Genomic DNA, 142,019 nt, shown 5'->3' with positions numbered 1-142,019 from the left:
AAAGATAGAGGGAGGTTCAAGACAGACAGAAGAGGAGCAGACACAGAAAGAAGAGACGGAGATGTGAAGATGCGGGCAGAGCATGGAGTCATCAGGGCACAAGGAATGCCGGCAGCCATCAGAAGAAAGGCTTCTCCCCTAGAGCCTCCTGAGGGAGTATAGCCAACACCTCAACTTCGGACTTCTGACCTCCAGGATCGTGCCGGAACACATTTTGATTGCTGGAAGCCACGAGTTTATGGCAATTTGTTACGTCAGGAAACAAAAGCACAGCGTCCCGTGTTGAGCCGGACTGGCCGGGCTCTATTACCCCGTGTGCCCAGTCTTTGGCTGGGAGCACTGGGGAGAGCCCAGCCTGGCACGCACATCATGCTGGACCCGCAGACGCAGCAGTGGAAGGCTGTGGGTCCACGAAGCTCCCTCAGAGGGAGGTGTGAGCGGCGAGCCTCTGCAGCCACCACCCCCGCACAGTGTCTAGCACACAACAGGTACTCAGGGACTGTTGTTGGGTGTTGACTGTAGACTAAAGGAACACGCATTCTGTCCAGATGCACAGGGCAGCCCAGTGGGTGAGAAAAAGAGGGAAGCCGATTTTGGCCTGGTGGCATCAAGCAGCCCACACCAGGTAGGAACGACCTGCCACGCACTGCTTTTGCATGTACTTACATGCCATGCATGTAAACACACGTGTGTGTACCCAAGAATACGTATGTGTGTATATACCTGTACACACACACACACACACACAGTTAAATCAGGGTAAACTTCATTTAAACTTCACAGCAGGGGCACCTCGGTGGCTCAGTTGGTTAAGCGGCTGACTCTTGATTTCAAGGCTGTGAGATCAAGCCTCGCGTTGGCTCCGCCCTCAGTGGGAAGTCTGCTTGAGAATCCTCTCTCCCTCTCCCTCTGCCCCTCCCCCTGCATGCGTGTGCTCGCTTGCTCTCTAAAATAAATGAATAGGGGCGCCTGGGTGGCACAGCGGTTAAGCGTCTGCCTTCGGCTCAGGGCGTGATCCTGGTGTTATGGGATCAAGCCCCACATCAGGCTCCTCTGCTATGAGCCTGCTTCTTCCTCTCCCACTCCCCCTGCTTGTGTTCCCTCTCTCCCTGGCTGTCTCTATCTCTGTCAAATAAATAAATAAAATCTTTAAAAAATAAAAAAATAAAAAAAATAAAATAAATGAATAAATCTTTAAAAATAATAAATAAGTAAACTTTGCAGCAGCCCTTAGGGAGAGGAATTACTAGTCACCTTGAGTAAACGGAGGCAAGTTTCTTGCCCAAGGTCACTTGCCCAAGTTTCACATGCAGCTTACAAGTGGTGGAAGAAGAATTCACCACCACCCTTTACTGCTCTTGAAAGCATGATGGGAAGAACATAAGGACCCAGTTAGTCAAGCGACAAGCTCTGTTACAATTCAGCAATTCAAAGAGCTTCTGTTGGGAGACAGAACTAAATAGCCATCCTGTTGAAATTGTTCAGCAAGTATCTGTTGGGGGGGGGCAGGGATGAGCAAGAGGGGAGTGGGGAGAGGGCAGAAGTGGCCTCAGCCCCCCATGGCTACTGTGTATCGAGCATTTACGAAGTGCTGGGCACCTTTCTAAGGCTGTTATCAGCACTCACTCGTTTAGATTACCTGACAAGTCTACAGGAAAGATGGGCATTATTATTATTATTCTATACATAAAGAAACAAAGTCTTATTTTATAAATAAATAATCTCAAGTCACCCAGCTACATCAACCCAGCTCTGCCTCCAAAGCCCTGCTCCTAACCATGACCTTGCCCTGCCTCCTGTGCACATATGACCATTCTGTTCCAGGATCCCATGGGCCATATGGACACAGAGACACCAAATGCACCTTTTTTTTTTTCCATTTCTTTTGCTGCCTTCTGTGTCTGAGATGGAAAAGCATACCAGTTCCCACTTGGGGCAATCGAAGGGGCTTCGGGGGAATGCCCCCCGCCCCGACTCCATTCCAGCTCTCTGGCCTGGACATGGAGCTGTCAGTGACACCATCTTCTGAAGCTGGCATGTTCTGACAATTTGCTGGTAATCGGACACCACTGGCAAATCATTAGCCCCCTCCATTCCTGCCGCACGCAGTCAAGCTTGGCTTGTTGCTGCCGAGTACCTGACACATTTCAGCTCTGGCTGGAAATTGGATCCAATCTGGAAAATTACTCGACCACAGCAGGGGTCTGAAGGGAACAGCTGAAACCCCCATACTGACTCCTCCTTTTGTCCTTCCCTGGGGCTTTGAAGGGATTCCAAGCACACTGAGATGGGCTTCAGTCTGCACAAGGGAGGGCTGAGCGGTGGCAAAGCTGGGACTGAGGGAAGGCAGGCTGAGCCCTAGTCCTGCCTTAGCGCCCCGCTGCTTGCTGTGTGACCTTGGATGAGGCATTCACCTTCTCTGGGCAATGTGCTCAGACTTTGGGGTCAAATAAGACCAGTGGGGATCCCAGCTCTGGTACCACCAAATGGATGACCTTACGCAGCCTCTTTAACCTTTACTAGGCTCAGTTTTTCATCTATGAAATGGTAGTAAATAATCACACTCATTCGTAGGGTGACTTCGAGCATCCCATGAGAACGCGTGTAACATTTGGCGCAGTGTCTAGCACATAAGCAGGGCTCAATCGATAGCAGTGATTCTTACCTCCATCTTCACTGCTTGATGGACAAGCATATTTCTAGTCCACGTGACATTCCCCGAGTCCCCAGTGAGTCATTCACATGGAGCATGAGGTTAGGAGTCAAGATCTTTCAGTGCTTATTGAATGAACGCAATCAATGGTCACATACCCAGAATATGTATTATCACCACTTATTGAAGACTTAATAGGTACCAGACAGGTAAAGATTGTTATCACCCAGCATCTGCCCTTAAGGAGTCCTCTGAGTCTCAGTTTTCCCATCTGTGAAATGGGCACGGAGATCCTGCATTGCCTCGAAGGCTTGTTGAACAGATCTGACAAGATAACCAGTATATACACGTATTGCCTCACTTAATCCTTGTGGCAACCCTGTGAGGTAGGTATAATTCTCCTCCCCATTTGGCAGGCAAAGAAACGGAGGCTCAGAGAGGTCAAGTGGCTTTCCTAAGGTTGCAGGGCTGGTTAAGGGAGGAGCAGGGAGTCAAACCCCAGCATTCTGCCTCCAGAGCCATGCTTAGAGTACTAAGTTCGAATCAAATGTAAGCAGAGGCCAGTGCCCTCTTTTCCTGACTTTCCCCGGCCTCCTTCCAGCCTCACCTGCCTATTTTGGCAAAGCGCAGCAGCCAGGGAGACTCCGCTGGGTCCTGACTCCCAGAGCTCTCTGAACACAGCTCTAAGTGTCCTGGCCCAAAGAGCAACATTCTCAGAAGGGCAGGCCTGGGTTTATTTTGCCCACTGAACTGGCTGCATTTAACCATCACCTGGGGCTGCGGAAGGCTTGCTTGTAAGGGCCTCTGCCCCTTGCTTCCACCGCAACAGCGGGAACTCAACGTCCCAACGTCCCTTTGCATTTGGTGGCTCTCACTTCTTCCTGACAGAATCATTATTCCTACTCATTCACGCATCCCAATCCTTGCTCCCTTCCCAGCTCCACAATTCCAGAGGCTGCCATAGGGAGAGTTCTGTGAAAAGGACCTGGCACACAGGTGTCCCTACCCTAGTCAGACGTGAATACCTCAGCCCCTAGCTGGGATGGCACATCCCTGTGGCCTGTCAAGGTCACTGCTAAACCCTCAGAACTGAGTACGGGGTGAGTCTCCCAGGAGGCACTAAACGAATCACTGCATAAAGAACCATCAGACTAGGGGCGCCTGGGTGGCTCAGTCGGTTAAATGTCTGACTCTTAATTTCGGCTCAGGTCATGATCTCAGGGCTGTGAGACTGAGCCCCGCATCAGTCTCTGTGCTCAGTGCAGGGTCGGCTTGCGATTCTCTCCCTCTCCATCTGCCCCTTTCCCCGCTCACATGTGCACGCTCTCTCTAAATAAATAAAATCTTAAGAAAACCAGAGACATCAGACTAGTAAAGGTAGTGGTAATACTAATTATAATCGCTCCTGTTTACCAAGTACTTACAATGTGCCGGATGCTTCCCATACACTGTCCCGTGTGCTTATTTTCCCTCTTTACAGACAAGGAAGTTGACGGGCAGGGTCTATCACCCCTTCCCCACACAGAGAATCGGGGGCAAGGAGAGGAACCAGTCCCTGGGAGAATGTCTTTATGCTTTAACTCTTACAAACTAGCAGCAGCATTTCGTGGGCATCTTCTACATGCCAGCCTCTCTACCAATCACTTGACATGCATCGTCTCCAATCTGCACCGTACCCTGTGGAACAGACGTGATCACACCCATTCTACAAGCGAGGAAACTGAGAATCTTGGAGTTTAAGCAACGCGCTTCTACGAGGCAGAGCAGGATTCAAACCCAGGTCATCCCAAGTGCAAAGTCTGTGCTCAACCACAATGTCATACTGCCTCTGCCCTCCCTTCCCGAGGCTTCCCTCTGCCCTCCCTTGAACACGGAGTTCAAAGGAGCAGTGCTCTGGTCAGCTTGTGCCAAGCACTTACCTCGGTCACTTGAAGGCCAAGGATTCCCTAAATGGTACCCAGTGTCACCAGGTTTAGGTCCCTCCCCCCCAAAGCCCCGTGCATCCTCCCTCTCCGTGGTCCCCGACTCCCCTGGCCAAGGCTTTGGTGTTGGCTGTCCCTCCTCAGGGGCCTCAGAAATGGTTAGGAGGGGGTATTGTGAGGAGGGAGAAAGCAGAGGATTCTCTCTGGAAACTTGAGTCTTCTCTGAGCGAGAAAAGTAGTCTCTAACAAAGAAGTGGAAAAGGAAGACAGAGACACAATTGTCCTTGACGCCTGGGTCGGAGGATGGGCTGTTGCCAGGGCAACAGGGTATCAGACAGCAGAAATCACTGGCTGTACCACCTACGTTGAGAATCACTGCTCTATAGCGTAATGGGGAAAATCCTGCATTTTGTATACTTATCAAAAGAGAAAGATGGTCACAATATTTTAAGTGAATATCATAGGTTGAAAAAAAAACATTATGGATAGTTTATTAGTTAGGACTCGTGGAGTAGTTTACTTGTGACCTTCCTAGTACCATTCCATCCATCCCCTTCTTCCTTACTCCTTTCTTCCTTACTCTGATTTTGCACTATTGAACAAATACGTTCAGCTCCAGAGGACAAAATAAGATTTGCCTAAACCAATCACAGCATGCCCATTCCCCCTCTTCCAGTGATTGGTCTGGAAGTGGGCAGGTCCCCCAGATCTGACCCATTAGACATAAAGACAATCTGCTGAGAGGCTTTCCGGAAGTAATCTTCCTTCTGCCTCCCAATATGAGAGGTACCTGGAGAGAAAAACTCCTTTCCTGCTCTCGTTGTCCTCTCGTCCTGGTTTAGGACACTATCGTCTGAAGATGTGATTCTTGGAGCTGCAGCAGCCATCTTGTGACCATGAAGGGAGTTACTGCCCATACTACAGGAAAGGCAGGGGAAAATATGGTAAACACCTGTGCCTTTAATGACAATGAACCATCCCAGAATTACTTTCCCCCAGCCCTCTTGGTAAATAAACAAACGTCTTTATGTTTTAAGCTGCTGTTGGATGTTTGGGTTTTGTTTTTTTTTTTTTTTTTCTGCCCCTTGCTGCGGGATTCTTGGCTGCAAGTAACGGAAACCCTTTCAAGCTCTGAAAAAGGGAGGTTTGTCATCAGGATAGTCAGGGAACTCAAGAGCTCGATATGGCTGGATTACGGGAGTCATCTCCTCTACTCTCTCACAGCAGACCACTCTCCTCAGCTTCCAAGCCTGCATCACAGTGCAGTGTTGCCCATTCCAGATCCGCACCCACTCTGCCTCGGGGACTGGCAAGTTTGAGGCTGGAAATGCTGGACCTCCATTCCACGTTCCCAGTCAAGGCACTGACTCGGTGTGGGTCAGGTGTCCACGCCTAACTTAATCCATCACAGCCGGGACTGGGGTCACAGTGCCCAGGCAGAGCTTCCAGGAGCCTGCCACGGTGCCACACGGATAGAACGATGGCCAGTTGCTAAGACAGGAACGGTATACTGAAAGGTGGGAGGTGCCTTATATGCTTGTGTTTATGTGCTGAGTATATCTGTTGCTCTCCTCTCCTTACTGCTGCTAGCCCCCAAGGAGCAGGCACCAGTCTGCAGAGTGGTTTCCTCATACTGCTTGTATTGGCTTGAGTAGTGTCCCCCCGAATTTCGTGCCCACCCAGCACATGTGAATGTGTGACCTTATTTGGACATGGGGTCTTTGCAGACGCTGCCGAGTTAAGATGAAGTCACGCTAGATTACAGTGGGCCCCGAATCCAAAACTGATGTCTTTGTAAGGAAAGGGAGATGCACGGACACGGACAGGACAGACGGCTGTGGGAAGACGGAGGCCGAGACTGGAGGGATGTGGTCACAAACCAAGGAACGCCAGCGCCACCAGAAGCTGGAAGAGGCAAGGAAGAACCCTCCCTTTGAGCCTTCAGAGGGGGCCGTGGCCCTGTCAACACCTCGATTTTAGACTTCTGGTCTCCAGAATTGTAAGGAAATAAATTTCTGTTGTTACAAGCCACCTAGTTTGGGGTAATTTGTTAGGACATCCCTAGGAAACTAATAGAGTGCTGACATAGTACCTTGGCCATGGTCGATTCTCGATAAATGTTTGTTGAGTGACTGTGTGAGAGAATGAGTGAAATGAATGGGAAACGGAGTCTGACAGGGCTTGGCTAAACACCTCTGCCAGCCTCTTTGGCAACCACAGCTAATGTTCGACGGTCTCTCCCAATCCCGATCCTTTCATTTGTTTACCATTTAGCGTTCGTATTTCTTGAGTTCCTGATTTGGGCCAGATACTAGGCACTGAATAGCAACCCCATTTCAACTAGAGCAAGCATTTGGTAACTGGTCTCTTTTTCCAGCCCCTACATCCCCATGTACCTGTGTTTTGATCGATGACTCCCCAGAAGCCACCCAACTGTGCTCGCACAATAAAAGGAGAGAAGAAAATTTAATAAGATTCCAAATTGCCTTCCCTTGAATTCAAATTGCTTCATATATTATGTTCATGATAACTACTGTAGTCCCTATTTTTTCTCAACACCCCCCCACTTCCTTTCTAATACAAGACAAGTTCTTGTGTTAATGAATTCTAGATTTTCATTTAATAAATGTTGTGTGGGAAGCTTCATTATTTGCAACTTCATCAATCTAAAGCAGACACATAAATGCCCTCTTTCTAAGTACCTGGGATCAATAGAGCATGATTCTCACGTACTCAGGCCCTATGCACTGCCACCAAGGAGAATTCAGTAATTGAAAAGACCTTATAAATCAATACAGCCAAATTGAAAACTCCAAGAGAACTCCACATCATTCACTGAGGTGCTTGTTAAGACTTCTCTTTACTTTCAGGAGGGGAAAAAAAAACAACACTGGAAAAAGGTTGAAGAGGGGGCAAAAGAAACCAGATATTTCTATTCAATCCTAATCGCTTGCAGAGCTGCTGGGGCCCCTCCGTAGCATGTGGATTTAATTTAGCTTTGATTACTTGCCCTGATTAGTTTTTTCTTTTTCTTTTTTTCTTTTCTTTTTTCTTTTTTTTTTTTTTTTTTGCCTCTATTCAAACATAAGGTCTCTCCACTCCAGACCACGTAGGGATGGTTTCTGAGTCTTCTCCAGGGAGGCACTGAGAGAAAGGCGGAATTCCAATGCTCACCAGTAAACCTGCCATATAACAGGTACTCAGTAAGTGTTGTGGGGGCACCTGGGAGGCTCAGTCAGTTAAGCGTCTGCCTTCGGCTCAGGTCGTGATCTCAGGGTCCCGGTATCGAGCCCTGCACAGGGCTCCCTGCTCAGTGGGGAGTCTGCTTCTCCCTTTCCCACTGCTCATGTGCGTGCTCTCTCTCTCCCTCTCAAATAAATAAAATTAAAAAAAAATAAATGTGGATTTCAGCTGAATTGCCCTGAACCAGTGACTGCTATCCTACAGTTGTTAAAGAACCAGAGTAAAGTAGAACCCCTTTCCCTCTGTCCCCCTGCACACTGCCCTTGCCTGATAATTCTCTACCATGGCTACAAGAGTTGAACAAAATTTATGTCGAGTGCCCACAATGCAGCTGGGGTTGTTTTTTCCCCACCATATGCTTCCTGATTATGGTGAGAAAATCAACTTTAGTCATTGTAAATTACCCACTCTGCAGGTAAAGAAATAATCTATCAGTTGCTGGTGGCGTCTAGATGTGCAGATGTTTCAGAGATGCCTTGAACACAATCTGAGCAAACCTACACTAACCATCTGCACCCCCTCTCTGAACCGCCCCCTACACTTCACTCAGGAAATGGAGCCTCCATTTAGCCATGTTGTTGAACCGTTCCACTGTCTCCCCCTGCATCCAATCCACAGCCAAGTCCCCATGTCTAGTCTCCTTCCTAAATGTCTCCACCCACCGCTCCCCATCTCCATTACCACCACTCCTCCCCAGCCAGCTCCTTCTTATGTCACTACAATTGCCTCCTCCTGGATCCCCCCTCTCCATTCCTGCCCAGGGGGTCATCCTAAAATTCCTGTCTGAATACGTAGCCTGCCTGTGTTAAAACCCTTTGATGATTTCCCATTGATTTTTGGATTAAGGACACATTCTTTATACTTTATAAAGAATGATCTGGTCCCTGCCCATCTTTCCTGCCTCATGTGGTTCCATCCCTACCCCCACCCCCAATCTTGGTCCTTGCCCTGCAGCCACACTGGCTACCTTTCTGTTTCTCAGACAGTCCCCTTCCTCCCTCAGAGCCTTTACCCTTCCTCCCACACTTCTTCTTAGTAAGCTCTGCTCCTCCCTCGGGTGCTCCTCAGAGAACCCTCCCCTGACCCCACAGAGCTAGGTTTGACTTTATTATATATTGTTGAAGACTCCCCCCTTTTCTTGCTTGTATAACACTTATCGAAAGTATAAGTACAGTAGTCCCCCCACCCTTTTTCACAGCTTCAGCCACCCGCGGTCCACTGTAGTCCAGAAATAGATGACCCCCTTCTGATGTATGCTCAGAAGGTCCACAGTAGCCTATGCTATGTCCCCATGCCTACACCACTCACTTAACTTTATCCCATCACAGAGGCAGGTTATCATCTCACATCATCACAAAAAGGGTGAATTCAGTACAATATTTTGAGAGAGACCACATTCATATAACTTATTACAGTGTATTGTTATATTGTTCTATTTTTTTTATTAGTCATGGTTATTAATCTCTTACTGTCCCTAATTCAGAAATTAAACTTTGTCATAGGTATGTATAGAAAACCACGGGCCCAAAGTGGAGTCACTTAGACCAAGTCACCAAACAGGGACTTGATATCTAACCTAAATGCGTGCTTCCAACCTGCCCCAGAAAAGTAGTTCTAACTGGTCAGTCATGAATTTTCGGATCCATGCTAAGGAGACCATCTGTCACATGGGCCCTCTCCGTTCCTTAAAGGAAGATGAGGCAAGCCGCCTGATAAGACCCACTGCCCTTCTCCCTAAGGGAAGGTGACCTTGCCTGGACCAATCCTTTCTTATCTTTTGCTAATAACTTCCTTACCCACCTCCTTTCTATAAGAATCTTCCAGTTGGTACAACTCTGGGAGCTCCCCTCCATTTGCTAGACAGGATGCTGCCTGAGTCATGAATCACTTAATAAAGGCAATGAGATCTTCAAATTTACTCAGCTGAATTTTGGTTTTTAGTAATGCATATGAACAAACATAGTATATATAAGGGTTCAGTGTTATCTGTAGTTTCAGGCATGGTGGTGGTGGTGGGGGTTGTCTTAGAAGGTATCCCTCACAGTTAACAGGGCACTACTGTGAGGGATTTTTGTGTATTTGTTTAAATAGTTTTTGTCTAGCTAGACTGTAAGCATCACAGGGCAGGGCGTCTTTCTCTTGTGCTCAGCACCTGAAGACTTTAGGACTCAACAATACGTACGGCTTCAACACGGTAAATGCACTTTTTCCTGACAAAGTGAAAAGAATGCTAATTATCAGAATACACTCATTATATGTTGCCAGGGCGCCTGGCTGGCTCAGTCGTAGAACACATGATTCTTGATCTCAGGGTGGTGAGTTCAATCCCCACACTGTGCATGGAACCTACTTAAAATTTAAAAAAATAAAAATAAATAAATACACACACACACATATATATAATATGTTGTTAAAATTAAAAAGCAGTAGTGGGTACATATAGAAAAAGACTAAAATAATATATAGCAAAAGGCCAAAAAATTATCTTCACTCTGGATAGTTGGGTTCTGGATCATTTTAGTATATTTTTTGATTCTTCCTCTTTTCTGACTTTCCAGTGATGGACATGTATTATTTCTTTAATAATAAAAATAATAGTTATTTTATTTCTTTAAAAATCTTTTTTCCTTAATTTACCTACCAGTGTGTGACGGCACTGGCTAGTGAGCGGTAGGTGTCTATCTACAAGGCTAGGCCAAACGTTCAACAAGAAAAATACTGACCTTACAGGGGCTTTGGTTTATTCAGATATGAGGGGGTCAAAATAACAGAGCTGGGAATTAAAAGTCTGGGTTCGAGTCCCAATTCCAACACTTAACCTTTCTTTCTTTCTTTCTTTTTTTTTTTTTAAAGATTTTATTTATTTATGTGACAGAGAGACAGCCAGCGAGAGAGGGAACAGAGCAGGCGAGTGGGAGAGGAAGAAGCAGGCTCCCAGCAGAGGAGCCCGATGTGGGACTCGATCCCGGAACGCCGCCGGGATCACGCCCTGAGCCGAAGGCAGACGCTTTAACGACTGCGCCACCCAGGCGCCCCCCAACACTTAACCTTTCTTGAGCCTCAGTTTCCTCCGGCATAAGATGAGGAAAATGAACGTTTGGTGAACTTCTGTGTGAAATGAAGTAATACAGGTCCAAGTTCATGGTTAGGCTACATAGTGCGAGTCAGATGCGAACGTTGGGGTAGAAGGCACCGTTTGTAATGCTTAAGAAGGAGCAAGATGACAGCAGGTGGAGGCCCAGCCCAGCCACCTGCCAGCTGTGGGGTCGTCATCAAAGCAGTTCATTCCTTAAGACTTGGTTTTCACATTTATAAATGGGGTGACGCTAGTACCAACTTCGCAGGGTTATGGTGGAGATTAAGTGAGGTCGCGCATCTCAGGTCCTCAGTGCTGTGCCTGACTCACGTGCATTTCATATTCTAATGATTATTTTTTATTTATTCCACCGTGTTTCCACCCCCATGTCACTCCCACCCATTCCAAGACAGCGGAACTCACACCCCCATAATCCTGACCTATAAACCTTTCTTCTGCTTCTGACTGCAAAACCACCGTCAACTCAGAATGTCCCTGGGCCCTCAAAGCTCTTAACCATTTGCTCTGCCAAACCCACGAGCAGCCAAGCCCCTGGGGAAATCTTGAAGGTGAAAGACCAAAGAATACCACCCACCCTCCTGAGAGCCATCGTCCCCCTTGCCTCAACCCAGTGAGCAGCTCAAAGCCACAGCTTAGGTCATGCTAACTACACCCTCTGCCCGAGGACTTGGAGAAGGAGAGGAATTGGCAGTCAACCAGGCTCTCCCAGGAAAAAGGAAGCGTGGTATGGGACAGTGGGAGGGAGTGGGGTGGTGGGTGGAGTCCAGAAAAAAGGAAGTTGTTCGGGAGTTGAAAAAAATAAAGGAAATTCAAATTAAAACAGCAAAAGCACATCCTTGCTGCTACTCAGATCGGCAAAAACAAAGTGCTACGAACTGCCCTCTATTGACATAAACAAGCACCACCTGTCCCGGGGCAACAGGCTGAGGAGGGAGCAAAAGGCTGGCTGAAGACAAAGCATAAGCCCACACCCTGCAACCCCCCCCCACCCCTGGGTGGGACCTGCGTGACATTCTTCCAGGAATGTTGGGAGCAACTATCTTAATGCTAATGCCTAGCTGGAGGGGAAAACCTTAATTTAACAATGGCAAAGGCCTCCGGTATCTCCTAGGTCCTCTTTAGCGTTTGAAAGTTCTTTTGAAACCTCCTTTTTTCCTTACCTTCCCCAACCCCCAGTATATAATTAGCCGCCCCTCACAACCCCGGGGCAGCCGCTCTTTTGCCCATGGGTCCTGCTCCCGTGCTTTAATAAACCACCATTTTGCACCAAAGATGTCTCAAGAATTCTTTCTTGGCTGTTGGCTCCAGACCTCACCCCACCGAACTTCACCGATATCCCAAAACCCCATCAAGCCCACTCCCAAACTTGCATAACCTTTACCCCCCTCCCAGCTCTTCAGATGAATGTTTTCTACAAAACACAGGCACAGATACGTATGGACAAGAGTGTGGATGAAACACACACAAAAAGCTAGAAATGACTAAATGGCCATCAACAGCGCCATGGATCATTTTCCATTGGAATATTCCACTGGAGTATTAAGTACCTGTTTCAAAAATGAAGTAGGTCTTGGGGGCGCCTGGGTGGCTCAGTCGGCTGAGTGTCCGCTCTTGGTTTTACAGCTCAGGCCATGATCTCGGGGTCATGGGATCAAGCCCCTCATAGGGCTCTGTGCTCGGTGCAGGTGCAGAGACTGCTTGGGATTCTCTGCCTCTCCCTCGCTGTCTGCCCCTCCCCCACTCGCGCCCAAAAAAAAAAAAAAAAAAAATGACGTAGACCTTGTGCTCACAAGACCTATTCCTAAGTGACAAAAAGGTTCCAGACTTGTAAGTATTACATGAGAAGTATCATTAGAATCAAAAGAAACGCAAAACTACATTTTGGCACATGTACAGAAACAGGCTGTAAACAGAACAAGTTTGGGGTCCCTGGAAAAAGAAAGACAAGAGATAGCTTTCTTGACATAAGAAAGGTCATTTTAGGCCCCCACCATCTTGTGATCTACTTGCCCAAAGAGCATTTCTTGCAGAATTTCCTGGAGTATGTTGAAATTGCAGACAGACCCCACAGATAGTGCTTTTAAGGGGGGGGTGGGGGGGTGGGTAAGAACGTAAGAACAAACAGCCACTGTCCAGCCAGGAGATAGCCCAATCATATCAAGACAATAAATTAGAGGTAAAACTACCAATGCTCGTTCAAACGTGAAGACTGACCTGAGGCACATTCTTGAGTTATCTCCGCAGGATCGAAACCCCTCTGAGCACTCAGACGCCAGGCCAACTAAAGCCAGAGAATTGCTGATGTGGACCTCTACCTGGACTCTGTCACCTTAAGATGACTTCTGCCCCAATTCCCTGCTTAAAATTTCCCCAGTTTTGTTGTTCAAGGAGACACTGCTTTGGGAAATAATCCTGCCGTTCTCCTCTGCTCGCTGCAAGTAAAACACTTCATTTTCCTATTCTTTGGCTAGGTTGTGTCCTTTGGCTTGACAACTCACCAAAAGGGTAGCCGAATTTCGGGAAACAAGGTATGCAAATGCACGGGAGAAATCCTGCAAGAGTGCCCTCCACACTGTTAAAAAGTGGATATCAAGGGATGGGTAGGTAGAACACAGAGGATTTGGGGGATAAGGACCTATTCTATATGATACTAGAATGGTGGATACACGTCATTACAAATTTGTCCAAACCCACAGAATGTACACCACCAACAGCAAGCCTGAATATAAAACTGCGGACTCTGGGGGATAACAATGTGTCCGTGTAGGTCCATCAATTGTAACAAATGTCCCACTCTGGTGCAGGATGTTGGTACTGGGGGAGCCTGTGCATGGAGTGGGGGGAGGGGGCATGGCATATATGGAAATCTGTCCTTCCTCTCAATTTTACCATGAACCTAAAACGGCTCTAAAGTTTATTTAAAAAATAAAATAAATACAAAAACATTTTTAAAAAGCGGATACCTCTGGAGAGAGGAGAGAGAGGACTTGTGTTTTCCATTCTATACAAAAAAGAAATAAGATCTAAAAAAAAAAAATACAGAAATAAGGGAGGTGATGGTTTATCAGTTGAAAAACCTCCGTCTTCCAACACCATCTCCCATCCCTGCCACTCTAAATAAGAAGATAGATTTAGGTACTGATTTTAAATATTCAGAAGGCTTTCAGACATATGCCTTGCTTTGTCTTCTCTGCCCGCTTCCCTTGCCTGAATCTGCTTGGCATCCAATCCATGAAGGCCTCCCTGTGGGGCTATGCTCCCCGTACAAGGGGCCCTAAGCACAGAGAAGGTCTAGGCAAAATTTACGCATGACGCAGTTACAGTCTTGCATGATTTCCCACTTGTGTCTTTTTGTAAACCTTGATTTAAATTTCATTCCCTTAGCACATTCCCTTAGCACATTCTCTCCCCTTCCGGATATTTTTGCAATGGATATTGTGCTCTTTAAGACCTTCTGGGTTGCAAGTAAGAGAAACTAAATTAGCAAAAGGTGGAATTTATTATAAGCATCCAGTAAATGTTTTTGTTGCTGCTGCCCCTGCTATTATTAAAGACAGGACTTGGCTGGGTTTCAGGAACAGCTGGATACAGGAACTGGTATGCCCTCAGAAATTTCACCTCCCTTCCTTGCTCATCTCTGGTCCATTTCAGATGGGTCTCTTTGACTCATAAGTGAAATCCAAGTCAAACCAGCTTTAGAAAAAAAAAAAAAAAGTTGGGGGGAGGCACTTACTGGCTCATACCACTGTGGCTTCAGAAACTCCTTCACACAGGTGCTAAAACTGTGTCAATTACATGCTCATCCTGGGGGAGAGTGTGGAGTCAGTCCTACCCAACCCACATGAACTAACAGTGAGGAAAGGGTGGTTCGTGCCATGGCAAATCAGGGTATTGTCACCAAAAAAGGTAGAAGAGATGCTAGGCAGGCCAAAACAACACCCATCCACCACAGCTCATCTCTCTGCACATTTCTCTCTCTGTCTCTGTCTCTGTCTCTGTCTCTGAAAACTGGCTTCTCCAGACATTGATCTTTACGGTAGGAGACATGGCTGCTGGCAGATCCTAACCCCACTTGGCCTGACTCTCTCAATCGCAAGCCCAAAAGATCTCAGTGAAGGTCTTGTATCAGTTATCTGCTGCTGCATAATGAATGATCCCAAAACTGAGTGGCTGAAAAGAGCAGCCACATTTATTATCTCACATAGTTTCTGTGGGTCAGGGATCCAGGGGCAGCTTAACGGTGTGGTCATGGCTCAGAGTCTCTCATATGCCAGAAACCATGTGAAGGCTAGACTGGGGCTACAGAATCCATTTCCAAAATAGTTCATGCACATGGCTGGGGAGTTAGTTCTGGTTGTTAAAGCTCTTTGCCACATGGGTCTCTCTATAGGCTGTTGGAGTGTCCTCAATCAATGGGAGTTGGCTTCGCCCCAAGGTGAGTGATCCAGGACAGAGAACATCTGTCCTTTTTATGCACAGCCTCAGAAGTCACATACCATCATTCTATTCATTAAGAGCAAGGCACTAAGTCCAGCCCATATTCAAGGGGAGAGAAATTAGCCTTCACCGTTTGGAAAAAAGAGTATCTGAGAACTGGTGGATATATATATCGAAACCACTACAGAGCTGATTAGCCTTTCTTGGGTCAAGCTTTCCCCCTTGAACCAATCAACTGTGTCCAGAGGCAGGGTCATGTTATAACATGGCTGTTCCCTCTACAACTGTGTGGCTATGGAAGGAAAAGAAATTTCTAGAAAAAGGCGCTGCACAACCAGAGAAGAAAGAGCACTTTTCGTCCAGCTCCAGAGAGAAAAATCCCAGAGAAGGGTTCTGACTGCCTCGGCTTGCATCACATGCCCCTCTCAAGAGTCATCCATCACAGTGGTCAGGGGGCAGAGTCTGGTGCCACAATAAGGGAATGGAGGAGGGGTCCAAAATGGTCATGCATGATAGTGTCTAGACTGTGTGACTTTAGGTGAGCCCCTTGGTCTTTTTATGTCTTAGCTTCAACATCTCTTAAATAGGGATGAGAAGGTCTTCTGTATGGAGTTGCGAAACTATTAAATTGGCTGATATCTGTAAAGCACAATATTTAGCCACATGAAAGTCTATTAAGATCCTTACTGTTACAAGTCTATAAAACTTATCTCAAACCGGCATTTGGAAAAAGTAATATATAACTGGAAAGTCTCAGGGCCCACTCTTCATTTCTAAGTCTCTTGGTTCTTACTTCTTCACTGTGGTTGACTTCCTCCACAAGCAGGCTTTCCTCACCAAAGCAAAGTAGCTGCAGCAGCTCCAGGCCTTATGTTTGAAACCCACACAATCCACACACACACAAAGAATGTCTTCCTCCCAACAAGCAAGAGTCCTGACGTTCACTCTGAATGGACTAACTTAGGTCACATGCCCACCTCTGAACCAATCAGTGTCCAGGAAAATGGATTGTGCGATTGGCTTAGGCCAATCAAAATCCACCCTGATGGCTGGGGGGGGGGGGGGAGTCAGTCTTCCAGGAGCACAAGGCACAGGTGGTGAGAGGTGGAATAAAAATCAGGTACTATTAGAAAAGAGGGTAAGAGAGAATGGATGCTGTAGGCCAGGGTTGGCTGGCTGGCCAAATCAAGCCCACTCCCTGTGTGTGACATAGTCACACACACTGTTCTACATTGCCTATGGCTGCTTTTGTGTCACAACAGCAGGACTGAACAATTGCCACAGAGACCATGTAGCCCACAAAGCCTAAAATATTTACTCTCAGGCCCTTTACAGAAAAAGTTTGCAGACCCCTGCTTGTAGGCAAGCATACAATTCCCACTGCAATAGTACTCAAAAAAAAATTTTTTTTATTTCACTCCCCTCTCCCTTTTCTTTTGAGAGACATCATGGCAAACCAGCAGAGCAGGCATGTGTAGGCAGAAGAATCTTCCTAGGCTCCATCAACTCCCACCCCACGGGCAATGACTACACTCGAAGCCACAGGATTCACATCAGGCAGAGGACTGGGTGGGGAAGAGCTTTCATGGCTGCTGGAGCGTAGAGGCTCTGACTCCATTACCCATTGCAGAACTTCACCACTCAAAGATCAATGACGCAGCCTAGATAATGCTGGCAGCCCACAGGCTGCAGATCCCAATTTTTCCTCTGTGATAAATGAGGAGCAATCTCCAGGAGCTCAAGCCTGAAAGACAGCCCTAGTGAAATTACTTCACCGCCCAGCTGGGAGATGGCCAGCTTGGAGAAGAGGCACTCAGGCGGCATGCTAACCAGAATCAACATCAGCACCTGGGCCCTTTCTTGGAGCACCACACCCCTCCCTCCTCGTCTCCACAAAGCACAGAACTCCACCCTGCAACTGGCCTCTGGAAGCCACTTCCCTGCCCCTCCACTGTGAGAAAAAACTGGGTGTCTGGGAAGAAAATGCTCACCCTCCATGCACACGTCCTGCGAGATCACTGCTTGCATGCTTGTTGAGTGGCAGAGAACTTACACATCACGGCGTCCTTGCAGACACTTGAAATGCTGGTATATTGAGCTTAAAAGAAAGCTCTAGAGCAGTGGCTAAGTACACAGGCATTGGAGAGATTCAGAATAGGCTTTGAATCCCAGCTCTTCAATTCACAATTTACCATGGGCAAGTGTCTCAATTTGGGATCACTTAGAAACTTCCTCTGGGACAAGGGTTCAAGTGCAAGTAGTTGATTTAGAAGGTGACCTCTTGAAGCACCAGCAGGGGACTGGGGAAGAGATGGAGCCATGCAGGGTGTGTGTATATTAAGGAAGCTAACCAAGGTGGGCACCTGGAATTGAATTCTGCTGGGGACCCCTGGGAGCCAGTGCTGAACACTGCCTCAGGGGTAATTCACCCAAGGAGCAAGGGAGCTGGGGTATTTATACACCAACTCCTATAAATCATTATTCGAGGGCTGCCCCTGGGGGCATTAACTCCTGCCACTTCTGGCCTGCTATGCACGGGGACTCTGGGGATCAGTGAGATCCCTCAAGCAAAGAGCTGCCGATGCTGGGTGTTGGTTGGAAGTCCAGCCCAAGAACCCTGAAATGGTAAGACCCCAGGGAGTAAGTGCAGAAGGGCACCAATAGCATACACTACAACAAGCAATCTAAATGCCCTGTTTCCTTATCTATAGAATGTAATAATACCTAATATCATGGGCTTGCTTTGAGAGGTAAAGGCATTACCACAAGTTACAAGAGTCAGCACAGTGCCTGGTGCAAGTACCCATTCAATACGGTGCAGCTCTGTTTACAAGCCCCAGGTTGCAAAATCAAATATGCAATGAATGCCATGCTCATTTTCTTAATCAACTCTGACAACCTCCCCCCCCACACCCACACATCCTACGGGATTGTTGAGACATTCAATCTCCATATTTTAGGGTGGTCCTTCCACCTTTCTAAGGTCGCACTGGAATCTGAGAGGCTTAACGTGGGGCTCAGGAAACAAAGGACAGGCCTCTGGTCTTCAGTTCCCTATGGGTGGCTGATGGGCCATCATCCAGCTCTATAAAATGGTTTAAGTTTGGCCACATAAATCTTTGTGCAGACGGAAAGCCCCAGTAGGCATGGCCCATCTTCCTTCAGGGTACCCCAGTCATTCCACACCAGCCCTTCCCAACCACCAGTGGGCTTCCAGCCATCCCCTCAGGATCTGGCAGAGCAATCCTGGCATCTGGAGAGCACCAACCAACCCCTTTCTGGTGTTGAGGCATCTCCCTCACTCCACTCCCACTGCTTCTGCCGTTCCCCAGCTCCTCAAAGGCACTTGTCTCCCTGTCTTTCCCTTTGAGACATCAGCATCATCTGGGCTGCACATCATCGTTGAGCTATGAATGGAGACGTTCTGTGACAAGCAGTGGAATCAGAGCCCTTCAATCTCCTACAGCAACCCTGAAAGCTCTCATTAACTCAGTCTCGCCTGATGTGAATTCACAGGCTTTGTATGTAGGTCATTGGCTACAGAGTAGCTTTCGACTCCCCCTGGGATGGTGGTGCCTGCGGATGACTACTTGTCCAGTTTGTCACGATGTGTAACAAGACAGAAGAGGAAAGAGAGAAGGAAACATACATTTATTGAGTACCAATAGTAGCAGACATCGCACATCTGTCTACCATCCTCTTTTCCCCTTTCCTAGCTGTATCCAGTACAGAGAATTGACAAATAACTCCCCCCAGCATTCTGATTCTTTTCCTGCAGCAAAACAAAACACAAATTAATATCTCAATGAATTATCCTACCTTATAGAACTTTGTGCTCAATCAACTATCATCTCATACCAAATTCTAAAAAAGCCAGTAGCAAGGGCCGATGATCTAGTGGGGAAAGAAAAAGCCAAAACTATAAATTCTATTCATTTGGGGTTTGGTTGTGGGTTTTTTTGTTTTGTTTTGTTTTATCTGTGAATCTGAAACAAGTTAATTTCGGTAAAGGAGAATGCCTAGTATACAGTAAGTACTCAATACATGTTCAGTCCAGCATAGCAGACGTGCTATTCTGGAGACATGTTCACACTCTGAGAAACAGAATTGTGTTATTTCTCTGGGAGTGGCCAAATAATCTGCTTCTCAAAGCAAACAAAATAATGACTTTTCCCAAGGGGATGGGAGAGTGATCCAGGAAAATATCACCTTGCCTCCTCACCATCAAAGGTATCAAATGCATGAAAATTTAATACAGATAATTTGCATCTATTTGGGGCTTTTAGCATTTCAAAATGGTCTCACCTCAGTTGCTATATTATGCAAGACTTCCCAAGTGTCAGAAATCCAACTCACAGTAATTAAGCCTAAAGGGGAATTTACTGCCTGGTATAACCTGGAAGTTCAAGTGTGGCTTGATCCAGGTACTCATAAAACAGCATCAATATTTGGTTCTTTTCTATTTTCTATCTCTGTGTTGGCTTCACTCTCAAGTTGGTGCTTCTTCCCCCTCCCTCTCCCCATAACAAAATGGCTGACGGCAGCTCCTTGCTTGTATCCCACTAGCTAGAGATCCCAGAGGAAAAAGAAGACCTCTCTGTATCAGTATCTCCCACCTTAGTCCTGGAATGCATTCTGATTGGACCAGCCCTGCAGGCATGTGCCTTACCTGAGCCAATCGTTGTGCTGGGGGATGCGATATGTGCTCTCTGATTGGCTAGGCCTCATGCAGCCTATACAGGGAGCCTAAAATGGGACTAATCCAAACCCCACTGATTCAAAGAAGAGATGGCTCCTCACTATAAATCAGAGTGATGTTACCAGAAGAGGGGAAAGGTATGCCAGGCAGGCAGGCATAACTGATTACCCTGCAGGGTCCACAGCTACCACGTAATTCTTTTTTTTTTTTTTTTTAAGATTTTATTTATTTATTTGACAGAGAGAGAGACAGCCAGCGAGAGAGGGAACACAAGCAGGGGGAGTGGGAGAGGAAGAAGCAGGCTCATAGAGGAAGAGCCTGACGTGGGGCTCGATCCCAGAACTCCAGGATCACGCCCTGAGCCGAAGGCAGACGCTTAACCGCTGTGCCACCCAGGCGCCCCTACCACGTAATTCTCAAGGGGGCCTGTGATCCCCAAAATGATCATTTGGGGTTTTTGCTCTTTTTTTAATCTCAAAGTCCTTACACCACCAAGCAGATCTGCCCACTGTCTTTTCTTCCAAGGTCCGTTTACAGGCCCAGGGGTCATTTTCAGGATTGTCCAAGCTCTTCCACTGTATGCATAAACCCAAGCAACCAAAGAGCGTTCCTCATCCCTCGCTCTCACAACCCAGGAAAAGCAAACTTCAGGAGCCCATCTGCAGCCATGGAAGGGGAACTGACCACCGAGCCAGTAATTCTGTGTTAGGTTAATGCTGCAGTCACCTGGGCTCTTGTTAAAAACAGTGGATCCCTAAGCTCTACTCCACACACACGTGTGAAATCAGGCTTTCTCAGACTGTGGCATCCAGCCTCCAGGATGGTCTCCAGTGACTCCTGCCTCCCAGGGAATCCCTGGTATTTGCAGCTTATGTAGAGTCCCTTCATCCTTGTCTAGGCCTGACCTGTTGTCTTAGTTAGCTCGGGCTGCTGTAACAAAAATGCCGTATGATGGGGTTGATGTAAACAATACACTATTTCACAAGTTCTAGAAGCTGGGACGTCCAATACCAAGGTGGCAGAGTTCACTTACTGGTTCAAAGTTCACCATCTTTTTACTGCGTCCTCACCTGGCAGAAAGGGGCAAGGGAAATCTCTGTGGTCCCTTTTATAAAGGCACCCATCCCATTCATGAGGCCTTCATGACCTGCTCACCTCCCAAAGGCCCCACTTCCTAACCGATCCCCTTGGGGATTAGGGTTTCAACATATGGACAAACGCTCAGTCCATAGCACCTGTGCAACCAGTAAGATCTTGCGGAAGCTGACTTCTGCAGCTAGGTCATAAACAACATCGCATCATCTACCTGGCACTCTCTTGACTCACTCGTTCTGGGGGAAGTCAGCTGCCAGGGCATGATCATGCTCAATCAGCCTTCTGGAGGCTTCCGTTCGCTGAGGACCTGAGTTCTGCCGACAGCCATGTAAGCCAGCCACCTTGGAAATGGGTCCCCCAGCCCCAGCCACGCTCTGGCCCATACCCTGACTGCAACCTCATGAGAGACCACATGCCAAAACCAACCAGCTAAGACAATACCTGATTCCTGACCCTCGAAAGCTATGTGAGGCAAGAATTCACTGTTGTCTTAAGCCATTAGGTTTCAGGGTAATTTGTTAGGTAGCAGTAGATAGTTATTATACAGAGTGAGCCCAGAAATCTGCATTTTTCATAAGCTTCCTGGGTAAGTTAGACACACATTCGTCAAAGCGACCGCAGCCCCAGGATGTTCCTGCAGCATCATATAGACAGTGACCTCGGGGCTCTCTGGGGAATTAGGAAGCAAATCATAGTCCACCCCCAAATTATAGACAGGGATGCAGAGTACACAGCTTCCTTATCTCTTTTCAAAGGAGGCCCCATATTATTTCATGACACATTGAATGAAAAAGCAGTTAGCGTATACTATGCCCTCCTATTTTTGTCTTACAGGTAGTATTATTATGTAATCCCTCATGCCCCAGGACTCACCAACCTGTAAATATGTCATCGAGTCTTTTATTCCTTAAAAAGTTCCCTTTACTCCTAAATTATCAAGGCACAAGCCCACAGCAGCCTCATTGCTCAGAATTAGTCCCAGCTGTTTCTAAGGGTTCCCCAAGAATCTCTTCCCCTGAGTTCAGGAATGAGCCCACACGTCCTTTTGACCTTGGCCTCCTGCTGTCCCATCTCTGTATTCTGCTGGGATGACTCCCACCCCTAACCCAGGAGGCAAGATGCTGTTCTCCCATCCAAATTCCTCCACACAGCCCTCAAAAATATCCAAGTGAAACCAGGCTGTAGGGTTGGTTTATTTTTACACGTGTGTAATACATGAAAATCCCACTGTAAAATTAGTTTTAAGGGGGGATTGGGGCAGTTACAGAGAGGATAGCAACAAGTGGTCCAAATCCTGACTCCATCTCTTCAATCTTTGCTGTCCCCCTGCCCTGCACAATTCCAGGGCCACAGCTCCTATTGCTTTCTATGTATATAGCACCCCCTGGAGGTGTGCCCTTGTTTCCACATGCAAAATAAGGATCTTAATCACAATTTGTAGGGTCGTTATTAGGATGGAACAGGTTAACTCATTCAAATAAAGCCCTTCAACAGTGTGTGGCCCAGAGTGAGCACTCAGCACGTGTCGCCCGATACTTTAATTGCCATTATCAGTGTCCACACAGACTCCACACACAGAATTCCACTGCCCTCCTTGGAGGTCACCCTGCTTGTTGTGTAAGCGGGCACACTCGCAGAGCTTTCTGGGCACTTACGTACATACAGAAACATGCTTTTGCACTGGTTTTCTGTTTCCTGAATGAATGGGATCGCGCTCTGTGGATCGCTCCCCAGCACTGTGTGTCAGAGAAACATCCACGTCCACATGTATGATCTGCCCCACTCTAGTGCGGACGTACCATGGTTTGTCTAATAGTCCCCACGAGATGGACCCCTAGCTTATTCCCAGTTTTCTGCTATTACAAACAACCCCTTTGGTTCGGTGCTGCAAAGAACATCAATCCATGCCTCTTTGTCCATCACACTAGTAGTTAGACAAGATTCCTAGAAGTGGCATCTGTGGGCTGAAGGGGATTTGCAATTCAGATGTTGACAGATCCTCAGGCTGTGAAACTACTACAGATGGCAAGATAAGAGGAGACACAGTAATATGGAGATTAATTCTGAACCATTGTTAAGAAAGTTTCCTCTCTTGGGGCGCCTGGGTGGCTCAGTCGGTTGGGCGTCTGCCTTTGACTCAGGTCATGATCTTAGGGTCCTGGATCCAGCCTCGCATCAGGTTCCCCGCTCAGCGGGGAGTCTGCTTCTCCCTCTGCTCCTCCCCCCCCCCGTCATGCTTTTTCTCTCTCTCAAATAAATAGAATCTTAAAAAAAGAAAGAAAGAGCGAGAGAGAGGGATGGAGGGAGGGAGGGAGGGAGGGAAGAAGGAAGGAAGGAAAAACGGAAGGAAGGAAGGGCAGGAGGAAAGGAAAGGAAAGAAGGACAGAGGAAGGGAGGGATGGAGGGAAAGAAAGAATTACCTTCCTCTCTCTCAATCCTGAAGAAAACACAACATCCAAGCTCCATGGCTAGGAGCTTGCTCACTTAGCACTAAAGATGTTCGGCGGGGGGAGGGGGTGCTCTCCACGCCTCCAAGTTCCCAACCAGCTCCTTCTGGGCAAGAAAGATACGGAAGAAGAATTCTTGCCAGTAGACCAACAACACCTCCCCATGAACCAAAGGAACATCTGCCCCACGGAGAAGTCCTACCGTGGCGTGTGGTCGGCCTCATGGCCCAAAGAAGACAACTGCATTGCTCGGCAGGACATTTCCAAGCCTGTCTGTTGAGTGCTATACATCACCACTGGGAGGGAGACCAACACTGGAGACCTGGGTCCTCTTCACCAAGCCCTCCCTTTTGCCTCCAGCCTCAGGTGAGGGGAAGAACAAACCTGCATGTCCCTTCTGCCACCATCTGGCCCTCGATCCCCAAAACCGGTGAGCAAATGCTTAGACGAGAATACACACCCGATCTCCCAAGAGCAAACAGGCACATTCAGCCCTGGGGCAGCCCACCTCCAAGTTTGGAAACAGATTTTTCTCCAACACTGCAGGGGCACATCTGCTAACACACACACACAGTTTGTATTAGGTTCTCGAGAATACTTAACAGCCCCGTCTCTGGCTTCAGCATTTGGCTTTCAGGGTCTCTCCAAGAACTGTAGATAGATATTTTTCTTATTTTCTGCTCACCAAGTGCTCACACACAGAATCAAAGGATGTTCCTTCTCAGAGGTAAACTCTGGCCTCCTGCCCACAATGCAGGAAATGCATGTAATGTTTTAAGTTAGGGTTTTCCAAGCGTTCCCCCAAAATGTGCAAGGTGACTCTAGTCCAGGAACCTTGTTCAATATGCGTTTATACTTTTCTTTCCTTCCACCATATTTCCTGAGTATTACATGCCAAACATCAGTCTAGGTGCTGAGGACGCGGGAGTGGGAAAAACAAGCCAGCACTCTACAGGGATTGCATTCCAGGGCATGTACACATAGGGGGAAAAGCCTACAAAGTATTTTTAAATGATAATGGTTACCCTGAGGTTTGTGAAGACAGCAGACCCTTTTTTTTTTCTTTTTCTGTTTTGTGTTGTTTGAAACTTTTCTGTTTGGAAAAAAAATCATGTTTTGGAAGGATATCGTTGTGGGTGTGTGCTCACAATATAGGGCCACAGGAAAATCACCGATTACAGAAGAATTTGCAAAGTGCTATTTTTGGTAGTATGTTGTGTGTGTGTGTGTGTGTGTGTGTGTGTGTGTGTGTGTTGCTAGTGGTAATTTGTGACTGGAGGAGTTATAAAGGAATCTGTTATTTCATTTTCTTTGTGCCCGCGTTTTTCAGGAGTCATGCATTGAACACACACAGCTCTTATGAATAGGGGGGAAATGTTACTGAACACCCGGAATGGCTGCCTAGCCCTAAGCTATTCTATCCATCAGTCTACCAGAATGCCATTATGTTCTCCACTAGAGTCACTCATATGATTAAACACTGTGTTCACGGAGGCTCCTATTAAAATATGGAAGAGGAACAGCATGCTGGTCTCTGTGAGAGCTCACACTGTGAGGTGAAAATGTGAACAAGGGGGTGGAGAAATGAAGTGTTGCTTCGGAGAGCAGGGAGTTCCCCCGGGGCTCGGTGAGCCGCAGACCCAGAAGAAAACCGATGGACAAGTGGAGACCAACGTGGCCGAGTGGGAAGGAGGCAGCTAGCCCGTGGAGGCACGGGGGAGGAGGAAGGATTCCTGTCCATGCCCCTCCACCCACCCCTACCACCCCAACACCCAAGAGTTATTCTGGAAGCGAGGTCAGCACGAATTAGCAGACTACTGAACAACCTGTTTGCTGCAAGGAAAAGGACACCTGTTTGTGAGAGGTTTTCTCAGGTACGAATGGCTTGGCCCCAGTTTCAGAAGCTCCAACTGGGGTGACGTCACTGTCCCCTGTCACGGCTGCCAGAGCTGAATGTCACAGCAGCACCCAAAGGACTCACTCCTCCATCTCTCTCTCTCTCTCAGTGTGTGTTTTCATCCACGTCCTGTTTGGTACCATCTGACAGAGGAGAAGGGGGGTCCTCAGAACCACAGCGGGAGAGCAGAGGGGAGGGAGGGCCGGCTAGCAAAGAGACGGGTCCTTCCCGATGGAATCCTGCACACACACGTCTGCTCTACGGCTTGCCCTGTTCGTGGTGCCTGCACCCATGTGCCCCTCAAAGCCTTCCTCTGCTGGGACACTGTGACCACGCGCACCTAGGGGTGGGGGGTGAGGGTGCGATTTAGCCAACATCACTGAACAAGCTGGTGGTGGACAGGGCGACAGGCCAGATCTCTGTCATCACTTCACTCAGCCTCCCTTACAGTCTGTTCCTCCTGCCCCACTCCCTGGAACCTGAGAAGCAGGAGTAGTAATCATCAAGGAAGCTTGATATGACAATAGCACAGCACCCAAATTCAGACAGATGAGTTCAAATCTATCACCCTTACCATAGTCCTATCAACCTGTCATGTCAGCAAAACCTCCATCTCTCACCCTGGTCTACGAGGCAGGACATGATCTGTCTGCTCGTCCGACCTCGTCTCCTACAGCATTGCCCTGCGAACACTGTTCTTCCTATTCCTAGAAAACCCCCGGCTCTCCCTCCACCCCCCGCCCTGGCCTTTGCACTTGCTGGTCCCTATCCCTGGAATTCTTAGCCCCTAGGTGTCTATACACACAGCTGGCTCTTTCTTCCCCTTTAGGTCTCAGCTCAGATGTCTCCTCCTCCAGGAGGCCCTCCCTGAGTCCATGTAAAATCCCCCTTCCCTAGTCATTCCCATCTCATCAGCTGGGTCATTCTGTCAAAGAAGTTCTCACCATCCAAAATTATCTTGTTCACCTGTCTATTATGTTGATTGTCTGTCTTCCCAGACCACACAAACACTACCGGGGCAGGGCCCAGGTCTGCTCTGTTCAAGTACCCAGTACACAGCACCCAGTAGGTGCTCAATAAATACCTGAGAAGAAAGGAAGGCAGGATGGGGGGAGGGCAGGAGGGAGGATGAGAGAGCACAGGAGACCTGTCTGGGCTCCTCGCACCACATCCATGCGGAAGCTCCAAACACTCAAGAGTCAGCTAACCAGGGCAGCAGGCCCAGAGCCGTGCCCCTCCATCAACACCTCCACAGTGGCTACTGTGTGCAGCGCACTTGGCATGAGCCCCCATGAGTCTGGTCATGGCTATTCCGAAAAGGCGGGGCCCCTACTATCGAAGTGAGCAGGGACTCAGCAGCCATTTTCTCCAAAGCTTGTAAGATCACTGAGAATGCTTCTCTCTGAGTCAGGTTTATGGCTCTTACCTTTAGTATTAACATTATAGGGTGTAATAATAGGTCTGCAAAAAATAGCCAACACCTATAGAATTCTGCCTCCCAGCATCCGGCCCTGACCTTGGGTCCTGCAGTACACAGGTGCCCATATCACAGGCTCGGGGGTCCGCACTGAGCCAGGGAGAGGATCTGTCCTGCCCTGTGTTGGAAATCCCTTCCCCTTGCTCTGCAAGGAGTAGGGGCCCAGGTCAAACCAACCATGGATGATTCCTCCCAATCCTACTTTCTCCCTCCGGCAAGAAGAAAGCAATATTGATTCTGTAGGCTCTGGGGATGGTAAATTTGCCCCTGTCAGGCAAGCTCTGCCAGCCTGAGGAGAAAACAAACCACTCCAGCACCTAAATCTAGTAAACCGGGGAGAGGTGGCAGCCAAGATTGCTGCGGGGAGGGGAGGTAGGGGCCAGGAGAGATTTATGGGGTACCAGCAGGAGAGAAATGCGGGTGGTTGAGCCCATTCTTCTGCCAACCCCAGATTTATACACTCCAGGCCTAGTTCACTGTCCCCATGGGACCTCAGGGACCTTTTGGCCTCTCCTCCTAGCCTTGGGGAGATTAATCACAAAGAGAGGAGGCGAGTACCGGTGTATCACTGTGGAGTGAGTGTGCCTGCGTGTGCTTGGATATGAGTGTGAATTGTGTGTTTGTGTGTTGCCCTCAGTGCATTTGTGTATTTTGTGCATGTATGCGTTTGCCTTTCTCTTTGGCTCCACCTTTAAAATATATGTTATCAGTATCCCTTCCAAATACCCTTTCGGGAATTTGCTATGAGGTCCATGTTCCCCCTCCTCTACTGGACATCATGAAGCATCATTTTCCCTTCCCGAATGTCGAAACACCTTCTCCCATGCTGACCATAGAGCAAATCTTGGAAGCGAAAAAAAAAAAAAGAAAAAAAAAATCTTGGAAGCGGTCTTGGGTTATATTCAGGGATAAATGAGAATCTGTGTTTGTGATACGCCAAGAAAACGAGATGGGTGGTCTCAAGGTCCTAGCTGGTGAATACCCTCCTCCTTCCTTCCTGTAAGTCAGTTCTGATTTAGAGCAAAGATTTTAAAATCCTGTGTCTGTAGTCTGTTGTTTTCTTTTCTTTCTTTCAATGTGCAGCCCTTTAATTCTCTCTTCCTCTGCCTCATGACCTGGACACTACATAATGAAATGGCCTCAGAAAACTCAAAGCAGCCTGAGTCGTTAAATCACTGCATGAAGGACCACCACCTAGAGGGCCCACTGACCTTCACCAGGATTCACATAGGAGAAATAAAGCTTTGTTGTGCAAAGCCACCGAGATTTGTAGGTTTGCTTGTTACTGCAGCATTACTGGGCTTATCCTGACTAATATATCCCTGGTGAGAAACACAAAAATACTTCGCAATGTGCTGGACCTATTTTCAAGATCCTACTCACCTCAGAGACATAAAGATCCTAACCTCTTGGGGCACCTAGGTGGCTCAGTCGGTGAAGCATCTGCCTTCGGCTCAGGTCATGATCCCGGGGTCCTGGGATGGAGCCCCGCATTGGGCTCCCTGCTCAGCAGGGAGCCTGCTTCTCCTTCTCCCTCTGCCCCTCCCCCTGCTTGTGCTCCCTCTCTCTCTGTCAAATAAATAAATTAAATCTTAAAAAAAAAAAAAGATCCTAACCTCTTACGATTGCGTGGCCCCGATTCTCTCCCCAGTCATACCACTGGAACCTCTACAAAGATGAAATCTCATCCTGACATTGCCACCCAACCCTCCAGAAGGTTAGGAGATAAATCCAAAGATACTGTCAGGCCCTCCCAGAATGGCAAAGCATGCAACTGAGGGTTTTTGGTTTTTTTGTGTGTTTGTTTGTTTGTTTCTGTGACCATGAGACTTCTATATTTACTACCCACCTCAGAACTCAGCCAACTGCATGACACCCTGCGCTGGGCAACCGTTCCCAACCCAACCCAAACCCCTTCACTCTAGATGCCTTTCTATGATCAAGACCCTCCCAATTAAGGAGATCACTTTGAAATTAACCACAGAAGAATCAAGCAAGCCAGGTGCCTTGAGGGGTTTATCCTGGCTCTTGTCCAGGTAAACTGGTCACTCATATCTAACTGGAGTGTCAGTGACCTAGGTTCAAATTCCCACTCCAGCATGTCCTAGCAGTGTGAACTCTGACAAGTTTCTTAGCCTCTCTGGGCCTCAAGTCCCTCATCTGTAAAATGTGGAGCATAAGAGTACCTACCATAGGGTTGCCCTGAGGAACATGAAACTAGTTCTCCAAGCTTAAATGAACCAGAGTAGCCCTTCGTGTAAGCAGAATGGGAAAATACACTGTGTTCAAAAATCCTTTTCCTCCCTGATCTAGCAAAGTGTCAGTACTTTTGCCATTAGAGTCACCAGTTTGCGTTAGGATATTGCCTCTAGAAATAAACTTGACCTGAGAAAGCAGCCCTTTGACTCACTATTGCTCTCTAGCTAAGCCTGGCTTCGCAGGTGTGTCACTGCTATCGAGAATGGGAGATAATGAGACAGGGAACGAGTGGATTTTGATGATGAGAAGGACAGCCCGTGCTTGGGCATTTCTGGAGAAGTCCTGGGCAAGTGATAAGAAGCCCCAATCACTAAAGAGACAGCATGAAGGCAGGGTATGAATCACATTTACACTTGAGGCCCCTGTTTCTTCCTGCATAAAAGCCTCAGGGTGCACTGAGAGTCTAAAGGGCTGGCACACATTTTAAAGTGTGGTGGACTTGTTGTCACTACTATTGCCATAATCATTACAATCCGCCCTACCCACAAACGCCCTTCTAAAATCACCCCTCCCTCAGCGCTTCTCACCCCTTCTCCCTCCTGGAGCCCCATACTATGTGGCTGGATGAATCAAAACCAACACTCTCCAATTTCCAGGACTCTCCTGGAATCATTGTTTGTTCTCCAAGAGGGTGGGCTTTAATTCCTTTGTAGGTGAAAGCCTGGCTTCCATTCCCTCTCTGCTGTCATGGAAACTGCGGCACTGGCAACCTGGCACAGAAACAAGAACGCAGCTTTCTTCTTTCACCACGCAGAGGAAAGGCTGAGACAACTTCGGTGCAAGAGGAGGAGACCTTACAGTTGATTTGATCTCTCTTTGTGAAGGAACAGACTCCCAGAAGTGCCAATAGAAAGACGGTGCCACCCAGAGCTGCTCACCCACTGAGCCCTGGAACTGACTTCAGAACCATGGAAAGCTCCCTAAGACTTAGAGGGTGAGCCAAGAGGCTACAGCATATCCTGATTTCTACAGAAAGCAGAGTTTTCCAAGATGCGGACTGGGCTATGTTTAAGAGTACTGGAACCGCAGAAAGGAAAATGTGAAGTATCATTTAGTTCACAGTTCCTCAAAGTGGGCTCCGAGGGCCCAGGCATCCGAATCACCTGGAACACTGTTCCTTCTGACATCTGAATCATTCCCTGCAGGGTGGAGACCTGGATTGTGCATTTTAACACATTGCCTCAAATAATTCTGATGCACCTCAAGGCTTGAGGCCAAGTGACCTAGTGCCACACATATTTTTCAGGTGGGAAAATGGGCTAGTTAAAGTGAAGTACCTTGCCCCATTTCAAACAGCAAGTTGAAACCAGAATCCATGTGCCCCAGTTACCAAGATTTCTCTAAACCATCCAGCACTGCTCTGGGTCCCACCTCAAAACCCTACCCTAAGTACCTATGCTGATGATTCTGCCGAGCACATGAGATTATCATGCCTGTGGTCATCTCTCTGAGAGTTCCCTTCTATGACACAAATTCTCCCTGGGAAACGCAAATTGTCTTTCCACCATACTCATGCCCCTGGAACTGAATGCGCACACAGATGCTCAGTACATGTTGGCCACACTAACTAATCGATTCGTGTACTAATGGATGAATGAATGGCTCAACAATGGGGTGGGAGGTCTCTTTAGTGCAGCTATAATAAAAATTCACAATTATTGAGCAAGCATTATCTGCCCGTTTCAGGGCTAAGAAGTCAACATTCACAGGCCCATTAACTTTGCACAACAATCTAATGAGGTAGGCACTATTATCGTTCTCAATCCAAAGATGAAGAAATACAGCTTAGAGAAGGTTAGTAATTTACCCAAGGGGCACACAGCTGTGGCACAGCTGGGATTCAAACCCAGGTATACTGAATCCAAAGGCAGAGTTCCAAGCCACATTTTCTGGACACACCAGGAAAAGATACTTGTCCTTATGAATGGCCTCTGTGCGCTGGGAAGAAGGTGAAACAAAAGGCCATCCAGGCCCCTGTGATGTGTTTGGTCACTAGCTAGAGCTTCTGCTTGGGGCTTAACAAAGAGAGGTTAAATCCATCCATCCATCCAACCATCCATCCATCCATCCATCCATCCATCCATCCATACATCCATCTGTTTCTTCATTCTGGAAATGTTTGTTGGCCACCTTCTATGGGCCAGGCCCTGTTCTAGAGACTGCGGTACAGTAGAGAACAAGATAGATAAGGTCCCCATTTAGTTGAGGCAGACAGCACACAAAGAACTAACAGGCCCTGTGATATCAGGCAGCAACGAGGACTAAGAAGAATAGAGTGGGGCAAAGGGGATGGAGAGTGCCCGGGCGATGTAGAGAAACAGCGAAGAGAGCCGCTGACACCCAGCAGTGATGTCTGTGAGAACCCCAAAGAATGAGCTGAAAAATAATAGGTCAGGCAGCCCACTGTTCAGATCAGAACCACCCATCCTTCTCAGGGGTTTCTCCCCACTGAACCAATTTCACGTCGTCTTATTTTTTTCTCTTCTAACAGAAGCGTCGTTGCATCGATAGAATTCGAACCTGAGAGCTGGAGGCTATGGCTGACGCTCCATTCCCGGGCCTGGCCTGGGCATTTCTTCTGGTGAAGGCAGCACTGCTGTGAACAGTGAGGGCTGGCAGGAATGCCCGCTCAGGGCTCAGGAACAAGAGCAGAGGCCTGTCCGTGGACAGCTGTGTCAGTTGGGACTCTCTGGAGACAGGTAAGAGAAGCTTTCAATCTAGCATTAGGAAGAAAAGGGGACACGTAAGTGTGCAGAGTGTTTCAAAGAACCCAGGGTGGGACCTCCCAGGACTGAGGAGCAACCTGAATGAGCAGCAGGAGGGGGCTCTTGGGATGCCCACTTCCTCTCCACCTCTGTCCCTCAGCCTCATTCTCTCCCCGCACGTGAGCTGCTCAGTTTGTGTGACGAGCGACAGGATAGCTCCCGACTTTCATCCTTTTCCTCAAAAGCATCCTTTTGACACTAAACCTTCTTAGTCCCAATCTCAAAGGGAAGAGTTTGGACTTGGCCCATCTGGGGCTAAGGGCTTCCACGTTGGCCGGGCAACTCTGGACAGGGAGAGGGGGACTTCACTGAATTTTTATGGGGAACCTGTTAGCAGAGGAGCGATGGAGGAGTCGTTTTCAGGAATAAGAAATCAGGTTGAGCGCTACAGAATCTCATAAACTCGCCGCGACAATGATACAACCCAGACCCTAAAACACAGAGAAAATGCACACTCCAAGGGCTGAGCAATGTGACCAGGGACGAACTTGGGGTCCATCCTTCATGGAAGCCAGTGGTGCGGATGAGAGGGTTAAGCCAAACCCACAAACTCTGAAAAGCACCCAACTCCACTCAGTAGTCATTGAAATGGCCTCCATAAAGCTCCGAGGCAAAATTATAGATCATCATTTTAATTGAGTGCAATTGGCTATACATTAATATTCATGATTATTAGAGCAGCTAATTTTCCTCTTTATAGAAAGTGAGGGGGGATCATTTCAGCTGCTACTTACTTTTCCTCCCTTAGATTTCTGTGGGGGAGGTGAACGAATAAAAGGCATGGTTCTTGAAATCAGCCATCAATTTCTGAATGTTAGGTAATTATTAAGGATTTTTAATTGCTTTGACCTCTTAGAGAGGGCTGGGGAGAAGCATCTTATGAATATAAAAAACACACACATCCATGAGCCTCCAGAAGTGGCTCCTTTGGCTAGATGAAAGCCGATTGTCTCAATGAGAATCCTAACCATTGCTCAGCCCCACTAACCTGCCAGGGCTAAGAGTAACAGCAGCAACAATCACAACAGTAACAGTAACAATCGCCATCAGAGCCCAAGCAGGATGAGGAGGGTCTCGGCATGAGGGTACGGCCAAGATGGGCTAGGAGAAAACAGGCAGGGTGACAAGGGCGTCCATGCATGGCAGGGGTGGCAGCCTTCACAGGACGACTGTTTCATCGGTCGGACAATTAAATATATTGAGGATAATGGCAGCCAGATTTCTCATCATCACAAGGGAGTTACATCAGAAGGGAGTTACAGAGGGGAGAAAAAATCAGAATGAACTCTGGTGATAGATCAGAATCAGAGGTATAAACGTGACTTTATGGTTTTCAATAGATTGGAAACAATCTAGAAACAAATACAGATGTGAACATGTCTACGTGTGTGTTTACACCTGTGCACACACGTGCGTGCACACACACACACACACACACACACACACACACACACACACACCTCCTAGCTTGGTCCCCAGCGGGGCTCCCAGCACCGTGACGTCCAAACAGCAATACACACACCAACACCAAAATCTTTACTTCTAGATATCCTGCACTAAATTGAACCAGGGCCCCCTTGAGAAATGGTTGATTCCAGGGCTGGCTCGGGGAGAGGGCAGGAAGAGGCGAGGGCATCTTGCCGTGCCAGGAAGCAAAGCAGTGCTCAGAGTGAAATGGAGGTCATGTCAAGGGACACAGAAGGCAGCTTGAAGGGACTCTCACTGGCCAAAAACGAGGCAATGGGAGCACTAAAATAAATGAAGATAGTAATGGATTAAATCCACTAAGTAAAATCGCAAACAATGAGTTCTTACTGATACAAATGAACGAATGAATGAAGTATTTGGTGGCGACATGTACATAGTTTCAAAGAACCTTTCCACAAAAATACGAAGAGGGAAAGAGTAACCTCACAGTAAAGAAACCGGCAGAGGGGCGCCTGGGTGGCTCAGTCGTTAAGCGTCTGCCTTCAGCTCAGGGCGTGATCCCAGGGTCCTGGGATTGAGCCCCACATCGGGCTCCTCCGCTGGGAGCCTGCTTCTTCCTCTCCCACTCCCCCTGCCTGTGTTCCCTCTCTTGCTGGCTGTCTCTCTCTCTGTCAAATAAATAAATAAATAAAATCTTTAAAAAAAAAAAAAAAGAAAGAAAGAAAAAGAAACTGGCAGAAATCACCTTAGTCACTGACCGAAGTGAGCATACCAGTAAGGGGACAAATGGAAATTGCAAGCCACCTGGCAGGATTCAATGAGGACACAGCATCGCTCCTGTGCTAGTCCTGCCAAAGATGCACAACCCGAAGCTAATCTTTTCTCTTTTTTTTTTTCCTTAAGATTTATTTATTTGAGAGAGAGAGAGAGCGTGAGAGAGTGTGTTCGCGCACACACACAAGCGTGCATACAGGAGGGGGGAGGGGAGGGGCAGAGGGAGAGGATCTTAAGCACACTCCCCACTAAGCGTGGAGCCTGATGTGGGGCTCGATCTCACGACCCATGGGATCACGACCTGAGCCGAAACCAAGAGCCAGACAGACCCTCAACAGACGGAGCCACCCAGACGCCCCACGGCCTGAAGCTAATCTTGAGGGAACGTCACACAAACCCAAACCGAGGAACATTCTACAAAATGACGGACCTGTCCCCCTCAAAAGATTGAAGAATGCTCAGACTGAAGGAAAATTAAGAGATGGGACACCTACAGGCACCCTTCTGCTACAAAGGACATTATTGGGACAAACGGCAAAACTGGGATGGGGGTCTGAGGATTAGAGGTTAGTGATGTACCAGGGTTAACATCCCGATCCTAAGAGTTTTATTGTGATTATCCGGGAGCCTTCCTGTTTTAGGGAAATAAATTCTACTACATTCAGGGATGATGGCCCATCGGGTTGGCAACTTTCTTTCAAATGGCTCTGGGGGAAAAAGTTACCTGTACTGACCTTGCAGTTTTTCTATAATAATAATAACCACCAACTTGAGTGCCTACTGTATGCTGTGCACTTTTTTCTTTTTTTAAAGATTTTATTTATTTACTTATTAGAGAGAGAGAGCATACACATGAGCAGGGGGAGGAGTGGTGGGAGAGGGACAAGCAGACTCTGCACTGAGTGCAGAGCCAGACGTGGGGCTCTAGCCCAGGACCCTGAGATCACGACCAGAGCCAATATCAAGAGTTGGACGCCCAACCGACTGAGTCACCCAGGCGCCCCTGCTGTGCACTTTTCATCACTCCGTACCTACCTTACAAATACTCTTATAAGACATTTCTAGTTTCCTTCCCATTTTATATGGAAGCTCACAGAGGTTAAGCTATCGTGCACAAGCCTGTTTCTTCTTTCGTTCTACAAGTATTCACTATATCTCTGGGGGCTGTGCCAGGCACCCGTACGTACAGTGAGGAATAAAATAAGCATGCCCTACCTTCGTGAAGCCTCCGGTCTAGGAAGGGTCTAGGCAATAACCAGGAAAGCAAACAAGGAAAGAGTTCCGGGGGTGACCGACGAGGGCCATGAAGACACCAATAAGAGGTGTGAGGGAAGATAATTTTGGGGAGTAAAGGATGATAAGCCAGGTCCTGTGGGCCTCTATAGGATTTGGATCGGATTCTAATCAATGGGAAATCACAGACATGATTTATGCAGGGGAGTGACAGGATCTGATTCATATTTTAAGGGAGCTCCCTGATTGTGGAGAGAGCAAGAAGAGAAAATGTAGGTCCCAGAGAGCTGGTAAGTGGCAGAGCCGATGCCCCCCGGCGCCCACCAAGATCTGTCTGACCTCCCTCTCTTGCCACTTAGAGCAGGCACTCTGGGTGCCCTTCCAATATTCTTCCACACTTACCACAACTGGGCATCCTGGCCCAACTTCCAACTGCCATATCAGGTCCAGCTCTTTGCCTTGGGCCTTCTCAGGCCTTCTCTGGCTGCCCAGGGCAGGTCAGCAGTGCCTGGCATCAATACTGTCTATGCCGCTGGGAGAGCATCCCTTGACTGATGACTTGTCAGTTACTGGATAAATACCACAGCTCCCTAGCTCAAGAAAAATCTAGCAAAATAAGCCACTTCATAGCAACCTGGGGCAGTCCATGTTACATAGAGATTAAAGAGTAAAGATGGAGGGGAGGGCCTGGAATTAAATGAGATCTGGGTTCTAACCCCAGTTCTGCCACTTAGTGGGAGACGGAAGTGGGAGGTGTGTAGGCTCCTTAAGCTAGAGCCAGTGAAGATCCCCCTCGTTTTGTTGCTTGAATATCTTCGGTTTTAGATCTTCCTGACAGGGGGCACCAAACCAGTGACCACCAACAGCATTTTCTGTGATAGGGGGAGTGTTCTTTACCTGTACTATCCAATATGGTGGCCACTAGTCACGTGTGGCTACTAAGTACTTAAAATCTGATTAATGCAGCTGAGGGATGGAAGTTTTTGTTTTGTTTTGTTCTGTTTGGAGGGACTGAAGTTTTCGTTTTACTTCATTTTAATTCATTTGAATGCAAATAGCCACACGTGGCTAGTAGCTTCCATACTGGGCAGCACAGCTCTACACGCTGGGACAAACACTAGGGCACATCCTGCTAGAATGGTTCCAAGCTCTCAGAGAAAGGCAGCCGGTGGGAACAGCAAACCACACATCCAAAGCCACGTGACTTGGGTCCCCAGGATCACCTGCAGCACTTCTCTCTCCTTTGTCCTGTCTAAACAGTGCTGTTCCTTTACAGAGATGCACACGAATTTTCATGGGAACATACAGTGCTAAACTCCATCTCTCTCTCTCTTTCTATCCCTTTCTTGCCTCCTGACACAATTCTCCCTCTAATAAGATTTTCCCCTGCTAGCCCATTTTCACAGCAGCTGTGCTAAAAAGCCATCTTCTGATTGAGCCTCGACTTACGCAAGGGAAGGGAGGGGGGAGCGTGAGGCAGAAAGCCAGAGGGATTTAGGTCTATTTTCTCGCCTCTTTGGGGACAGCCAGGTGATATGATCAAGCCAAAGATGATTTCCCTAACGCCTGCTGCGAGGCCAACTGACCGGCACCTGCCGCGGCCGCTTGTAATTGACAATGTTGCCAAGGGACCTCGCCTCGGCTATGGGACAGACAGAGCCTCGGCCGTGGGACAGGCAGGCCTAGGGCCCTCGCTTCTCTGGAGTGAACTTTCTGTTGCCCTTTAGGAGGACTGAAAACAGAGACCCATTTCTTGAGAGAAGTTGGGTGGAATTTATTATCTAATAGGAGGCTGTGAGAGGCACACTGGTGGTCTGAAAGCTTTTTAGGCGAGCTGAGCAGAAGTGATGCTTTTCCTTCTCCCTTCATTGTGCAGCCCTGGTCTCTTTAGCCCCCACAGGTCACGGACTCCAGCCCTTTCCCCCCACCTCCACAGGATTCCAGCCCAACCCGCAGCATCACCTCTCAGCTGAAGGAATGACATCACCTTCTGCCCCTGCAACTCCCTCTCGCACCGCACCCAGAGTACCTATGGGCAGGCAGGACAGACCCTGTCAAGGGGCAGTCACAACCAATCCCCAGAAGTTAGTTACTCAGAACAATCAGGGTCCATTCGGCTGGGAAATCGGCTCCACGTCCCCACGTGTAGGATGCCACCACCGTGACAAACACAGATGGTGGCTCCTGACAGAAAATGCGACAGCCGCCCCTCCCTCCCCAGGCTCCCTACACACGGCCACCTGCTGTCATGTCCTCCCCTTTGGCCTCATCTCTTTGGCCAGGCTGGGGCAGAGGTCAAGAGGTGGCAGAAGCTCTAAGGCGACAGATCACCACTTCTGTTGATTGCACTTAAACGGTTTATGTCAGGAAGAAAAACGCACGTGCGCACACACAGGAACACTCCCTTCCAGATTTAGCATGTGGTCTAGTCCTTCTTCCCTTGTGCCAGGAACAGCAGAACAGGGAGTCCCGAGCCCTGATTGAGATTTTACTTTATAGTTGTTAGGATTATGGAAAGGAGGCGTTTGTGGGTAGGCCGCCCTGATCTTTATTGTTGAAATAAAGATTTCACACCAGTAGCGGAATCATCTGATAAACAGGGAGGAGGAATCTTTTCCTGGCCTGGCCAGTGCCTCTTTCATACCCTCATGGGCAATTTTCCTGGCCAGGAAGAAAGAGATTAAAAAGGTGGCTCTTTGGGGCGCCTGGGTGGCACAGCGGTTGAGCGTCTGCCTTCGGCTCAGGGCGTGATCCTGGCATTGTGGGATCGAGCCCCACATCGGGCTCCTCCGCTGGGAGCCTGCTTCTTCCTCTCCCACTCCCCCTGCTTGTGTTCCCTCTCTTGCTGGCTGTCTCTATCTCTGTCGAGTAAATAAATAAAATCTTAAAAAAAAAAAAAAAAAAAAAAAGTGGCTCTTTTTTTTTTTTTTTTTTTCTTAAAGCAGCCTGAGCCAAAGCCAGGGCCTGAGTTCCTGAGCTCCTCCCTGGGAGCAATGGGAGCAAGCCAGGGAGCCAGGGAGTGGGCAGTAATCCCAGTTCCACCAATTAACATCTGTGTGTGATTTAGCCTCAGTCTCCCTCTCTGTATAGTGGGGATACAAATAAGGTTGTCCGAGGATTAAATGGCAGAGTGAAAGCAAAGTGCATTGCGTATAGAAGGCACTAGATATTATGAAGAGTTTTTACATTTTGGCGTTGCTTTGGCTCCTGATGTGTCTTCCCTTGTCTCTACAAGCTGACCACTGAGCTTCCTTCAGGGCCACCTCTGCTGGGAAGCCCTCTTTGATTGGATTTCCTTGGCCAGTGAAGGTCTTGGTCATCTCAGAATCTGCATGCTATTTAGGTCTCAACTGTGAGTTCTGGATAATACTTGTCTCCCCACCTAGGCCATAAGCTAGAAACAGAGCCCTGATTTCTTCGTGTCTCTTGCTGAATCCAGCAGGGGTTGGATGCACAGCTCAGTACCATTCCTGGTGCTCCCACTCTCCCTTGATCAGTCTTCAGACCACCTTTTGAGGGAGCTTTTCAGTACAAATTAGGCCTTGCCCCTGCCCTGGTTAAAACTTTTCAGGGACACCTCCGCCCCCCCCCATTCCAAGAGATAATGAATAAGTCATTAGAACTTGTGGCCATGCCCCCCACCTTTGCCACCCCACTCTTGCCCTCCCCACCCTCTCACCCACGCCTCCAGCCAGGTTGAGGACTCTGCCCTTGTGAAGTTTCCAGACTCCATCCCACAAGCTGCTCTCTGCTTTCAGAATACCCATCCTCCTCTCCATCCGTTGGCCCAAGGCTGCCCAATTCTCCTAGTCTCGGTCCTTACCTCCTTGAGGGCAGGGGCCTTGCCTGCCTCCCTCCTTGCCGGTGCCCCAGGGCCCTAGGACAGTGCCTGGCACAACAGGCATTCAATTACCATCAAGGGAATGAGTGAATGAGTAAGTGGGCTTCTCCTGCCTCCGTGGTCCCTAGGGAATGGGGATTACAAATCAGGCGTGGCAGGAAGAGGTGTGGCAAACCAGGAGACACCCTTATGGACACTCACCCCAGAAATGGAGGTGAAGGAGCAGAAATCAGGCAGGGACCCCTGCTACCAGGCGGATGGGCCTCTGAAACGCTCTAAGTGAAAGAAGCCAGACACGAAAGGCCACAGAATGTACAATTTCATATGAATGAGCTGCCAAGAATGGGCAAATCCACAAGACGGAGAACAGATTAGTGGTTTCCAGGGGCTGGGGAATGGCCTGGGGAGGGGAGGGGCTTGCTAATGGGAAGTGGGCTTCCTTTTGGGCTGGTTAACATGTTCTGGAATTAAACAGTGGCGATGGTTGTACAAGTGAGTATACTAAAACCACTTAATTTTACACTTTAAAAAGGGCGAATTTTATGACATGTGGATTATGGCTTAATAAAAAAGAGGATAGATACATGGAGAGATTTTTTTCTAAGTCACACCAGCTCTTTGCCTGCAGTTGGTGGTGATTGGTACGTTGAGATCTCTATGCTTTGGTGAACATGCCCCTTCCCCTGCAATAATATCAGAGGATTTGCTGTATAAATAAACCTGAAGCGTACTGCTTTTAAATAAAAAAAATAATAAAATGAAAAGGAAAGGACCAGAGTGGTTAAGGCGATCTTCTCTTCCTGCTTCCCCACCAGCTCCAGACCGTTCTCACTTTCACCCCCTTGTGAACTACACCATCCTCTGCCTTAACCCCCAATGTTATCACTCACAGAGCAGCCAGTCACAGCCACAGAGCAAGGGACCGAATGAAACTCTGGCACCTTTCCCCAGATACTCTCCCAGTCTGCTCCAAGGCCCCATCCAGAAGCAGGACTGGCTGAGAAAATCCCAGCCCAAGAGCCCCCAGCTGTAGACAGAGAGCGCAAGAGGAAGGTGGCAGATTGGCCCCCATCCTCCCCCTCCCCCTGCGCCCACACCCTCTGCCACGTTCCTCCCACTAGAGGCAGTGTGTCTGCTCCACGGAGGCTGAGCTTGGCCGTGGGATATGGACTTGCACCAATGCCGCACTAGGGGACACAGCAAGTGCAAAGTCGTAAATACGCTTTTGCAGTCGGCTGGGCATCTTGCGCTCCAGCCAGTGGCCCAGGGAAGAGAATGGCCTGGGGAGCCTGCCGGTCCCGGGAGGCCAAAGGTGAGGGCGTGGAGGAGTCCAGAGCCTACTCTGCCGCTTGGAGCCCAGCCCGGCTGGGCCCATCTCCAACTGAACCACAGATGAGCTGCGTGAGTGAGATGGACGTTCTGGTGGTAAGCCAGTGCACGTTAGGGCGGTTGCTCATGTACTGTTGTGGGTATTGCTGACTCGTGCTTCTAGGCCCCTGTGGTGGCACACCCTAGCTTCCTGGAAGACAGCAGTCTTCGGTCTGGACATCCAAACTGGCCTCAGCTCCCAGGAGATGGAGCAGGGGCCTCTGTCTCTGGGCTCCAATCCTGCAGCCCCTCGGACCCTGGGCCCGCCCACTCTGGTGGGAGGAAGTTTCTCAGGCAGCAGTGACCCACTGTGCAGCTCAGCAAACTGCAGTGGGGGCTCCTCCCCTCCACCTGCAGGGAAGGCGTGGGTGGAGGCTGAGAGGGGCTCTCAGGTACCCTTCTCCTGAGGGCTCTGGGTCAGGCAGGAACTAGAATGAAGGACCGATGCTTTCCTCCTAGGGGCCCAGGACCCAGGACTGTGGGCTTTTGGGCGATACTGCTCTCAGGAGGGATCAAAGCTCTATCAGGGTCCAGAAGGCAGGAGGCAGCCACCAAGTATTTACTGAATGTGTGGCCAACTGCTTGGGTTCAAATCCCAGCTCCGTCCCTTGCTACCATGTGACCTAACCTCTCTATGCCTCCGTTTTCCCACCTGTAAATGGGGATTTAACAGCAACAAGAAGATAGCCTTTGTCCCACGTTGTGAGGATTAAATAAGACGGATACATGTTCGAGCAATCAGCACAGTGCCTAGGACATACTGAGGGTTCAGTCTTGGTTACTGTCAATATTATTCTCAATGTTATGAAGGGAAAAAAAGGGTGAAGGGGTAAAGAAGGAGAGAGGGAATATATTTAGTTAGGGTGGTCATAAAAAGCTGTGCCAAAACTCTCATTTCAGCTGAGACTTGAAAGATGAGAAGGAGCCAGGTGTGTGGAAGAGCTGGAGGAAGGGGCATCTCAGACTGAGGGAACAGTGCAAAGGTCCTGAGGTAGGACAGAGCTTGATGCTTCTGAAAAACGGAAGGGGGCTGTGGATGGAGCAAGGTCAGTTCCTCCCACCTCAGGGCCTTTGCATAGGCTCTTTCTTCAGGAAACACTCCTTCCCTCCCTGTCCCCACCCTCACCTCCAGCCCAGCCCCTTTTGCCAGCATGCGCTGCTACTTATCCTACATCTGCCAGCTCAAAGTCACTTCCTCACAGATCCTTGTGATTTCCCAGTTGAGGTCAAAATCTCTTATTACCCCTATACTCATTTCCTGGGGCTGCTGTATCAAACTTCCACAAATGAGGTGGCTTCAAACAACAGAAATCCACCTTCTCACAGTTCTAGAGGCCAGAAGTCCCAAATCAGGGTGTCAGCAGAACGCTGATCCCTCCGGATGCTCTGGGAAAGAATCCGTCCTTGCGTCTTCCAGCTTCTGGTGCCTCCAAGTGTCCTTTGGCTTGTGACTGCATCACTGCACTCTCTGTCTATCCTCAGACGGCCTTCTCCTCTTCTCTCTTATCCGGACACCTGTCATTGGATTTAGGGCCCAGCTGGATAATGCAGGATCATCTCATCGTTAGATCCATCATTTAATTGCATCTGCGAAGAAGTTTCTTTTTCTTTTTCTTTTTCTTTTTCTTTTTCCAAATGAGGTCACGTTCCCAGGTTCCAGAGGTCAGAGCACAAACATATCTTTATGGAGACCACCATTCAATCCACTCGACCTCTTCCTGTCGTCTTAAACCTCACGACCTTAACCAGTTGGAAATTCTGTCATTACTTGTGACATCATTTGGCAATGCCTATCTTCTTAGGAAGCTGCAGGCAACAGGAAGGCAGATCCCACGTCTGTACTGCTCACCCCCAGCACCCGGCAGACAGTGGGCGCCTGGTGTGTGTGCGTTGACCAAATGGACCGCTGAGCCCCGAGCTCCTGGAGGATGCTTCTTGTCAAGGACACAGGCCGGAAGCCATAAGCAAGGCCTCCAGCCTGCAATGTACTTAAGCCTTTACAGCCTCATAAATCCCCTGGCTGGTGGCATGATTAGAGACTGAGTCAAAATGCAAGAAATTTAATTTCCCAGTGCTCAGCCTTGTAAACTCACCCCCCTCAACCAAAAGCCATAAATGTTTGATAAAACACCATGCGGCTTCTGCTTCCCAGAAATGGTCCCCAGGTCCAGGGAAGAAGCCCCATTCGGCCTGTGCTAGATGCGGTTGGGCATTGTAATTAATGTTTGGTAGAGCTCTTCTTAATGGCCTGGGCTCTTTGTGGCCACATCAATAACAATGACAGTTCCCCAGCCAGTCTGCTGATGAGTCCAGTCCAGAGAGGAAAAGAGAAAGGAGAATCTCAGAAGCAACTTCACACACGTTACAGGGTAAAGGAACGGGGCCGTGGATTTATAGAGGGCTTTGGGCTTTTCATCACACAGCCCTCCTTGATCTCACTTGATCCTTGCATTGGGTCTATGAGAAGAGCAAAGCAGGAATTGCTAACTCTCTTGAATGGAAGAGAAAAGTGAAGCCCAGAAAGGAAACTTTTGGGTCATGCAGCTCATAAAAGCCCCAGGAACATTCATCTGGGTCTCAGGGTCCCTGGCCCCCTTACAAACACCACCAGGGTGATGGTAGGAAGGACAGTGTTCACCTAAACAGCAGCTAGAAGGAGGGAGGGCAGGTTGGAGGAGGACCTTCCTGACCAAGAGCATTTTGCAGCACATAACCCTCTGCAAAGGCCTTCTGAAGGACACCTGGATCCAGCCGAGCCTGAAGCCAGAGTTCTAGATTTTTCAATCTGTTGAGCCAGCATATTACCTTACTTCAGCCAATGTGAACTGAGTTCCTAAGGGGTTCAATCAAAAGAATACTGATTCAGAAACTCCGGATTCTATCCCTAAGAAGAAGGCAGGGAATTGGAGGAAAACCCCCTCTCACACTCAGACATGTTGGCAAGGGATGTTACTGGCATCAGTAAATTCCAGAACGTCAGAGCTGGAAGAGTCACTTCACTGTACAGAGGAAGAAATGGGAGGCCAACAGAATGAACTTGACTTTCCCAAAGCCACACAATACAAGGACCAAAGCAGGACTCATATCTGGTTCAGAGTTTCTTCCTTTATAAAGCAGACAATGAAGGTATCACTCGAGGACCACGAAAGAGCATCTCCCAAACACAAATGGTCAAATCAATCAAATCACCAGATCAAAATGACTTCCTGCTCCCAGTGCCACCATTAGGGACCCATTCCCTCCTTGCTTTCTGCCTCCAAGATGCATCTAACAAATGCAGAAACCCGGGGAAGGGATTCCAGCGAGGCTGACTGGTGGAGTGTGCTACAGTGCGAGACGTTGTGGATTATCACTGGGTTACTGCAGATGGGGAAACTGAGGCTAGGGCCAGGACCAGGACTGGCCTTTCTATTTTCACAGAAAGATCTGCCTACGGTAGGCTGAAAGCACAGCAGACACATCTTTGGGAATAACACCCAAGGGGAAGAAGTGGGAAGAGCCCAGGGTCAGATGGTGCCGACCTCCCTAATTCACCTGAACTGACGCGGGCCAGCTGGAAACAGGAGGACCGCCATCGGAGCGGGACACAGACTCCAAACCAAGCCCCCCTTCCTTTAAGAGTCTAAAGAACTCGGCAAACTCTAGTCATTCTTTCTCTGTGGTGAGAAGAGAGAACCTCATATTTTGCCCTTAAGAAACGGGTGTTGACATCTCTTTACATTATTAGAGAAAATGCCCAGCCAAGAAATAAACCACAACTTTATTTACAGTGTATTTCCCAGAAGTCAGAGAAATGCTGTGCTTTTCTGCATAGACTTCGGACCAAAGCATAATTTATCACACTGCATCAAACCTTACAGAACATAAAACTCTCCCTACCTTATAAAACCATACAAGGATTTGCTCACTCTTTATAGAAATTACTTCAGAACATCCCAGCTGTACACATCATTTTGAAAGGATCTCCATTACTGGAAAGAGCGGATTCTACCAGTGGCGATCTTTGCCGTGGCCGAGGGAACAATTAAAACGGAAGCAATGGGGCGCCTGGGTGGCGCAGCGGTTAAGCGCCTGCCTTCGGCTCAGGGCGTGATCCCGGCGTTACGGGATCGAGCCCCACATCAGGCTCCTCCGCTGGGAGCCTGCTTCTTCCTCTCCCACTCCCCCTGCTTGTGTTCCCTCTCTCGCTGGCTGTCTCTATCTCTGTCGAATAAATAAATAAAATCTTAAAAAAAATAAATAAATAAAACGGGAGCAATGGAAGCTGTAACAAAGCATTCGGCGGGGAAGAAACCCATCCCAGATCAGAGCAGCATGTGTTGTCCTAACCATGAAAAAAGTCACCTCCGTACTGAAGTTCAGGATTGCAAGGTGGGTGACAGAAACAGGAGCAAGACTATAAACATCCCAAGGACAAGGACCCTATCTAGTTTGGTCCCTAATATACCTTAGCACAAAGCAGATGTTCAATGAATTCAAGTTGAAGAGAGAGGGAGGGAGGGGGATGAGGAGGGAAGGAGCAACCAGCCTACCCCCCAGTGATACCGAATTCCCAACCACCCTCGCCCCAAACTGCACCCCGCATTCTGTGATCTTGAGCCCACGGAAGAAAGAATAGAAAGCACGATTCGACTGACCCCATTCTCCATATGGGAAAAGTAAGGCCCCAAAGTCAGGCTCTTCAATTAGTCGTATTTATTTAAACCAGCCATTGCAAATCTTAATACCTACAGGGACAGGCAGGATAATTACTGAGCCAGACCAGGGGAGGAATGGAAAGAACTGGAAACCACTCCCCCCTGCTTCCCCAAGGGTGCCCAGGTATGGGGCTCAAGCCAACAAAGGCCTCATAAGAATGCCTGCTCATGGCTGCCAGCTGCCAGCTGATTATTTCAAGAGAAGCTGGAAATAGCCATTTTTAAGCAAAATCATATTTTCAAAGTTAACTACTATTTTTTTTTTAATTTTAAACACATTCTGGGTGCCCCCCCCCCCCCGCCCCAGCCATGAGGCATGCCCGATTGTTAGGCTTGGGTATGCCGGCTCTGATCTCAAACACTGTGTTCTAAGGATCCTAGGCCCAAAGCTGAACTTATTGATTTTGCTTCACCATGGGTGAGAGGTCAGTTATTTTCAGAGGAGATGAAGGCAGAAACTGTGTCTGTCTTGGTTACCACTCTGTTCCCCAGCCCAGGACACTACCTGGAATGCAGCACTGGTTAGAAGAAAGGACAAGGGGGAGAGGGGGGAAGGGAGGAGAGAGACATGCACATTTACAGCACCTACCTACGCATCATGGGAGATTTCTACACGCATAGTCTGGACTGAATGTGTCATCCCACACCCCCTGCAAATTCATATATTGAAGCCTTAACCCCCAGAGTGACTGCATTTGGAAATGGGGCCTTTAAGGAAGTAATGAAGGTTAAATAAGGTCATGGCATGGGGGCCCTGATCCAATGGAGCTGGTGTCCTTACATGAGGAGGAAGAAACACCAGAGATCTCTTGCTCTTTCTCTCCCTCCCGCTTCCCTTCCCTTCCCTTCCCCTCCCTCCCTCTCCCTCCTCCCCTCCCTCTCTCTCCCTCCTTCTCTCCCTCTTTCCCTCTTCCTCTCCTCATCTCTTCCTTTCTCCCTCTCTCCCTCTTTTCTTCTCTCTCCCTCCCTCCGTCTCTCCCTCTCTCTCCCTCTTCCCCTCTTCTTCTCGACCCCCTTCTCCACCCCGTCCCCCCACACAAGCACAGAGGAAAAAGCCATCTGCAAACCAAGGAGAGAGGCTTCACCAGAAACCAGCCCTGTTGACACCTTGATCTTGGACTTTCAGACTCTGGAACTGTGACAGATAACATTTCTGGTGTTTAAGCCACTCAGTCTCTGGTATTTTGTTACGGCAGACCAGCTGACTAATACAATACACAATCTCATTCCATTTAAAATACAGAACAAAGATATGACACAAATTAATCCCTAACCAAGAGAAAGGTAAACACCTTACCTTTGTGTGGTATTTTATTGACAAAGCCCTAGGGCAGGGCGGGGGGGGGTGGTGCAGATGATTGCCTCCATTTTTCAGATGAGAAGACTGGGACTCAGAGACGCTAACGGACTTGCCCAAGGTCAATAGCGAGAGGAGAAATGGAGAACACCAAGTCAATCACTCTTCCTGATACATCCCGGCATCTGGTCTGGCCCAGACAATTTTGGTGCTCAGCCCAAGTCCACTCAGACCCCTTCGCTCCTTTCTGTGTGCCCCACCATCCACACCAGCCTCTGGGTGCATTCACCTCCAACAGCCAGTCCCGAGGACTCTTCTTGGAGCACCCCCTTGGCTGCTGGGGGCCCTCTGCTGACGCCAGCAGGGGACCAGAAGCCCCTGAGCTTTCTCGAAGACAGCCCTTACAAGATGCCCATCAGGTGTCTATGTCCGAAAGCCCCGTGCCCCCCCAGGCGTGGGCTAATTCTGGGATGTGACTCACTCTCCAGGGCACCCCCCACTCCCGAGGGATCAGGCTGAGAATACCCTCCACAGGACTTTGCCAAAATCAGACTTGTTTGGTTTCCTTCTTTTCCCTGTCCTGCCTCCCCTTCCCCTTATTCATCTCCCCTGGGACATAGAAGTCCTTCTCTCAGAAGGTCTTCTTCCAGGAAACCCAACCCAAGACCAGGTTCCCTTGGAGACACGTGCCCTACAACAAGGCTGGTTTCCTGCCCCGGGTCCTAATGCAGGGGGAGCCAGGCAGCGCCCAGAGCCTGAATGGAGACTCACACCTCCAGGGACACCCCGAAGGGAGCAGCCAGGCAGCTCTGGGGACAACTGTGGGTGGGGGTGGGAATGACAGCAGGAGAGAGAAGAGAATGAGGCCCTCTGGCTTTCTTTGACCTTTACTCTTTTATTGTTACACAACTTCTACATACATATTTTTTTCAGTGTATCAAAAACCGTTTTGAGGCAGATTTTTTTTAAAGATCACCCAAAGATAAAATAAGCAGTCAACATATTGGGGTATCTCCAGCCAGACCGTGTGCATGTGTTTAAACAAAAATAGGGCCATCCCATATATAGACTAAGTACAGTGTGGAGGAGACATCAGAGCGTGGGCTGGGGAGCCAGACGACCAGCATGTGGGTCTTGACTCCACACTCACTAGCTGCGGGCCCCGAGGCAAAGAAGTTGCCACTCTGTGCCTCTGCTTCCCCATCTGCAAAGTAGGGAGGCTAATGTCACCCTTCGAGGGTGGTCTTCAATGAGTTAATGCACGCAAAGCCCTTAGAACAGTCCCTCGCAGACACCAAGTCCTGTGAGAACACTGGCTAACCTCACCATCAGTAGTGTCATGTTTGGAGGTCGCAAACCAGCAGCTTCTGGCAAGATCCAGCCTGCAGATGTGCTCTGTTTAATCCGAATAATGGTTTGGGGAATCTGTTCGGTTTTGCCATCTTAGAGTAGAGCGGGTCAGAGGGCGTATCCCCCCTCCTCACCTCCTAGTCATGCCTGAGAAAGCGGATCCTGGCAGTCTGAGGACAAAGCCCCAACACGGAGACACAGGTGCTGGTTGTGGGGGAGACAGAGCATGTGAACACGGTAAAGGGCTCTGGGCCTACGGGCAGGGCACTGACTGTGTTCGCTACAGAGGGGTTAGGACGTGTGTGGAGGGATCTATTGGCGGGCAGTGATTGGCAGGGGCGGAATGTAGGCATCTGATACCAAAGGACCAGGGAGGCTAAACAATGTACCATGCCTTGCCTGGTCCCACATAATGAAAACTCGTCCCACTCCAAACATCGAAAGCATCCCCAGAGATGAACACTTCGCTAGTCCCTCACTGGACAGATGGGGGAAATTGAGGCCCAAAGAGGGAAAGCGACTTGCCCAAGGTGAAACAGCAAAAAAAGCCACAAAGCTGGGGGCTTAAACACTGGTATCTCCTCAGAGGCCCTTGAATCTGAATTCATCCCTAATCCTAAAAGAGAACATTCTAAGCCCCAAGTGCAAAATCCCTCCCGGAGGTCTACACAGGGGAGCCAATCCCCCAGTCTTCTCTGGGTGGAGTGCGGAGAAAACAGACTTCAAGACAGTCCTAGTGCCAAAAGCAGATGTGCAGACAAAGATAAGAAAGGCAGGGTTTTCACCAGACAAATTCGTGCCCCGCTCGGTTTAGACATTAAAATGAACTAACTTAATTTCATGCCATATGCAAATCCTTACCAGCTGTCAGCTCTGTAATCACAGGAGACTTAATGTAATAACTAAACAAGAACAAAAACGCAGCAAATACAGGCTCTGGGCAAGTCCATTGACAGCGGGTTTTATGTTCCTGGGAACTCAGCAAGTGCAGAGCATTTACGGCGGACATCTGGAAGCAGCTACGTGCCCAAACGCCTGCCATCTCCTTAACAAAATGCTGGCGGCGAAAATAAAGATTGGCGAAGGCCTGATCCGGGCGCTGCACACCCTGGGCCCCCATGACCGTGAACGTCTCTCTCTAGACCCTACAGCCTCTCTGCACTTGTCGAGGTTCAGCTCGGCCTGCCTGCAATCTGGACTGAGAGCTCAGGAGAAGCCAAAAGACATCCCAGGCTCCCTGGGTTTAGGTCCCCCCCCCCCAGCGTGGAACCAAAGAGGTGGGAAGATGCCTCCCGCCAGTGGGTGAGGAGGGGTGGCCTTCCAACCCCAGGGCTCCGCGTTACCCTGACTGCCGGCGCTAACTATCGTAATAGCAAACGTGTATTCAGATGCTTGCTGCGGGCCAGGTGCCAAACGCACCGCCTTCCGTGCATGATCTCAGTGTCTCCCGAAGCGTGGAGGATGATTTAAGTTCATCCAGTCATTCATTCCACAAGCGTTTATTAAGCACCTTTTATATGCCGGGCACTGGAAACAGATCAGCAAACAAAACACATACAAATCCCTGGCTGTGTGAAGCTTGGTTTCTGGTGGGACACAGCTTTAAAACACAGCTGGGATGTGGGTTAGGAAAAAGACACTTGGCACCCTGTGATGTCACCAATGTTATTGCCTTAGGATGAAGTTCTAGGTTTAAAAGGTGATTTGAAGAAAAGCATTAAATGGGGGCGCCTGGGTGGTGAGTTGGTTTAGCCTCTGCCTTCAGCTCAGGTCATGATCCCAGGGTCCTGGATCGAGCCCCGTGTCAGGTTCCCTACTCAGTAGGGAATCTGCTTCTCCCTCTCCCTCTGCCCCTCCTCCTGCTCATGTGTGTGCTCTCTCCCTCAAATAAATAAAATCTTTAAACAACAAAAAAGATTTTCAAAGAAGAGCATTAAATAATAATAAAACAGGTGTTTCACAGGTGGGCTAACAGCATGATGGGGTTTCTTCTCCTACACCACCCTGCTATAGGTGTTATCGTTAGTCTCGTTTTATAGCTAGGGAAACTGAGGCTCAGGGAGGTGGAGTCATTTGGGACTGAGGTCACAAGGGACACAGCAGAGCCCACATTTGAACCCAGGTCCATCTTCAGAGCCTGTACTGTAACCACTAGTCGAAGCCAAGGAGATACACCAGCTGGCCCATTTCATCCCACCACTTGGCTCCCTGCCACCAGCTCCCCAAATCACTTTGCACATGGCTTATATCTCCTCTACAGAAATCCCACCGAGGGGTCATGCCATTTCCCCTTGCTCAGGTTTAGGGTTAAGGAGGATTCAGGGCAGCCTATTTCATATCCTTCTTTAATTTGGGAGCCAGGACCACACACACCCCCATTCACACAACAGCCTAGCTCAGGGGCCTGTGGAAACAACCAGGGACCCTCTACGGGGATGGAACACCCTCTGATAACCCGCAGCTACTTCCCCAGCCCCAACAGGGCTGATCTCAAGTGTGATCGTGTCTGTGACCAACACGCAAACCTGCCAGCACCCCCACCAGGAAAGCAACTAGGAACATCCCCATCTCCAACCGCAAGCCAGAGGAGCAAGACCGTCTCCCAGGTGTCGCATGCCAAGAGCTCACTCACTTCTCCAACAACTGGTGTGATAACCACCGTGATCATTCCCAGTTCACAGATGAGAAGACAGAGCCACGGAGAACTAAATAACTTGCCCAAGGTCACACATCTGCTCAGTGGCAGGGCTGCGTTTTTAGGCCCCAGGCTGGCTCCAGAACCCGTGCTCTAAACCACAGGTCAGAAAACTTGTGTTATGAAGGGCCCAGGAGTTAAGTATTTTAGACTTTGTGGGCCATACAGCCTCGGCTGCAACTACCCCACTCTGCCACTGTAGACTCAAACAGCCATAGATGACACATAAATGAGTGGGCACAGCTGTGTTCCAATAAAACTTTATTTACAAAAACAGGCAGTGGGCCAGATTGGGCCCACAAGCCATAGTCTGCCAACCCCTACTTTAAACCACTGCACAGCACTGCCTTTTGTCATTTCTAAGGCACATCCCCTGAGCCACCCACTGGGGATTTGTATCGTAGAAAAAGCGAACGAACGGTAAGTTGGTCTCGAAATCAGGAAGGGAATCCTGTGGGACCCTGAGGAGACTGTGTCACCTCCTGGTTCTGTTTCCCCTACCGTAAAATGAAAACAATACCCACACGGCACACAGACAGAAAACACATGCACACGCGTGCGCGCGCTCCCTCTCTCCCTCTCTCTCTCTCTCTCACAGGCTTACTAGGACAATCCAGGGAGGAAGCGCGTGCCAACGGTTTGGAAGATCGCCCCTGCCCAAATGCAATTATTGTTATTCTATAATTAGGGCCTTCGGCTACTCCTCCAGGAGGCACAGAAATTAGTGGGTATCATGGTCAAGAGGCTCTCTCTACTACTTCTGAGGGCCCCTCTATGCCTTCCCGTCACCCTGGAAGCTCATTTGTCCTCCATTTCCATTGTGACTGAGCCTCTTAACTCCCTCCCTGTTGAAAGCCACAGGGGCCAACGTGTGAGATTTAACACTCCATTCCCCGAGTAATTAGATCAGCCATATAAAGTGAAATGTTGAACAATGAGATTCTATGGGGCGCCTGGAGGTGATGTGGCAACAGCACCAGCGACCCTGTCCATAAACCACTCTTTCGTTCTCTCCGGGAGCCCTGAAACCACTCATCTGTCTTCTGTTGCCTCTCCATTTTCAGTGGGTAGAACCCCAGGATGGGGTGAGTGGAGGTCAACACCCCGAGACAGACACTTAGCCCGGTGAGGGGGAGCCACAAGGAAGATGTTTATAAATGGAAGCAGCAAGGTTCAGTAAAATCTAATCAGCCCTGAAACAAGGTGAGCTCTTGATGGTTCCAAGAACGCTCCATTCGTGCCGCAACTCTTTGGGGGTTCATGCTGTGTGTTGTCACCACAGCAGACAAGGGCTGCCCTCATGAGTCCACGGGGCTACCAGGGACACGGGAGACAAAAAATTCGGTACAAGAAGGACTGACACCCAGGGAGAGGGCAGGAAGTCCTGACCACATACGGGATGCCCTGAGCTCGGGTTTGAGTAAGCTCCCCAAGAAAGGAGCTGAGATGCTCTGAGGTGAGCAGGACTTTACTACGGGAAGCAGGGGTGTGGGAGAGAACATTCCAGGTGAAAAGACGGTGTAGCAGTCCTCTGGCTGGACGGGCCCTCGGTGTGTACGTGTAGTCCCTGAACTCCGTCATGAATTTTATTGCTACTTGACATCATTCTGCATATCACAGGAGAGCAAAAGATCTTTCCTGAAGTGAAAAGGATGGTCCAGGCACGCTCCTTTTGCTCCCCCTTAATGGGCTGTTCAGGGAGAGACTCTGAGCTGGGGAGCAGGAGCGTGCAGCACGTAGTTCTCCTACAGAATCATAAGACAACCATCAGAATCAAGCAACAGGGGCACCTGAGTGGCTCAGTGGGTTAAGTGTCCGTCTTCGGCTCAGGTCATGATCCTGGGGTCCTGGGATGGAGTCCTGCATTAGGCCCCCTGCTCAGCAGGGAGTCTGCTTCTCCCTCTGCCTTTCACCCCGCTCATGCTCTCTCTCTCTCTCTCTCAAATACATAAATATTTTTTAAAAAATCAAACAACGAACATCAATGTATCATCATCAATTAATCCTTGGACCCCAAACAAGTTTCACCAATTATTCCAATAAAGTCGTTATAATAAAAGGACACAATTCAGAATCAGGACATATTTAGACGCCAACATTTCCTCAGTGTCTTCCAGTCAGTAATAGTTCCTCGGTCTTTCCCCGGCTCTTAAGACTGGGACACTTTTGGCAAGTACTGGCCCGATAGTTTGTAGAATTTTGCTCAGTTTGGATCTGTCCAGCTCGATTGTTCAATTCAATTGTCCACGGCACACCCACCACCACGGACCACTAAGCCACCAGCTGCCACCAGGTGAGCTGCGTGCTTACCAAAAGTAGCTGTTTGCTCCCAAACCTGTTTATGCCCCCTGTACTTGCCATTATAATTACATATTTTAGGTAAGAAGTGGACAGGATAAACTAGGAGGGGAAAAGGAAGTTGTGTTTATGAAAAGTGAAGTGTTTGGGAAAGCCCTGAAAAAATCAACGTCCTGAATAGGAACTGATGGGGCGCCTGGGTGGCTCCGTTGGTTGAGCGGCTGCCTTCAGCTCAGGTCATGATCTCAGAGTCCTGGGATTAAGCCCCACGATGGGCTCCCTGCTCAGGGGGGAGTCTGCTTCTCCCTCTGCCTCTGCAGCTCTCCTTGTTTGTGCTCATTTTCTCTCTCTCTCTGTCAAATAAACAAACTCTCTAAATAGGAACTGATAAGGAAGGAGTTATAGAGGTAGACACTGTAAAACATTGGGCGGTTGCGGCCATTAAAATAGGAAGGGTCCTATACTCTGCCCTGCGAGTGTCTTTCAATTCTCATTACATTGAAGTAAGCCAAAAGAGACAATCACCTGACCTGTACAGGGAAGATGACAGGAGACTTGAATCAATTAACCCCTCATCGATTAATTAACCTAATATTAATTAATTACTTAGGTTACTCAATTGACCTAATATTAATTAGCCCAATATTAATATTAGAAAATTAATGTACAGAGGGGTGCCTGGGTGGCACAGCGGTTAAACATCTGCCTTCGGCTCAGGGCGTGATCCTGGCGTTGTGGGATCAAGCCCCACATCAGGCTCCTCTGCTATGAGCCTGCTTCTTCCTCTCCCACTCCCCCTGCTTGTGTTCCCTCTCTCGCTGGCTATCTCTCTCTGTCAAATAAATAAATAAAATATTTTAAAAAAAAGAAAATTAATGTACAGAATGCAAATTAATATACAGAACACTGGTGTGGGTACGTTAATATAAAAGAGAAAATATTCTAGGATATAAAATCTTCTGTTTTTCTGCTTCAGCCAACTTTTCCAATTAATCTCCCCAGACACTAGGCGATGGGGAAATGATACCATGCTCCATATCACAGGTCATCAGGGAAATGTAAATTAACAGAAGACTCCACCACGCACCTAGGAGAATGGCCAAAATCTGGAACACAGACAACACCAAGTGCTGACAAGGATGTGAAGCAGCAGGAGCTCTCGCCCAGGGCTGGGGGGGATGCAAAATGGGACAGCCACTTTGGGAGACGGGTTAGCAGTTTCTGATAACACGAAACATCCTCTCAGCATACGATCCAGCACAGGATTCGAACGCTTCCGTCCACACAAACACCTGCACACAGATGTTTACAGCAGCTCTATTCCTAGTTGCCCAAACCTGGAAGCAACCAAGATAAATAAACTGTGGTCCGTCCACACGAGGAAATATTCGGGGCTAACAAGAAATGAGCTATCAAGCCACGAAAGACCTGGAGGAAACGTCCCTGCACATGACGAAGTGATAGAAGCAAGTCTGCAAGGCCACATGTGATTCCAACATATGACATTCTGGAAGAGACCACACTATGGGGACAGTAAAAAGATCAGGTTGGCCTGGGTTGGGGGGGACTGGGGGGATGGGAGGGGATGAACGGGCAGAGCACAGAGGACATTTAGGGCAGGGAAAACACTCTGCATGATGCTGTGATGGTGGATGCCTGTCTTTCTGCATCCGTCCAGACCCACACAGAATGCACAACACCAAGAGAGAACCCGGATGTAAACTGTGGACTTTGGGTGATGACGATGTGTCCGTGTACGTCCATCGATTGCAACAAGCATTCCACTCTGGTGGGGGATGCTGGTAAAGGGGGAGGCTATGCCCGGGGGGTGGGCAGGGCGTAGATGGGAAATCTCTGGTGCGTCCTCTCAATTTTGCTGTGAACTTAAAGCTGCTCTAAAAAAATTAATAAGTAAATAAAATCTTTAAAATTAAAAAAGAAATGATAGCAGACCAGCATCTCAGCTGTACCCGAGGACACGTTCAAAGTGAACACTAGGAATGTTATTTGGCCTTAAAAAGGCAGGAAACTCTGACTCGTGCTACCATGGGGATGACCCCTGAGGGACACTAGGCTAAGCTGTCACAAAGGGACAAACACTGTAGGGTTCCGCCTAGAGCAGTCAGACTCAGAAAGAAGCAAAGTAGAAGGGGGTCTCCCAGGCTGGGGAGAGGGGGGCTGGGGAGCGAGAGTTTCAGTTTGGGACGATGAAAAGAGTCCTGGAGATAGATGGTGGCATGGGTTGTGCAACAATGCGAGTGTCTTTGATGCCACTGAACTGCACACTTCAAAATAGTTAAGACGGCTAATCTCAGGGCACGTGCATTTTAACACAGTAATAATGCTAATCAAATAAGCAAGTCAAATACCTAGACCAGTGCAAGGCAAAAAGTGAGATGACTTCTACCTGCATTGCTTATGGCTGAAAGATAGAAAACAGATTATGGCTTTAGCAAAACAGGTGCACGGAGAGGTGGCTTTTAAGTGAATCCCACAAAAAGAAAAGGAGGGCAAAGAAAAGGTCTGCAACAACGAACCAGTCCTAACACACGTGACACTTCGGGGATGGTGCCTGGCACCCAGGAAACACTTGCCTGTTGTGATGAGCACTGTCCCACCCCAGCCTCCCTAAGAGGAAGTCGTGGGGAAGCATGTCCGCTCGCGCAGGCAGGACACCCGGCCAGCTGTGCTCCGAAGGGGCCCCTTGCCCCACTACAGTCTCAAAGCCGTGGGGAAGGCTCCAGATGGAACAGGAAGGGCCAGCGCTGGGGGCCTCGCAGGAATCTGTTCCCCTCCGTCCCTCTGGAGCTCGTGGGCTAATTCGGTAGCTGCACCCCCAGACAACGGAATTGTTAGAGAGATTATGGAGGACCTTAAGGAGGCAAAGAATAAAAATGCTGAAAGAAGCCAGTCACCAAAGACTACATATTCTGTGCTTCCATTTATAGGAAGAGGAATCTATATGGACAGAAAGTAGGTTGCTGGGGCAGAGGGTGGGTGGTGGCAGAAAAACCTAAAGGGTGGGAGGTTTCTTCGGGGCGGGGCGGGGGGGGGTGGAGATGAACAGTTCTAAAATCGACTGTGATTCTGAGTGAACTGTATGGTATGAGAATCACAGCTCAATAAAGCTGGTATTAACAACAGGAGCGCCTGGCTGGCTCAGTCGGTAGAGCATGAGACTGTCGATCTCGGGGTCGTGTGTTCGAGCCCCACTCTGGGCATAGAGATTTCTTCAATCAATCAATCAATCAATCAACTTCAAAAAAAAAAAAAGAAAAGAAAACCTGACAGTCTTCTTAACAACAACGAACAACAGAATGGTGAGTTGGCTCTAAACTTCCTCCTCCGGTTCCTCTACAAACGCCAGAGCCAAAACCATCACTCAAAGGGCTGTGCTCCTTTCACAACAATTCACTAAAGAGGAGATGCTCTCCTCCATGCCAGGAAAAGACCCTTTGATGTCTGTCCGTAGCCCTCCCTCGGAATTCTTATCTAGTTAGGGGAGGGGAATGCATAGAAAAGGCTCTGCTTTCTTGCCTAGCCAGGCACCCTTGCTAATTTCCTTGTCTCCATGTTACTATGGCAACAGAAAGCTTCCACCGAGAGCTTCCGGGGCGTGTCCAAAGGGACTGCAATCTGGACCCATCTGCCCCTCTGCCCCTCTGCCCGGTAGCTCCCAGACGCTGGCTGGCCTGCTGATGGGTGGGACAAACCATGATCCCGTGAAGCAGGGAAGCAGAGAAGGGGAAGGAGGCAGACAGGGGGTCCCGTCTGCCTCCAGGCTGACCTAGTGGCCACCCTGAGTCACCATCACCATGCAGCAAGAGGAGTGGGTGTTAGGCACATCTTGTAGAGGCTGTGATCTAAAATGGCATCTTGACACCTGAGCCAGTCTCCACTGTCAGCATGACCATAATTTTAGGCAGGGGGAGGCCGCTTCTCTGGGCAATGAGAGTAACACAGCTGGAAAGCTTTCATGAAACATCTGGGGCAAAGGCAGTTGGCAACTGGGAACCCAGTGTTGTGACAGGTGAGTCTCACACCTGCAGAACCTTCCTGCCCCAAGAGCCCCCAAGACTTGGCCAAAGAGGCCCGAAGTCCATGCTGTTAGGCTGTCGGATGGAACCACTGGGATTGAGGAGGGGCAGGCACAGTGGGTGCTGGACAGGCAGCCTCCAAGATGGCCCCTAATGATCTGCACCTCCTGCTGAACATCAGGCAGCTCCCTTCCACAGTGTACCTAGGCTTCTCTGTGTTGTGACCCACACAGTTCAGCAGAGGTGACACTATGTGACTTCCAAAGCTATGTCGTAAAAGACATCATGCTCTCGGATCACTCATACCGGGAGAAGCCGCCGTGTTGGGAGGGCACCCAGACAGCCCTATGGAGTGACCCACATGCAGAAAAACTGAAGCCCCTGCCCACTACCAGCACCAACCTGCCAGCCACCAAAACGGGCCACCTTGGAAATGGTTCTTCAGCCCAGTCAAGCCTTAGGTGACTGTAGCCCCAGCCAACATGACAACTGCAATCTTGAGAGAGATCCTGAGTCAGAACTATCCGACTAAGCTGCTCCTGGATTCTTGACACACCACACTATGCAAAATAATACATTTGCATTGTCGTGTTAAGCTGCTAAATTTGGGTACTGTTTGTTACGCAGCAGCGGATAACTGACACAGAGTAGATCCAGCTGCCCCTAGGACAGCCAGAAATTGTCTTGAGAAGAAAATATGGTTTTATTTATTTATTTATTTATTTATTTAAGATTTTATTTATTTATTTGACAGAGAGAGAGACAGCCAGCGAAAGAGGGAACACAAGCAGAGGAAGTGGGAGAGGAAGAAGCAGGCTCCTAGTGGAGGAGCCTGATGTGGGGCTCGATCCCAGAACGCCGGGATCACGCCCTGAGCCGAAGGCAGACGCTTAACTGCTGTGCCACCCAGGCGCCCCTGAAAAGATGGTTTTATTAAGATTTTCCCTCTTTGCTCCTCACACCCCTCCCCAAAGTACTTTTACGAAAGAAAGTGATGTGTTGGTGAACAGAGTCGACAGACTTGGATTTGGGTCCAGGCTCTGCCCTTGCCCTCTATCCACCTCAGTTTCTCCACCTCTAAAATTGAAAAGCTAAAGCGTAACCTGTCAGCCATGAAATCATCAAGTCTGATAGTGGTTAAAACTATAAATTTTGAGTCAGGAAGACCGGTTGTGAACGCTGGCTCTGCCACTTGCTGGCTGTGTGCCTCGCTGAGCCTTAGTTTCACCTTCTGTAAAGTGGGTTCAATGATTTCTACTTCATGGTATTGTTACAAAAATCCAATAAAATAATATACATAAATTACTCAGTACACAGTAAGTGCTTAATGAATGGTTGTTACCACTACCAATAATGAGACAGTGGGACAGGTACAATTATTTCCACTTACAGTCAAGACACAGGAGGATCAGAAAGGTTGGAAGACTTCATTGGTCTAGAGCAGGCCCAGGTCTGGATGTTTTTTTTAAAAAGCTCCCCAGGTGATTGATTCTTTGAGAAACTCTGCCCTAGAGAAACTTCCACACACATGCCAAAAAATCATACAAGAATTTCACTGCCATGTGTTTGTAATAGAAAAGAACTAGAGGGGCACCTGGGTGGCTCAGGTGGCTAAGCATCTACCTTCGGCTTGGGTCATAATCTCTAGGTCTTGGGATCGAGCTCCATGTCAGCCTCCCAGATCAGCGAGAAGTCTGCTTCTCCCTCTCCCTCTGCCTCTACCCCTGCTTGTGCTCTCTCTGCCTCTCTCTCTCTCAAATGAATAAAATATTTAAAAAGAAAACAAAGGACTAAAAATGATCCAAATACCTATGAACAGGTAAATGGGAAATAAATCGTAAGTGGAACGTGACACAGCAGTGCACGATTACTGAGCCAGAATTAACTGTATCAACATAAATATAACTCTCTAAAATATAGTGCCAAACTAAAAAAAAAAAAATGCAGGAGGATACACAGTATATATATAACATGTAACAGCAAGCAAAACATCACTATATGTTATTTAGGAGTATATACATATGGTTACAAACAAGAGGCCATGTATGGATGTAATGAGCAACAAATTCAAGATGGTGATTATCTCTGGGAGGGAAGGAAGGGAAAGTGACAGGGGAGAGGATGCCCAGGGCTTCAGGGCATTGATAATATCCATTTCTTTCTTTCTTTTTTTTTTTTTTTAGACTTATTTATGTTAGAGACAGAGAGAGAGCACAAGCAGGAGAGGGAGAGGGAGAGACAATCTCAAGCAGACTCCATGCTAAGCGTGGAGCTCGATCCCATGACCTTGAGATTATGAGTTGAGCCGAAATCAAGAGATGGGGACACTCAGCCAAATGAGCCACCCAGGTGTCCCACTGTGATATTTCTTTTTTTTTTTCTTTTTCTTTTTTTTTTAAAGATTTTATTTATTTATTTGACAGAGATAGAGACAGCCAGTGAGAGAGGGAACACAAGCAGGGGGAGTGGGAGAGGAAGAAGCAGGCTCCTAGTGGAGGAGCCTGATGTGGGGCTCGATCCTGTGACGCTGGGATCACGCCCTGAGCCGAAGGCAGACGCTTAATCGCTGTGCCACCCAGGCGCCCCTGTGATATTTCTTAAACTGGGGGCAGGCACACAGGTACCCATTTTATTAGCTATGCCTTCTGGATGTCTGAAATACTTCATAATTTTAAAATAGACGTGCATAAAAAATATCTAGTTCAACTGGGCATGGGAATTTTTTTTCTTATTGTGTATCTGTGCCTTCTATTTATCTGTGATCCTATTTTGCTTTTAGGAAATAAATTGGTTATAATAACATTGTAAGGTGACGGACAGTAACTGCACTCTTCGTGGTGAGCTCTGAGTGAGGTACAGAATTGCCAAACCACTATGTCCTACAACCGAAACTAATATAATATTGTATGCCAACCATACTTCAATTAAAAAAAAAAAAGAAATAAAGTAGTTGGTTATTTTGGCTATTTAACAAGAAAAGAAGCAGTTATGTTTAATTTATTGAAAGTAAGAAATATCACTTCCCCAAGTGGTTTGCTCTGAAAACAACACTTATTTGCATGTCTGAGATCATCCTGAATCCAGAGCAGGAGTCATGGGCCCAAGGACACCTACTCAATGTTCCCCCAAACCCTGCCTCTTGGGCCCGAGGCACTGGGCCTGACTGCCACTGGGTATGCAAAATGAAGATATCAGAGAAGGACTGTTTCGGTGGGGGTGGGGGGGCTCTTGGACAGCAGCTCTAAATTAGAAGGAGAGGGGGAAAAAATCCAAGCAGACTGGGAATTAGAGGAACCTGGGAGTGGGGGGAGAGGGGACCAGTATGGTGAATTTTCTTTTAAATGAAGTTGAGTCACTCTGGAGACATTTCTTGCAAGGCAGTATTTAGCCTCCAGTTGGGGGGAATTTTGTGTTTCCTAAGCAATAGAATTCGACTCTGCCAGCAAGAAGCGCTTGACTGCTGTTTCTTAAAGATGCATAAGGGTTTGTTTTGTTTTGTTTTGCATAATGGACGCGTTTCCCAAGCAGCCACTTTCCAGGTTCTTTATCAAGTGTCAAGGTAAGCTTTTAGAGCACTCCTCCGTGGGCCGCGAGGAGGCCATTTCCACCCAAGACGGAATGCTTAAGGCGGAGCAAGCCAACTTTTGAATATCGCTTCAGGGACCGTATTTTGTGCATTCGACGCAGCCGAACACAGTCAAGAAAATTGAGTGGGATCTCCTGACAAAGAGATTGTGTGGGGGAAGTGATACCTGGTAAATTACTGCCCCCTGGTGGCCACAGGCAGTGGTGCGCTCATCTGACAAAAGGCGTGATGTTCCTGCCTCTGTTTCCAGCTACCATCTCCGGGCCATTTAAAAAAACCTAAGGGGCGCCTGGGTGGCACAGCGGTTAAGCGTCTGCCTTCGGCTCAGGGCGTGATCCTGGCGTTCTTGGATCGAGCCCCACATCAGGCTCCTCTCCTGGGAGACTGCTTCTCCCTCTCCCACTCCCCCTGCTTGTGTTCCCTCTCTTGCTGGCTGTCTCTATCTCTGTCGAATAAATAAATAAAATCTTTAAAAAACCTAAAGCTGGGATTGAGGTCTAGCAGCCCTCCGTAGCCAGTGGGCAGATATGCCAACTGTTTAAAAATCTGGAGCATTTGCTTAAAAATCTAGGCCTGACATTTCTTTTGAAAAATTAGAAAATCTGTCAACTTTTGGACGAAATGCATTTTTTACACAATAAATGTAGGCTAGAGCTGAGAAGCTGCTGCCCGCTTTGGATAAGGGAGGCACTCTCACCTTCTCCACACTCCACACCTACCCCTGTTGCCTCACTCCCAGGCAGTTTAACTGCCGATGGTTCTTGTGCAGCTTCTGGGTTTGCAACCTAAGGTTCTAAGCTCATTGAAGAGCTGACAGTGGCACCTCAGAATGTGGAAGGTGGATGGTGCCTTTATTTTTTTTTAATGTATATTTTTAACATTTTATTTATTTGAGAGAAATAGCAAGTGAGCACGAGCAGTGGTGAGGGGCAGAGGGAGAGGGAGAGCAGGGAGCCTGACTTGGGGCTCAATCCCAGGACCCTGGGATCATGACCTGAGCCAAAGGCTGATGCTTAACCAACTGAGCCACCCAGGTGCCCACAGAGGGTGCCTTTATAAGCAGATGATGACGTCATCTTATGCCTGGGAGGGGCAGAAGTCCACAAGCCCCAGGTTACCCATTTCAGTGGGGTAAGTGTCCTGCTCTAGGACACAGAGCTAATAAGAGATACACCCTGCATTTGAGCACATACCTGTCTGACCTCTGAGCCTCACTGCTTTCTACTCCACCAACCATCCTCCATAATTAGCCGGTTTCATAGCAGGCCTCCTTTGGGGAACTTTTTACAACATTACTGCTTGAGCCATCAGAAGAGAAATTCACCAGATTTCAAGAGAACAATGTCGGAGACCTCTGTTCAAAAGATAGAAACAAGAAGCCCCAGAAATAACCACTATCCTGATTTTGTTTCTTAAAATCACCATGGTTTGTCCTGCTTCAGGTATTTCTTATTTGAGTCAACAAAATGTCTCAAGTATTTACTACATGCTATTTTCTATGCCAAGGGCCGGGAGCTGGGGGAATGGGGAACAGTTACAAGATATAAACAGGAAGCACAGCCAGCAAGGGCCAAAGCTGTTTGGTCCTTCACCTTGCAATGCCCTCCCCTGTCCCCACGGTGTCTTTTATGACAGCACACTTCTGGCTGTGGTCAGTAGCTTCCCTAAACTAGAAGCAGACTGAGACCTATGAAAGGACATGGAGTCACTCCCCAGTGACTGGAGCCACCTGCAGCTCTGTTTCTTCCGTGAATAAGAAAACAGCAACAACGTTGTGTCTTGTCTAGGAATAATTGCAACAGCAGATACTTATCAAATGTTAGCTTTGTGCCAGACATGGATGATCTCACGTCCCCCTCACACAAAACCCTAGGAGGAGGTACTGTCATCGCACTGTCCCCATTTTAGAGAAGCAGACGGGACCGGTAAAATCAAGTCACTTGCTAAATGTAACTCAGTTTTTAAGTGGCAGAGCTGGTATTAGACCCCAGGGCTGTGTGGCTCCAGTAGAGACCCCCACAACCACTGCCTGATAGTGGCTCCCAAGGGGAATGGGGGTCATGGAGGAGGGCAGATCTTGAAGATGCAGGCCTTCCGCAGATCCTGAACTTGAGGTCAAAGGCGAGGTCGGTTGTTTGTCCCCGTTTTACAAATGGAAAAACTGAGGCTTAGAGTAACGCCCAAGGGCACACAGGGCTTAGGTGACAACGTCTGGATTGAAGCCTGCAGAATCTATATGGCTAACATCTTAATGCTTAGCATTTCTGAGCATGTCCTAGATGATGAATTTCAGTATTTGTGAACAAGGATGGAGGTTTCAGCTCTCTGCTTCAAGGAAAAATCCCAGTCTCTCTGGGAAGCTAAATAAACCAGACAGTTCCTTCTCGAGGGGATGCAAATTATAGAGTCGGGGAGGAAAAGGGAAACAGAGGTGAGAAAGCGGGGGAAGAGGGCAACCCTGGTATCACAGCGTCGGGGCTAAGAACAGGAGCTCTGAAGTCAGACTAACAGGGTGCGGAGCATCCTCATTTTCCACGTAAGGAAACGGAAGCCCACGAGAGTGGCCCCGGGACAAGGCGCAGAAGCGCAGCTCTTCACGGCAGACGGAATTGCGAGTTTCCGGTCGCGGAACCGATAGGACCCCCAATCGCCGCCGCGCTGGTTTTCCGCCCGCTACTCCCGCCTGTCTCCCGGGCCCCGCCCCTCCGGTTGCCCATTGGCTGCTGCGGGCACGAGACCAACACAGGAGCCAGCCAATGGGGGTGACCCACGGCGCGTCTTTCCCGGGGAAGCCGACACAGACGCGAGAACCCGGAAGTGCGAGGGGATGACGAGTCGGAGAAGCCAATCCGCCGCAAAGAGGATGGCGGACCGACCAATGGCGAGTCGCCGGGGGCGGGGTCAGAAGGCCGGCGGCGAAGCAGGGCCTGGGAGCCGGTGGCTGCTGGGCCTCCGAGCGCCTGGAAGGCGGCGGCAGGGTCGGGCAGCAGCGCGCGGTAGGAGGGGGAAAGCCCTAGGGGCTCGGAAGGAGCGAGCTGGGCAGGGGACAGCGGCGAAGTGAGCTCTGGGCGGGATTCAGAGGGGTAAGTCCAGCCACTTCGCCCCTCTGGGCCTCAGTTTCCCCCTTCCTAGTGTACTGAGGGGTGAGACGTTCGCATCTCCTGCCTTCCCCGCGCAGACGCGGGTCCCTGGCGAACTCCAGCTCTGCCGCGGATCCCATCCCTCCCGGAGCCTCCCAGAACACCTGGACGAAGCAGTGACCCATACTCTCTTCTAAACCTCCAGAGCACACCCAGCGTACCCCGGTTAGAGCACAGACCAAGCCATTTCAGGTGTATCAATGAGCCAGGCTTCCCCATTAGACTCTAAGCCCTGGGTGATCACAAACCTAATCAGTCATTTCTGGGTCTTGGAGGCTCAGCACCAGGAGCAGGCCGGAGCAGGGATGCATGGGCCCTGATTGGGAATAAGGTAGCGGTTAAGACCTGGGTACTCTTCCCAGATGCACTGGGGATTCATTCTTGAAGCTTCTATTTACTCGCGTGGCCTTCTGGAGATTCACTTACTCTGCTTTAGTTTCCCTTGTCTGTAAAATGGAGTTGGGGGTAGCTTTCCTTCATAGGGTGTTAATAATTGAGATAACGCATGGCTAGCACTCAGCTTAGTGCTCAGTACACCATAGTTGCCCAATAAATGCTTATTGTTAGCATAATGGTGCCTGCATACCTGACCCCTCCACTCCCGCTGCCAGCCCAAAGTACATGCCCACTGTTATGTGGAGGGCGAGTGGTCACCCACTCTGGCCCACAGCTTGAGTTTCTTTTGAGGTGCTTGGACTGCCCAAGCTCTAGGTGAGATCCTTGCTGGACAGGTCAGGGAAGGAAGGCCAGAGAGGGGAGCAGCACTGTGGCTAATACCAGGATGTAGGCGTGAAGAGGCGGCCACCATGTGGCAGCAAATCAGGCCACCAAACAGTTGTGTGCATCAAAGACCAGACCTCAGAACTGCTTTGGCCAATCTGAATATGTGTGTGGTCAGAGATCTGTGGTCAAGGGAGGGGACTTTAGAGCCATAGGTTCCTGAATTCAAGTCCTAAAGCTGTCACTTACTCACTGGGTGACTGTGGACAAGGGGCTTCATCTCTCTGAGCCTGTTTCGTCATCTGGAGAAGTGGGATGACGATAGCATCAGCTCCTGTTGAAGACTGCAAGAGACAGTTATGCGTGAGGTCCCTTAGTGCTTAGCCCAGGGCCGGGCACACAGTAAGTGCTCAATAAATGTTGAGTGCAGTGGCATTACTTTTCAGAGTCACGGTGCCCTGGAAGTGGCACCTGTCCTCCAGGCTGGCCCCTCCCCATTTATATCCACTTCCTGCCTTGCCCCAACCCGTGGTCATAGTGAAATAGGAGGTGTGGGGGGCCTGAGTTCAGAAACTGAATTCAGAAACCGATCTTAAACATGTCCCCTTCCCCTGCCTCATCTCCTACAACTCTTGGTTCCCTGCAGATCCTGCTCTGAGGCAACTGAGTATGTACAGGGGGCCCACCTGAGTCCAGATGACACTCATGCCGATGGCTTCAGTGATGGCAGTGACTGAACCAAAATGGGTCTCCGTCTGGGGCCGCTTCCTGTGGGTGATGCTGCTGAGCATGGTGTTGGGGTCCCTGCTGGCGCTGTTGCTGCCGCTGGGGGCCTTAGAAGAGCAGTGTCTGACTGTGCTCAAAGGCTTCTACCTGCTCAGGAGCAAGTTGGACAGGATGCAGCATGCCATCACCAAGTGCAGCAGCCCTTCCACAGAGCTCAGTGTCACCTCCAGGGAGGCACCACTGCTGGCGGTCAAGACCAAGGCCTCTCCAGGTAAGGCAGACCGGCCAGCTGTCCTCACCACTTCTGAACTGGATAGCTATTTAGAGTGCCTACCGTGTCCCGTGTGCAGGGCACAGGGTACTCTGGTGAACAAGTCCGCCCCGAGCTCCCAGCCTAGACGAGCTGACAACTGGCTAAGATCTAGCATCACCAGCGTGGTGATGGGGAAACTGGGGAGCATAGCAGGCGGGCTCCCTGGAGGGAATGCCTGAGCTGAGACCCCAGTGTAAATGGGAAAATGACCCAAAGGAAAATGCATGAGGGGACAAGTGCACCAGGCAGAGACCAGAGGGTGAGGGAGCCTGGGCATGTGAGGAAAAGCAGCCCCGTGTGTGGCTGACACTCGGCGGGTGGAGGGGTGATGAGGGACGGCTAGGTCTAGCAGTTTCTGTCCCTCCGCACTGTCCTCTGGGGTGCACTGAGCAGCACCCCTGGGCTCTAACCACTGGATGCCAGCAGCACTGCCCCCCTATCAGACACTGCTAGCTGTCCGGGGGCAGGGGGGGGGTGGCAAAATCACCCCTGGTTGAGAAACACTGGGTTAAAAGATTTAAAGAACAGCCCAGGGATGGGGAAGCCTCCAGAGCCTAGCACCAGGGGGGAGCTGTTAACAGCCTAGGCCTGAAGGGACAGGGGCCGGGACCAGCACCACCAAGACTGATCCAGGACAGCAGAGAGCTGAGCATATGGGAGAGTCACCTAACAGGAGCTGCAGCCACAGCCACTCACTCCAGCACTCGGAAGGCGGGGCCAGGGAGTCCAGGTGGTACCTCCCAGGTACAGAGAATGGCTCTGGGGACACACAAAGACCAGCTGCAGTGGTACCGTGAGCAGAGGAGCTGGAATGAGCCCCATGAAGGGCCAGCAAAGGGGCCAGCTCCCCTGAACATCCTTTGCCCTCCCTACCCTCCCTGCCAACGCTTCTCTGGCTCTTTTCTAGCTGGTAAGTTGGAAGCCAAAGCAGCTCTGAACCAAGCCCTGGAGATGAAACGCCAAGGCAAGCGGGAGAAAGCCCACAAGCTCTTCCTACACGCCCTCAAAATGGACCCAGACTTCGTGGACGCGCTCAACGAGTTCGGCATCTTTTCAGAAGAGGACAAGGACATCATCCAGGCGGATTACTTATACACCAGAGCGCTGACCATCTCGCCCTACCACGAGAAAGCGCTGGTCAACCGGGACCGGACGCTGCCGCTGGTCGAGGAGATTGACCAGAGGTATTTTAGCATCATTGACAGCAAAGTGAAGAAGGTCATGTCCATCCCCAAGGGCAACTCCGCGCTGCGCAGGGTCATGGAGGAAACCTACTACCATCACATCTACCACACGGTCGCGATCGAGGGCAACACCCTCACCCTCTCGGAAATCAGGCACATCCTGGAGACCCGCTACGCCGTGCCAGGGAAAAGCCTGGAGGAGCAGAACGAGGTCATCGGCATGCACGCGGCAATGACGTACATCAATACAACGCTGGTCTCCCGCATCGGGTCTGTCACCGTCAGCGACGTGCTGGAGATTCACAGGCGGGTGCTGGGTTACGTGGATCCAGTGGAAGCTGGCAGGTTTCGGACGACACAGGTCCTCGTGGGACACCACATTCCTCCCCATCCTCAAGATGTGGAAAAGCAGATGGAGGAGTTCCTCCAGTGGCTCAACTCTGAGGACGCCATGAATCTGCACCCAGTGGAGTTTGCGGCCTTGGCCCATTATAAACTGGTTTACATCCACCCTTTCATCGACGGCAACGGGAGGACCTCGCGCCTGCTGATGAACCTCATCCTGATGCAGGCGGGCTACCCCCCCATCACCATCCGCAAGGAGCAGAGGTCCGAGTACTACCACGTACTGGAGGTCGCCAATGAAGGCGACGTGAGGCCGTTCATCCGCTTCATCGCCAAGTGTACGGAGACCACTCTGGACACCCTGCTCTTTGCCACAACGGAGTATCCGGTGGCACTGCCCGAGGCCAAACCCAACCACTCCGGGTTTAAGGAGACGCTGCCTGTGAAGCCCTAACCCTCGAAATCCTCCCTTGGGGACAAAAGAGGTCCCCAAGGTGGGGGGGGAAAAACCTTAGCATTTCATAGAAACCTAGTTGTCTCCTAAAGCAAAAGGAGACGGAAAAGGAACTTAAACATTCTTTACCTCCAAATGTTTCAGTTAAAAAAAAAGAAAACCTAAATTATTACGCCTTATCTCTAAGGTAACTTATAATTCAGCCCAAGTTATTATTTATTTTCTTTTTGGGGGCCAGTAAATGTTGTGTGGTGTCTGCTGTCTGCACTGGTGGCCCGAAGTAGGCTTTTGGGGGCATCAGTGCTGTGTGTGTAACCAGAACGTGGGTTCTGGAGCAGAATTTGCACTCGGGTGGGGGAGAGGCCAGAAGTGTGGAAGGAGGTCCAGAAGCTATAGGAGGAACTCCTCCGAGTGTCCTGTGACTTGACCTGAGAGGTCAGCACTCTTGGGGAGAACCTGGTCCCGGTTTTGAGAAAGGACTGAAAGCTTGCTTCTATAGACACTGGCGTTGAGACTAATTCTCACTGGTAGAGCAAACTTTTGAGATGTGAAATAAGATTAATGTTGACATTTCTAGTTAGATGCCTTGCTCATTTCAAGGAAGGCCTTGAGTCATAGTTAGCTCGCAAACTCCAGTGCCAGAGGCTGTTATGTTGTTCCCTTATCAAGACTTTTTCTAATTAAGAATAGGGGAGTGGCCAGCTTGGTATGCTCTGTGTATGAAATGTTTCTCGCACTTCGTTCTCAGCAACTCAGACCAGATATTTTGGTCTACAAGTCCTCTGGGTTCGTCACACAACTGAGTCCTACCACAGGTCAGGTATCGCCAAGTAACCAAGTCTGCCCTCAGCCCTGACTCTTGAGCTGAACATCTCGTGTAGGCAGATATTCAAGAACACATCTGAGAAAACAGATGCCGCGTCAACACCAAGTAAGCATTTCTGAAAATGAATTAGAGGGAGTTTCTACCAAACCAAGAAGAAACCTTTCACCACAGCCAGGATGTGTCCTTTTTGTCACGCAGTCTTCTCCACTTACTGACTTGACCCCCACACCTCCCACAGCCATTGTACTGTCCCGCGTCCCGTCAGGGAAGCAGAAGAGATTGCCTTGGAGTGGCCTTATTTTTCTAGCAATTTGTAAAATGATAAAATGTTCTACGTAATACGGCCAGGTTTCCAAGTCATTCTACAGAAGACGACTCTTCTATCAAGAGCATATTGGCCCCAGCGCCGATATGACCGCTGCTATGCTGCTCGGAGTCAAAAGGGCCACAGGTTCCTTTCCCAGTGACGGAGCCTGGGACCTCTAGCGCTGTCATGCACTTTGTCGGGGTCGGAATGGTGGTGAACACATACACAGTGCGGTCTCTGACTTGGAAGTCACACCCTGACAGGAAGGAGGTCACTCTTCTGAGGTAGCAGGTGTTTCTACAGTTATTTAACTGTGTAATAGGCACAGAGTAGCCTTCGGAAAGATTAGGAAAAAGCTGTGTGACGTGGCCCCAAGGGAGAGTTATTCCAACCCTTATAAAAAATATTTTCATCCTCGTATGCTGCCATAAGGTATCTCTTCAACCTGAAGTCTTCTATCGTCCTGGTTTTACAAGCACACCGAGGAAGCCTGACAGAAGTGCGTGCTTGGTACTAGAGAGAAACATGCACTTTAGCTCTGTTGTGAAGGACGTTACTTGACAGATTACTGACTCTAATAAAGTATTTTATTACATAAAGGCCTGAGACTTTGCTGTCTTATTCAAGCGATGTTCCCATCCGTCACAAGGATGAAGGAGGAATTCTTTCAGAACGTTAAGCCCTGTCTGTATTACGGCATAAGGTGCTCGTTTCGACAGGCAGATGAGAGGGAGCTGTGGGGGTAAGCGACCTACCTGCACTGGCAGGCCTGAAGCACTGGTCTTCCGCTAACACGCCAGTAACGCAAATGGTGTTTCGTGCTTCTGTTTACCATCAGTTCTTGATTGCCTGGGGAAAACACATAAACCCGCTCACATGTTCCTGACGGTCCGTTTCTAGGACTGTCCAACACCCTGAGCCCCGAGCTCGAGTCTGAGGGGGCTCAGTTCTGTAATGAGCCTGTGTTGACATGAGAAAGCATGAAGTGAGGGCAGAAGACTGGCCGACAGCAAGAGAGCGGAACGGTGAAATGTGCAGCAGCGGGAGTGAAGCCACGTCAGCTGGGACTGGTAAGGAGATACTCAGGGCTCCTCGGTGGCAGTCCCTGTGCGTTCCTAGTCCTCTCGCCCAACCAACAGTCTTCGGTGGGGCGGGGCGGGGGGGGGGGCGCAGTATGTGCCCGTTTCAAGAACACAGGAGGGACCAGGGTTACAGCACGCGTTTTTCTGGCCACTACGTGAATTTAATTCACAACTAACACCTAACAAAAAATGTTTTGTGAGAAAGAGAAAGACAAGGTGGAGGGGAACTGTCAGATTAAAAGACTTCAGAGGTTTATCAACCGGTCCTAACTTCCTAGGGGGTGGGCGGATGCACTTAAAAAACAACAGGAAACTAGAAATTTGGATAGTTGAGGACTTGAAGGCATTATTGCTCTTCTTTCTAGGAGTAATGATAAAAGCTCGGGTACAGGCCGGATCTCTTGCAGGCACTGGCTGCAGTCCCTGGGGGTGGGGGGCGGGGCTGCCGAGATGTCACAGGGAGGGCGGGTGCGGCGGCGGTGAAGGACCCTGCGCTAGACAGCGATGCTGAAGCTCAAGGACGTGAGTCCTTTTGCTCTTTTGTCAACATTTTTGGATGACATGACCAATTTTCCATTAAAAATGCAGTAAAGCCTGGTGCACAAAAACTTAAAAACCAGATAAAGCGGGTTGATTTCTAGCACGCATGAGAGCATTTCCTGATTCCTTCCCCCAGAATGCCTTTATTTAAAAAGTCCGTTTCCCTACTGAACTGGCAACATGGCTTTTAAAGCAATAAATATTTGATAGGAGATGAGAGGTAAAAAAGCCTAGAAGCTAAAGGGCCAAAATGCAGCAAAGTGAAGTCTAAAACTGAAGAGCCATCACAACTGAAATGACTTAAATCAAAGGGACAACAGGATCTGACTTACAAAAGTTCTATTTACACATCTGTTAGGTAACACAAGTGCACCCACTTCAAAATACATCCGTGTTTGAATGCACATCTGAGTACCATTCGGCAAGAAGTTTTTAAGAGAACTTCAGTTTAATAAACAAAGCTAAGTGGGGAGAATTTAAGTTTGCACTTGACATGGTATTTAAACAAAACCAAAGGGCAGAAACTCAATATTTAGACAAAGAACACAGTTCACTAATCGCCAGGCAAAGAAAATGGTCCACAGCAGGTGGCACACAGAACTCCCATAGAAAACAAAGGTCACAGATATTTCGCTTTTAGGAAACATAAAACAATGGGTTGATGTGTCATTTACAAATACATAATATAAAAACGCACAGCCCCCTTTCAACGAAAATCCATCAAACGTTTTTTACGTGACTTCTCCTATCCCCACCACCCCTTTACTAAAATAGGCCATTCTGGTGAATTACTAGCATCTGCCATTTTGTCTTTTAAAATTAAAAGAGTGACGGGCACGTGAGCTGCGCAGGCTGTAAGAGAAGTGTCTTCTTATAAAAGGGGGCCAGAGCTGGCCAAAAACATTTGGACAAGTGGGTCTCGAAACGGTGTGTTTGAGTTTCACTTCTGTTTCTCACTCTATAAGACACAAAAATAGCTTAAGAAACTACACACTGGGCCCAACCCATGGAGTGATCGTTTTCCTCCCATTGCCCTCAATATGAGGGAGCGCTTCAAGCCTCCTTCCTTGGACACCCTCATCCCCTTCTGTCTAACCCCGAGGAAAATACGTGGGGGGGTGCTGCCCCGGGCCCTTCCATACCCAGAGTACAGCTGGGTGCCGGGTGCTCTTCCTGGCCAGCGTGAAGTAAGGCATTTCCCTTCTCCAGAGTCCCGTTCACTTTCTCAGAAGCAACTTGGCAAAATCAGCATTGGACATCTTGGGTGCCTCGGTGGCTGCTGAGGCGGTGACCGCCGGCTGCGGGGCAGGGCCGTTCTCAGCCTGGGCAACCGTCGCGCTTGGGCGCTGCAGGGCACGAGGCAGCAGGGAGAGCTGGGTTCTCCCCTTCCCCCGCCTAGAAGAGCAAACACCGGGTGTACACTTGCAAAGCAACCATTCGTGGCCCCTGCTTTATTTGCAAAATTAAGCCAGGATGGTCTTCAATCAGCCGAAGTTACAGAGTGAAGACCACACTTTCTGGCTCATTTCTATAGTTTGTTACTAGAGAAGTTTCTCAGAATGTGTAGAGTCCCAAGTTAATAGGTGAAGAGTAAAAACCAGTTTAACAAACTGCCTTTTTCACAATTTTGGCAAAGACCAACCCTGTGCAACAGTCACACGTAAGGTGGATAAAAACGCTATCCTCTTTCAGACTTTACCCCAAACCACCTCACGATTTCGCTGTCTCCTTCCTACCAGGTGAAAAGCTAGCTCTTCTGTGATTACACCCAGAGTGTAGATTACCCCGGCAAGCATATGGCTGTCAGGTTCTAAATCTACTCATATGGATTCTACTGCCAAAAGGAGGCTTTAAAATAGCCACTGCCTAGAAACCAACTGACCTCAGATAAATCACATGTGTAAACTGAAACACCAGGAAGGGCTCCACTTCTGGGCTTGTGCTCTGCATGGATCTGCTCTGGGGAAGGACAGTGAGCATCCCCAGGAACAGGAGGTCCTGGCTTCCCGCCCCAGCTCGCTGTACTAGCAGGAAACGAATCCACCACAGTGCTGGCCAGGGCCAAGTCCGCGCAGGGTGGCATGCACACACTTACGCTCCGTAAATCTGCCGCGGCACCATGGCGCCACCTGGAGCTTTCCTTGACTCTGGCTTCTCTGGAACCTTCCTCTGAGGGGGATTACTGATGGCCACTTTGATGACATTCTCTTTGATGGTCATGCCATCCATCTTCAATACAGCCTGTGACGCCTGGGACTCATTTTCATACTCCACATAGGCCAGGCCCTGTAAGAGGCAAAATTCAGATCCAAAGCCAGATCAGGTGCGGCCGAGCCAGGACCCAACCTCCTGCCTCAGCCCGGAAGCCAGTACCGGGCAGGCACCCCGACATCGGGTTCCCTTCCCCACAGCCACCATCCTTTGTCTATCAGTCTACGCACTGGCCCTACTCTTCCTCCCTGTTTCTCCAGCTGACTGTAACTTCAGATAACCTTTGTGAGGTCAGCATATCTCGTGCTTGCTCCGGCAAAAAAGAAAAAAAAACAGACAATGACGGAAAAGGAAAAATAGGGAGGGAAGGAGGAAGGGGCCGACAGACCAACTAGTATAAATCCAGCAAGAGCAAATGAATGAGGCGGCTGGACACAAGGTGAGCCCTCATGGCTGGGCCCCAGCCCCCCCGTACTTCATGCTCTTCAACTCTCCACCAACCCGGAGGGCTGGGGGAAAGACCGGTAACCCAAACTCTAAACAACTACTCAGAATGTGGTAATTTTGCAGGACGCTGGGGGGAGCCAGTGGGAGGACGTGATGGGGTCTCAGACCGGAGGGGGTGCCTGGAAGCCTCGTGAAGAGGTGAGTCTGGGCAGGAGGGCGCAAGCAGCCAGGGGTCTGCACTGTGGCCCCTGCTAATTTATGGGAAGTTTTCTTTCCCCCAATGCCCTATTCTTTTTAGTATAATTAGCTAGAAACAGGTTAATCCGACTCCAAATGCAAGTAGAGCGAAGTGTCCCTATTGTTCTGTGAACTTGTTGTTTCTCAGCAAATGAGGAACCCACTCAGAACCTATTAATCTGACCGTATGGAGAAGCAGGTTTGCCCGAGCCTCAAGAAGCTAACACTGTCCGTGTAGACGCTGACCTTTGGTTTGCCTGCCCGGTTGGTAACCAGCCTGATGTCCTTCACGGTGCCATGAGCCTTACAGATCTCTTCTAGCTCCTCTTTAGTGCAGGAAAAAGGCAGGCCTGAGACAAACAGCTTGTGTTTCTCCAGGGCAGTGCTGTACCGGAACACCTACGGGAAGAAGGGAAGGAAAGAGTCAAACACCCAGGGCCCAGCCGAGCGCACCAGGCTCGAGACCACAGGTCTCGCCCCAGCCGGAGACCAGAGCCGATTCTGGCTGCTGCAAACCGTTAGTGCGGTCACCCTGGGAAAGTCGCTTAACCTCTCCAAGCCCCGACTTCCTCCCCCGGATCATGGGAGGGATAGAAGCCCCTAGTCTCAGAGTTGAGGTGAGCATCTGACAAGGTAACATGATAAGTACTCCGCACAGCCCCTTGCCACTCCTCAACGTTCAGTGGCAAGTACCCATTATTGTGATTTCCAATTTTCTCATCATCTGTCAACTAGTGCGAGCTCGAAGTGACCCAGCCGTGAGTCAGGCCTCACCTACCCAGCTCAGAACAGACCCTGGTTAATGTGTGAGTCTAGCTCTTAACAGACTACAGACCTTCCACGTAGGTTCTAAATGTTAGTTGCTGTAGCCAAAGAGCGTTCAGTCTGTCGACAGCAACCCGACATGAAAGGCGTTTTCTGAACAGACCCACCTTGAAATCAGGATTTTTGCTCTTATCCACACAGGGGGAAACGAACATCGGCCTCCCTTCTACAGTCTTCCGGTCCAACTCCAGCGCCTTCAGGGCCGACTTCTCCTCTTTAAACTCCACGTAGCAGTAGCCTCGGAAATCGCCCCGGTTGCTGAAGATGGGGCGGATCTCCGCCACCTCCCCACAGGCCTCAAAGAGCGGCCGGAGCTTCACTTCCGGCTCGCCCAAGCTGTAGGGCAGGTTGCTGACGAAGACGGTGATGCTGTCCTTACTGCTGTCGTGGGGCACCTTGGGCACGTCCCTCTTCAGGGCGGCCGCCCTCTCCTTCTGCTTGGAGGGGGGGTCAACATCTACAGGCGCACTCTTCCCAAAGAGTCCCGTTTCTGCCTCTAGGTCCTGTGCGTCCCCGGCTGGAGGAGTGCTGTTCTCCACCTTTCTGCGTTTGGAAGGCTGCTCTGTAGGGTGAAAGAAGAAAAGCAGCAACGATTAACGAACTGCTTCTTCTCTTCCGGTGAGCTACTCGATGTAACCCTCCTCCCACTGCGGGATGGCGGGTCTGCAGCGGCTGCACATGACATGCCCGGCTCCTGTCTCTGGAGCCGGGCACGCACCTCGCCCTCCTTTGGCCTCCACCATTAATCCAGACCATCCTCTCCCACGGTCCCGATTATACGCCACTGCAGTCACGTGTTACATCTGCGTTCCCCTGCTACACCTGGAGCCCTCAAGGACAGTGAGCTAATCTCCATCCATTGTCACTTTTTTTAAAAATTTTTTAAAAGATTTTATTTATTTATTTATTTATTTGAGAGAGACAGCCAGCGAGAGAGGGAACACAGGCAGAGGGAATGGGAGAGGAAGAAGCAGGCTCACAGCAGAGGAGCCTGATGTGGGGCTCGATCCTAGAACGCCGGGATCACGCCCTGAGCCTAAGGCAGATGCTTAATGACTGGGCCACCCAGGTGCTCCCATCCATGGTCATTTCTGACGGCCTCAAAAAGGTGCACAAGAAAGGTCCCTCTGGTTGACACCTTTGTACTAGGAAAACACATGGAGTCCCTGAATGTCTACGAACAATTCTTTCCCTTGATAGACCCTGCTAAAATAAATCTGACCCACACCCGCCCACCCCTGAAATGGCAGAGGCGAGAGAAGCCCTAGTTGGAAACTCCACCAAGTCAAAACCATCCGGCAGGCCAAGCAAGGCGGTGCCGGGTGCTGGAGCCTGAGAGGCTGAAGGGCAGGGACAGCGACAGCTGGACTGTGGGAACCCAAGCGGGGTGAAGGGGCACCACACAGGAGGCAGGCAGAGGGGGCAACGGCACAGTGGACGGAGTGGAGCCCAGGTGGACAGGCGGGAGTGGCTGCAGGGCAGTGCCGGGCTCACGACCTAGAGCCCGAGCAGGGGGAGGACACCCATGTGGACGACAGGCAGGGACAGGAAGGGTGATGGGGCACCATGCAAGCAACTTATTCTCAGCTGGTTCAGACACTAGTTCTCTGTACGGTGTCTGTAACTTCTCTGGAAGTTAGAAGTGTTCCCAAATAACATTTCCAGAAAGCTCTACCTTCTTCATCATCGCCCCACTCCTTCTCATCATCCTCTTCTGCTTTGCGCTTGTCTGCGCCTCTGGTCTTTTTCTTCTTTTTCAACGCTTTCTTCTCGGCCCGTGCCCTCTTCCGCTGTTCGACCTTTTCTTCTTCCTGCTGGGCAAGGGCTGCTTCCTTCTCCGCAGCCTGGGAAGATAGGAGCATGGACGCATTACTAGGATGCAGCAACTGTGGGACCTCTATGGGCCCATGCCTAGCGGAGAAGAAAGAGGACGCAGGGAGCCAAAATTTGCTACCCCAGGGAAAGGAGAGGTCATGAGGAGGAGAAGGGCGTGAGACAACTTTCCCTGCCAGGGCTTCTTCAGGCTTCGTAGGGTTCCGTATCTCACGTCTACGGGATGTCCTGCAGCATCCCCAGTAATTACTCACCAGAAGAAAGAAAACAAAGTATAAAACTGGGGCTCTAATTAATTTGGATGTGTTTACGTTCCACTCACAGGGCTAAGTGAGGCTCCATCCCTAGCTTTTCCATCTATATCCCAGTAAACTTCAGGCCCCAAACTCCCCATCAACATGAAGTTTTTATTGTCAGGGCTAAAGTTCTAAGCCAATCCAAGAAAATGATACATACTGATTCAAGGATTTCACTAATTAATATTCTCTGAGTAAAAGATGCTTCTTAGGAAGACCTCAGAGGTTTTGACAAGAAATATTCATACCAAACACTGTCAAAATAGCTAGCAGAGCTTCTGAAGATTTTACCAGCACCATTACCTTAATTCTCTGCTCATTAACACGAGCTAATCGAGTTTCAGTTTTCTGAACAGCTATATCCCAATCTTCTAGGGTACCTTGATAGAAACAGAAGCAAACTGTCAGTTTTTAGAATTTTAAAGGATAGAATAATACAAAATTTTCTTAATTTCCCCACACCTCCACAAGAGATCTCTCCCATGAGAAATAAGAACTGGAGACTCGGCTCCCCATTTTCCGATTTCCTTACCGTAGGCTTGAACTTTTAGGAATTTGAACAGTTCTTCCAGGTGTGTGTGTGTGTGTGTGTGTGTGTGTGTGTGTTTAAGATTTTATTTGTTTGTTTGAGAAAGTGGGAGAAAAGCATGAGCAGAGGGGGAGGGGCAGAGGGCGTGGGAGAAGCTGACTCCCTGCTGAGCAGGGAGAACACAGGGCTCCATCTCAGGACCCCAGGATCATGACCTGAGCCGAAGGCCGAGGGCAGACGCCTAACTGACTGAGCCACGCAGGTGCCCCCTTCTAGGTGTATCTCTTCTCCTGGGGCACCTGGGAGGCTCAGTCAGTTGAGAGTCCAATTCCTGATTTCAACTCAGGTCATGATCTCAGGGTCCTGGGATCGAGCCCCATGTCTCTTCCCTCTGCCCCTCCCCCCTGCTCAAGCGTGCTCTGCACATGCTTGCTCACTCTCTCTCTAAAGTTAAATAAGTCTTAAAAAAAAAGTTTAAAAAATTTCCCTTCTCTTTTAAAAAGTAATTAAAAACCAGAATATGATCTATTACTCTCATTAGCAAAGATTATGAAGACATTCTAACGTAAAAGGTACAAGACATTTATGTGAGGACCAAAGGATTTTAAGAGCTGCTCAGATGATAAATATGGGTGTGTTTTTTATTTGCTGTTGTTGCTTGGGTGTTTTACTTCCAGTTCTGAGGGGTTCACACCCAAAATCCAGATCAATGCCCATGGGTAAATTCATTATTTTCCTATTGAGAACTTAATATCAAGGCTCTAAAATTTACAAGGGATGCACTCATGCCCAAAGCCCACGTTTAGCCCTTTGCCTCCCAACGCGCCTTTGGTGTGCATGACGCTGTGCTGGAGCACACAATCTCAGCTAGAACAACCTGGGTCCCCAGGCAGCAAGTCTGGAGATGTTTCTGTCATGACTGGGGGCCAGGGAGGAGTGCTACCGGTAACTAGCGAGGAGACAGAACAGCACCCACCGCAAAGAATGGCGAGAACCCTGTGCCGGAGCCACGTCACAGAGAGCCCTCCTGGTACTCGGAGACTCTGAGCAGAGGGGCAAGGGGATGTGGGCTCGCGTGACAATCTAATCACGGAGCACCACTTGAGCGGCTCTACCCGTACACAGTCTGTCCTCACAGACTATAGTCCTGAGACCAAAGGGCGGATGGGACAGACTCTAAGGCAGAAGCAGGGAGCTGAGGGTCCCTACCTTCTGTCCTCTCCATGGTGAGCAACACTTCACAGACGTGCTCCGGGTAGTCACTGGTGCACTGGACAGCCCGGTGCAGGGCCTTCCTGCAGTGCTGGGTGTCACCGTGTGCCCTAGGACAGAAAACAAACCGTTGCTGCCACCAGGACACAAAGCAGAAGGCATGCCAAGGGAGGGGCCGTCTTCTGACAGGTAGCGTCACAAGATCAGAAGCACTGCGATGACTCTGGCCTCCAGCACTATCCACAGCTATCTGTACTACTGCTACTTAGAATGTTTTCTCCTTTTCCCTCCAGTCAAAACAAAGGCTTTCTTCTAAGTCACTCTTTCCATTAGCAAGGATATGCTACTGGAAAATGCACCTGGGACAGCAGTCTGCGACCAGGTGTCCTGCGTTTATAGAACGGGCATCTGCAACACAGGTGGGGGGATCTAAGAATGCTACACTAACTTGATAAAGTCCTTAGAGAAACTCTAGGATGCTGTCTTATCCAAGGGGAGAATCACCAATCCAGAGGACAGTCAGATTTCATGCCCAGAGTTATGCATTCTGATACTCACATGGTAAGATATGCAGCTAATCACAGTAATTATAAACAATGTTCTCCTACTAACAACACTTATGAAACACTATATTCCCATTTCTATTTAAAAAAACTTATAAATATACATAACTATTATAAATACATACTAGAACACTAAAAAAAAAAAAAAAAAAAAGAGCAGCGGTTCTCAGAGTATAATCCACGTACACGCCCTGAAGGTCTCTTAAGACCCTTTCGGGCGATCTGCAAAGTCAAAACTGCTTTCGTTATTATTGAACATTAACTGACTTTCTCGCTGTGTTGACATCTGCACTGATGGTACAAAAGTTACGGTGGCCCTTGGCACAAATCAAGGCTGCACACTATTTTTCATACTGTGTTCGACAGAAGGAGATATACATATAAAACACTTTTTCTGCACACCAAAGTACAATGGTTGTCACAAAGAAAACTATATCTTTTTGTTTGGGATGCAAGCTGAACTAGTTTGTTTTTTCATGGAACACCATTTTTACTTGAGAAAACAGTTGAGTGACAAAAACTGTGGTTACGTAGACCTGAGTATCTGGTAGACATTTTTGAAAATTAATGAAGGAAGACTGTCACTTCAAGGAAAACCCCTGGCTGTATTTGTTGCCATGATAAAATGGCAGCTTTTAAGCAAAAATCAGAATTTTGGAAAATTTCTATCTGCCACTTTGAGTTTGACAGCTTCCTACTTAAAACACTTTTCTACTGGGGCACCTGGGTGGTTCAGTCGGCTGAGCGTCTGACTCTGGGTTTCGGCTCAGGTCATGATCTTAGGGTCATGGGATCAAGCACCACCCCACCTTGGTCCGGTTCCATGCGCAGTGGGGAGTCTGCCTGAGATTCTCTCTCTTCCTCTCCCTCTGCACCTCCCCACTTGCGTGCACATGCACTCTCTCCAATAAATAAATCTTAAAAAAAAAAAGACTTTTCTACTAAGATCACTGAGGATATAAACAAATGTGATTTTTTAAATACTGTATGACGAAATGTGTTGGCAGTGGAAGAGCTGCAGGCCTTAGTAAATGAGTATTCTCCAAATGAACGATGCATGTCACAGAATCACGTGTGGGTAAAAGGTCTATTCAAAGTACAAAACAGGGGCGCCTGGGTGGCACAGCGGCTAAGCGTCTGCCTTCGGCTCAGGGCGTGATCCCGGCGTTATGGGATCGAGCCCCACATCAGGCTCCTCCGCTATGAGCCTGCTTCTTCCTCTCCCACTCCCCCTGCTTGTGTTCCCTCTCTCGCTGGCTGTCTCTATCTCTGTTGAATAAATAAATAAAATATTTAAAAAAAAAAAAAAAACAAAGTACAAAACAAACCAATGGATATTAATGTAATGGAGTCTGAGAAATTCAATGATAAATGGTTTCAGATTCCACACTGCAACTACTTAAGAAACTATCACTTGCTGAATTTTGCTCTAGTATGAAAGAATATCCACAATTATCTGAAAAGGTTAAATAACCCTTTCTTCTAACCTCCTATCTATGTGAAGCCCAATTTTCTTCATATTTCTCAATGAGAATTCACAACACAGTGAATGCAGAAACAGACATCAGAATCCAGCTGTCTTCTAAGCCAGACTAAAGACACTTACAAAAATACATGCCATGCCACTTTTCTCATTAAATTATTTTGGGGTTTGGAAAAGAATCATTTTTCATAAAAAATATATTCTTTATGTTAAATGTGATGAATTTATTATTTTGACAATTTTTTAATTTCTCAGTTTTCTAATATGGTGATATTGATATTTATTAATATTTGTCAGTTTCTAATATGGTAATATTAAATACACAAAACTCACATAAACAAAAGCTTCTCAGGATTCTCAAACTTTAAGAGTATAAGGGGTCCTGAGACCAAAAAGTTTGAGAACTGCTGCCCTAGAGGAACATTCAAGAAGCTTTTTTTTTTTTTTAAGATTTTATTTATTTATTTATTTATTTGACAGAGAGAGTGGGCGAGCACAAGCAGGGGGAGTGGCAGACAGAGGGAGAGGGAGAAGCAGACTCCCCACAGGGCAGGGAGCCTGACGCAGAGCTTGATCCCAAGACCCTGGGATCATGATCTGAGTCGAAGGCAGACGCTTAACTGACAGAACCACCCAGGTGACCCTTTGATAGTGGTCATCTCTAGGTGAGATAGTAATAAACTTTCACTCTCTACCACATAGTTTGGCAAATGTTCTATTTTAATATGAGCACGTGTTATTTTTTTAATTGAGGACAAAAACAAAATATTCAAAAAAGAAAAAAGTATATAGAAATATATCTGAGATGCAGTGTTTAAGAGACAATTAATGGAAAAGCTGGTCGTATTCTTTACACCTTCCCCATGTTATAAATATTATTGGTCATATTTATTTTTAAAAGTTTTAGAGATTTGTAACATGTACACTATCACTGCATTTTCTTAAAAAAAAAAAAAAAATTAAGCATAGAAAAATCTCAACGAATATACCCAAACCATTAGGTAACAGGGGTTATGTCTCTGGGGCTGTTGCTGCAGATAATTTTGGGGTTTTTCTCTTTGCTTTTTAATATTTTCCACTTTGACAGACAAAGCAATCATAAAAAATAGTTCCCCCAAAAGTCAAATAAAACATATATGCAAAAACCAAAACAAACCAAAATAACGAACTGAAAGAAATGTATGGCTGTACGACAAGCCTGGGCACAAAATATTAGGCTTAGTTCCCTAGCCTCGCCCAGTACACACACAGCCACTAACGAAGGACAGGTTGATAAAGGCCGGTGGCCTGTGGTGAGAAGCAAGCCCAGACTGGCAGAAGTCAGCCAGGACTGAGGACAGCTTACCCCTCCCTGACAGGCACCGCCAATCCCGCCCCCAGGCCGGTTACCTTTCCAGATTGTAATACTCGAGCCACATGTTGGCATATTTGGCGTTCCCTTTGGTCATGATGCTGTCCCAGAGCTCCCGAGCTTTCTGCATATTATTGCACATTCGAGCCTAAAATGCATTAACAGGCATCGTTAGGAAAGACTCAAACCTTAGGACACTGGCACCCGTTATAAAACATACTTCAAACATACATGCCTTAACCCCCACCCCCAATTCCTGATCCGTGTTCCGTAACTCCCTGGACATTCCCCTGCCACCCTCCACGGCGACAGGCCCAGCTCAACCACTTCAGGCTTTCTGACAAGCCTCAAGCTGTCTGCCTATGCTATTTGAGAGCAAAGAGCAGGAGCCCACACGTACTTACAACAGAACTGGCTAGTCTCTTGTTTTTTATTTTTATCAAGCTTAACTACAAGCGCTTCATCTGAGAGGCAATGTGGAGAAAAGACAGACTGATCTAGGAGTAGGTCCCAGCTCTGCCATTTAAGGGACCTGGGCAAGTGAAACTCTCTGGACCTGACAGATACTGGTTCTTTGACCTGACTCTCCCTCAGAAAATAAAACAGGTTTAGAATTTCACAATTCTGTGACCTGATCAAGGACAGGTTCCATACCTTACTCACTTGGGGTCCTTGGTCCAAGAATAATATTCAATTCATTACACCCTCTAATTATTTGTCAAATTTCTGTCTCCCACAGGAGATCAAAGACTTGGGGGCACGGAGCAGGTCTACCCCATTTCCCCAGCACAAAGTAAAATGCCTGGCAGACAGTACATACCCGGGATACTCTCACGAACCAGGCACCAAGGGGAGGGGGCAGAAGTCCGTAAGTGAAGGCCTGGCATTCCGACGTTTGCTGCCTAACTTCTGACCTGAGTGCTAGTGTTTTCTCTAAGATACAGATGAATGGGCACCAAGCTATAGAGCACAAATCCTTACAGAGTCCAGACCATCACCTAGGATTCTGACTCAACATCAGCCACATGTCCTTCAAAGGTGGATGTCACTGACACATCTGTCAAAAACACTTACCTCGATCCTAGCCCAGTTCTGCATGATCATGCAGCTTGGGTCTCCACTCTCATTGAAACCTGTAAGAACAGAATTAGTCAAAATTAAAAGAGTTTAGAGACAAACAGCCTCTGACTGAGAAGGCACATCCACCAAGAAGAGGAAAGACAACTGCATCAAGCAGTGGGTGGAGCCACACTTACGCTCCTCGACCTCCTGCTTCAGATACTCCAAGGCGCGGGTGAATGCGGACCTCAGCTCTTCCAGCTCTTTACTGGAGTCTGTTGGAAGTTGCAAGAGAAGTCTGGCATCATGAAACCGCACAATGGGTTTGTTTTTTTTTGTTTTTTTTTTTTTTAATCCTACAGTGAAACTCCTGGGAGCCTATTAGGCACCTGGCATCATGCTGGGGACACAGAAATTAAATTGCCAGTCCTGCCCTCATCACATAGTTGGGGAAAAAGACACCGGAACAAACAGCACATTATGGACAGTGCTGGCAGGAGACCCTAAGTCTTTTCCCTTATAATTCACAGCAGGACTTAAGGATGTAAGTAGCAAAAACTTCTGGGGGAAAACAGTTGCCAATGACAGGTCTACATCATTTGCCTAACCATGATGTATTTGGGCAACTGGGACATCTCACCAGAAGACATGTCCGGAAAAAATTCAGAACTGAATTTGACACGTGAATTTAAATACCTTGTTTGAAATCAACCCTTCTCCTCAGGTAATCAAGGTACGCCTGCCAAATCTCCACATAATCAGTGGCCTGAATGAAGCCAGCACTCAAAGCTTTCTCGAAGGTCCCTGGAATTGAAGAACAAGCCAGGATTTTGTTACCAATTCAAAAGGAAGGTAATATAAATTATCAAGATTGTTATAAAAACCTCTACTGACTATCCAATACTATATGACTTAATAATAATGACAGGAGGCAACAAAGTGAAATGAGCTAGAGTGAAATGTTTAAAAAAAAAAGGCGCCTCCGGAATTTGCACAAATTGTTCTAGAAAGGGCATGTTCCACAAGATGCCCTGCACTAAAAGAATTCCAGGTCAAGTAAGTTTGGAGAAAAGACACCAACTTCCTGGAAAATCACAATGAATGTTAGCACATTAAAATCTTACAACCAGTTTATCTCCCACTTAGGGCCTTTTCTGTCACTAACACCCAATGTCCAGAAGTTAACACCCAGGGGAAGGCTGATTTAATGATTGTCACAGCATTAGGTTTCTGGCCTGGGACAGAAAGCTTAAGAGTCTTCCCATAAAAACATTTGTACCAGAAATCGCTCGATGGTCAACTCCATGTCTTTCCATGGCCAAGAGGTAACGACTCCATAGGGCAACTGTCCACGGGCAGTTTCTAACAGCTCGATTATGTACAGATAAAACCAAATCCTTTACTTTCAGCTGCCGATCCTACGATAAAGAAGTCCAGAGTTAGGAGAGAAAATGCTGCCGTTACGGACTTCACCATCAACGAAACATTTCCAGCACAGCCAGCTGACAAAAGAAATTTCCTTAGAAATGCCTCTTGTGACTGGTTTCTTCAACAAAAAAATTGCAAGGGGGAGCTGGGGTAGAAGAAGAGAGGTAGAAAGGGGAACCTATAGATGAAAACAGCCTTAAGAGACATCGGCCGATCCTAACGGATGGACCTAGGCTGGATCCTGATTCAAATCTTTTATATATAGATGTACTGAAATATTTACCAATGAAATGTGATTTCTGGATCTGCTTCAAAATCACATGGAAGAAGGAAGTTAAGGATATACACGAAACTAGACTAGTGCCGTGAATTAACTGTTGGAGCTGGGTGATGGGCCCACAAGGTTTCACCTTACTAATTATGTTCTAGTGCTTAAGTTTTTTCCCATAATGAAAACTTGCAAGAAAAAAAATTAATCTGTCATAAGGTCCTCAATAAGAAGACAGCAAATTTTTTTACAGTTAGCGATCAGTCTGAAATGACTTGAAACACCCGAAGAATTCCCTGAGTGAGCTGGCAGAGGGGAAAGGAGGATGAGGGAAAATGAGGAAGCAGAGACAGTCCACAACTAAGTCCTGGCACTCTTGCTGATTTTCTCTGAACAGGGTCTCAATCGGTAAAAAGGAGAAAAGTGAGAACAATCAAGCGGTCTTACTAGGTACTGACTGTAGCGGATCCACAGGTCTGGGACGAGGCAGTTCTCGACCAGCGCGCGCTCGAAGATCAACTGCACGCGAGCAGGGTCACCAACTTTCATCTCAAAATCGATGTACGCTTGATATTCAGCCAGCCTGGGCGCCTCTGCTTGCAACTAAGGCAAAGGGGAAGCACAATGAGACTGAAATGAGCTACTCGACACTGTTAGGAAGCACAACATATCTTCATATTAAATTCTGGCAAGACTGGCTATGTCAGTAAGAATCCCCAGTCCCCTCTCTCAGAAGCTCTGGCATGCCGGGGTCTACAACATGACAGGTAGAGTAAGAGTCCACAGTGCCTCTCCATGGCAACAGTTACAAAGGCTCCATAAACCCTTTTCCAAACCCACCCCTAGGCCACAGGGGGTTTCTGATGGGGGCATCCATCAGAAACTGAATGACAGAGAAACACCTTTGCCAGTGACCATGGCCAGCCATTCCTCCAAAACAGAAGTCACTTTCTCAGCCTACTGAGTGCAGTGAATGCAACCACAATGGAGTGATTCGCTGCCTCCATTCCAAGGCTTCTCATTCCAAGTGTCAGCTCCTGCCAGCGTACAGGCACATGCAGAACATGAAAGAGGCTAGGCTGAATGTTTACTGATCCAAAGACCTACAATCAAAATTCTTTTCAGACAAAATCCCTACTCAACTTTCCTCTTCAGCCACACTGCACTAATGGTCGTACTTAAACGAACCAGCTGAGGATTTCATTAATGAAGCTTGGAGAAAAACAACTACATACCAATCATTTACGTGTGAAAAAGGGCGAGGGGCACAGGCAGGCCAGCAGGAGAGCACACACGCTCCGAGTAGAAAGATGATGTCTTAGGCTCAGTTTCTAGTTACAATGACAAACTGGTTACCCAGACAGCCACTGAACACAACTTAAACTGCTGGATTCAATATGAAAACCATCTTGAAGACCGTCAGCAAACTGGCAAAGACACAAGAAATACTAAGGACAAAGTCTAGGTGAAGGTTAAGCTTCTGCTGGTGTAAGATATAGTAAGGATCTGGTCTTCCCAGTGAGGCGTCATTATTATCCCATCTTACATTCGAGGTGACTGATAGACACGGCGGCTAAGGACAAGCTCAAAGTCAGAGAACTAGTAGCTGGCAGAGTTAACATGCAAACTTGAGACAGCCTGGCTCTCAAAGTCGCTGTCTTACTATACCACAAGTTACCAAAAACAGAGCCAAGAAGCCCAACCAACTGTGAAAAAGATAAATACAAAAGATACCCGCACCTGGACCTGCTGTATGGAAATTATGGGACATCAAACAAAACCAATGAGATTTTAAAATGGGCCAGGGAGAAAACAAGGATTGCCATCAAAGAAGCTGACATCTCACGAGCAACACTAGAAGCCAGAAAGACAGGAGACATAACCGTTAATCTAGCATTCTACATCCTGAGACATGAACTTTTTAAGAAGAGCAAAGTGAAGACCTTTTCGAATTAAAACCGAGAAAAATCTGTTACCAGCAAATATCCAGTGCAGGAGACTCTAAAGGGTGTACCTGAAGCAAAATAAAAATGATTCCAAATGAAAGCTCTGGGATGCAGGGAAAGAAGAGCAAAGGAAGTGGGAACGCCTGTGGTGAATCGAAGCAAGCCGGGGTTGTATAGTGCAAGACTGACTTAACGATGCTGCCTTCCCGGTCAGACAGAAAGACAAGAAGGGCAAGAAAACATGAGTGTGAGTCGGAGGCTTGGTAAACGAAGCTGAAAGTATTCTATGACCAAGACAGGTAGAAAAACGCCACTTACAAACAATATTATGGTTAAAAAACAAATAGTACGGTCAACACGGAAAATCCAAAAGAATCTATTGATCATTAATAAGAATTTAGAAAGTTCAATAGACAAAAAAATTAGTATAAAAAACAAATTACAGGGGCGCCTGGGTGGCACAGCAGTTAAGCGTCTGCCTTCGGCTCAGGGCGTGATCCCAGTGTTCTGGGATCGAGCCCCACATCAGGCTCCTCTGCTAGGAGCCTGCTTCTTCCTCTCCCACTCCCCCTGCCTGTGTTCCCTCTCTCGCTGGCTGTCTCTCTCTCCGTCAAATAAATAAATAAAATCTTAAAAAAAAAAAATTACAATTTATATACCAAGGACAATTAGAAAAGCAAATCTTTTAAAAAGGTGGCATTTTCAATAGGATCAAAAATAAATTAGAAATAGATCTAAAAAATGTGTTCAAGGGACCAGATGAAATTAAAACTTTACAGAAAGATAAGGCCTAAATAGCAAAGGCCTATGCCACGTTCATAGATTGGAAAACTCAATATTTGTAAGATGTATCTTCTTCCCCAAATTGATCAATGCAATTTCAATACAAAATTCAACAGGTTTTTAAATCAAATCTGAAAAGCTGATTCCAAATCCAAGTCTGAAGAATTAAAAAAAAAGAGAAGACACTCTTGAAGAGGAACAACATGGATGGGATTCATGTTACCTAAGAGCAAAACTTACGAAACTATCATTATTAGGACAGTGTAATATAAGCCAGTGGGGCAGAATAGAAAGCCCAGAAATAAATCCACACCCCAACAGACAGCTAATCTATGACAGATGTGGGCCGGCACATCAATGAGGGGAGGATGGAATTATCAGAATCAGGCTGGAACAACTGGTTCTCATATGGAAAATGAAACTGGACCCCACCCCACGCCATACACAAAAATTAATTCCATATGAAGATCTAAACGTGAAATACACAGCTATAAACTTTAAGAAGAAAACAGAGCTAAGAATACTCATGAGTTTGGAACGTGGAGAGATTTCTTGAGTATAACAAAAGCAGCAACCGTAAGAGAAAGAATGATAAATCCAATTAGAGTAAAACTGAGAACTGCTCATCAAAAGATGTCGTAAGAAGACGAACCACAAACCTGGGGGAAGCTTATATGCAATACATACAACCAAATAAGGATAAAGATCCAGGATTCCTATGAATTAATTAGAAAAAAATACAGATGAAAGAAAAATGAGACAAAGACTTCAACCAGCACCTCACAAAAAAGGAAATCTGAATGGCCAACAGATGTGAAAAAACTCTCAACTTTGTTAGTCATCAAGGAAATGCAGATTAAAACTACAACTTCAAATCCGTGAGAGTGGCGCAAACTTATGTCCGTATTGAAGGCTGGTGAGACCAAGGAGAACCCTCAGTTCAGGGAGAACTCCCAGGCAGGAGTGTCAACTGATAGCACAGAAAACAGTTCATGGGGCGCCTGAGTGGCACAGTGGTTAAGCGTCTGCCTTTGGCTCAGGGCGTGATCCCAGCGTTCTGGGATCGAGCCCCACATCAGGCTCCTCTGCTATGAGCCTGCTTCTTCCTCTCCCACTCCCCCTGCTTGTGTTCCCTCTCTCGCTGGCTGTCTCCATCTCTATCTCTGTCAAATAAATAAATAAAATCTTTAAAAAAAAAAAAACAACAAAAAAAACAGTTCAGCACGATCCTACGATCCAGCAATTCCTCCTAGGGATACACTCTGGAGAAGCCCTTTTCATATATGTGCACCAAGAGACACGCACAATCATGGCCAGAAACATGCCGCTGCTCCTAGCAACAAATTGGAAAACGACCCAGCTCGGAACGTAGATCTATAAACTGTGGCATACACATATAACTTCGCAACCGTGGAACAGACAGACTATACTTCTCAACATGACTACGACCTGAAAACATGTTCACTGAAATACACAGCATGATTCCATTATATTAAAGCTCAAAGACAAGCAAAATTAAACAATATATTAATCAAGGGTATGTTCATAGATTGTAAAACTATAAAGAAAAGCAAGGGAACGATTATCACAAAAGTCAGGAAAGTGATTACCTCTCGGGAGAGGGAAGAGGAGGCAATCGGAGAGGGGCACATAGGAGACTTCTAAGGTACTGGCAATGTTCTATTTCTTAACCTGGGTGGTGGGTACATGGACGTTCACTTTATTATTAGTATGTAAACTGTACGCACACATTTATATACTCTACAGATTTCACAACAAAACAAATTTTAAAGATGCAACTATTGATTAGGGAAAAATTTGCAGCGAGAAGGTTACTGTAAAGAGGCCAACACTTACCAGTGCTTCTTCATAGGGTTTGTATCTCTCCAACTGCTGGAGTGCTTTGTTATAGTTCTGAATTACGGACTCTGGTATTGGGTCTTCTGACCACTCTTCATACTCTGCAAACGTGGCCTCCATATCTATTGAAAGATGGATTCAGCCCCGTAGGTCTTGCCATTGAGTTTTATCAACCCAGAGATTAAACCATGAGACTCGGATGATGCTAGCCCCTCCCGCATTAGTGACCAGGGCAACTCTTATGCTTGAATCTTCTACTGGGCCCAGACTTGACCTTAGATTCTGTCTCAAAGCAATTCCCCCAGAAGCCCTACCAATTAATCAATCAGTTAAATAATAGCAACACTTACCTAGTGCTTCCTATGTTCTAACACTTTCCATCCACTAACTCATTCGATCCTCCCAACTCTACGAGTAGGTTCTATCAGGACCCCTATTTTGTAGTCATCTGTAGTTCACAGTAGAGCAAGGCCTTGAACCAGGCAGGCTGGCTCAAGTACACGCTCTACTCACTGTACTAGGCCACATCACGTTGGTACATGAGATGAAACCTGCAGGCCGCTCGGTTCTAGCCTTTTCTGCGTGTCGCCCAAGGATTCAACTGGAAAGCCACTTTATAATTTGTTATATCGAATTCAAATAAACCACGAAGTAAAAAGAGAAATTATGTCTGGGCTCAAGCAGCTGTCCAGAGGTGCCAAGGACATACAGTGTGTAACCACGCCTAGAGAACAAACAAGACAGCAGCACCAAACTCTTTCCGCGCCCAGAAAAGTCCTCCAGGTGCTGCTCAGGCTCAAGCTCCAGAGCTTCGGAGGCTTGGCTTAGCAAAGCAGATTCCCCCAAACAGAAATGTCCTTACCAAAAGCCCAAGAAGTTCAGACGTGAACACTTCCGATCGACAGTGTCCCTGAACCAAATCACCCCCCGCAAAAGAATGGTAAGAGCCCGTGGAAAATCCCCATTCTGATACGGAAGAGGTTACTGCTAAAGAGAAAATGCTCACGATGGAACTCTTACTCAATAAAGTTTCCCCAAAAAATATAGGGGGTCAGTTTCCCTATTCCTTATAGTAACTCCACCTCTCCAACAGCGTCTTCATAGAGGACACGGAGAGTCAGGAAGTCCGGCTTCTAGTCCTGCTGGCTGACCCTCAATCCTCTTGAGCATTAACAATTCAAGGTACGTTTTTACCAAGGGCCTCGTCCACAGTGACAATGCCCAGTGGCAGTAAGAACGCCAGCAACATCTGCCTCACAGGATGCTGGGAAAGACCTAACGACAGGACATACCCCAAAGCACTTTAAAAACCATGGAGAGCCGGCTGTTGGCAGGTCAGTTTCTCTTACCATAGAGTGGGATCGCCAGCTGTCGCCGGAAGAGACTGTGGACCTTCTCCAGCTGTGAATCAAAGGTTTGTTCCCGGTCAAAAGGGGAAAGGAAGCCAGCTATGGGCTAAAGAAGCAAATCTGTAGTAAATGACAAACTTTGCGGTCCTTCCTACTTCAAAAAATATTTCAACAAGCTTTTCAGTTCAAACTAAAAATATATATATACGACCCTCTGATACATGAGGTATTGTGTCAAATGCTGCAAGAGGCACAAAAATTAACGTCTCTGCTACTAAGTATTTATGATGGGGTGAAAAGCAAGAAGCAATTTAAGAAATGTATATATTGACTATACACACACGAATGACTGCAATGAAGCAGAATATAAACATCAGGAAAGAAAGTATCACAACTTGCAAAGTACTGTGGCTTGCTTTCAGCTGGTTTTTAAGGCTGAGTTTTGTTATGAAGGGAGGAAATCAGGAAAGACTCCTGGAGGAGCTGGCATGTGGGATGAATCTGCAGGCTCTCCCGATGTAGAAAGAGGAGGAAACGGTCTCCCAGGTGAAGGAACAGTGTAAGTACAGTAGCCAGCAAGTGCACAACTGTCAACGGGAGCAGGGTTATGTCTGATGCTAGAGGGCGACAAATGTCAGCCAGAGGAGTTAGCCCTGACGCCTCTGTGAGGCTAAGCTGAAGGCACCACTGCGGACTTTTCAACAGGGATGTAATCCACAAGGGACTGGGCTACTTTAATAACAACCATCTACTAGAGGGCTCCACTAGGTACTGATGGTAACTCTGCGCACACACACACAAACATGGGAGAGGGGACACTGGGAGGGGACTGCAAAATCCTTGAATCAGAGTTTAAAAAAATCCAATTATGATGGGGTCAAATCTCTTATCTCTTGCAGTTATTATTGGACATGACTGATAAACACATATATATATATTTTTTGAATGACATACTTATTCTTGTATATTCACCTGGAACCAATAACTGAAATAGTATTTTTAAATATCAGAACTACAGGGTCATCTGCTTTTTAATCAAAAAAATCAATCTTGCTGTTCCACAAAGACTACTGATTTTACTTTACTGCCTACCCACTAAGGGACTGGCGAGGACCATTTTGTTGACTGTGTTCTTCCACGGCCACTTACAAAGACAGCCCCAACTATGCAAAGGCAAGCACCGGTCACAGAGACCGGGCCACTCACCCGGGCAGCTTCCACAATCGCACTTTCGAACTCCCGGTAAGCCTCCCAGATGGCGAGTCCTTTGGTCATATGTAAGCCAACTGACGAGAGCGCCCTTTCAAACACAGAACGGACTTTCTCAAGGCCACCTTTCTGACCAATTCCACCGACTGAGTACTGGCCATACTCTAGCCAGATGTTAGGACCTAAGAAGGAGAAGTGCTCATTAATTCAGGATATGAAATACCCAACGATCAAAACTTTCCAGTACATCACAAAAGAAATATGCTCACCAAAACAGTACCCATTCATGCAAAAAGGCAAGGGCATATCAACAAGCATCCCAATGTATATATATTCCTAGTACTACAGCTGGAAGGGAAAGTGTATCTTAAACCACGTCCCTACTAGGTTATAATTATTGAGATTTTACTGCATAAACAGAATATGCCAGCAGGTAATATGTAATACACTCATGATTATAAAGCCTATTTATTAAAATGGAAAGAATTCAATGAAAATTCAATAAAAAAAAAAACTCAATGAAAACAGTTACTAATCTGAGTCAATTTTCAGGAAAGATTTCAAAGCCTAGAATTTTTTAACTTTTGAACCTTTTTAAGCCTCTGGTCAAAGTCACAGAGCAAATTAAAACCACCAATCCCGTAACCAGAAGTCTATATTTTAAGTCTCTCTTTGCAATGATGTTTAAACAGCAACAACAAAAAAGACCCAGTTGCCCTGTTTTTTGTCACTTTCTTCTTAAACTTTATCTATTCACCCCTGCAGCTTTAAGGGCAGACTAATGAATTAAAATCTTTAGGAATGCAGTGGTTCCCACTGCACATGTTTTGCCTATTCAAACATCTGAAAATAATCTCACAGGCCTATCCATTAACCTTGTAAAATAAAAATACTCAGAAGATAAAGACACCGATTTGACAATTACTGTATGTTTCCCTGCTTGCTTTTTCTTTGAAACAAGGTTTATTTCTGAGAACTCTGCCAAAGTCTGTCGGCTACTCTGTTTCACCTCACCAGTACAGAGCTGCCATATGGGATGCAGAACAGAGGGGTGCCCAGCTGGCTCAACTGGTAGAACATGCAACTCTTGATCTCAGGGTTGTGAGTTCAAGCCCCATGCTGGGTGTGGAGATTACTTAAAAATCTTTTTTTTTTTTAAGATTTTATTTATTTGAGAGAGCGAGAGAGAGCGCGCGCAAGCAAGAGAGAGAGAGCAGGAGCAGCGAGGAGGGAGAAGCAGGCTCACTGCGGAGCTCGATCCCAGGACCCTGGGATTATGACCTGAGCTGAAGGCAGACGCTTAACTGACTGAGCCAACCCAGGTGCCCCAGCTTAAAAAAAAAAAAATCTTAAAAAAAAAAAGAAAAGAAAAAGGAAAAGAGCTATCTAGCTCTTGGAGCTGAAGCCCTCGGAGATGATAAGTCACATTTACAGATCGCCTATGAAAACAGCCCCTCCTCTGAAGAGAAGGTGACTTTCAATGGGTCACCTCACAGCTCCTCCCAACATCTAAATAATCTAGAATGAGGTAAATATTATGAACAGTATTTTAAACTCAGAAAACCCACGGGTGCAGAGTCCACAATGACTACGAGAGGCAAACAACGTGGCACTAGATGCCACATTCCAAAGCGGGCCTGAAGCCCCTGCACGAGGCCTCCTCCGAAAAACCACAGGCATATCTATCACTGGTGCACTGAACACCTCCCAGGCAGTTTGAAATCACTGAGCGCATGCGCAGAAAGAAAGGTCTACACTTAGCATCTTCAAAGGTGCAAAACATAATTAAAAACTAAGAAGCAGGCCAAAGTGGCTTCCGAACATTCACAAAACACGGGACACAATTTCCACGCTCCACAGCTCCTGACACTAACGCAAGAACCCCATGGGCCCCCATTCAAAACTACTTTAAGAGACCTATTCTAAGAAGCACGGTTATCTGGCTTCCGACCCCCAGCAGCCCTGAAGAAGTCGGGGAAGAGGCAGGCACACTGACCTCAGCACTGACAGTGGAGGCCCAACAGCAGGGTGACTGCAAACCATCAAAGACCGAAAAACACTACAGTCTGGGAGGTGCTGTTAATGACGACTCTGAGACCTTCACAAGGGGGTGATAGGATCATCAGAAAACGTGGCAGTGTCATACCCTTGGAACCGTCAAGAGATTCTAAGAAGCCACATGGGCAGATAGGAGCAGAGACACAAGAATACTAAAAGCACATATGGTGTAATTTCATATTCACAAAACACCTGTAATTTTCCATATTCGGATTATAAAAACTAAAAATTGATCAATTCTTTTGGCTGGTAAAGGCACATGAAAAATTCTCTTTGCCGGGGCAGTCTATCTTCAAGCACCAGTGCTTGTCACGAGGAGAAAGCGGGGAAAACCAGGTATGGAAGGATGTTTAATTTAAAAGAAGGAAATATTGGGGGGGCGGGGCGCCTGAGTGGCTCCGTCGGTCAGGCGTCCAACTCTAGATATCAGCTCAGGTCATGATCTCAGGGTCAGACTCCGTGCTCAGCACAGTCTGCTTGTCCCTCTCCCTCTGCTCCACCCTCTCCCTCTGCTCCACCCTGCCCCTAAACCCCCACTTGCAAGCGCACTCTCTCTCAAATAAATAACATCTTTAAAGGAGGAAATTTCTAAAAATATTTTTAAAAAACATTTTGTCCATAGCATTCTCTGCTAAAGATAATATTTAGAGAATTATACTACCAACAAGGGAGGGTAAAGAAACTTAAAAGGAGAGAAGGTGTCTACACTCCACTTGCATTGGCAAAACATCAAGGCGAGCAGACAACGCAGACCTCTGTGGTGATGGAGGGTTCTGTATCTCGATTACAGCGGTGGTTACTAAAATCTACACGTGGGATAAAATGTCACAGAAGTACACATGCACCTTGTACTAAGATCAATTCCCTGGTTTTGATTTTGTACAGTAGTTACAAGATATTGGGGAAAGCAAGATGAAGTAAGTATAGGACCTCTCTGTACTATTTTCCTGTAAATCTATAATTACTTTAAAATAAAAAGTTTTTAAAAGCTTTTTAATTAAAAAAGAAAAAAAAAGCATTCTGTCCAAAACTTCTAAAAACCCATTCAACGTGTAAAAGGCAACCTTTAGTTGTCTGAAAATACCATGTTAAGTTCTCCCTGCCAAAAAAATGCTGGTGTGAATATATTCACTCCCATACTACAAACATTTCTAACTGTATTTTAAAACCAGATATCCTCAAATGAAAACCACAGACAGGGACACCTGGGTGGCTCAGTCGGTTAAGCATCTGCCTTCAGCTCAGGTCATGATCCCAGGACCCAGGGATCGAGCCCCCACATCAGGCTCCTTGCTCGGCGGGGAGTCTGCTTCTCCCTCTGCCTGCCGGTCTCCCTGCTTGTGTGCTCTCGTGCTCTCTCTGACAAATAAATGTTTTAAAAATCTTGAAAGAAAGAAAGAAAGAGAGAGAGAGAGAGAGAAAGCAAGAAAGCAAGAAAGCAAGAAAGCAAGAAAGAAAGAAAGAAAGAAAGAAAGAAAAAAGAAAACAAACCAAACCACAATGAGAATAATAAGTAAACTCAAACCTTTCGAATTGCTGGACTAACCCTCTCTTTCCTGAGGAGCGACACCTCACAATGCAACCCAGGGCAGCAGAGACAGATGCATCCGCAGACACCCCAAAAAGCGAATAGGGAACTTACAAATATAATCCTTCACGGCTTTCTCAAAGAGGTCGTACACGTGCTCTCTGTCCAGGCCATCCAGAGCCATGCTGATCTCGTCATGCAGCCACTCCAGCCAGAGCTCTGCAAGACAACAGCACCTCTGCATCACCATCTCCTTCACCAAAGGGCAGGATGAAAGCAGGGACTTCACCACGAGTCACGAGCACACAAACGTTTCACCCACCTTACACAGCCTGCCACGGTTCACAGAAATTCAATTCTTAAAACTGGCACCGAGCACATAGAAGGTTTATGCTTCCAAGTAAGATCAAATAATTAAAATCATAGTATCCTACACCTGTTGGGCATTTTATACTTTTGCTAAGTACTTACATATATGTATTTCTCATTCAATCTTTCTAAAATTCCTGTAGATGATAGTCACAATAATGAATAATGATGGCATCTATCTAAGCATTTACGACATGTTAGGGCATTTATTCCATGTTGTACACAGAATACCTCATCTGATCCATGTACTATAAGGTAGAAACTACTGCTAGCCCCATTTTACTGCTGGGAAAACTGAGTCTTACAATGTTTACATAATTTGCTTAAGGTCACACAGCTAGTTAAGATGTGTAGTCAGGAACAAATCTAGAAAATCTGATTTCAGCTTCTATACTCAGAAGTTATGCTTTTGGATCTGGGACCAGTGTTCTCCACTCCTCCCTAAAGGATCAATTACAAACATTCACGAAGACTGGTCTACAAGATGCACAGCGTAATAATGTTTCAAATAAGTATAAATAATCTAAATGCCCAACTACTGTGTAACAAACAAGGTATGAAACATTTACATTAAAAATTGTTCATAAAAGTTTAATTACAATACAATTACCTGGTACTGAGAAAATGGATTAAATACATAAACACTGGAATGGGAATTTAGACACGAGAAAAGTTTAATCATGTAGGGTAAAAAAAAATCAGGATCCAAAATATGAGCCAGTATTACACCATCACGACTGTTCTGCAAAAAACCAGAAGATGAAAAACTAGAATTCACTGACACTGGATGATGGATTTTCTTCTTTCCACTGTATTTATATGTTCCAAATTTCTGTAAGGAACACGTCCCAGTTTCAGTGAAAACAGAATGTATACCCTTCAGTTCTCGGTGTTTATAAAAGCAGCCCGACTGCTGACACGTTACCTTCGGTCAAAGGAAAGATCTCACTCATCTTCTGGCGAGCCACCCGCACTTTGGTAAGCTCCCCTTCCAGCCGGAGCAGCCGAATCAGGTCCACATGGCAGTTGTAGTCATAGACGTTGATAGATAGCTAAGAGGAAAAGGACACAAGGTGAAATTTAAAATGCCACCATCAAAATAACTTAGCATTTTTCACCACTGGTGACAACGCATGTCTCTGCTACAAACAAAACAGATGTGCTATCTGGGAGAGCCACTGAGACAGCAATGCAACATTTACCCCCAGGGAAGAGGAAGAAAAATCAATGAACGAGGCTTTCTCTAATAAACGCACAGAGCCTCCATTCTGTTCCAGTCCCTAACAGAATGCAGTTGGGTTGTTCTCTGAAATACAGGACCCATTCTGATGAAACAAATCAACACCAAGCGTGACCTTAGGCAAGTCATTAACTTTGCCAAGCCTCCATTTCCTCATCTGTAAAATGGGGATACCACTACAGTCTCTGGTCCGTAAGGTTCTTGTGAGGATTTTAAAACGTGATGAATAATGTGCTTTTAGCACCTACCAGCTGTGAAGGTAAAAGCTCTCCTCTTTTACTAAACAAACAAAAACAACAAAAGCGAAAACCCCTGCTGGGAGGAAGAAGAATGGCAGCACCTGTTGAAGCTGAGTGACAGGTACATAGAGATTTATTTTTATATTTGAAACTTTTCAAACTAAAAGTTAAAACAAATTAAAATAACTGCTTAAAAAGCTATCAGACATCTGAGACGACAGAAAACTAAAAGAATCTGTCACTAGTGGACTTTTCTAAAAGGTAGCGAAAGGAAGAGGAAGGAAATGATAAAAGAAATCTTGTGGCATCAGGAAGGCAGGAAGAACTGAAAGAGCATGAAATACAGACAGGTATCCTGGATGACCCTTCTCATGACTCTTCTAAGCTGTATTGGATAGCCGACACAAAAATTCTGAGACCACCTGATACTCAAAACGATGATATTTAAAAGTGGGGATGCTAAAGTGACCTGAACGGAAGGATGATTCCCTCGCTTCACTCGGCAGTGGAACACAGACACCATGTAAGTCAAATACACTATTCCCAAGGCAACCACTAAGAAACTACACAAAGCATACACTAAAAATCACTATAAATAAATGAAGATAGAATCCTAAAAATGTTCAAGTCACTCACTGGAAGGCAACAAAAGAGAAACAGAAGAACAAGAAACAGAGGAAACAAACAGAAAATAAAATGTCAGGCTTTAGACCTAACATTGCAATAATTATCTTTAATGTTTATGCTCTTGGGACACCTGGGTGGCTCAGTCGGTTAAGCATCTACCTACGGCTCAGGTCATGATCCCAGGGTCTTGGGATCGAGTTCCACCTTGGGCTCCTTGCTCAGTGTGGAGTCTGCTTCTCCCTCTGCCTGCCACTACCCCTGCTGTGCGTGCCCTCGCTCTCTTTCTCTTTCTCTCTGATAAATAGATCTATCTATCTATCTATCTATCTATCTATCAATCTTTTAAATGTTTATGGTCTCAATATACCAATTAGGGGGCGCATGGGTGGCTCAGTCGGTTAAGCAACTGACTTTTAATTTCAACTCAGGTCATGATCTTGGGGTCATGGGATTGAGCTAAGGGGGGCTCTGTGCTAAGGGGGGGGGTCGGTTTCTCTCCCTCTCCCTCTCCCTCTGCCCCTCCCCTCATGCACTCTCTCTATAAAATAAATAAATCTTTAAAAAATATACTAATTAAAAGGCAGGGAATGGCAGAGTGGATAAAAACACAACCCAACCATATGCTGATTACAAGAAACTCACTTCAAATTCAAGGACACAGGAAGGCTGAAAATAAATGGATAAAAAAAGATATACCACGTAAACATTAGTCCAAAAAAAGAAGTGGCTATATTAATATCACATAAAGCAGACTTCAGAAAAAATATAACTACCAAGGATAAAAAGGGGCATTACAAAATGATCAAAGGATCAACCCACCAGGAAGACAAAGCAATCCTAAATGTGTATGCAACAAACAACAGACCCTCGAAATAGATTAAGCAAAACTGTTCCAGCTAAAACAAAGGGACACACACACTTACAGTGGGGACTTCAATATCCTCCACTTCACCAACTAAAAGAACTACTAGACGAATTAGCACAAGGATACAGAAGAAATTCAGCATCAACAACCAACAAGATCTAATTAACATATATAGAACATTCCATCCGATAATAACAAAATACATCTTTCTTTTCCTCAAGAGCCCATGGAAGATTTACTGAGACCAGATCATGGGCTGTAAGACGAACTCTGATAAATTTTTTAAAAAGTGAAATCATACAGAGTATGTTTTCTGATCACAACAGAATTAAATTAGCAATCAGTAATGGTAGGGAAATCTTTAAACATTTGGAAATTAAGTGATATACTTCTAAATAATCCATGGGTCAAAGAGAAAGTCTCAAGGAAAACTTAAAAATATGTAGAACTAAATGAAAATACAGCAAGCCAAAATAAGGATACAGCTAGCACAGTATGGAGAGGAAAACTTACAGAACTAAATTCAACGTATGAAAAGAATCATGCACCCTGACTAAGTGGAATTTGTCCTAGGTACATAAGGCGAGTTTGCAGCTCAGTCTCTGAAGATCAATCACTGTAATCCACTAGATCAACAGGCTAAACACAAATGATACCCATCGACACAGAAAACGCACTGACAAAATCCAACACCCGTTCATGATAAAAACTCTAGACCAGGGGCGCCTGGGTGGCGCAGTCATTAAGCGTGATCCCGGCGTCCTGGGATCAAGCCCCACATCAGGCTCCTCCGCTGGGAGCCTGCTTCTTCCTCTCCCACTCCCCCTGCTTGTGTTCCCACTCTCGCTGGTTGTCTCTCTCTCTGTCGAATAAATAAATTAAAAAAAAAAAAAAACAAACTCTAGACCAGGGGCGCCTGGGTGGCTCAGTCGTTAAGTGTCTGCCTTCGGCTCAGGGCGTGATCCCAGCGTCCTAGGATCGAGCCCCACATCAGGCTCCTCCGCTGGGAGCCTGCTTCTTCCTCTCCCACTCCCCCTGCTTGTGTTGCCTCTCTCGCTGGCTGGCTCTCTGTCAAATAAATAAATAAATAAAATCTTTAAAAAAACAACAACAACAAAACTCTAGACCAGTTAGGGCCTTATCAAAATTTAAACTTTTTGGTCTATGAACTATCTTACTGCGGATGCAAACAAAAGTTACAAACCACATACCCAGCAAAGGACTGGTATCTAAAAGATACAACTCCAAACTCAACAGTAAAAAACAAAGAATCCAATTAAAAAATGGGTCAAAGACATGAACCAACAGGTATATGCAAAGAGGGCACACAGACAGCAAATAAGGCACACGAATAGTAGTCAACATCATTAACCCTCAGGGAAACGCAAATTAAAACCACAATGAGGTATCATTACACACCTAACAGAATGACTAAAATAAAAAATAGTGACAACACCAAATGCTGGGGAAGATGGAGGGAAAAAACCCAACTGGCTCACTCATACATTGCTGATAGGAATGTAAAATGTGTATGGCAGCTCTGGAAAATAGCGGGGCTGTTTCTTATAAAGTTCAACACACAATTACCACATCACCCAGCAAGTGCACCCTTGGGTATTTTTCCAGAGAAATAAAACCTATGCTCCCACAAAATCTCTTTGTGAATGTTCGTAACAGCTTTATTCCTAAGAGCCAAAACTGGAAACAACCCAGAAGTCTTCTGATGGTGAACGGTTTAAGTAAGCGTGGGGCACGCACACCGTGGAACACTATTCAGCCACAAAGAGGAAATGAACAACATGTACCCAACTTAGACGAATCTTTTTTAAGATTTTATTTACTTATTTAGCAGAGAGTGAGAGAGAGAGAGAGAGAGAGAGAGAGAAAGGGAGGGAGCACAAGCAGGGGGAGAGGGAGAAGCAGGTTCTCCACTGAGCAGAGCACCCGACGTGGGGCTGGATCCCAAGACCCCAGGATCCACAGACCCCTGAGCCACAGGCAGATGCTTAACCAACTAAGCCACCCAGGTGCCCCACAAGTGAGATGAATCTTAAGGGAATTATGCTGAATAAGAAAAGCTAATCCAGAAAGATTACATACTATATGGTTCCATTTACATAACATTCTTGAGATGACTAAATTATAGAAATGGAGAACAGATTAGTGGTTGCCAGAGGTCAGGAACTGTAGCTGTAAAAAGACAACAGGAAGGACCCTTGTGGTGACAGAACCGTGTGTTGACTGTACCAATGTCAACATCTGGGTGGTGGTATTATACTACAGTTTTACCAAGGTTACCATTGGGAGAAACCAGTAAAGGGTACACAGGATCTCTGCAGAATTTCTCACAACTGCAGGGAAATCTACAACTATCTCAAAATGAAAAGTTTCATTTTTTCAAAAAGCTTTCATATGAGTTGGGGTATAGGGTTCCCCTAAGTCTACACACAAACACTAGTGTCACCTCTTTCAACATCTGCCACAACGTCTCAGCACTAAGTACTTCTCCTTCATTCAACTAACACTCTGACAATGTACTCAATAATCTAGACACTAGCTACTGCATTAAAATACGAGGAGGACCTGTCTCACCAGGTAGCAAGTCTCAGTAACAATGAGTTAATCCGTGGAATTGACACAGGATTGACAAACTGACCAACAGATCAAAAGAGAATGCCCAGAAACAGACCCACGCAGACAGAAAACATACGACAAGACTGGCAGTGGTTGCGTCTAATAAAATTCATGACCCAGGACCATGACCCCAGTCTGAAAAACACTTACTCATAGAAATCCTTATACGTGTTGAATAATAGCACAATTCAACAGTAACAATGTTCCTTGTAGCTTGTTGGTAACAGGACCATAAAAAATTAAATAAAATAAAAATAAACTGTGAGCAATCCAAATGCCAGAAGAACTGATAAATGGTGGGACATCCACCCAATGGCATACTAAATACACAGTAGGCAAAATGAACGAACTGCAGCTACAAGCAACACGGATGAATCCCAGAAACACTGCTGAGTGGAAAGCAGGCCCAAAAGATTACACGTAGCATGATACACTTTCCAAAAGCTCAAAAATTAGCAAAAGTGAGCATTACTTAGGGATGCATATGTAGGTGATAAAACTATACATATTTTATAAGAGAAGGAAGCACACCAGTTCAAGGAAGTAGTTACCTGGGTTTTAGGAGGGGAGGCAGGGCCATGGAATAGGGGAAAAGCCGATTAAGTGCAAGCAACAGTACTGATCAAGCTCAGACTCTTAGACCAAGTGGTGGGGTAAGTAGTGTTTATTTGATCACCACAGTTCGCAATTTACAGATGTGAACTGCTTTGTATATATCGAATTACATGCAAAAAGACAACAAAGACTCAGAAACAGTAAGAGTCTGACCTATAATTTTTTTTTTAAATCTTAAAGACTTTCAGCAATGTTCTCCTGCTCTTGATATGTAAAATTTAACAAGCTGAGTCCATCCCATGATTACATGATGGGTTGAAAAAGGACTGGACTAGGTCAGGACACAAGTGCTCTAATCTCCCCTGGTTCTCAGTTTCCTCATTTGTACCAGGAAGGAGCTGGAGTAAATCTCTGCTTCTCCAGTGGGCTGTCAGGACGCACTGATGTTTCAAAACCGACTGTCAAGTGAGCACCAAAGGAACACTCACGAGAGAAGTGAGGTTTGCCCAAAATGTACTTTCCTCATTAAACAAGAGGCAAAGGCTCTCCCTGTCACCCGCTGCTCTCAACTCACCTGGGTCTGAATGTGGTTTTGGAACATGAAAGGGGGGACAGTCCTGTTAGTGTGACTAATGTCTATACAAGCACCCCTTATATGAACACCATGTGTAGGTCGGGAAAAAAAAGGTATAAAAGTCAAGGAAGTAAAGAAACTGCCTCCCAGGATGGCTTTTGGTCCAAATTTCTGATTTCTAGGCCCAAATAATAAAGACACTATACAAGAAGAGGTGCTCCGAAAGTATGTGTATTAAATGCATACTGAGACGCACTTAAGAGACCTTCCACAGAGTTCACTTAGCACCGACAAGTGAGCACGTATACTGGTCTATTCTGGTCTCAGAACATCATTAGCAACAAAGGATGATTTAAAGAAAGAGGTGGCTTAGCCCATGCATAAAATGTTTTGATTTCCTGACTCCCTAACAGCACAACCTGGACCCAGAGCAGTGGCAGAGAAACAGCAAGAGGCCTGGTCCAAAAGACACAACCATTGCAATCATGGGAGGGTGGGGAAAGAACAGAGCAGGCCGTGGCACAGCACCGACTATGTGTCAAAGTTGCCAGGGGCTTTGTAAGCAGCCGGTCACTTAAGCTCCACAACAGCCCTGTGAGGGAGGCACGGTTACAACCCGTGTTTCCACCACCTAGGACACCATAGGCTCAGAGAGCTGGAATAACTTAGTTTCAGGACACAAACACAGTTAACGGGAAATCTTTGCTTTGGGACATGGACAGATACCACAACTAACTTCAAGCTTCCACAAAATATGCTCAGAGAACTGGAATGTGTAAATATGAAAAGGTGGAGTTTTTCACAGGCCTGTCTAGAAGTTATCCATCATTACACTCCACAAGTTACGGCAGGAGCTAGAGGCTATCAGGATGAGGCGGGAGGGAGATTTGGAAACATTGGAAAAATCAGTCTCTAGACCCCATGATAAAGAGCCTGATAAAGCCAGAGGCTCTTCAGTTCACATCACAGTGTGGTCACGGTCTGAATTCCATCCCACCTTCTGTGACCTGAGGTAGGGCAGGACACCAGTAGCCAGGAGACCTCTGCACTGACCCATCCTGCTCTCTCACTAGCTGGTTACCCTCACCAAGAACTTAATCTTTCTGCTTCCAAGTCTGCCCTACAGCTCAAACAGGTAATCCTGTTTTCCCCTGCCTCACAGAAGAGTGGGCTAATGAAATGGCTCGAGGAAAAGCCCAAGGAAGGCTAGAAGTCGGAAGCACAGATTTCCATCGGGACAGGGACATAGCCTGGCACCCTATATTACACGGCATTTTCTGAATGAATAAAAGATGGAGTGAACACCGGCGTACTTATTTCTAAAAAGCAGAATAGGGAACCACTTGCCTATTCCAACTAGGCTCCTTTGACATTCAAATACGATGACAAATGAAAACAAACAATACCGATGGATATCATCACTATTTCACAACGAAAATATCACTGCCAAAGAGGACATTATAAGGAATCTCACACCCAGCAAGGTTGAGTAATGTAGGTTAACAACTTCACATCGCTGAGTGATTTCATATCAGTGTGTCTTCTGGTCCACAGACAACCCTGATAAATTCAATTCCCCTCGTGAGTGACTCTGAGCAATCATTTCATCATCTGTTCTGAGCCTGTTTCCTCATTACTAATGCTCAATTTCTGTGTGCCCTTCCAATCCTTTATTTAAAGATTTTATTTATTTTTGCAAAAGAGAGAGAGAGCGTGCGCATGTGCACACGTGCACACAGGAGTAGAGGGGAGGGGCAGAGGGAGAGGCAGGCTCCCCGCTGAGCAGGGAGCCCAACTCGGGGCTCAATCCCAGCACCCGGGGATCATGACCTGAGCAGAAAGCAGACCCTTGACCGACTGAGCCACCCAGGTGCCCTGCCCTCCAATTCTACTTCCCCCTCTCCTCCCTGTCCTGTGCCCTCCTGTGTGGACCACATCCATGGGGTCTCTAGCTCTCTTGCTTCCAGCAGGGTTTGCCCAGCAAAAGGCACCAGCAGATGTTTGGAGAGAGGAAGAGAGATCACAGTATTCTTCCCCAACCCCAATCCCTGATGGGAAGATGGGGTGGGGCTGCATCCCCTGACTAAAGGTCTCACCTGCTCTCAGGTGCCCTCTCCACACAACTATTAAGAAAACTGGTCGGTTTTCTCCCCTCATCTCTTCAGGCCTAAAGGTGGACACAAGGTCCTGCTGTCACTAGCCCTGAGGTACTGCACCTCCAATCCTGATCGTTCTGATCACACTTTAATAAACACAGTAGGCCCTTTATTGACCTTCTCTCAAATTATCCTAATATGAATGTACCACCTATTTCCTGCTGAGACCCTGGATTACACAGGAGTTACAAATTAGAGATCACGGTACCACGAGGTGCGAGGCACTGGGCTATTAATTAACGTTACGACAACTACATGATGCAGAAATTGTGGCTCCCAATTTACAGGTGAGAAAATGGAGGCTCAGGGAGGTTAAGAAATTTGCCTAAGCTCACACAAGCACGGACTAGCTACAACTGGGGTCTTAGCCTCCAGACGCTGAAATTTCTACCGTCCCATTTCTATCATCGTCGTCACGGTCACTGCTTTGTCTATCACTGCTTTGTCTATCGCACCGTAGTTCATCATTGCGGGCACTGCTACTGAAAAAAAGAAGAAAACGAAAAAGAAAAAAAAACCACTCTCTTATGAGTACAATTTTATTGCTATTGTTGTCCACAGTTTAACGGTGTGGTTAAGAGCGGGAGCTCTGGAGTCGTTTCAAAGTTTAAGGCCTGGCTCGCCACTTGCAGAAGTGTAATCTTCAGCTAGAGAATTCCCTCCACGAGGAGCCCCAATTTCCTCTCATAAAACGGGGAATACACTACTTCCTTCACTAGCTCGCTGCGAGCGTTCAATGGGATAACGCTTGCAAAGCACCAGGCAAGCAGTAAACGCTGAAATGACGGGAGCCGTGGTGATTAATAGCGGTTTTGCGGCCTTGGCGGCTTTATTACCGCCGGAGACCCGGGAGAAGGGCCGGGGACTGGGAACCTGAGGGAAGGAGCCCGCCGCCCAGCCCCGGACGCACCTGCTCCTCCAGCCGCTCGATTTCCAGCTGATTCTTCTCCTCCTCTTCGTCATACTCCCATTCGTATTCCCCGGGGGAGCTCTCCGCGGAGGAAGCCATGGCGTACTCCTCGTCCCCATCGCTCTCACTCACACCTTCCTCCGGCTGGTCCCACCCCGGCCCCACGGCCTTGTACGTCGCAGAGGCCACGGCCCGCGACAACACCTTCCTCCTCGTCCTAGCAGTCTTAACGTCATCCTCCTCGCCCTCTGCCGTGGGCCCGGCCTTGGGCTCAGCCTCCGCTTCCGAAGCCGATGTTGCGGCCGCCGTCGCCATCTTGCGCTTCCAGTGACTCCCGGGTCTTCTCGCGGCAGCCGAAGACCCGCTGAAGTAGAAGCTGCCCGCGGCGTGCGCCTGATCAAAACCCCGCTCCCCTTGCTACGGAAAGAGAAACTGTGAAGCTCGAATGACGGGAAAATCCAGGAATGCATGAAACTTCGTATTGCTTTTACATAGGTGTAAAAGCTCTCTCAGAATAAGAACTCCCCTGTACGGCATGTGTTCTGTCGCAACTTCGGACACATGTTGGGTCTTTGCACGGGAAGTGGAGGCCGTACAGGAAATCATGGAGTGATGGTTGAAGTGACGGGTTTGGCGCCATCTTGAGAAGGTCAAAAGGAGTTTTGGAATAAATGCCTTCCTTACCGCCTAGCCCGACCTGGCGCGTGGTTCAGTCTCCCCAGCAACTGAGCCTCAAACGCAGAGAAAACTCCAAGTCCCCGGGGAAGGATTCACGAGGATCCTTGCCGAGAAAAACCTATTTCCCAAAGAGATTCCTCCCCTTTATGTAATACCTGGTGCCTAAGTAAAAGTGAAATACATTTGAGTTTTCTGCTTTTATAAGACCATATTCTGCAAACCAATATTAATAAATTTCATTACTAAGCGTTTATTTAGAAACTCTTCATTTCCAGGCATTGTCATATAAATATGTCGGTTTGCTGCTTTATGAAAAGAGAAATAGATGCAGACATATACATACTCTTTTAAAAAATCAGGGTATGGCGTGTTCGTTTCCTCAATTAAACTCCCATTTTTGAGGTCGGAAAATATTGTTTATTTGTTGCCTTTCTCCCTCATTAGCAAGGTTAATTATGTAAGGAATTAATGTATTTTTCTTTCTGTTAGATCCCCAAAGCCTAGTATAGTGCCTTGACACATGACACTTGCTCAATGAACGGTCCTTGAGTTAGTACGAAAGCGAGGATCAAGCTTAAAGAGATGATGTCATTCGCCTAGGGCCACACAGCCGGGAAGGAGGAGAAGGCGGATTCCAACTCAGGATTGTCCTTGCTTGAATCCCAAATGCGTCTGTCTGGGCAACCTTGGACAAGTTACTAAACCTCTCTGGCCCTCAACTTCCTATGCTAAAAAATCGGGTTGAAAAAGTAGACTGGTTGATCCACTATGCCGCATTCTGGCGGTGGGCTTTGTGAACGTAAACTTGGGCCCCACTCCGGCCTGACCCCCTTGGATCCAAAACCTTGCACTCGGAACAAGCCCTCCAACTTCAGTCTTTCAGGTCAGCGTCCCTGGCCCACCCCGGAGGGGCGTGGTTAAGACGGGACCAAAGGCCGACACGTGCACGGAGGGGGAGGGCGCAGGCGCGAAGTCGCGGTGAGGTAAGAGGGTGCGCGCCCCAAGCCGGGAGCCGACTCGCTAGCGCGTTCCTCTCCTCCGTCTTGCGCTCTGCCTGCGCAGGCGCAAGCCCGGAAGATGGCGGCGGCTGGAGCGGGCCGTCTGAGGCGGGCGGCTTCGGCCTTGCTGCTGCGGAGCCCGCGCCTACCCGCCCGGGAACTGTCGGCTCCGGCCCGGCTCTATCACAAGAAGGTAGGGGCAGATGAGGGGATGCGCGGGACCCGCACTGGCAAGGGGACGGGAGGGCTAGGACCGCCGGGAGGACCCAGGTATGCCGGCGCTCAGTGGAGGCCCGACCTGGGGAGGAGTGGCCGCGGGATGGTGCGCGGCCTTGGGAGCCCCCACTGCTGCGGGGATAGGGACCACCCCCTCACGCGACTGACTGGACTAGGTTTTCTTCGCTGCTCAGATAAAACTAACCGCTGCCCGTGGGCCCCGCTGCTGGCTGCGATTTCGTGCCTCAAAACCCAACAGCCGAGGAAGGAGGGCCTGTTATGACCTGCCAGCCTCACTCCAGGGACAGACACATCCAGCTTCAGCGAGGCCATTGCCCTAGCCAAATGACCTTGGCAAGTCCCTGCTCTGCGTTGAACTTGTTTTCCCCATTTGTAAAATGAGCTCTTAGCATTCCCCTACAAGAGAGTGCTTGTGGAGTCCTCAGCATGGTGCCCAGCACATGGAGATCATTTACAGTGTTGTAGGAACTCATGGCCTCCGAGTGGAGTCAGACACGTAATCAACAGTTTTAATTTTTGTCCTTTTTTTTTTTTTTGGCAGGGGGGAAAGGCGTTGGGGAGTACCGGATAGGTGCATAGTTTGCAGCCCTTGCCTTCCGAGGGCATTAAGTCCCCTAGTCCTGAAGCTTTCCCACTCGGGAAACGACTAACTAAAGAACACGGTAAATCAACATGGGCCAAAAGTACAGACGAGGTACTATCTTGTAGGTCCTTGGGCTTGGAGTGAAAATCCGTGGTGGGATAAGTGGGTAAAAGAGACTGGAAGATCCGGAAGCTTACGGCTTAACTGGTGAACAAGCCTCAAGGTTACATTAAAGCCTTCTGTGTGCGGGTTTGAACGGATGCTGTGTTGTTTTGGCTTCAGCAGGTTGGCCAGGGACTTCGCTCCTCCCCCACCTAGGGGTGTGTTTTGTTGACATTACGCGCTCGACAAACGTGGACTAGCAGCCTTTCAGCCACCAGGGTGCGCTGCTCCACCAGAGTGATTTCCAGGTCTTGAAATAGAGTTACGGGACCGTTACTGTGTTATACACAAACGGACACATTCCATGGCATTGTTCCTCGTGTAACATTCTCCTTGAGGCTCCTGGGAAATCCTTCGATTGCTGGACCATACTTATTTTTAAAATTTTTAATAATAATCCTTTGAGTATGGATTTGGAAATACCAGAAATGTTATTTGAGCCTAAATCTGGGACTTAGGTGGTAAAGATCAGGTAATTATTTGTGATCAAAAACCGTATGGAGGGGCGCTTGGGTGGCTCAGTCGGTTAAGTGTCTGCCTTCAGCTGGGGTCATGATCCCAGGGTCCTAGGATAAAGCCCCAGGTCTGGCTCCCACCTCAGCAGAGAGTCTGCTTCTCCCTTTCTGCCTACCCCCCCCCCCATGTGCTTTCTTTCTCGCTCACGCTCTCTCAAATAAATAAAATCTTTAAAAAAAAATAACTATGGATTTAAGACATGATTTTGCTGATTTTTCTCCAGTAACTCAAATTTCTGAAGGTAGTTGGAGAAGAGGTACAAAAAGACTGGGTCATAAAGTCTCATTGACGTAAGTGTAAGCCTTCCTCCCAGGTGAAGTTTGATGCTTAGTGACTGCCTGCCAGGTTCAGGTTGCTGACCAGTAACAAAAAAGAGTGATCATGGATTTCTCTTAACCTTCTCATTTCAGGTTGTTGATCATTATGAAAATCCTAGAAACGTGGGGTCCCTTGACAAGACGTCAAAAAATGTTGGAACTGGATTGGTGGGGGCTCCAGCATGTGGTGATGTAATGAAATTGCAGGTACTCACTGGTTTTCATCAGTAATCCCTTTGCTCATACAGTGTTTCGTTGTTTACAAAACATTTGAATGCACAGCTTTCCATTTGGTCTTTATCTAAATTCTTATGAGATGACGGGATGATTCGAAGTTATCAGTTATTAGGGTAGGGACTGAATCTTAGTTCTCCTTACTTGTACACTGTGCTCACCCTTTCTCGTGTCACTTTTCTACTCTATTAGCTTAAATTCCAACTTCACCTAAGAAAGTTTTGTGAATTTTACTGATCAAAGGAAAACCACAACCGTTCAGTTAGCAATCCCCAGTGAGACAGGAAATGCCACATATCAAGCCTCCCCCAAATTGGAAACAACACAAAGGTAGTGACTGGCGCTTTGAGTAAACTGTAGCTTTGTCCACATCTCCATGGTGATGAGGGGTCACCTTGCCAGAGGTCTTCCTGTCTATCTTGGAAAACAGAAACCAGGCAGGAGGAAACCACTAGGTGTCATTTCATGCCAAATTCAAAAGCACTAACCAGAGACCTATACTGCAGACTCTCCCAGTGTTTAAAGATGCAGATTGACCGAGCAACCAGGAGCAGGACTTCATAGCCAAAAAGCAGACTAGGGTTGCAAAACAAAAGGGGGGGTGCATAGTTTTCAGCTTTTCTTTACCACGTAGGCCTGTTTCATTCTGATGAACATTCCTACATTTGCCTCTTCATCACTGAGTCCTTTGTGACAAAGCAAATTCAGTAATATTAAAACTTAGGGTGTGGAAAACAAGACCAAAGCCCTTGGGGAGAGCCCCAGTGACCCCCCCATAAATACAGGTTCTGCAGGGTGGCATCAGGAACCATTGCTTAACTCCTGTCTCTTTTCTAGATTCAAGTGGATGAAAAGGGGAAGATTGTGGACGCCAGGTTTAAAACATTTGGCTGTGGGTCTGCTATTGCCTCCAGCTCATTAGCCACTGAATGGGTAAAAGGGAAGACGGTAAGGTTGCTTGCAGATTGACATTTAAATCACATTCCCAACAAACCTGCCTCGGAGTTAAGGGAAGGGTCTTGTTATTTGGGGGGGGTTAATTTTTTTCGAAATACTCTTCAGAATTTTTTTAATTTCTCCTACTCAGGCTTTGATTAAATTCTCCACATTAGGGATTATGGATAATTTTGTTTGGTGTTTTTTATTTTGGGGGGTTTCGTCATTTTTATTTGTTTGGGGGTTTGGGTGGTGTTTTATTTAGGGGTTTGTTTGTTTGTTTTTGTTTTAGGGAGGGGAGGGGAAGAGGGAGAAAGAGAGTCTTAAGGAGGCTCCATGCCCAGTACAGAGCCCGAGGCAGAACTCAACTTCATAACCTTGAGATTCTGACTGAGCCAAAATTAAGAGTCGAATGTTTAACCAACAGAACCACCCAGGCACCTCTGTTTAGTTTTGATTTTAATTAAATAGAAAAAAAATCTTCAGCTCCCCCACTAACAAAAAAGAACTGCAAAGAAATCTGTGGGTTTCTCCAAGGTTGCTGATTAAAATTTCTTAGGAGTCTTAAGGGTGGGAGAGGTTATATTGTGGTTTGTGTTCTTGTTTATTCCCTTCCATATGTTCCAGGAAGGATCGCAGGTGGCTTGTAGGGTTCATGAAATAACAAACCAGCCTGTGCTAAAAGAGGGATTAAAGAATCAAACAGCCAAGATGAGGCAAAGCAAGCAAATCAGTCAGAACAGTGATCCAAGTGGCGGTCGGCCGGCCCTCTGAGGGTGGAAATGAGAGAAGCTGGAACATCTTTTCTGTTCTTTTCTCTGCCAAAGCCTCTTTCCCAGCAGCTGCAGAGGTAGAAGGTCCCAAACCCAGTGAAGAGCTGGAGTTTCTAAAATCCAGTTATTAAAACCTCTCAGGAAAGCCAAAATACAGGACTGCTTATCTTTGCAGCCCCGAGGAACAAAGTTCAGGGAGCTGAGTCACAGCGGTGTGTGCCCGGGGAGCTGGGCAGCTCTACAGCAGCGCAGTGTGCCAGGCCACGTGCCACCTGCTTCCTGTGGCTCCGGGCCTTCAGGCTGGCAGGCTCCTCTGGCGAGCACAGACCTAACCTGATCTGGAGGAGGTGCCTCTGAAGTGATTTCTTAAGCCCTGTCCTCGGGGAAAGGGGAAGTGAGACAAGGCACCTGGGCTCCCAGGATCTGGCCTTTGAGTTGTGATCAGAAAGTGGAGGAAGAGGGCCTGCCTTTGACCTTGCTGTCCTCCCGTCTGAGTTACTAGGAACAGAACGTGAAGCATTATCCTCGGAGGCAGCAGAATTGGGAAACGGGGGGACAAATGGGGAACCTGGCTTTCCTTAAGGCAGCACGGCTCCATTCCACATGGGCCTGCCTCCCCTGCCCTTGGGCGCTCAAGCAAAGTCAGGCATCCTTTTCCATCTGTTTTGGTGAGATAGATTCTCTTTTAGGCAGAGGAAGATCCCACTTCCAGCCGTCTGTGCCACTGGCTTACTTGCCATCTCTCTGGCCTCCCTGACACTACTCAGTGCTTGTAGTTGAAGGGATTTAGTCTAAACGCTTGGTATAAGGACATCAGTGAAGCTGATACAAAACCAGAACAGGAAATCACTGCTTTAAAAAAAAAAAAAAAAAGACTCCTGTTGCTGGCCTCGAGCAGACCCCTGAGAGACGTCTCACTGGCTGGCCTGTAAACGTATCTTTGTCGGCCTTGCTTACCCGAGCCAAGCAGTGGGGTGTGTATAGGCCACACTGGAGAGTCCCGGCTGCAGCCTTGACGCACGAGTGAGCGTGGTTTGGGGTGGTTAAGTGGAAGTCATCCCCCACCACGCTGTCCTGAGGGCCTCTTTGGCCTTCCCTTTTTAGTGCTTGTTCCTCAACCTAGAGCATCGCTAAAACTGTTATTGTCTCATGTATGCCTCTCAGGTGGAGGAAGCCTTGACCATCAAGAACACGGACATCGCCAAAGAGCTCTGCCTCCCCCCCGTGAAACTGCACTGCTCCAGTAAGTCTCTGCTCCAAAATGCCAACTAGCTTGCACAGTTGGGAGTGACTTTGTAATGGCATCAACTGGCATTTGTGCAGAGTAAAGGCGAGTCCGTTTTGGCCGCAGAGTCCATAACCTTCAGATGGTTAAAGACCCCGGTCTCACAGCTGATCTCCAGGAGGGTCTTGCAGGAGGTGGTGTGTGCTGGGCGTCATGTGAGCTCTTCGTGGCATCATGTCTAAGCCTCAGAAATGTCTTCTAGTCCACAGATAGTGTCATTATCTCTTCCTCTTACAGACCAGGAAATTGGGGCTCAGCTTAAAGCGCCTCAGTCACATGGCTTCTAAGTGGGAAAGCCAGGCCCTAAGCCCCAACCTTTGATTCCAGAATCTGTCTGTTCCCACCCCACTGGAGTCAAGTTTGGACCAATTAGAGAAAATTCCGCTTCTGCCATAATCCTATCTGTCGCATGTGTTACCACTTCCTTCCCAGGTGCCGTTACTGTGTATACAGTCTGCCTCTGTGTATACGGAATGACTAAGCCCAATTGTGCAACAGTCCCCTGTCCACTGTGCTAAGAGAAAGCCCAGATGCCTTAAGACTTACACTTGGCTTTCTAGTTCAGTCTCTGTCTTTAAAGCTTTTTCCATCCTCTCTCAACCTTCTAGGGGAAGAAGGGAATGAGAAACAGTAGCCTTAACTTACCAAATTAGTTAAAAATCAGCAGAGAGCCAGGCCTCTTGCCAGAGCAAGACTCACAGGGGAACTGAGGGGCAGGGACGTGCTAACACAGTTGTCAGGAAGTCTGCTGAGACCCGAGTTTTTTCCACCTGAGCTGGGATTCCAAGTACCCAGGAATAAAGTCAGCATTTTCAGAAAAGTCCCAGCCTTTTCATTTGGCCTTCTTGGGCACTGCAACCTTTAGCTGCTGCTCTCTGCCACTTGCTTACTTTCTGTTTTCCCCCAGAGCCTCATTTTAATATTGACCCCAAAGTAAAAGTTGTCAGATTCGGGATCCCTAGAGGATGTGGCAGGTGCCACCTGTCAACAAAGTGGCATGGCCTACGTTATGCCAGCTTGCTCAGACAGCATCCACTACGTTTATTCCTGACTTCTGTGTGAGCAGATGACAACTGACCTCTCTTGTGGCCCTCCGACATGTCACTTATATTAAGTCCTCGCACTATCCCAGCAAGGAAAGAATGTCCCAGTTTTATAGAACAGAAAGGAGATTCTAGGAGGCTGAGGGACTAGCCTAGGATCCCAGGTATTTAAACCCCAGTCTGCCTCCGAAGCCGCGGGCAGGGGTAATCGGGCTCAGGAAACAGGTGGCTTTGCAGGCTTGCTCCTGACCCCAGCACCCTGGCTAGGGGGCTCCGAGAAGCCCTCCCCAGAACCGCTGCCCTCCAGCTCTTAGAGATGCAATTCCCAAGTCCCTCTCTGTGCCGTCTACAAACTGAGGTGATCTTTCCTTGTGCCCCTTCCAGTGCTGGCCGAAGATGCAATTAAGGCGGCCCTAGCGGATTACAAACTGAAACAAGAGTCCAAGAAAGGAGAGGCGGAGAAGGAATGAGCCCTCAGCGAAGCGTCCAGCAGGTCAGACCTGCTGCCCGTCCACCCACCGTGTAATCACTACAGATGTTCAGAAGCCCCCACTGCAGTAAAAGCTGAGACACGCACAGCGCTTGCCGGTCACATGGGGGCTCCCACACAAGCAGAATACACAGTTTACTCGCTCCCAGTCCTGTGCTTTCTTTCAGCCCACTCTCCGCGCCTTAACCCCGTGTGTGTATATTTTGAATTGTGTGCATGGCCTCAAACTGAAATCGGTCACGAAGTCTCAAGTGCGGTGGTCCACGAAGTGCCCAAATACCTAATTTCACCTGAATCTGTCTTGGGGAAGATTACTAGTAGAAGGCCGTGGTATGATTATTTGATAGAACCAATTACTGTACATAAAACAGATTTGCATATATATATATATATATATCTACATATATAATAAAAGAACGTTAGACCACGTTTTTCTCTGATAAGCCTTGTCTCTTGGATCCCTCCCTCACCCCAGGGTCCTGCCCAGAGCCCCTTGGGGCTCCCAGGTGCTTGACCGTGATGACTTGCGCACCTTTCTGAGCAGACTGGACAGTAAAGACCATGGACAGAGCCGGCCAGACGTGTGGCACGTTCTATGGAATGGGGGTGAAGGGGAAAGGAGAGAGCCATCTCTTTTCGTTGTGCTTTGCAAAATAATAGATTGACAAGTCAACATGAGTCCAGAAGATTCTTTTTGTAATTTCACTGGTTTGTGACACGCTACAAGCCGAGAAACACTGGCTCCGACAATCCCCTGAAGCTACAGAGCAGCTGGAGGTGGGGGGGCGGGGGGTGTGCAGCCTGTGTCTGCGCAGCGCCTGACTGCCAGTGGTGGCCTTGTGACCTTCCAATAGAGGGGTGGAGTTGGCCACCCCCGCGCCGGCATGAACAGTGCTCTCGGGGGGAAGCAGCGATGCGGAGCCAGAGCCACGGCCCGAGCCCCGGTAGCAGCGGGGTCGCCCTCCGGCACCGTGGACTCTGCGGGCCCTCGCGTCCGGCAAGCCATGAAGCACGTGGAGCGTCAGGCACAGCAGGCTTGGCAGAGTCCACCGAAATCCGCCTTTAGTAGGGCCCTGTGGACGTGGGGCTGGACCCCGAACGACAGAACGGGAAGAGCACGAACACAGGCATAAGCCCTCCCGCCACTCGAGGGGAAAGACAAGCTGCTCGCCTACCAACGATGCTTTTCGAATCACCCTGACGGAAGGATCTCCGTCCCTAGCAGCCAGAAAGGACAGAGCTGAAGATTTTCTAGAAGGCTAAGCTAAAAAAATGAAGAGGATGCATTTGAAGTTCTTACTAGTTTACGTGTAGAGGTACCAGCTTTTTATACTAAAACGCCTCAGCCACAAATCTTAAAAATGATTTAGCACAGGCCACATCAAAAGCCTTGGTGTCCATTTCTTTGTATGTGAGATTTTCAGATTATAGACTATTTGGAGATTAATACTCAATAATTATGGATAAATACATCCAATTTGAATAGAAACGTGTATATTACTCGTAGCAAATAATTTGGTACCTACTTCACAGCAAAGTGCATGTGCCTGTCTGCTCTCAGGGGCCCCCAGTGACGAACTGGTAATTAAGTCCAGTGTGACTAGTAGTGTGATGCAGTGTGGCCACGTACTGTTGCTCTCGTTGGGAGGAAAGGCCGTTCAGGTTTCAGAGAACTGGCCCAGGCGCTTGGAACCTTGAATTTAAAAATGAATTTAGCCACAACTTTGACCCAAGAAGTTGATCTAGGTATGTCTATACCCCTGACGGAATTCAGATTTCATACATTAAAGGCTGTAACAGTATGATAAAAACAAAAACACCTAGGGGATGAGTTGAAAATGGAGATTTCTAGGCCCAGCATTTGGCGTTAGGTCCCTGCAGGTGATTCTGATGCTTGTGACTTCTGAGGGCCTCCTGGGTTCTGGGTGGTGGGGGAGCCAAGCCACAGGGAAGCAGCTGCTTTGGTCCAGTCTCCGTCCTGGCCTGCACAGGTGTGCCGTTCGAGAAGTTCGCTGTCAACTGTGTGTCCACGTACAGTGACCTGAGGGTTAAAGAGCATCCATCCCTGGCCCCGGCACGCCTGACATTCTACTCACTGTCTCTCCTGCCCCCCCCATCCCCCCCCAGGGTTGTGGGTATCATTCCGAGCTGCCCACAGTCCTGCATCAGCCAAAATCCCACTAAAGGAGGCCCATGAATCTCAAAGTCCCAGCTAACCATCTCAAATCTCCTTCAACTCTTCAAAAGTAAGATGTGTGTGATGGTGGCTTTTTTGTCCAGGCATGGGTGGCTGTGTCTTCTCTTAAATATACCTCCTTTATTTTAAAAACAAAAACACAAAAAGTCCTCGGTGTCCTGGAGAAGGTCACAGAACTTCAAAGGCCATTCCCTCAGCAGCCTGTGGAGAGGGCCACAGAGCAGGGCCTTCATAAGACTCTCCAATTAGGGCCACCGGGTGGAGCCATGTCAAAACGTCCCGTGTGGCGCATTCTGTTTAATTCACAATCCCTCTAGGCTAAGCTGGTCTCGTTCCCTTCTTCATTATATGTGGCCACACTGCAATTCCCCCACCGCTTTTCTTTGTAATTTAAAAAATGAGACCTCTCTGCCTGGGTTAGCGCCCTCCGAGAGTGGACCCAGAAGTCTGCACATCACAGGCCGCTCACAAACAGCTCGGGCAATATCACCAGAACAGCCCAAACCTCAAAATAATGGGGCTGTGCAGCTAAAAGAAATGAATTTTTTTTTTGTAACTTACATTCAAGACCTCCCCACCCCTTCCCTTTGCCCAGACAAATCTAGTTTTAACCACATGAGGGCATCACGTACCCTTCAATGAGCTTAAAGCTAGCTCTGAGCGCCTCTGAGTCAAACTTCCGCAGGGAGGTGTGGACATAGAAGTTAGGAGAGTGTATCCCGCACCCATGCCCTGTGCCAGGCCTTCACATTGGTAGTCTGTTCCTTCTGCTGACAACCCTCCGAGGTGGACATTATCTAAACCGATTCAAGCCAAAGCCCATGCTTCTCCTTCCTGGTTTCCTTCTGGCAGAACACGCCGAAGATTCCGACTGACCGCACATCAGAGGCTCGTGTGAGCCTTGAGCCTTCACATGAAGGAGATAAACCAACACAGGTGAGCCCCCATCCATTCATTTGGCCACCTCACCATCCAAGCACCATGGCCCTTTAACCCCGACGCCCCTTAAATCTCACGTCCTGGAGGTGGGGCCTGGGTGCTGGTGTTTTTAAAGCTCCCCGGGAGTTTCCAGTGTTCAGTGGCTGGGCATGGGCCTGTGGGGAGGTGTCACTTCCCATCTTCAAAAGAGCTCCTGAGTCCCTTCCTCGCTGCCCCACAGCATTGGCCTCAGTTTAGACCTTCCTCATCTCTCCTGGCCTCCCCACTGGTCTCCCTGCCTCCAGCCTCACTGCTGGGATCCACTTTGCAAGTGGCTGCCAGAAGAATCTTCCTAAACAAAAGTGACCCTGTCCATGGCTCCTGGTTGTCCACACTTTTCCTACCACGTCAATGGATTTGCTCCAGGTGCTGAACCTTACCATCAGGCCTTTCCCTTGCTATTCCTTCTGCGGGGAATGCCTTTGCCAGATGTCTTCCCTTAACCTCTGCTCAGCCTGGGAGCCTTATCTCAGGCATCACCTCCTCTAGGAAGCCTTCTAGATTGTCCCAGGCTGAGCTAGGTGCCGCGCTCTGCTCCCACAGTCCTCTATGCTTTTTTTTTTTTTTAAGATTTTTTATTTTTATTTATGTGACAGAGAGACAGCCAGCGAGAGAGGGAACACAGCAGGGGAGTGAGAGAGGAAGAAGCAGGCTCCCAGCGGAGGAGCCCGACGAGGGACTCGATCCCGGAACGCCGGGATCACACCCTGAGCCGAAAGCAGACGCTTTAACGACTGCGCCACCCAGGCGCCCCTGCTTCTTAATCACATATGTGTCATGGACAGCATTGTAATTTGCTGTTCTCTTGACTTTCCATATCATTATGCAGACACGGAGTCTTTTTTGTTTTTTCGATTTTAAATAGGTAACATGCTACAAGAAAAAAATGAAAACAACCTGAAATGGAAAAGTGCTGTATAAGTGTCCTTGCCATCCCCAGTTCCCCAGCCTCCTTCCCCAGAGGCAGTCTCTGATAACTCGTTTCTTAGGTGTCCTTCCAGAAATTCTCTAAGCAAATCCAAGGATACATGTGTTTAAATAGACTTTTCTCTTACTTCCTTTTTACACAGGTGGTAACAGACTATGCATACTTCTGCCATGTTTATTTTCCTCTTGACCGTATTTCTGAAGGCCGTTCCCTCTCCGTTCCTAATGACCTGCCACATTCTTAACAGCTGCACAGCATTCCATGTATGAAGGTCCATAATTCAGTTTTCTGTTGATGACTGTGTAGATTATTTTCACGGCAATGTCTTAATTAGGGGACCCAGCATCTGGTACAGTTCTTAACTTACTAGGGGACCCCCTAAATGCCTGAGTGGATGAATGGATGGACGGTTGGATATATGCATGCATGGATTGCGGGTGGATGGGTGGATTCACGGGTAAGTAGACAGGTGCATGGGTGGATCAGTTGATGGGTGGGTCAATGGATGCGTGGATGAATGGAGACTGTGTGGGTAGATGGGTGGGTTCCTGCATGAATGGATACATGGATGGATAGTGGGTGGGTGCGTGGGTGGGTGGGTGGATGGATGGATGGATGGATGGAGAAACAGGCTCAGAATGGTGAAATGACTTACCCCAGATGACACAGCTAGGAAGCAAGTAGGTTAGCGCTCTGCTGAGGTCCTCTATCCCCCTCCCACCTCTTTCAAAGCACCACACCACAACTATGACCATGTCTCTAATTTAACCTTTTCTAGATGTTATTCCTGGATTTGGGCCACTTGGGACCACATCAGAATGCACAGTTTTAGAACCTCCCATTAAGCGTGTCCTATGAAAACTAGCTGTCCCTACTCTGGAGTCTTCTTTAAAAGCCAAACAAATGAGGGGCGCCTGGGTGGCTCAGTTGGTTAAGCGTCTGCCTTCGGCTCAGGTCATGATATCGAGGTCCTGGGATCGAGCCCCACATTGGGCTCCCTGCTCAGCGGGCAGTCTGCTTCTCCCTCTCCCTCTGCTCCTCCCCACTGCTCAGTGCTCACTGTGTCTCTCTCAAATAAATAAATACATAAATCTAAATAAATGAATAAATGCCAATGAATGAATGAATGAATGAATGAATGAATGAACGCCAAACAAGAGGTCCCTCTTGATAACTGAGGCTCCTTGAACTTGAGGCAGGAGTGCAGGCTCTGTGTCCGTCCTCATGGCCAGACAGAGTACTTCTAGGTCCTACTGAGTCTTGGTAGAGTGAGGGGGACCCTGCAGACGAGCTCCGGCTCCAACCAGAAGATGGATGTGGGGTTCATTCCTCATCAAAGGCTCTTTCTGGCCTATCTGCTGACTTTCTCCCCCCTCCAAGGCGACATCAGCCAACCCTCAAAAAGCCACCTCCCCAGAGAAGGCCGTCCCCACACAGGGAGGCACCAGCTGGGCAAAGCAGAGTGAGCTGGGAGCACTGGGATCAGACAGGGTGGGTCCGAATGCCTGCTGCCACTGGGTGACCCTGAACAAGAGACTTCAAGCACCCCGCACCTCAGCTTATTCATCTGCAAAATGGGAATGAAAACAGTACCTATGCAGTCAGGTTGACATGACGGTTAAACGAGACAATGCAATAAAGCACATGTCCACAGAGCTCGTGGTCACGGCGTCGGTTATGACCACGCACAACCGCTCAGCCCTGACCGCACACCAGGCACAGCCACTCGGTGTTGACACAGAGCAGCTCGTGGACTCCTCCCAGGAAGCCTCAAATGCTGCTGTTATCCCATTTTACGGATGAAGAAACTAAAAGGTAAAGTGACATGTCCAAGACCACATAGCTAGGAAGTGACAGAGGCGGGATTCGAACCCAAGGCTGTCAGATCCAGAGTCCCGGCCCTCCGCTTGCTGCTTCTCCGCTCCATTCTCCCCCCTGCCCTGAATTCTGTGAGCCTTGGTGTTATTATGACCATCACTAATAGTAACTGCTGTTACTCTTATTTCTACGGTTGCTGCTACTGGTACTCTTTTTAAAATACGAGAACCTCAAGGCTTCCAGCCTCTGGTGTCTTTGCCACGAGACCGGACCTCACAGTAAGGCTTTGCAAATACTGCAGAGCCCTGGCCGGGCTGCCCCCGTGCAGGACGCACGCAGATGTGACTTCCGTCACACACGGCTCGTGGGGCAGGCGCCCTCCACCGTGCTTGGCCAACCACAGGGCATGGCTCTCCCCCAGCTCCAGCCTCAGATACCACCACCACCCTCCCTGCCCAGCTATCTTTGGAAAACTCTAGCTCCTGGCCTCACCTCAGAGCAGCCCAGCTCCCAGAATAACTCCAAAAGGCCCCCAGGGTGAGGACAACTCTTACTGCCCTGGAGCTGTTGCTGGTAAAGATGTTCCAGGGGCCGCCCATCCCGCCCCCGGTACCTCGGGCCAAGGGGTCGCAGGAAGCCCCAGTGGGGAAATTGGGCTGGACCCCCCTCTGCCCAAACACCTCCCCACCATACGCAGCCCTGTGTCACTGGCCCCTTTAAGCAGGACCACATGGCCTGAGGGAGCAACCCTGGATGGGACCTGGGGACTTGGGTTCTGATCCCAGCTCTGCCATGATCCCTGCATGTGACCTTAAGCAGGTACTGAACTTCTCTGAGCCTTGAAAAATCAGCAGAAGACTAGCTCCTAAGTCATAGGATTGCTGTGAGGATTGAATGGATTATCACGTGTCAAGTTAAAAAAAACACAGTCAGGCATATAGTAAGCGCTCAATAAATGTTAACTGTCCTCGCCTTCACCCCTACCCCCACCTCCGTCGTCATCATCATCACCACCGAGTTCAGCAGCAGCAACAGCGCTGTCACCGTCACGGTCATCACCGTCGTCACTGTCCCCCTCATCACTGCTATGGACTAGACTGTGTTGCTGCAAAATTCACACATTGAAACCTAACCTGCAACGTGACTATAGGGTCTTTCGGAGGTAAACACAGTTAGGTGAGGGCATAAGGGTGGGTGGGGCCTTACGAGAAAGGTCCCTCTGCAGGCTCTCAGGGGAAAGGCCATGCGGGGACAAAGTGGCCATCGACAGGCCGAGAAGAAAGCTCTCACCAGAAACTGAGCCCTGTCCAAACCTTGATCTTAGACTTTCCAGCCTCCAGAACTGTGAGAAAATAAATTTCTACTGCTGAAGCCATGTGGACTGGGGTATTCCGTTACAGCAGCGCAAGCCGACGGATACAGCCATCGTCGTCATCCACGCCACCATCATCGCCACCACCATCGCCACCACCATCGTCACCGTCGCCATCACCGGTCAGATTCCCCGGGAAGCTGACTCTGAGACGGCACTTAGCATGAAGGGTATTTATTCGGGAGTGTTCCTGGTATCAACACCTGTGGGAGGGTGGTAAGAAAGCAGGACTGGGCAGACGGAGACGGGCAGCCGTGTACCCCCAACGAAAGTGCTCGTCGATGCCACGGGAAGCCCTTAATCGAAGAGCCCCTCAGAGTTGCCCTGCATCCAGGCCCCTGTCACTTGCAATCTCTAGAATTTATCACACTATTGGGCTCAAGCCCTCATCTTCCCACTCGTTTTCCAAAGGAGATGTGCGTATTGCAGGAGGAGGAGCCAAGGGCTTACCACCAATGAATAAATCATCACTAGTGGAATCCCAGGCATCTGCTGGGTTTACCATCTGGGGGCAAAGGAGTTTAGTGGGAGCTTCTCACACTGTCCCACTTGCCCTGCAGCCCCAGAATCCTGCTCACTTTCCCACAACAGCGGGGCCCCTGGGACCATCTCCCTTTGAGTGGGTACTCCTCCATTCTAACCCCAAAGGCTTGGGACACCATGGCCCTGTTCCTGGCAAGCCTTCTTGGGCGGCCGCCGCAATCTGTCTCCTCTTGACCTTTCCCACTCTTTTTTCTAGGCAGCTGAACCAAACGATGATCTGCTCGTGCAGGCGAGTCCCTTTCTGGCCGAGCTGACGGAGCTGAGGACCTCAGGGAGGGGGCCTGGGTCAGGGCTGCTTGTACTGCCTGGCCACGAGCAAGGGTGGGCCCCTCTGATTTAGAAAACCTTCGAGGATCTGTTACCGGGCAAAGGGGGTCACGTGATCAAAGTGCCCAAGACAGCTAGGCACACAGTAGGTGCTTACTAAACGCTCCTTCATCCATAGGACAGGCCCTCAGCAGGCACCACAGGGCAGAAGGAGAAGTCAGGATTCATGCCAAGCAACAGCTTCCCACTGAACCTCTCTCTCTGGCCTCTGAGGCCCTACCTGTCTAACTTTTGCCCCACTCACCCCACTCCAGGCCTCCCTGCCATCCCTCAGACTCACGAAGCTCATGCCCACCTCAGGGCCCTTGCACTTGCTGCCCCAGAGCCCCCTTCCCCAGAGCTTCCCAAGGCTGCCTCCTCCATTCAGGTCCTACCTCATCCCGTCCACCCCGGCTCAGGTAGAAACTCTTGCCTCCTCACTAGCTCAACACCCTGTTCGTTTTCTCCGCCGTACACGGCACTCTGGATTCACCTTGCTCGGGGAGGGTAGGTCGGAGAGTTCACCATGCAACCTCCGATGCCCAGAACAGTAACTGTGTGTGATACGGGAGGTGCTCCCAACGGGCCACGGGTCCTGAAGAAGATAGGAGGCAAAAGAGACCCGTTCTCCCTCCCTGGGCAAATCTTTCCCCCGCTCTGTATTTGCAGTTTCTCTGCAAAAGGAGGAGACTGGACCCAATGACTCCATAGTCCCTTCCAGCTCAAACAAAAAGATTCCACAAACTTGGACAACTTCTCATTTTAGCCAATAACCAACTCTTGCCAGAACGTGATTCATCTCTGCCGATTTTGCCTAGCAACCAGCCCTTCTCCCCACACCCCAAATCAACCCCCCCAAGAAAAATTCCTCCCCCAACCACGCACCCGCCCCGCCTCCCCCCTCCCCCGCCCCTCTTCTGGCATCCTGGCGAGGAATGCAAGGCTTCAAGATCCCCGGTCTGTCTGCCACCAACATTTTAACACAACCTCAGAATGTCTCGGGCTATGTCTGGAACGAGCTGGGGGGAGCTGCTCCCCCCCCCCCGGGATTAGTACAGGAAACAGCAGCAGAAGTCAGACAGGCAGAAAGCGCTGACCCAGCACGGGGAGATCACTTCTATTCTGACGCCTCACCCTCCTCAGGCCTCGAAAAGTTGTCTACGTTTTAGGGAGGAAAAAAGGAGAGACCAGGAAAGTGAGCAGGGCGGAGGGACAGCCCACTCAGAGGGCCCAAGGGATATTTGCATCCAGGTCCCCACAGTGAGAAAAAGGACTTGTCTCATCTTAGCAGATACTGGAAAGCATTTCATAAACTTCAATACCCGCTTGCAACACAAAATCTTGGCAATCTAAGAATAGAAAGGAATTTCCTTAACTTGAAAAAGGATATTTACCAGAAAACTAACAGCAAACAATTTGCCCACTGGAAAACTTTGGAAGCACTACTGTTAAGATCACGCACCAGGCAAGGATGTCTACCACCACCACCACCACCATCACCTCCTCAACCATCACCCCCACCACCATCACCATCACCTCCACCATCATCACCACCACCTTCACCTCCTCAACCACCACCTCTTTACCAACACCTCCACCCCCACCCCCACTTCCTCTACCACCATCAACTCCACAGCTACCATCACTCCACCACCTCTGCCACCATTACCACCTCTACCATCATGACACCTCTTTCACCATCCCCTCCACCTCCACCTGACCAGTCAATATTGATGACAGTCAGGGGACCTGGGCTGGAGACCTGCCTCAGCCATTACCTTTCTAGGTAACTTTGGGTCTCAGTTTCCCCATTTGTAGCTTGAGTGATAGGACTGTACCAACTGTTTGCAAACTACGCTCTACTGAGCTCTAGGGGCCCCTGCAGGGGGCACAGGGAGGCAAGCAGGTGCCCTCTGGGGAGCCCATCCTCCTCCCAAAATGCAGCTCTTCTTTTATTCAACTGCTGTTAAGATTCCTGGTGAGTGTTTATTAGAATAAAGGAGCCTGTGGCTCATGTCAATACAAGTGGGGACTAAGGATAGAAACAGGTAGTTCTGGGGCGCCTGGTGGCGCAGGCGTTTAGCATCTGCCTTCGGCTCAGGGAGTGATCCCGGGGTCCTGGGATCGAGCCCCACATCGGGCTCCTCCGCTGGGAGCCTGCTTCTCCCTCTCCCACTCCCCCTGCTTGTGTTCTCTCTCTCGCTGGCTGTCTCTCTGTCAAATAAATAAATAAAATCTTTAAAAAAAAAAAAAGAAAGAAAAGAAACAGGTAATTCATGGGAGAAGAACTCTGTAAGGAGAAGCCCCTTTCTCGCCAGTAATCAGACGGCCCCACCTAACCCAACAACGGAATACCACTTCTCACCTCTCGGATCGGAAACACACAACGCCAGCAGTGCTGTCAAGGATGTGGGGAAGTGGGGGCACTCCTAGATCAAGCTGGGAACGGAAACTGGGGCCGCATCTTGGACAAGTCATTTGGCAGTGCCTGTGAAAAGGCCATGCACGTACGTCTAAGCCGAAGACCCCACTGGAAGGACCTACCGGCAGGAGCACTGAGTGCGTCTGCACAGACAGGCCCATGCAGGCCCCCCTCGAAAATGTGTGAGGACACGGGGCCACCCATCTCTGCCATCTGGGACCGCCCTTCATGAGCTTGCCCCGGGCCTGCTGTGGCCCCCACGTCTACCCGGAGGAACCCCCAACTGGCTCCATTCTGGGGACACCCGAAGCCCAAGAGAGCGGAGATCTGGGCTCACACCTCCAAAAAAGTGACTTGCTTGTGTAAGTCCATCACCCCAGGGCTTCTCCCCGGAGCGCAGCGCTCTCTCCCTTCGCGTAAGGTAGACCGCAAACCACAAGCGTGACCGGGGACACATCAGCTCACTGTCATCGACAACGGGCGAGCAGGGATGGTTTCCTCATCGGCTCAATGACGCTGACCAAAGCAACTCCATAGCGGTTTTTGAAATGAAATCCTTTATGTGAAAAGCCAATTGGGAAACATTGACTATGTCAGGATTGACGCCCCCCATGTTCCAGGCCCTTGCCCCCCCAGAGCAAACTCTCTCTGAATATCCTCTCGCTTGGCAGGAGTGCCCTCTGTACCGCCCTTCGCTGCTAGGCACGGACACCGCCTCCCTTTTTCGTTTATAAGCGACACCGGCATGAACACCCTCGCAGGTCCGTGCGTAGGCCGGCTCCGGACAAGAGCTTCGGGGGCGAGGGGCAAGGATGTGTACAGCATCGGTGGATGCGGCCGTCTGACCCTCCAAGACGGCCGAGCATCTCCACTCCGGTCTGCTGAAACCCAGACCGTGCGAAGATCAAATCTGGACAAAGACGAGATGTTCTTATCTTATGAGAGGTTGTGGGAAAAATTCAAAAGGGTTTCTAACCGGCTCCCCCATAGCTGGCCCGGGCCTTCCAGCCAGAGCTCTGCTGCAGGCCAGGCGGCGGGGAAGCTGGCCCTCTGGCCCAGCCTGTTCAACTTAGGTGTGATAGAAGAAAGGACTTCCCCACAAGGAGGTGTTCGTAGATGCTGTTAACAACAGAAGGTGCCTGAAGGGTTCCTCCAGGGGTCTCTTACAATGGGGACCGAAGGGCAGTTTGAGCTCCCCGGGAAGGATTAAAGTGGGGGGACGGCAGGAAGAAGCCAGGTTCTCCCAAGACCTTCTTGTCCAAGAATTGAGTGGCTCTTTGCACTTGGGGGAAACGGCGTCCTGCACGCGTCCCCCCAGGTGCTGACAATCCTGCCTCACGCAGGATCTCCGAGTTTGGAGCCCACCAGCTGGCTGCAATCCAGAGCAAGCCTCCTCTTCCCTTTGCCAGAGATGCAGCTGAGGCCCAGGGAGGGCAAGGGACTTGCCCCAGGCAGCACAGCCAGGGAGGGGGTGGAGCTGAACACCCCCCCCATCCCCAGGCCCCAGGGCACCGGCCCCAGGGCCTCCTACCTGCAAGTTCACGTCTCCGGAGAGCCCCAGGGCCGTGGGCTCGAACTCCAGACCTGGTGGATTCTCGGAATCCCCACACATGCAGCATCTGGGGCAGGACCAAGGGCACCGGGGTCTCAAGAGCCGTCTGTCTGCTTCTTCACCCGCCATGGGACCTGGGGCCGCCCCCCACGGCGCACTCAGGACCGTGGGAGCAAAGCGCTCGCGGGGGGCTGCTGCCAGGCGCTCAGACAGCCTCTCTGCCAGCAAGCCCGCAGGTGCGCACATGCGCCGTGTGTCAGCCCGGAAGGCCGGGGCGGGCTGGGGGCGGGCCAGGGGCTGCGATCAGAGCCCTTTATGCCGCCTTTTGGCCGGCAGACCACAGGCACCGAGGCACCCGGCCACTGTGATGACACCTGTGCCCCAGCTGAGCTGCAGGGCCACGGGGAAGTGTGGGCGCCTTGGCCTTGGGCCTCTGCTCCAACCCTGTTGTCCAGCATTCATGCTCTCATTCATTCATTCATTCATTTGTTCAGGAACAGGATTGCTGGCATGGTTAGAGCACTGGCCCTGGAGTCCAAAAGCCTCAGGAGGTTCAAAGCCCGGCTCAGGCACATTCTGGCTGTGTGACCTTGGGCAAGTCGCTTTACCTCTCTGAGCTTCCATGTCTTCCTCGGTAGGAGGTGGGTATCTGTGCCTCCGTCAGCTTTGTGAGGACCCAGGGTATAGAAAGTGCTTAGTGCTGTGCCTGCTACCCAGTGGGTACTCAAGCAGTGATGGAGACTGGACCTGATAGTGGGATTTAAACACTGACCGAGGACGGAAGTAGGAGATTGCGGGCTGAGGGGGGTTTTCAGAGAGCCTCATCTCAGCCCTCCCCAGGGTGGGTGCAAAGGAGGTGTCCGACATCCCAATGTTACCCTTCCTCTCTGCTCCTCCCAACAAGGAGCAGCTCGAAGGGAAGTCAGCAGTCCTTGCTCGGCATTCGCTGAGCGCCTACGGGGTACCAGGCTCTGTACTGGGCTCTGACCGCAGGGCTGGGCAGGGAGATCAGAACTGCCGGCAGCGTCCTCTTTGCCGCTTCCTGGCGCTAGGAGCGACAAAGATCATCCGAGGAGCCGATGGCAGAGGAGTCCCTTCTCCACCCCGGGCCCTGGGCCGTGAACTCGAGGAGCATTTTCTCATCTGAGTCTCGCAACAGGGCAGGACCTGCGCTTTCACAGGTGAGGCGCTGAGGCTCCGAAAGGGGCCACAAGGTGCCGGAGGTCACACAGCTGGAAGTGGAATTTGAACTCAGATTCGACTGCTGTCTTTTGGACCGCAGACACCTCCGTCCTTCCCCCTGCGCCAGGGAGTCTCCCGCCCAGAGTCAGTGCTGGTAAGGAGTTGGCTTGTTTTATAGATGGGAACCCAACAGAGAGGGGAGCGGAGATATTCCAGGTCACCTGGCAACTAATCCAGCTGGGTACCTCCCCCCTCCCAACCTTTCCAACTCCCCAGAAATAGCCCTGGCGCCTGCCCCACATGGGCCCAAGTCCCTGGGCTCCCTGACCCATGTCTCCAGCCACACTCGCCCAGACAATGTCTAAGCTCTAACTGGGGTCATCGCACCTCAGATGGAGACAGGGAACAGCTGCCACGTGACCCCTGGCCCCATCAGGCGCCAAACCCCTGCAGGGGGGCACATGGGTTGGGGGGGTCTTGGCCCAAAGGGCAGCGTGAGCCTGTCTCTTCTCTCTAGCCCCATCCTTCACCCCCTCCTTGGGGTTCACGGGACTTCCCTGGCTGCTGGCCTTGTTCTGCTTTTGCCAACGTTTCCAGGACCCTCTGCCCTGCCCCCACCCCAAGAAAAGACGTGACGACGCTGAAGTTTCAAGCATCTAAGAATCACTGATCTCAGGATTCTGAAGCTACTATACTTAGATCTGGAAAGAAGAGGTGACTCTCAGAACAGTGAGACACTTAGAGACAGAAGTTTCCTCCTTTTCTTCAGGCACGGCACTTCACAGTTTATAGCTAATAGCACCTCCCATTTATTGAGCACCCATGGGGGGCCTGGAAGTGAACGAACTCAACTTCCACCGCCTCTCTGATGTAGGAGCCATTATTCCCATTTCACAGACAGGAAACTCGGGCCCAGAGAGGTGAAGTGACTTGCCCAAGGTCACACAGCTGGGTGGTGGCTGAGTTGAGATTTCAACCCAGGTCGTGTGAAGCCTGTACCCCTAACCACCACACTCCACCGTCCTACACATCGTAAAGTGCATTCACAGCATTCTGGGGGGTCAGGGGAGACAGGGCAAGGGCTGTGGTCCCAGGACTCTAGACGTGAAGAGCCTGTAGTTGAAAGTGACTTGCCCAAAGTCACGCAGATAGGAGGAGCCTAACCGAGTCTCCCGGTTCCTTATTTCTGTGTCCCACTATCTCTCCCTCCCCTTGCTGTCCCCTGTCCTCCACCCCTGCACAATCTCAGTCTCTTTCCCCCCTCCAGACCCCCTAGCTCAGTCTGCTTCCCCAAACCCTAAGGCCACCCATAGACCTGGACCCTCCAGTCTTCCGGGGCGCCCCTAGGTGTCCCTGCGGGGCCCCAGTGGGTGGGGGGGATGCCCATGCTGGGCCCTGCAGAGGCCTCTGGCATCAGGGACCCTGGCAAGAGCGGATTTATGAGCAGGACTATTTTATACTTTGCAGCTGCTGCTGTAAACCCTGGAGCCGTTTGGGGAGGGGAGAGCAGCTGCAGGGGAACCCCCGGTCCCTGGAGCCAGGGCCAAATCCTTCCTGCTATTTCCAAGCAGCCGGAGGAATCCTGAAATTAAAACCGCCCGAAAAAATGACAAAGCCCTGTCCCACTCCACATCGGCCTGCTTCTTTCCCAACCCCAGATGAGGAGCCAGGGCTGAAGCCGAGCAGAGCAAGACATAGCACAAGACTGCCCACCAGAGACCCGGATCCCTGTCTGATCCTCAGATGTCCACATATGAAATGGGGGGGAGCTGGTCTAGATCAGGATTCCTGAGACCCTCTGAGCTTCAGAAGTTCCCTACAGTAACTTAGCTTAAACATTCCCACTTTAAGATTCCATGCTCCCACTCCTGGCTGTGTGACCTTAGGCAAGTTACTTGACCTCTCTGAGTCTGTTGGGTTCATCTGTAAAATGGGGAGAAATAACGACCATCTCATTAAGAAGGTTGGAACGATAAAATAAGCGAACTTCGGAAGTTCCCAGCAGCGTTATTTGTAATCGCCACAAGCTGGAACACCACCCAGACGTCCATCTGCAGGTGAATAGATAAACAAATTGCAGTGCAAGGGAAAACTACTCCACAGTAAAAGCAGTGAAATGTTAACACACACAATAACATGAATAAATCTCAGAAGGTCCGCGCTGCGTGCAAAAAGCCAGGTAAAAAGAGCACACCACATGGTTCCATTTTTTAAAAAGATTTTAATTTACTTGTCAAAGCGAGAGAGAGAGAGAGAGAGAGAGCGCACAAGCAGGGGGAGAGGCCAAGGGAGAAGCAGGCTCCCCGCTGAGCAGGGAGCCCCAAGCAGGACTCTATCCTAGGACGCTGGGATCATGACCCGAGCCGAAGGCTGACGCTTCACCGACTGAGCCACCCAGGCGCCTCTAGATGGTTCCATGTATATAAAATTCCAGAAAATAGAAATGAGTCCTAGGGACAGAGAGCAGATCAACAGTGGTCTAGGGACTGAGGTGGGGGGAGCAGCTGGCAGAGATTGCAAAGAGGTACGAAGAAACGGTCAGAGGTGACTGATATGTCTGTTATCTTGACTCTGGCGATGGCTTCCTGAATATACTTATCTGTCAAAATTATGAAAGTGCACATTTTAAATACGGGCAGTTATTGCATGTCAATTACACCTCCATAAAGCCGTAAAAACTAGTAGCAGGAAAGCGGCAGTCACGTGTCATCGTGCATTCACGTATGGCGGCCGTTCCTGTTATTAATCACTGTGGTCGCATCTAGAAGATTCTTTGATGCATTTTCCTCGCCTCCACTCAAAGACAGCCTCAGATCAGTTGTGCCAATGGCGCGTCCCCCGGACCTGGCACTCAGCGGGTGCTCCCTGAAGAGTTTGAGGTTGGGAAACTAAGAGTCTCTGACCCTGGCGGGGGCTCCTTGGCCACCTCGGAGCCCAGAGAGCTGAGGAAGCCCAGCTGGGGTAGACTCCGTGGTTCCGAGGCTCTCAGCACAACAGGCGGGGCCCCGCAGCGCTGGGCAGTCCCAGTCAACACCCCGAGGGGGAGGGTGGGGTTAAAACAAGGAAGTGGGACCCGTGATGAAATGCAACAGACACCCCAACATCAGTAGAAGGGCTCAGCCTTTGGACCCACAAACAGGTTCTTAACATGAAGCAGGAGGCTCAGTGCTGATGAGCCTGACTTGAGGAGCCAGACGGGCCTGGGTTCAAATCCCAGCTCTGCCCGTCTGTGTGACACGGGCCAAGCCTCTGCACCCTCTGCTTCCTCATCTGTAAAATGGGGGGGGTCATGAGATGGCGCATCTCTCTGTGGGGAATGTGGTGAGGGTTAAATGGGGTCATGGAGGCGCTGGCACAGAGGGCTTCCCTCGGCCTTATACGCGTGTGCACTCATGGAGCACCTACTGTGTGCCAGGCGCCGTGCCCCGTGCCGGGGAGACGGTGGTGGACTGCCCCCCCAGGCAGCGACAGTTGCCCAGCCTCACCCTCGGACACTCCAATGTAATTGGTCTGGGTGAGGGGGGCGCTGGGCTGCCTCGGTTGGTAGAGCATGTGACTCTTGATTTTGGGGGTGTGAGTTCGAGCCCGTGGAGATTATCTAAATAAATAAATAAATGGTCTGGGTGGAGCCCGGGAGTTACAACAAGACAAAACCCTCAGACAATCCCAGCGAGCATGTTGTGACTCCCCGCCAGGTAGGGTAGGGTCATCTTTTTACACATACGGAAATGCAAGACCAGAGAGGTGAGGCCATTTGCCCAACGCCACACAGCTAAGAAAGGGTGGAGCTGACACTGACTCAGGCAGTCTCCCCCCAGGGCCCAAACTACCTGAACCACCCCAAGAGGGTTCAAAACAATGTGCCTAGGGGCACCTGGGTAGTGCAGTCCTTGGGCGTCTGCCTTCAGCTCAGGGCGTGATCCGGGCTTTCCTGGATCGAGTCCCACATCGGGCTCCTCCGCTGGGAGCCTGCTTCTTCCTCTCCCACTCCCCCTGCTGTGTTCCCTCTCTCGCTGGCTGTCTCTCTGTCAAATAAATAAATAAATAATCTTAAAAAAAACCCAAAACCCTTCCATTTAAAAACAAAAACAAAAACAAAAACAAAACAACGTGCCTAGTGCAGAGCTCCTGGGGGGGACGTGAGTTCTGCCCCTCCTGCTCTTGCCTCGGACACGATCCCCAGCCAGCGAACACCCAGCCCATCGGGCTGATCAGAGAAAGGCAGGACACGTGGAAGAGGTCTCCCCAGCACCCGCGGACCCCCACCACACTTCCCCAGAAGGCCCCACTTCCACACTGAGCTGGGGGCTGTGTCTCCAGGTGGTTTTGCTCCCCCTCCCCCTCCGTCTATAGGGAGAGCGACAGCAGGCCTGGCCCAGGGACAGACTCCCAGCCTGGGGGCAGCTGTGTGGTTTTACAAGCCCTGGGACAGCGGGGGGCCTGTTCAGGCCCTGGCAGGTTCCCGGATCCCTGGGAACAGTGAAACGCCCCCACCCCCACCCTCCAGCCCAGTTCTGCCCCTTGCCTGGCCCCAGCCCACATGTGCCCCCAGCCCATCTCCCCTCCAAAGCTTACCTTCCCCTGCTGCCTGGCCAGATGTGTGCCCGCAGAAGGCCCTCCCAGTAACCCCATCAAAAATGTGGGAGCACACTGGAGGGGCTCTAAGCAGGAGTGGGGCCCTGCTCTCTCCTCGCCAAGAGCTTCATTCACTCATTCATTCATCCAAAAAGCTGTTGAGCTCGGTGGAGAAGTCGCTCTAGAATCAGCTGGTGGGGCTGGGATCCTGGCTCTGTGACCTCGGCAACTGACTTCCCCTCTGCGACACGGGGATAACAGCAGGTCCCTCTCCTCGGGGTTGGGAGCCTCAACGAGTAAATGCTGTTAAGTGCTTAGAGTAGTGTCTGGTGCGTCACAGGTGCTCGTTAGCTGCGAGCAATTATTGGTAGTATTGAGCCCAGGGGAGTGTGGGACAGAGTCTGGGTGGGGGCTGTCGGGGGGGGCAGGTGTCATCTAGTCTGGAAGCTAAAGGAGGTGGGGGAGTTCGCTGGACAAGGAGGGGTATGGAAGGGTGTCCTAGGCAGAGGGAATAGTAGCTGTTAAAGCTCAGAGGTGAAGTGGAGGGTGACTCCTGCTCTGGACTCAAACTACCTCCCGAGTCCCCACCGCCAGCAGTGCCTGGGGGACCCAGGCTATAACTAAGGCCACACGCTTCATGTCCTCTGGCAGGCCCAGCTGACAATTAATGGGGAGCCATTGACCAGGGAGCTGCTGATTGCCAAACTCATGCCTGCCGGCTCCCCAGGAATCTCTAACATCTGCTTCTGTCTTACCAGAGTTTTACTTGTTCCGTGGAAGCTTCATGCGTACCCCAGCCATAGCCAATCACCTAGGATCCCGCGGGAGCTCAGAAACTAGGAGAGAGCCTGTCACACACAGAGAGGTTGAGTGATTTGGTCAGAGCCACACAGCACTCAGGCATCCATATTGGATTTTCCCTACATTCTTGGGCGGGGAGCCCGTCTGGGCTGAGAAAGGGAGGGCCCTTCCCCGCTGTGAGAGACAGAGGCCATTGTGTGTTATGAAACCCAAACACGGCCCCCTCTGAAGGGATGTGGGGTCAGCGGAGGAGAGGGGCTGGAGTGGGGGGATGGCCTCCCTGCCCCCGGGGATCCAGCACTGCTCCCAGCCCAGCCACATCTGGATTCCAGCTGGCAGCTGGGGGGGGGGAGAGGAGCAGTGGCTGCAGGAACTTGCCATCAAAGGCAAGGAAGAGCCTGGTGGGCGAGGAGACAAAGGCCAGGGCTGCCTACGACCCCACGACAAGGGTGCCGGGAGCATGGCATTGTCCGTGAGCCCTGTTCTAGTCCTCGGCCACTCTGCCAGCGGACAGGAGACTGAAACCTTGGCTGGGAGCTCCTCCACTGCTCATGTTTCCTGGAAAAGGAGCCGGGCGGCTCTCCTGCAGCCACAGTGCAGAGCAGAACTGCTAGGAAGCCAGGTCTGTGTGGCCTCAAGCCCAGGGCTGTGCTCAGCCTTGAGGGCAGGGGCTCCCACCCCGCGCTCCGTTCCGCCCTCGTTTCACAAATCATCTCATTCGGATTCATCTCATTCAGCTTCTCGGCCCTGCCTGATGTGTCTCCCCCAGAAAGCTGCTCCCCACCCCATGGAACAGCCCAGAAGAAATACTCCACCCCCACCCCCGCCAGCAGACTCATTCCCCCCTCAGAAAACCAGTGAGGCTCAGGCCAGAGTAAAGGTTTATTGTGCTGGTTTTGCTATATTTCAGCACCTAAAAAATTGTGCAGAGGTCGGGGGGGCCCAGATGGAGGGATGAGGAAGAGGACCCCCCCAGAGCCTCCCCAAATCAGGACGGAGCTCAGGCTCCCTTGTCAAAGGCTAAAGAATGCTGTGAGCGCAGGCTGCCAGACAACGCACATGAGCAAAGGGTCGGGGGCCAGGGCCCCCCTGCTCCAGGCTGGGTGTTAGAAACCCCCCCATCCCCTCAGACTCTGGAGTGGTGCCCCCTCACACACAGCCCCCCAGCTTCTGGGCGGCTTTGGAGGCCTGACAAGAAAGGTTCGATTCATTCACCCCACGCCGGTAGCAGTAACGGGATGAGACTTCGTCCCCAGGCAGAGATGGTGGGCAGAACTTGAGCGGGCCTGAGCCCCCAGACCCCACACCCCTAACCCCAGAGCAACCGCAAACTGGGGGGCACCTGCAGGAACATTTGGGGCAGTAATTTCCAGAGTGTGCTCTGCAAGATTTTATTCTGTAACTGTAAAAAAAAAAAAAAAGTGCTCTTTGGTTAAAAACAGCTTGAGCTAGGCCGAGCAAAACCAGATTCCACAGGGGGCCTTTCCTGGAGTATTTGCAGAACACTAGGGTGCTCTAAGAGTGGAGAGTGGGGGTGCAGGGAGCGGAGAGGCAGTGTTTCCTCAACTCACTGGCCCCCCAAACCCTTTTTCTGCAGAGAAGCTCAGGGAACGCAGCCTTGGACCCACTCCCTTAGGGGGCCATCATGATGGAGGCACGGGCCCCTCGGAAGCTTCCTGACTCCCCAGGCCCACTTCTGTGGTAACGCTGTCTGCTCTCACCCCGGGGGGCCTCGGCAGGTCCCGTTCGCCCTCGTCCCAAACTCCTAGTTACTCTTTTCTTCCCTAGCTCCGTGGAAAAGCGCCAAAGTTGGCCCCGTCACGGGGGACCTGTGGCATATGTTGGCCCAAATGACGGGGCTGATTTCGTGGGATGTAGTATCATGAATATAATGGGGATCCTTCCCATCCCCCTCTCCCCAGAGAAGCTATGTTTGGGACACAGCCCTTTGGGGCCGCAGGGGCAAATGTTCCTGGAAGCCGGGGAGATTCCTGGGGTATGCTGGAGACCAGCGTCTCTGCCTGCAGCAGGGGGTGGCCTAGGAGGGGGTGTCGGGGAGCAGTCAGGGTCAAGGGCCTTTCCACAGCCATGGAGGTGACCAGTAGGAGTCCGACAGTCAGGGCCAGAGCCCCAGAGGCCTGTTAGACCTTGGGGACGACACTGCAAGCACAAGGGCTCTCGGGGGGACCAGCGGCTCCCCTGGCTTCCTGGGCTAACGAAGGAGCCGCTTCCAGCTCTCCTTGGCCTTGGCCGGCCTCCCGGGCCCCCTCCGCCAAGGCCAGGCACCCCTCCTCCGGCACCGCTGCTTTCTCCGCTGGGCTTGCACGTCCCTGGGCCTCCTGGTCCGCCTCCCGGCCGCCGCTCTCCTCTCCCTCCGACTTGCCCTCCATCCTGGCTCCGTCTCCGCTGCTCAGTGCAGCTCTGGCGGGGGACTTGAGGTTCTGGGTGGCGGCAAGGATGTCAGCCTGGAGCTGCTGGGAGGAATCCAGGGCCTCCTCGGGCCGGCCGTCGGGAGCCCGGTCGGGGACCTCGCTGAAGGCCCGGGGGCCCCCGGCCCGGTCACTCTGGTCCACGTACTTCTTCTCGGGGAAAGACGAGGGGTAGTAGGCCGAGGCCTTGTGCTTCTGGCGGGTGATGAGCGCGGCGCAGACGGTGAACATGAGCAGGAACGCCAGGGAGCCCACCACGGCGATGAGCATCACGTACTGGCGGAAGAAGTCCACGATCCCGTCCAGGAGGCTGGTGGGGGGCTTGGGGCCTGCCAGGGGCGTGGGCTGGGGCCCCACCGATGTGGGGCTCAGGGCCGGGGTCTGGGGCGGCGGGAGGCTTGGGGAGGAGGCCGATGAGCCCTCGGCCTCCCCGCTGCCCCCTGTGTCCTCTAGGAAGCCGGCCTGCAGGGGCGCAGAGTAGGCCACCGCGGGCACGGGCGCAGAGTAGGCCACCGCGGGCAGGGTCCTGAAGAGCAGCAGCACGGACGCCGCCAGCCTGGGGACCACCGCCGACACCATCCTGGCCGAGACCTGCGGGGCAGCGAGGCCGGAGAGGGGTCAGGGTGGAGCTCCAGGGCCTCGGGGGACACGGGGCACCTTCCAGCATGCCACTCCCCTCGCCCGCTGTATGATGGACCCTGCTTGTTCAGACATGGGGTTCTTGCCTGCCCCTCCATGTCATCCTGAGACCCTGGAGGGACCGCCCCCCAGGGAGGCACCCCCCTCTTATGTACCTCTGCACCCTCAGGGTTTCCTACCATATCTGGTATACCATACGTGCTCGATAAATGCATCTTGACGGACTTGGCAGAATTAATAACAACTTACCCTTTCGTAGCCTATCACGTGCCAGATACTATTTTGAGTTTCTTACAAAGAATTTCATTGAACCCTGAGAACCACCCAATGGGGGTACTATTATTATCCCCAGGATCCAGGTATGGAAGCTGAGGCTCAGAGGAGTGAAGTCACTGGCAGGCAAGAGCTGGGGTTAGGAGCCAGGCCCGGAGAGGGAAATGGTCGGGTGGGCTGGGAGTAAGTCAGAAACGGAGCAACGGAGGGAGCTGACCCCTCCTCTGCTGGGGAATCCTATCCAGCAGCCCCCGGCCCCTCTGTGGTCCCGGAACCCTTCTCCGGGAGACTCACACGTTGTGAATCTTCCAGACTCCCTGAGCTCAGCAAAGGGCCTGGATGCCAGGAGCGTGGCTGGCTCTCACCTCAAGGCGCAAAGAAGGGCCTGGAGGCCCGGGGAGGGGGTGGGGGGAACCCTCGTGCCTGAGACAAAGCTGCAGCCGAGTCCTATGGCCACCACTAAATGGGAACCAGATGAGCCCCACCCCTCCCCCTCCCCCCTGGAAGGCTGCTCCCGACATGAACCCCCAGACCCCATCTGGCCCAGACAGCCAGGCTGACTAATACATTCCGCATGGTCCAGGTTTCTGGAAGAGGCCAGCTCCTTAAACTCGGGCTCTCCCTGCCAGCCCTAGGGGGGCTGGGCCCTCAGACAAACCCAGGAGCCCCTTTCTGTGCCCCCTCGCGGGCTGTCCCCGAGAACCCCCTCCTGACCCGGGTGGGGCTCAAAGCACCAAGACAGAAAAGCCTTGGGATCCCCTGTCTGACACCCTCTCTCAGGCGACCGAGATGGGGGACAGGGGTCTGGAGGCGAGGGGCAGGCCCAAGGCCACAGAACGAGGTCCCGGGCTGGAGGGGGAGATCAGGTTCCCAACACTTGGATGCCCAGTCCTCCAGGCCTGCTCCCCAAAACGGCTGGCAGTCCCAGCCTCGCAGGTTACCATGGGGACTCGGGGAGGGAGGTAGTTATGATGTCGGGACGCTGAGTGGCTTCTTCCCACTGACCTGAAGCCTCCCGATTAAGTAGCACTAATGGAAATTAATCGTACTGACGTCAGTTTGGACAAACTGGCTCAGATGACCAGGAAAACCCAAAGGTAATTCCAGGACAGAAAAAGAGGCCGAGCTACTCAGAGGTTCGGTTTAAATGAGCAGATGATCCTGTGCTTTCATGGAGGGGGGGGCCCTGCCCCCTTGGCCGTGCTTCACCCCTAGCACAGCCCTAGAGCGCGACCCTAGAGTTCCAACGGAGAGTTCCACCGGAGAGTGCGACTCTGGGGGCCGGCGGGGGGGGGGGGGGGCTAGAGGTTCCCAGATGGACAGCGACTTGCACAAGGACACACAGAGGGTACCTGTCAGAGCTGGGGTTTGAACCTTCCTCTGTGTGACTCTGAGATCCACACGCTCGCACCACACACGCGTGCACACATGCGTGCACACACACACACACACACACACCGCGCACTCTCGTGCGCCCCTGGAAGACACCAGGCGTCAGCTGGGACAGGGAGGGGGGGCTTCCCGGCACCCCACGTTGAACGTGTTAGCAAAGGTCCCCCCAGGCAGCCTTGGTCTTCAGGGTCGTCGTCCACTGGTCGCCTCCCTGCCTGCTGCAAGTCAAGCCCGGGAGACCTTCCGTGGTGGCAGCCGAGGCTTCTCCCCACACAGGGCAGCCATGAGCGGGCGCAGGGGGCTCCACGGGGTCCGGCTCCGCGGGCTGACCCCTCCGGGCCTCGCTGTCCCGTCTGAAATCAGGGGTCGGCGGGGAAGTGGTCTCAGAGCCACGTGGGCCGGGGGAGACGACGCGCAGAAAGCGTCTGGCACAGGGTAGCTGTGCATCCAGGAAGGGCCCAGGCTCGCGAGCAGCCCCATTTCCACCCCAGCGGAGCCCAGGACGAGCCCCGTCTTCCCACCGGGCGGGTGGATGGTTAGCTCCACCCGGCGTGTGGATTGGCTCAGCCCCCCGGCTCGGGAAGTGACCAAGCCTGCACCCTGTGGAGTGACATCTCAGCTCTGGCCACCCAGGAATCCAGGGCACAGGCATGTGTGTGCGCACAGACGCACGCACACACACAGACGCACGCACACACGCACAGAGACACAGACACGCATGTACACACAGGCACACACAGACACGCACACACGCACACACACAGAGAGACACAGACATGCATGCTCACACATGCACAGAGACACAGACACGCATGTACACACAGGCACACACAGACACATACACACAGACACACGCGCGCGCACACACGCACACACACGCAGAGACACAGACACGCATGCTCACACACGCACAGAGACACAGACACGCATGTACACACAGACACGCACACACACAGACACACACGCACGCACAGACGCACACACACACAGAGACACAGACACGCATGCTCACACAAGCACAGAGACACAGACACACATGTACATACACAGGCACACATAGAAACATGCACACACAGACACATGCGCACACAGACACACGCACGGACACACACACATGTACACACAGGCACACACAGACACACACACAGAGACACACACACATGCACACAGAGACATAGTTGCACACACACACACACACACAGATACACACAGAGACAGACAGACACACATACACACACATGCGACAACGAGCTGGACAGAGGGAAGGGCCCCCTTCTCCCCGGAGCCTTGGGGTCAGGGACAGAGGGTAAGGAAAGAGGCCACACAAACGATCGCTGGCTCTTAGAGGCTGAGACCCCCAACTCTCAGGTCCCCCACACCCCTCAATCCGGCTTCCTGGGAAAGGTGCAGGCAAAGCGTGGGGGACCCCTCCGGGCTTCAAAGGCAATGGCTGTGTGGCCCTGCATGAGGAGCCCCCGCCCTCTCTGGGCCTCAGTTTCCCCTCTGTACAGTGGGCACGCTGGCCCGGACAGCCCCGAAGCGATCAGTGTGTCCATCAGCTGTCCCCACCTCCTTCTGAGAGAGTCAGCCTGGCTTCCCGGGCCCTGACGTTTTCCAGGGCTCAGAGGGAGCTGGGGTCAGGCCCACCCCTCTCATTTTAGCCAAGAGGAAACTCAGGCCCGAGACTGGGAATGGCCAGTCCGGGGTCCCACCACCAGGGGAACAGAGCCGGAATACCCCAGGGGAAGTCACTGCCCAGCTCCGTGTCCTGGGGTCGGGCACGTCACCTCCTTGAGCCTCGGCTTCCACATCTGTGCAGTGGGGCTAAGGGCCACTCCCTGGACAATGGTCAGGACAAGAATCAGCTGTGCCAGATGAGGAGGCCGTACCAATTACAGGCACCACGTGATTGCACGGGACCCCCGGCTTGGAGGAGGGCCTCCCTCTGGAGCCCAGCTCACTCAGGTCTGTGGCTTTAAAGGTGGTGATGGCCCCTCCAGAGGCCAGGAATAGGCAGATGATGCAAATCCACCCTAGGGCCTAGAGACCTGAGGCTGAGGGAGCCGCTGCCCCACCCCCACCCAGAGACTGGTGGCCAGAGGGGGAGGGGCAGCCCACGAAAACCTGGCTTCAATTAGTGGCTTTTGGGGGAGGAGGGTCTGGCTGAAGCGCTACCCCCCTGCCCCGGGGCAGCCAAGGACAGGGACTCGGGCCCCTTGGAAGGGAGGCCAGGAGAGGGAAGGGGAGTCCTGAGGCTCAAAATATACACCTGCACATAGCAGCAGCAGCATGGACACACAATACACGGACACACAACACAGACACACTAACCTGTTTCACAACACACACACATACACACACACACAACAACAGGGACACACAAGGCCCAGACACCCCAGAAAGTCTGCACAGCCACCAGCATGGATACAGAGGACAGACAACAGACCCACAACAGGCTGACTCTCTGGCCACGAGAGCGCAGACACAATCTCCTGACACACACTTGGCCCCCACAGACCACAGACGGGGCAACGCGGGCCACACGACCCTCCCGCGGACCCTGGGCCAACCACCCTGGTGCCCACTTTTCGAGAGCACATCCCCTCCGGTTAGGCCACAGCTGCACACACGCACAGGGCCGGCCCCGCACGCGGGACACGGAGAAGGTGCACACACATTCCGCCGCCCGAACGAACCCTCAGCACGGATCCCAAGCGCGCACACGCGGCACCATCCCGTGCTCCGACGGCGCAGGAACTCCGAGACGCCCCCCAAAGTGCTTGCGCAGGCCGCCAGGCCCTAAACCCCAAGCGCCGCAGGCTCCCCGGACGGAGGACCCGCTGCGACTCACCCGTCCGTCCGCACGCAGGCCGGGCTGCTCCCGCCAGGTGGAGCGATGGGGAGTGCCAGCTGCCGCTGCTCCCGGCTGACGCCGCCGCCCACCCTCCTGCCTCCGCCTCCCGCCCGGCCGCCGCGGGGCCAGCTTGATTCCATTAAGAGGGTTTGGGGTGGGGACAGGGGAGGGGCGGGGCTGCGCTCGGCCACACACACAGGATCCCCCCTGCTCCCCGCTCCCACTCCCGCAGGCGCCCCTCCAGCTCTGGGGAACGTCAGATGGGACACTTCCTCCCCGACCCTGGGTCCCCAGCGCTGGCCCGGGCAGACAGACAGACAGACAGACAGACAGACAGACGGAGCTGTCCTGCCCTGCCCCAGAACAGCGAGCTGGGGCCTGCCTCCTTTCCGAAGGGGACAACGAGGTCAGGGAGGTTCAGGGGCCCTTGGAAGTGAGCGGGGAAGTCCCCCGGCCCCGGTTCCAGCTGTGACTCAGGTTTTCCAGAGGCTGGGGTGCAGGGTGAGAGCAGAGTGTGTTTCAGGGAGAGCATGAGCTCAGGCCAGCCGGAGGGTCCGGGCCTGCTGCAGGGAATGGCGCTCTGGCACCCACCGTCTGGCCCTGGCCGGGCTCTTCCCTTGTCGGGGCCTCAGTTTGCTTATTTGCCAGGGTGGGCAGGAAGCTTTCTGGGCTCCCTCTGCCTCTGACACTTTAACATCCGTGGCTTAATGGGACCTCAAATGGAGTAGCCAGAGAAGGAGTCGGGGGGGGGGGCATTTCATAGGTGGGCAAAGTGAGGCAGGGTGCAGTCAAGTGGCTCAAACGGGAAACTGAGGCAAGTCAGTAGTAGCCACTGGAACTGGGATCTCTGACTGCCCTGAGGACTCCAGTGGGTCAGCGGCCCTTTGCATTCATTCATTCACATGCCATTCATTCATTCATTCATTCAGCGAATGCTTAATAAACACCTGTGGTGTGCCAATCAGGTTTCAGAGGCAAATCAGACACAACCCAGCCCCCGAGGAGCTCACGCAGATGTAAATTACTTTTCTTACAAAACAGAAAGGGGTCAGTGGCAGGAGAGCGGTCAGGCCAACGGCTAAGGGAATCCCAGAGCCAGCAGGGGTCCTCTGAGAGGAGGAGGCAGGGAAGTTATCCTGGAGGACGTGGCTTGTGAGCGAGCAGAGTCTGAACAGGAGACTCGGGAGAGGCATCCCAGGCAGAAGGACCGTCGTGGATAAAGGCAGAGGGGCCGGAATGCTGTCCTCTAATTATATGAGGCTGGAGCATAGGTGGACAGAAGGGAGGAGCAGGTAATGAGGGTGGGAGTCAGCAAGAGCCAGGCTAAAGTGTCAGAATGTCACTCATCCACCAGGCAGTAGGGAGCCACAGAAGGTATGGGGCAGGGGGCAGTGCATGAATCCACAGTTCCTGCCCACCTTTAGGAACCAGGACTCCAGATGACTGTCATTCCTTCCAATGGTCCCAGCAACCTCTACTCACCTTCGAAAACAGGGGGAGGGGACAGTTGTTTGTTTGGAAAATAAAACCAGAGAAGTTCCCATTTTCTCTCGGGATCACCCCCAAATCCTGCATCCTCGAGGGAACGGACGCACACGCCCTCCCCCCAGGTGCGAGATGCTACCCACCCACATGTCCCAGCTTTCCAGATGGCCAGGGGGCAGCCCGGGGCTCCAGGGGAGGAGCCGCTCTGCCACGTCTGAGGGCTACCGGGAATCTTACCCTAAGAAATCAAGAGGCAGGGGCCGCACCCTACCAGTCAGGGCCTGCCCCCAGCTGGGACAACCCAGATGCCCCAGCCTTAGTCAGGGGCCTGTTCTGTGCTCCTCCTTTGGCGGTGGGCAGACAGACCCGGGTTCCAATCCTGCCTCCTCCGAGTCCTGCCTCCCATGGAGCCTCTGGTTTGTCATCTGAAAACTGAGGACAGAGAATCTCAGCTGCTCACAAGGCTGCTGGGAAAAGTCAGAGGCACCGGAGGGCAGGAAGCTGCCTGGATGCCAAGCGTATGCGTTTCCTACGGTCACTGTAACAAACTTCCACATGTTTTCAGTGGCTGAAAATAACACACAGCGCTCCGTGCATCCCGGCATCTTCAGGGCTGGAGGAATCTAGAAGCCGCCTGCACTCCTTGGCTTATAGGCTCTTCCGCTGTCCTCACAGCAAGTGGCAGCAGGCTGAGTCCTTCCAGTACCATCTCTGGCTCTCTTCCAACCTCTCTCCCAATTTCAGGGACCCTTGGGATGGCATTGAGCCCACCCAGGTAGCCCAGGGTGATTTCCCCATCTACTATCCTTAATTTAATCCCATCTGCAAAGCCCTTTTGCCATGCCGGGTGACACATTCATATCCACAGGTTCTGGGGTGGGGTTGGGGACATCTCTGGGGAGAGGGTCCTAGTCTGTCTCCTGCACGGAGATTGAATATTGTTACTTGTTTCCTGCAGAGCTGGAGTCATCCCACCCTCCAAAGTGCAGAGTTTTCCTTCCCTCCACGGAGCCTCAGGCCCAGAAGGCTCCATGAGTGCTTGGGGAAAGGTGGAGAAATAAGCAAAGCCCATTTGACAGATGTGCAAACTGAGGTTCACAGCAGGGTGACCTCGCCAGGATCCAACAGCACGTGGGGATCCAGAG

General features: G+C 49.5%; 4 protein-coding genes, 1 non-coding gene and 1 pseudogene across 9 annotated transcripts; 4 read left to right on the top strand and 2 right to left on the bottom strand.

Moving 5' to 3' along the window:
• The first annotated feature begins 56,120 nt into the window (after positions 1-56,120).
• On the top strand, positions 56,121-56,193 carry TRNAD-GUC (transfer RNA aspartic acid (anticodon GUC)). The gene has a single exon. It is a non-coding gene; the product is annotated as a tRNA-Asp (tRNA).
• A 7,347-nt stretch (positions 56,194-63,540) lies between these two features.
• FICD (FIC domain protein adenylyltransferase) lies at positions 63,541-79,700 on the top strand. Of its 2 annotated transcripts, none has more exons than XM_045791514.2 (4): positions 63,541-63,678; positions 65,102-65,452; positions 66,402-69,680; positions 73,014-79,700. In XM_045791514.2, exons 2-3 carry the CDS (start codon positions 65,152-65,154, stop codon positions 67,475-67,477), a joined length of 1,377 nt encoding a protein of 458 aa, XP_045647470.2. In that variant the 5' UTR covers positions 63,541-63,678; positions 65,102-65,151; the 3' UTR covers positions 67,478-69,680; positions 73,014-79,700. The 2 variants fall into 2 exon arrangements, with proteins under 2 accessions (XP_045647470.2, XP_045647471.2); XM_045791515.2 differs by lacking the exon at positions 63,541-63,678 and adding an exon at positions 63,688-63,900.
• On the bottom strand, positions 69,180-105,220 carry SART3 (spliceosome associated factor 3, U4/U6 recycling protein). 3 transcript variants are annotated; one of them, XR_006778455.2, is made up of 20 exons: positions 104,877-105,220; positions 96,002-96,128; positions 94,822-94,926; positions 91,119-91,303; positions 89,913-90,018; positions 88,561-88,685; positions 84,422-84,577; positions 83,558-83,696; positions 82,975-83,082; positions 82,476-82,553; positions 82,294-82,352; positions 81,258-81,367; positions 77,820-77,932; positions 76,385-76,461; positions 75,628-75,796; positions 74,060-74,514; positions 73,374-73,526; positions 72,328-72,518; positions 71,375-71,627; positions 69,180-69,459 (listed from the first exon to the last, which is right to left on the bottom strand). XR_006778455.2 is itself a non-coding variant. In XM_045791512.2 (19 exons), exons 1-19 carry the CDS (start codon positions 105,189-105,191, stop codon positions 71,450-71,452), a joined length of 2,949 nt encoding a protein of 982 aa, XP_045647468.1. In that variant the 5' UTR covers positions 105,192-105,220; the 3' UTR covers positions 70,557-71,449. The 3 variants fall into 3 exon arrangements, 2 of the variants coding, with proteins under 2 accessions (XP_045647468.1, XP_045647469.1); XM_045791512.2 differs by lacking the exon at positions 69,180-69,459 and having other exon boundaries at positions 70,557-71,627; XM_045791513.2 differs by lacking the exon at positions 69,180-69,459 and having other exon boundaries at positions 70,557-71,627; positions 89,913-89,964.
• Positions 71,737-71,839, top strand: LOC148107434 (small nucleolar RNA U3; annotated as a pseudogene).
• Positions 105,221-106,570: 1,350 nt separating the features above from the next.
• On the top strand, positions 106,571-113,555 carry ISCU (iron-sulfur cluster assembly enzyme). Its single transcript, XM_045791510.2, has 5 exons — positions 106,571-106,745; positions 108,461-108,574; positions 109,439-109,549; positions 111,475-111,553; positions 113,023-113,555. Exons 1-5 carry the CDS (start codon positions 106,632-106,634, stop codon positions 113,106-113,108), a joined length of 504 nt encoding a protein of 167 aa, XP_045647466.1. The 5' UTR covers positions 106,571-106,631; the 3' UTR covers positions 113,109-113,555.
• A 19,115-nt stretch (positions 113,556-132,670) lies between these two features.
• TMEM119 (transmembrane protein 119) lies at positions 132,671-139,528 on the bottom strand. Of its 2 annotated transcripts, none has more exons than XM_087857268.1 (2): positions 139,387-139,528; positions 132,671-134,822 (listed from the first exon to the last, which is right to left on the bottom strand). In XM_087857268.1, the coding sequence occupies exon 2, from the start codon at positions 134,808-134,810 to the stop codon at positions 133,944-133,946; it is 867 nt and encodes a 288-aa protein (XP_087713394.1). In that variant the 5' UTR covers positions 134,811-134,822; positions 139,387-139,528; the 3' UTR covers positions 132,671-133,943. The 2 variants fall into 2 exon arrangements, with proteins under 2 accessions (XP_087713394.1, XP_045647465.2); XM_045791509.2 differs by lacking the exon at positions 139,387-139,528 and adding an exon at positions 139,232-139,361.
• Positions 139,529-142,019: the final 2,491 nt, after the last annotated feature.

This window comes from Ursus americanus, chromosome 30 (genome assembly GCF_024610735.1).
Source record: "Ursus americanus isolate L20-20 chromosome 30, mUrsAme1.1.p, whole genome shotgun sequence".
Taxonomy (NCBI): Eukaryota; Metazoa; Chordata; class Mammalia; order Carnivora; family Ursidae; genus Ursus; species Ursus americanus.
Note: the sequence above shows the minus strand (reverse complement) of the source record. Positions and strands in the feature narration are given on the sequence as shown.

Coding starts and splice junctions, on each gene's coding strand:
- SART3 (XM_045791512.2), bottom strand. CDS start 105,191: ATGGCGACGGCGGCCGCAACATCGGCTTCGGAAGCGGAGGCTGAGCCC. Junction 88,686..89,912: donor GCTGGCGATCCCACTCTATG/GTAAGAGAAACT, acceptor ATCTTTCAATAG/ATATGGAGGCCACGTTTGCA. Junction 77,933..81,257: donor GAGTATTACAATCTGGAAAG/GTAACCGGCCTG, acceptor TTTCTGTCCTAG/GGCACACGGTGACACCCAGC.
- FICD (XM_045791514.2), top strand. CDS start 65,152: ATGACACTCATGCCGATGGCTTCAGTGATGGCAGTGACTGAACCAAAA. Junction 65,453..66,401: donor CAAGACCAAGGCCTCTCCAG/GTAAGGCAGACC, acceptor GCTCTTTTCTAG/CTGGTAAGTTGGAAGCCAAA.
- ISCU (XM_045791510.2), top strand. CDS start 106,632: ATGGCGGCGGCTGGAGCGGGCCGTCTGAGGCGGGCGGCTTCGGCCTTG. Junction 106,746..108,460: donor CCCGGCTCTATCACAAGAAG/GTAGGGGCAGAT, acceptor TTCTCATTTCAG/GTTGTTGATCATTATGAAAA. Junction 109,550..111,474: donor AATGGGTAAAAGGGAAGACG/GTAAGGTTGCTT, acceptor TATGCCTCTCAG/GTGGAGGAAGCCTTGACCAT.
- TMEM119 (XM_087857268.1), bottom strand. CDS start 134,810: ATGGTGTCGGCGGTGGTCCCCAGGCTGGCGGCGTCCGTGCTGCTGCTC.